This window comes from Geotrypetes seraphini, chromosome 19 (assembly GCF_902459505.1).
Source record: "Geotrypetes seraphini chromosome 19, aGeoSer1.1, whole genome shotgun sequence".
NCBI lineage: Eukaryota > Metazoa > Chordata > Amphibia > Gymnophiona > Dermophiidae > Geotrypetes > Geotrypetes seraphini.
Window position 1 is genome coordinate 11,848,480 of NC_047102.1, and position 106,034 is coordinate 11,954,513.

Here is a 106,034-nt window from a genome sequence, read left to right on the forward strand (position 1 = left end):
TCAGCAAACCAAATGAAAACAACCACCTCATCGAAACAACGGATCGTCTCATCTTTAAATTTTGCTGTTGAGTGAATATAGTCTATGAGAGCCTATATGGAAGGCGTGGAACCAAACAAGCTTAGTGGCGACTAGATGGTAGCACCAGTGACCCATATATGGCAAGAGTCTAGTGTGACCATATGGCTCCAGAAAAAAGGGGACGGATTGAGACATCCGGGTTTTACTTCCATTGAAAGCCATGGAAGTAAGGAGAACAGATTGAGACATCTTGGTTGCTTTCAATGGAAGTAAAACCCGGATGTCTCAATCCGTCCCCTTTTTTCTGGAGCCATAGGGTCACACTAGGCAAGACGGATCAGGATGGACTGGAGTTAGCTTTGACGGCAGCCCCAGCAGTGGGGGCTCTGAAAACAGCAAGGACGAATCATGCTTTATGAATTATCTTGTTGGGCAAATCGGATGGACCGTACAGGTCTTTATCAATGCTTACCTTCCCCTGGCTTCCCCCCCAGACTCACACACACACAAAAGTAAACCTTTGCACTAGGACAGGGAGGTGATTTTCACTATAATACTGCAAAGATTAGTCATAGGGAGGTTTAAAGTCAGGGCAGAGTTTGAAAGCTCCGGAGCTGCGCTGAATAATGTATGGAGGGACTGAGGGCTGTGGCCTTTTATGGCCACATAAAACAGAGGTAGGCTGCAGGGGACTGCAGAGACGTCTCATTTCATGGGATTTAAAGCAGCAAAAAGGAATTGAAACCTTTCCTTGTTAATATTTAATCCTTTCATTCTGTTACATTTACCCCCCTTGGCTCAGAGAGGGTCACTTAGCCCCTACTGAATAAATCTCCCACAGCTCCTGCAGAGCTGCCAATGTCCCAGTTCAAGGAGTCCCGGAGTCGTGACATCCTCCCCCGCCGGTCCCCACCCTATTCATTCTGGTACCCACTGTGCTAGGGCAAGACTCTACCACCTCAAGCGGATCACATCTAACCATTAATCAGATGTCATTTTGAATGTGTAATATATGATTTGCACTCTAGTTAAATAATTGCTGCATTTGACTGTTGATGACCTGGTTTTGCGAAAGAGAAATTTGTTTTAAAAAACTGGCACAATGCCTGAGCTGCGACTAGCACGCTGCACCGAGATAGAAGTTCAAAGCCAGGACTGGCGAAATGTCTCCCTCTTTCGAATTGGGTCGCTTGGCGGCTCTGCTGAGATAAAAGGTGAAGACATTACACGTCAGGGCTGTCAACGCCGATGGAGCTTTCGGCTCCCTTTCCAACGCATGCTGGGACCTACATTTCAGCTTTTTTAATGGGACATTAAAAGAATGGGTTCCCTCCTCCCTCACCAGAACGTTAGAGGATCAGAACTTAAAGGCCCTGATTCTATGTATGTAACAAATATTAAATAAAGTATTTTTTTTAAATTTTTTAAAAAAATGTAGGCGTTGCAAAACCAGGTCTACTTTTGGACATCCATGGAGAATCAGGGGCGGTAAATTGCACGGCGACATCAGGAAATACTTTTTCAGCGAAAGAGTGGTTGATCGCTGGAATACTCTTCCACTTCAGGTGATCGAAGCAAGCAGCGTGCCTGATTTTAAGAAGAAATGGGATCGTCACGTGGGATCTCTACAAAGAATTAAATAGGGGAGGGTCATTAGGGTGGGCAGACTAGATGGGCCGCGGCCCTTATCTGCCGTCTTTTTCTATTTTCTATGTTTCTAGTTGGGCACAAGTTAGGTGGACGCAACTTAGGCATCAAGTAGGCGTGCCGGAGGCGTCCACATATAGGTGAGCGGGGCTTCTATTTTGGGGGAGTATAGAGGACTCCAGTTTCATATTAAGGTCAAAAGATGTTTAATAATGCATTACTTAAACAAAGCACATGTATAGCATATTAAACCTTCTATTTTTGGAGGTAAAGAAGACTCCTCTGATAATAATAGAAAAAGATATTTAATAACTAGTCTTATAGCCCGTTACATTAACGGGTGCTAGAATATATGTGTGTGTGTCTGTCTTTATTTCTTTTTCTCTCTCCTTAGTCGCTTTCTGTATTTCTGTCTTTCTTTTTTCCCTTGGCTGTCCACCACCACCCCTTGCCTGCTCCCCATCCTTTTACCTCCCCTGTGTCCTCCACCACCCCATCACTGCTCACCTTATCCAGCAGCAGCCCTTCTCCCTTTGTTTTACCTCCCCCCTTTCCATCATCACCTCCTTCCTGCCGCCCCCCCCTGTCCATTACATGGGCTCAGTTCCATAGAGAGCAATGGAGAAACCATAGCATTCAAAAGCTGCTCCTAACAGTCTGGAACACAGTCCCACTACTTTTCAGACTCTGGAGCAGCAGGGGGGTCATCTGCTCCTGCCCCTCCCTTCCAGACAGGAAAAGGGGCAGGGATGCTATGAACTGGAACAAAAAAAAAAAAACCAGTTTCTAATCCAGCCACTCTTCTTCTATTGCTTCTGTCCCTGGCCAAATGGCTGTCTGGCCTACTCCCCTGGATCGGCGTTCTGCGCAGGAGTTGCGGCCATTTTGAAGATCGGTCTGCCCTGCTCCTGGCCTTAGTATATTTTTAAGTTGAAAGACGAGGCGGCGGCGCCTCTCAAGATCCCCGACTGCATCAGACTTCCGACGCAGGTGGGGATCCTGAGAGGAGCCGCCGCCTCATCTTTCAACTTAAAAATATACTAAGGCCAGGAGCAGGGCAGACCGAAGAACAGCACGGCCGACAGCCGCCGCGTCCGACATCCGCCTCGGGGGAGGAGAGAGAGTGTTTTGCGCGCATGCGCACTCCTATCTGCGGTGCCCTACAGCACACGGAAAACGGAACACGCAATGGGAGTGCGCATGCGCGGCTTAGGCTTTTATTATATTAGATGCATTACTTTATCTCCAAAGTTCTGAGAATTAGGGAGTCACCCACACCTCCCCATGAAGGCAGGAAATTAGCAGGAGGAACTAGCCTGAGACCATTCGAAAAACTTGAAAATTACAGGTCTGAACAAAAAATGGCCCATAAAACAGATAATGTAATAACATGACTCGCTAGTAGCCAATAGCTTTTCATTAATAAATCAATTTGCAAATAAAAATGAATATAATTGTAATTAAAGTCATAACAACACACACATGAGAGGGAGGGAAGAGACAGGGGCGTGGGGAGATGGCTTTGAAGGGTGCTCAATAGCAGTTAAACAGTTTTGTACAGATTATCTTTTTAAGAGACTGTAATTTTTCTATCGCTTTCCATTTCATTATCTGTTGAAAAGTGAAATTCTTTATCGTGCTTTTGTGAGATGATTCATTGCTAACAGTAAAAATGTTAATTAGGCAAAGGAGAAGGTGGAAGGAAGAAGAAGAGACGAGGATAAGGGGAGGCTAGAACAAACTGTGCGCAGTGATGTCCGAAGCAAAGAAGCATGTTGAAGTCACCATCACAGCATTAAATATAGGTTAAATGTCACAGAAAGCGGTCTCGGTGTGATTCTGACTGCCGAGGAAGACTGCAATTAAGAAAACTGACTCAAGTCAATTAAACCTCCAAGAGAAGGGCTCATAAACACTGTAACTCTGCTCAGAGGCTTGTAACTCTAAAGAGAGGGAGGTAACCCTCTCTTGAAACAAGAGTTATTATTTCAAATCATAGCATAGTATTTAGTAAAAACGAGTCCAACTCTTGAGGGTAACAAAGCTTGAAAAATATATTCAATACTTGGATGGAGTAATTCGCAAGATTTTTTTAAAAGTCCAAATTAATGGTGATTGCATCCAGGAAATGCTAGAGATTGTACTTAGCTTAAATGCAGAACATGCAACTTTCCAGGGTCCCAGGGTTGGTTGCAGGGAACTTTTCAGTTTTTGAACCGTTTACAGTGGAAGCACTTATACTCAGTGTGATTTTTGACAAAAACTATCTACTTTCGGTTGGCGGGGTCTCCTGAAGCAGTCGCCGAAACGGGGCCACGTCGGGACCCTGGAAAGTTGCATGTTCTGCATTTAAGCTAAGTACAATCTCTAGCATTTCCTGGATGCAATCACCATTAATTTGGACTTTTAAAAAAATCTTGCGAATTACTCCATCCAAGTATTGAATATATTTTTCAAGCTTTGTTACCCTCAAGAGTTGGACTCGTTTTTACTAAATACTATGCTATGATTTGAAATAATAACTCTTGTTTCAAGAGAGGGTTACCTCCCTCTCTTTAGAGTTACAAGCCTCTGAGCAGAGTTACAGTGTTTATGAGCCCTTCTCTTGGAGGTTTAATTGACTTGAGTCAGTTTTCTTAATTGCATTTCAGCTATTTTCTGACTCTTAATTGTTACATTTTCCCTGTGTATTGGAAACGAAGTTGCCGAGGAAGACTAGCAGAGGAGGGAGCAACAGGGAAGTCCTGCCCATCAACTCTTTTCGACTTTCTAATTGGGGGAGCCTGTGAGAAGGGTCGCAGGCATGGAGGTTTTTAGCGTCAATTGCCGCATTTTGTACACCCTGGAGACATCGTGGGCTCCTTTTACTAAGCTGCGATAAGAGTTTTTAGAGCCCGCATGGTAGCGTGCGCTAAACCCGCGCTACGTGACTAGAACTAATGCCAGCTCACTGCTGGCGTTGGCGTCTAGCTCACATGGCAATTAAGCTTTGTAAAAGGAGCCCAGCATGTTCCTGTAACATCTGTCGCTCCTGCTTACCTGGAGATCACATGGCATTTATACCTTTTTCATCAGTTGTGGGAAATATGCGTCTCCGATATCTCTTATCTTTCCATACTGCAAAGCAAAAATGTACATTTCTGATTCTATTCCACCAGTTTTGCATTGCATGCAGAGTTTTTCACCTTCCATTGTAGTCTCTGCCTGATTTCATTGTTGTTTATCCTGGATTTAGTCCGGGTCTGTACTACGAATGTATGGCTCAGGGGAGACACTCTGCTAGCATGTGGTTTCTACGCAGAAATCGATAGCAGCAGTCTGGCTGGCTTTTGTGTTTGGATCCACATCTCCCTTTAGGAGATACATTTGTAGTCTAAGTCCTCTATCGCATATGACAGATATCAGGTCACCGAGATGTAATTAGTCTAGCAAGGTTGCTCCATTTAAAGAAACAAAAAGTTCTGATGACTGAACAAAACTGCCATGATTCTGGGGATGTCACACAGATCGATATTATATATCACAATAAGGGCATTTAGCCTTCAGTCGACATGGCTCTTGTCTATTGCCAGCCTGGTCTGTGCCTCCATCTAGTGGCACTCAAAAAGAACGGCAATAACATTATTCAAATACATGTACAGTATCATTATTCAAGTCACTCTTTAAACTCCAAGTTTGTCATGTCTCTTAAATACTGGCTGTAGAGTTTAAACCTAATTTGTAAAATGAGCCCGATAGCTGGTCGCAGGAGGATGGATGGAGGGCCCTAGGTAATTTTCCTGATTCACTCTGCTCCATGGATGGCCATGCATCTGAATGCTGGAACAATACCATCTACAATAGAATCCACTGGGGGGGTGGGGGTTGTATAATCACTTGTACAAGGGGATCAAGGGTCATGGATCTGATATATTGTCTTTCATAAGAACAGCCTTATTGGGTCAGACTAGTGGTCCATGTTAATGTTGCTACTCTTTGAGTTTTGGCCAGGTACTAGTGACCTGGATTGGCCACTGTGAGAATGGGCTATGGGCTTGATGGACCATTGGTCTGACCCAGGAAGGCTATTCTTAGGTTCTTACATGAGCCAAGTATAAGACAATTACGCCATTGTGACATCAGAGTTATTCAAAATTCGGCAGTTCAACTGATCTTTAGGCTGAAAATATGGGAACACATAAGCCCCTACTATCAAAGACTCCAATGGCTGCCCCTAGAGGCGCGAATCCTGTTTAAGTTTGCTTGTCTATGTTATAAATCAATATTTGGTCTGGCTCCCACTTACCTGGTTTCCCACCTCAATCTGGCAAATTATCTTAGGCCCACACGAAGACTTCATCTGTTCACCTATCCGACAATAAAAGCCTGCCACTACAAAAGATTCATGGACAGAACTCTTGCCTTCCAGGCAGGCAAACGGAACGACTGGCTTAGTAACGTTTTCGCGCACTCTTCATCCTACTTCAGTTTTAGAAAACTATTAAAAACGAGTCTGTTCAATCGATTTGTTAACTAAGAATCTACTCACCACTTCTTATTCGATCCTGTAACCCTATGAACCTTTTAGCTTTCACATTCTTTATTATGCAAGATGGTATTGCTGACTTTGATTGTAACCTCTTCGCTGATTGTCCAGCGCCTCTTGCTGTAAACCGCCTCAAACTTATACGGCTTTGGCGGTATATAAGAATAAAATTATTATTATTATTATTATTATCATCACTGATGAGGTTGGCTCTGAGGCACTGTAAAATGAGGCATTATGATATCACAATCTCAGCTCTGGAATGTTGCTGCTCTTTGGGTTTTGGCCAGGTACTCTAGCCTGCTTGCTGGACCTGTGATCTGTCCCAGTAAGGCGATTCTTATGTTCTTATGTCCATCTAGCCCAGTAAGCCCGTTCTCACGGTGGCCAATCCAGGTCACTAGTACCTAGCAAAAACCCCAAAAGTATCAGCATTCCATGCTACCGATCCAGGGCAAACAGTGGCTTCTGTGGGTACAACCAAAGCAATGTACACATATGTAGGTAGTTTTTTCTGTCCCTAGCGGGTTCACAATCTAACTTTTGTGCATATTACTGTAATTACAGACACACCTAAGCATACAGCACTCCGCTCAATGATCATGTCACATACATTCAAAACCTACTTTTATGCATACCATACACAGGATAGGAAAGTTTTTGGAGAGAAAGCAGTCATCATATAGCGACACATGCATGCACATTCTCACATACCACACACTACTACTATTTATCATTTCTATAGCGCTGAAAGGCGTACGCAGTGCAGTACATTTAACATTCAATAGATGGTCCCTTCTCAGAAGAGCTTACAATCTAATTTGGACAGCCAAGACATCTCAGGGTTGGGGAGTTTCTGGCAGAAGGAATAATACAGTGGGTATACACAGGTTGGGAACCTTTTCCAAGACAAGGTTTCGACCCAGAGCACTGGTGCCATCTTGGTGGGGGCACTGGCATCTCTCCACCTCCATGCCACACCCCATACCTCTTTAAAATCTTTGCCAGCACGAGCAACTACTATAGCTTGCTGCTAGTGCCGGTCTGGCTTCCTGTGAAATCACTTCCAGGTCGTGGGGCCAGGAAGTGACATCAGAGGGAAATGGGTGGGAAGGGAGGGTGTGAATGTGGCATTGGGGGCACCGAAGAAGTGGGAGAGGTAGAGAGGAGGGTTGGCGAGGAGGGTATGGGGGGGGCACCACTGCCTTAGGCACCTCATACCCTTTTACGCCACTGACCCAGACAGCTGAGTTTTCCATTTGACCCTTTCTCTGGGCTTCAGCACATTTTGTGTCCAGCTTCTCTCAGGAATCAGGGAAGTTGGTGTTTAATGATCCAGAGTTGGATCTAAGATGCTGGCATCTACAGGCAGGACAAGAGAGGAAGCTCCTTCCCCAGATATCATGAAGCATGATTCTAAAGCAAGTGGGATCAGGCTTCTGTTTCAATTTGGTTCCTTCAAAATCTGGCACCCTAGGTGGTTTCATAGGTTGTATATGCATTCATCTAAGCCTGGCTTAACCCCTATTTTGCAGTCAGTGAGCCTTTTGCAAATGAAAGGGTTCGCTCTGCAGGGCAAAAGTATGGCACTAGAGGGAGCCAGAGATCTACTAGTTGAATTGGGGGGAGGGGGGGGTTGGGGGGTTGGAGGGAGAGGGAAGGAGGAGGAGTGGAAGCAAATACTAAGACTGTAATTTGTAGCACATGGTTTATTGCAGGTTAATTTGTAACTTGCTCCAGGATGAGATGTGAGGCAACCGTGAAGTGTGTTGTGTACAGCGATAAAAGTGCCTGTTCTATTATTTCTCAAACAGGAAGAGTAATATTTGCTTTCTCTCTTTGCATGCCAGGCTCTCTGCAAGCTCTCAAATCAGATATAGAATCAAACTATGATTTTTTTTTTTTTTTACCATCCTAAAATGGGAAAAGTTCCGTTTTCTCTTTAATGTTGGGGGTTTCACCTCCCAGCCACCCCCCCCCCCGCAACGGCAGCGCGAACACTAACCAATAAAGTGGGGGGTTGCCACCCCAAACCCCCCAGTCGGAGCTCTTTATAAATTATTTTTTCCCCCGCGCGCTTCTGTCTTGCGCCAAATTGTCGGCGCGCGATTATCCTGTCACCGTGCAAAACAAATAAAGTACAAGAAAAGCACATTGATCCTACAAACATAAATTAGCAACTATTTTAACCCTCTCTCCCAACTAAAAATCAAGAAAAACAAATACATAGGGCTCCTTTCACGAAGCCGCATTAGTGGTTTAACGCTCGTAATAGTGCACGCTAATTTGCCGGCCGCTCTAGCCGCTACCGCCTCCTCTTGAGCAGGCAGTAGATTTTCAGCTAGTGCAGGGGTTCACGTGCCCTAGCAATTTGCAAGCGATAAAGCCCATAAAATCAATCGATAACTTTCCCATTTTAAGATTGCAATGCAAATCCCCCCCCCCTCAAAAAAAAAAAAAAAAAAAAAAACCTGGATGAAATAAAATCAGTTATCAGTCCTTACAGAATTTTGTCAATGGTTCCCAAACATCCAGAAATTTCCTATACTGTCCCTGTTGATCAGAAAAATCTTTCACACCCTCTGGAAACTTCGGTCCATCAGAGCTCATCATTTCGAATTCTAGTACAATCCCTTATTCTGAGTCAACTCGATTATTGTAGCATCGCCTACTTGGCACTCCCCCAGAAGTACATGTGGCGATTGCAACTAGTTCAAAATACAGCGGTTAGACTACTTTGTGGACTGAAAAAGTTTGATCATGCGACACCTTCCTATCGACTTTTACACTGGCTACGGATGGAGGCACGTGTGAAATTCAAGTTTGGTTGTTTTTGCTTAGCCCCTAAATACATAACAGACCTTTTCTCTTTCTCAACCAACAGACACAAGCGAAGCTCACACCTGAACTTCGTTTCTCCACCGGTTAGAGATTGTAAATTTAAAAGTCATCATTGACATCTTCTCGCACATCAAGGGCATTATGGGGTAAAGACCTGGAACAATTGCTCGTGCCTACTACCTATGGAGAATTCAGGAAACGCCTGAAAACACACCTATTCCTGAAATACTTAGGAAACCAACCTATTCAGTCTTAGTCCTTAACAACCGAGCGCAAGAACCACCTGTCGCTAAATCTGTACTTTGTTTATTCACTCAATCTGTAACATTTCTAATCATTGTAAACCGCATAGAACTTCACGGACCTGCGGTATATAAATTGTTATTATTATTATTATTGTATGGCCATCATACGTTCCATTTTTAAAGTATGACACAGAGATTCCCACCAGAAAGTGTAATTTAACCGATCCCAGTTTTTCCAATTCCTCAAAATAAGTTGTATGGCAACCCCTGACATTATAATAACAGTTTATATACCGTAGGACCGTGAAGTTCTATGCGGTTTACAAAGATTAAAAGATGGTACAAATTGATTGAACTTAACAGGGTGGAAGCTAGAGATTAACAGTTCAAGGGATCAGTTATTGAGGAGAAAGAGTCGTACGGGTCAGCTGCCTAGATATTTCAGGAACAGATATGTTTTTAGGCGTTTCCTGAATTCCCCATAAGTAGTAGGCGTAAGTAATTAAGAACATAAGAACATAAGAAGTTGCCTCCACTGGGTCAGACCAGAGGTCCATCGCGCCCAGCGGCCCGCTCCCGCGGCGGCCCATCAGGTCCGTGACCTGTGAAGTGGTTTCTGTCTAATCCTATAACCTACCTCTACTTCTTTCTGTACCCCTCAATCCCCTTATCTTTTAGGAACTTATCTAGACCTTCCTTGAACCCCTGTAGCGTGCTCTGGCCTATTACAGCCTCCGGGAGCGTGTTCCATGTGTCCACCACCCTCTGAGTGAAAAAGAACCTCCTAACATTTGTTCTAAACCTGTCCTTTTTCAATTTCTCCGAGTGCCCCCTTGTGCTTGTGGCTCCCCATAGCCTGAAGAATTTGTCCCTGTCTACCTTCTCTATACCCTTCATGATTTTGAAGGTTTCTATCATATCTCCCCTAAGTCTCCGCTTTTCCAGAGAGAATAGCCCCAGCATTTCCAATCTGTCCGCATATGAGAAGTTTTCCATACCCTTTATCAACTTTGTCGCTCTTCTCTGGACTCCCTCAAGTACCGCCATGTCCTTTTTGAGGTATGGCGACCAGTACTGGACACAGTACTCCAGATGTGGGCGCACCATCGCCCGATATAGCGGCAAAATGACTTCCTTCGTCCTGGTCGTGATACCCTTTTTGATGATACCCAACATTCTGTTCGCTTTCTTTGAGGCTGTCGCACACTGTGCTGATGCTTTCAATGTTGTGTCTACCATCACCCCCAGGTCTCTTTCAAGTTTGCTCACCCCCAGTAACGATCCCCCCATTTTATAGTTGAACATCGGGTTCTTTTTCCCTACATGCATGACTTTGCATTTCTCAGTGTTAAAACTCATTTGCCATTTTTTTGCCCAGTCTTCCAATCTCGTTAAGTTCTAGATTAATTGTTCTAGATCTTTACCCTATATTGCTGCCTGATGTGAGAAAAGGTATTGATGGTGGCTTTTGAGTTTGCATCCTCTAACTGGAGGGGAAACGAAGTTCAAATGTGAGCTTCTCTTATGTCTGTTGGTTGAGAAGGAGAACATTTCAGTTATGTATTTAGGGGCTAGACCGTATAGTACTTTATAGCAGAAACAGGCAAACTTAAACTTTACGCGTGCCTCCATCGGCAGCCAAAGCAGCTGTCGGTAGTAAGGCGTCACATGATCAAACTTAGAAAGAGAAGTTTGCTATTGCAAGAAGATATTTGACTTTTAGCTCCCATTAAAGCACCAAATAAGATGGTATCATATGTTTTTTATTTAAATACTTATGAAAGGCTACAGGCAGAGTGAAGGCAGTATTAGGTTTGTGTTTATGGAATTTGCCCAAGTAGTTTAATAGTTAACAGGATTTTAAATTCATTGGACTGAAAAATGATGTGCGCAAGTGCCAAGAAACCTCTCCATTCCAGCCCAGATTTTCAAAGGAAGCTTTATTTACGTCTCCAGAGACAGAGAAACAAAGGCTTTTCTTGGAAATAATCATAAGATACAGGTCCAGGTTAGGGACCCAAGGGAAGAAATAGGAGATTAGTTAAAAGAGGAAGGATATTTAAGTTAATTTAGCCCTGTTGGAGATGTCATCAATTGTTTAGTATTATTTCTTAATTTTGTTATGCCTCTCTTTTCTGATAATTTTTTCCCCCTTTATATAGTGGGCTTTATGACTATTTTTGAGACATGATTTTTATGATTATATGTTTCTGTTAAAAATTTTGTATGCAATAGCTATTTTCTGTTTCCTGAGGCATGTAATCCGCTATAATAAAACCCTTAGAGCGCATGCGCGCTTCAAAATCCGTGGGTCCGTGGCGTCGTGCCTCCGCATGCGCAGTACAAAGATCATGTGGCAGTTCGCGCCCAGCGGTTTCTCCAGCGACGGTTGTGTTTTGCGTGCGGCGGTTTCCCCGGCTGAAAAAAAAAGGAGCCTGCAGCGGGCCCTGCCACCGCTGGGAACCTGCGGCGTTTGAGGTTTTCATGCGGTGGTTTCCCGAGCTGAAAAAAAAGAACCTGCGGCTGCCCCTGCCAAAGCTGCTTCTGAAAACAAGAATCACTTCTCAGATAAGCCTGCTTGGGGAAGGAAGCTATTTTCCTTTGCTTTGGGGGAACTAAATGTGCTGGGGGAGTTGTGAACGATCTTTCATTGGTTTAGAGAAAGGGGGGGGGGTGCTGGGAAAGGAGGGGCATTGAGCAATCTTGCTTTGTTTGGGGGGGAGGGGTGACCGCGGATCTTCGGCGTTCTGAAGGAGCAGGAAGTAAAAGGAAGGACAGCTGCGATCGGACATCTTGCCCGAGAGAGACAGGGGGGAGGTAAAAGGAAAGGAGAAGGCCTACTGCTGGACAGGGGGAGCAGGGAAGTGGTGCTGCTGGACGCCTAAGTCTACACATCTATTCTAGCACCCGTTAGTGTAACGGGCTAAAAAACTAGTATGTTATAATTCAATTAAAACTGAATAAATTTTTAAAAAAAAACAATCAGACACTGAAACATACACAAGTGCATACATTCTGTTTTCTAGTGGTCCTTCAGGCAGTGCCCTGGCCCCCGTTACGTCGTAAGGGGGTGGGGGAGGGGGTGGTCCGCCCCGGATGCCATGTTGATGGGGGTGCCGGCACCCCTCCTCCTCTCCGTCCCCCGCCTCTTCCCATTCCTCCCCCTCCACGCAAGCGCCCCCTTCCCTTCCCCCATAACTCTGGCTGAAGTTGTTCGCGGCAGCCAACAACGTGCTCTTTGCGACCCCATCGGTTCTCCCGCTGTCACTTCTGGGTGCCGCGCATAAGAAGTGACATCAGAGGGAGGGCCGATGGGGGTCGCGAGGAGCACATAGACCGCTGCTGCGGACAACTTCAGTTAGAGGTGCGGGGGAAGGGAAGCAGGTGGGATCAGGGAAGAAGCAGTGGGGGGGATGCGCGCGGCAGGAAGGATCGAGGAAAGGAGTGGGGGGCAAAGATGAGGGTGTGGGAGGGGCGCCTCTCACCCTCGCTACGCCACTGCCTGGCCCACCTTCACCCCAGGTTTTCGGCATTTGTTGTCAGCTCTTTTTCTCAGCTGACGGTCAGGGCCATAGCCAGACACCAATTATGGGTGGGCCTGGACCTAAGTCTCCCTCTTCCACCTGGGCCATCCAACTCCTGTCCCCAGCACTCCGGTGTCTCAAGCTGCCCAATCCTGCCCAGGTGAGCTGCCCCCCCCTACCCAGGCACTCCAGTGTCTCAGGTCCGCCACGGCATACTTTTTAAAGAACCAATCTTTGTTGGCAGCGACAGCGTGACTGATGCACGCTGATCACACTGGCCCCATAGCCTTCCTTCTAATGCAAATTTCTGTTTCCGCATAGGTGGAGTTTGTCAGAAGGAAGGCTGTGGGACTGGCGCGAGCAGTGTGTATCGGTCACGTTGCTCACTGCTGGTGAAGATCGGCTCTCTAAAAGGTACAACGCAGGAGAGATTTTAGCTGGTGGGGCTTGATGTGTTGCTGCTGGGTGGGCCTGGGCCCACCTGGTCACTGACAGCAGGCCCTTTACCTTGCCTCCACCCCTCGTTCTTCCATCCTTTTCAACAGCCAGACCACACACTAGTTCCACTGATTCAACCCATAGACCCTGTGCGGGCACCTGCTTTCCCCCCTCCCCAGCTCAGCCCCTCCTTCATGTGACTAGTGCAGCCCTCTCAATGGCTGGAGCCTGCATGTGCAATGGAAGGGAGAATGTAAAACGCTTAGACCAGGGGTAAGGAACTCCGGTCCTCGAGAGCCGTCCAGGATTTCCCCAATGAATATGCATTGAAAGCAGTGCATGTAAATAGATCTCATGCATAAACATTGGGGAAATCCTGAAAACCCGACTGGAATACAGCTCTCGAGGACCGGAGTTCCCTACCCCTGGCTTAGAGTTAGACTATGATAAGCGTTTAAGCAAAATTTTAATCAACTTGGAGTGGGGTAAATTCTGAAAACCATCCAGACACACAGTCACCCTTCTAGCTTTGAGCCAGGTAATTTTGAAAACAAACCCAGTCGGCAGTTCTAGTCTCCCTAAACTTTTGAGCCTACATCTGGCCTTCTTCTGTAATGCAACAGGAATCCGACGAGGGAGTGTTTTGTGACGTGGAAGCGGTTCTTCAGGAACTTGTCCGTTTGCAAGAAGTGCTCATACTCACTGGCATCAGGACTCGGGCTCAATTCTGTGATTGCCCCTGGGGTAAGTGGGGGCAGGGAGGATGCTTTGGGAAGAGAACTTTCCCAGGGGGGACCCTCTGTCTCGTGGGGCGCGGGGGGCACATAGTCTGTTCTGGGGATGCCTACCTGTACGGGCACATAGAGTATTCAGGGGATGCCCACCTGTGCGGGCACATAGAGTATTCAAGGGATGCCCACCTGTGCGGGCACATAGACTATTCAGGGGATGCCCACCTGTGCGGGCACATAGACTATTCAGGGGATGCCCACCTGTGCGGACCCCCCTCTCCATTCCTAGCCATAGCGAATATCTCTCCTGACCTGGAAGAAACTCCCGATCCTATTCATGGACCGCCCCCAATGCCAGGGCGGATCCGCCTTTTACCCACGCCGGGCTGCCAGATCGACCCCTAAGCAACCAGCACGACCCACCGCATCCCCTCCGGCGGGTGAGGGCACGAGCTCCGCAGCCCCTGACGAGGAGGAGTCAGCGGCACAAGGCCCTGGGGGGCTTCGAGGGAATCGCTGTCCCGATTGGGTGGGGGGGGGGGGGGAAGATTTAAAGCGCTTGCACGGGACAGCGGATACTGTAATGAATTGCTCTCGGGGAATGTTGCTCTGTGCCTTTAAGAGAGGCGTGACGTCGGGGCGGGGGGCGGAGCAGGAAGTGGAATGGTGACGGCGGCTAATGGCCGGTAGAAATGAGGTCCGGCTGCGCTTTCACTCTCCTCGCGTTATGGGGGGGGGGGGGGGAAATAAAGGATCCCCAAATTCCCAGCTTTTTTTGGGAGGGGGGAATAGAGGATCCTCCAGATTTCCAGCTTGGGGGGGGCAATAGAGGATCTCCTAGATTCCCAGCCTTTTTTTTTGTGGGGGAATACAGGATCTCCCAGATTCCCAGCCTTTTTTTTGGGGGGGGGAATAGAGGATCCTTCAGGTTCCCAGCTTTTTTTTTTTGGGGGGGGGGGAGAACAGAGGATCCCCCAGATTCCCAGCTTTTTTTATGAGGTGGAATAGAGGATCCCCCAGATTTCCAGCTTTTTTTTTTGGGGGGGGGGAGAATAGAGGATCCTCCAGATTTCCAGCTTTTTTTTGGGGGGGGAGAACAGAGGATCCCCCAGATTCCCAACTTTTTTGGGAGGGGGGAATAGAGGATCCTCCAGATTTCCAGTTTGGAAGGGGGCAATAGAGGATCATCCAGATTTCCAGCTTTTGGGGGAGGGAATAGAGGATCCCCCAGATTGCCAGCTTTTTTTGTGAGGGGGAATAGAGGATCCTCCAGATTTCCAGCTTTTTTTGGGGGGGAGGGGGGCGGAGAATAGAGGATCCTCCAGATTCCCAGCTTTTTTGGGGAGGGGGAATATAGGATCCTCCAGATTTCCAGCTTTTTGTTTTGAACGCACCCGCTTGGTATATTTACATGAACTGTTTCGCCTCCACAGACGGCACTGAATGGACCACGACTGTAGTAGCTCTTGTGTGGGTGTAGGTGTGTAGGTGTAGGTGTAGGTGTCTCTAAGGGTCAAACCCAGAAGGTGTAAAGATGATTTCTGGATCCACTTCATAGGTGCAATCGTCCCTTACCTCTACCCCTTCTGGGTTTGACCTTTAGAGATACCTTGGGCTCCTTTTACTAAGCTATAGCACGTGCTAGCCCCAAAATTACCGCCTGCTTAAAAGGAGGCGGTAGCGGCTAGCAAGCGCTATTTCACGCGTTAAAGTCCTAACGCACCATTGTAAAAGGAGCCCCTAGACTTTTGCCATTTGGTTACAGTGATTAGTTTTCGACTCATTCTAGAGTTGCAATTTTTCTTTTATCTGTTTCTGAGACTATGTACATAATTGTTGCACAATAGACACTGTAGTGGGGATTTTTTTTTTGTATTGTCATGTTTTTTTATGTAGATGTTATAGCGCTGTTAAATTGTTTTCTATATAAGTATGAATTATACATTTTCATTTTTGTATGACTTTTTTATATATCTATGATATATTTGTAATATAGCTGTTAAATATGTTTTGAATTCCTGTGTATTTTTTTTAAATATTTGCTTATTCATCAATACTTCAACTCTTGTAGCAGGAGGATTTTCTACTGCACTGTTGTCTTTGGATTTGTACTCAATGACCATTGTCACAATCTTGCTATTTTGATTTTGTACGGGTGCCCTTTCCCCCTTGTTGGTTTCTCTCTTTTTTTTTTTCGCTCTGCTGCATCTTGTTCATTTTGAGATGGGGGTGGTTTCAGGAAACATGGATTTGTAACCTGTTTCTGTTTGCTTCCATTTGCTAGACCTTTAAATCTGAAGCGTTCCCGAATCTTTCAGATGGCATTGATGGGGTCCAACTCCAGCCTGGATGGGCAGGAAGAGAAGAGCGCTCAGGAGCCCTTTTTAATCAGAGCTGCCAAGATTGCCCTGGTGGTTTCTCTCTATTGGTTCATCTCCATCACCATGATCTTTCTGAACCATTACCTGCTGGATAGCCCTTCCCTGAATCTTGATGCCCCGCTCTTTATAACCTTCTACCAGTGTGTAGTCACTGTGTTGCTGTGTAAAGGGCTCAGCTTCCTTGCCAGTATCTTCCCTGTAGGCTCCCTGGAATTCCCCTCTCTCCACTTTGACCTCAAAGTGCTGCGCAGCATCCTTCCTCTCTCGGTGGTCTTCATCGGCATGATCACCTTCAATAACTTGTGCCTCAAGTTCATTGGCGTGGCATTTTACACTGTGGGCCGCTGCCTCAGCACCGTTTTCAACGTTATCATCTCCTACCTGCTGCTGAAGCAGACCACCTCCTTGCATGCTCTCCTCTCCTGTGGGATCATTTTGGGTAAGTACAGTAATGAGGAAGGGGCTCAAGTAGAGAATGACACAGGGACAGAGTTTGTCCCCGTCCCTACCGATTACTGCGAGAAGCCATCTTGTGTCATTCTCTAGTGTCTATCTCAACCTCAGTCCTTCTACATTAGCATTCTTCAATGCAAGGCTTGAGGGTCAGTGGCTGGGCCCATTTATACTCTGATTCTTCCCTCTCTCCTTAAAGGAATGACGCGGATTTGGTTTCCCGCAGTTAACCACAGGAACGGGGACAACTGTCCCCATGTCATTCTCTATGGCAAATTTCATGTTCTTATGTAAGCCAAGTATAGAACAATTAAGCCATTGTGCCATCACTGAGTAGTTTGGCTCTTAGGCACTGGTGGAATGAGGCATTATGACATCACAATATCTGCTCTGGATATCCGAGACTGTCATTCTCTAGTGTCTATCTCAACCTCAGTCCTTCTACACCAGCATTCTTCAATGCAAGTCTTGAGGGTCAGTGGCTGGGCCTATTCATACTCTGATTCTTCCCTCTCTCCTTAAAAGAATGACACGGAGATGGTTTCCCCGCAGTTAACCATGGGGACGGGCGCAAATTCTGTCCCCATGTCATTCTCTAGCGAAATGTGACTTTTCATGTTTCTCTTGTCACGCCCCCTCTTTAGCTTCCTATCCCAATTGTCTTGTTTGTCTGTTTGATTAGTTTGTAAGCTCTCTTGAGCAGAGATTGTCTCTTCATGGTTATTGTACAATGCTATAGAAATGATAAGTAGTAGGGAGATCAAGGCCAGTTCTGGATTTCTGATCGCCCCATCCTGGCGCGTTATGAAACATGCAGTATTGATTTCATTGGACAGGATCAGGGACTACAAATCCCATGATGCTTTGGGATGTAAGTTGAAAAACAGGACTGGCCTAAAAGTATCCCGCCTGAATCTGGATAACTTGGCAACTCTGCTGATTAGAGACTGAAAAGTATATGCATGCTGGAAAGCTGATGTTGGCTTTTACTGACAGAGCACGGTTCAGCACTATTACAGTCGAAAAGTAGTTAATTCATCGTAATGAGGGATGTGCAATCAGTAAGCTGGACAGACAGTTATGAACGGTTGTGTAGAAATGTTTAATAGCAAGGTCTGAAATCTTTTTCTGCTTCTTGCTTTTGTCTCTGACCTGCAGGTGGATTCTGGCTGGGAATAGACCAAGAGGGTGAAGAAGGCACCCTTTCATGGATTGGCATTGTCTTTGGCGTATTGGCAAGTCTCTGTGTATCTCTCAATGCAATCTACACCAAGAAGGTTCTGCCGGTGGTGGATGGTAGTATCTGGCGATTGACATTCTACAATAATCTGAATGCCTGTATTCTCTTTCTGCCTATGATGTTGCTCCTCGGAGAGCTGAAAACAGTCTGTCACTTTGATAAACTGGGTTCACTGCACTTCTGGGGCTTTATGACCTTGGGGGGCATCTTTGGATTTGCCATTGGCTACGTGACTGGACTTCAGATCAAGTTCACCAGCCCTCTGACCCACAACATCTCTGGAACGGCTAAGGCATGTGCCCAGACTGTGCTGGCCGTTATCTACTATGAGGAGGTGAAGAGCCTCCTCTGGTGGGCCAGCAACATGATGGTACTGAGCGGCTCTTTCTCTTACACTTGGGTGAAGGGTCTTGAGATGAACAAAGTGCAGGTGGAACACAGCCCAAAAGCAAATGAGAAAAGTGACCCTGGAGTTTAAAACCTTCATTCTTGGGTAAACATTGTTGTTGAGAGGGAGCCAAGAGGTTGGTGCGATGGGAGGGGGGCCTCGTCTTCATTACATATCTGTAGTTGGGAACAAAACGTGAGACCAACAGAAATTTTATACAGATTATTTTATATCTAGATGTGAATGAGAAGGGCAACGCCAGCCGTTCATGTACCTCTGCCTCCCTGTGAGGGACTCTTGGGACGTGAAGAATAATTTATGCTAAAGATGGTGTAATAGGCAAAGTGGTAGAAAACTTATTTTTGGGTAGAGTTATTTGCTGGGAGTTCTTTCTGCTTCTCTTCTTGTTCCTGCGAGTGGTGAGGTGGCCTCTTGCACTTCCTTTCAACTGCTGAACCGAGTACTTTTTCTTATATGCTGTCCCTAAGAAAATTTACAGCTGCCTGTGCTGTATGCATGATATAGGACCGGGCAGCAGACCTCAAAACTTCTTTTTTAAAAAAAATAAAATCTTTATTAATTTTCAAATATTAACAGTGCATTGAAAACATTTTAAACATGAATCAGGAAAAGCACTTTAAATATACAAACATTCTGAAAACAATCATTTTCTCCCTTCGTCCTCCCATTCATCCATAAAAGTATAACCACGTATAGAATTTCAATAAACTAAATACAAGAAATAATGATGCCTTCCCACCCTGGATGTGTAAGGAAATTAACTGAAAAGAAAAGGTAAAGACCAACTAATGTGATTCAACAAATGATGTCAACCCTTCTAAATACATTACTATATCCCAAAAATTCAGCATTCATTCTTTCATATTTGTAACTGCAACATAAGTTCACCCACCAAAAAGTTTCAAGTTTATTAAAAAGCTTTTTAAACCGCTTACTCAAATTTCTAAGCGGTGTACAGTGTAAAATTACATAAAGACTTATTATAATATAAAAACAGGGGAAAACTGGATAAAATCCATGGAACATATTAACACAACTTTGAACAGACTACGGTAGGTAAGTGGGGAGGAACTACAATCAATAAAAAGAAAAGTGCAACAGTAGGTTAGGGAGAAATAACATTTGATTGATTATAATTCTTAAAATTATAAAATATTGTCCTTAACAGGACAGCTATTATCCAAATGCATCCTGGAACAGAAATGTTTTTAATTGTACTTTAAATTGTTTTAAGTCTACCATAACTCTTCCAACTGCGTGTAATCATCTGCATTGCTATTCCCGTCATTATTACGAAAAGCCGGCTTTTAGAACGATCCAAAGAAGGTTTAACATGTAGTAAAGTACAACAAATTAGAATGGAGGCAATGTATGCAAATCAAGTTTATGCATATTCATGGTGGATATCCCGAAAACCTGACTGGCAAGGGGGTACTCCAGGACCGAGTTGAGAAACGCTGCTCTAAACTATCTGATAGAAGCTACCCTGCTTTCCTGTTATCTGCTAGAGGAGGGCCGTGCTAGTGAATCCTATTTTGTTCTGAGGGGCTGCTCTAGTCTTGGCTTCACCCATATTGCACCTAGAATCTTGTATCCCAGAATTGTTTAGGGAAATCAGTATGACCATCTACTCTTGGGCAAAGCAAGCGAACAAGGAGTGGAATAAACTGTCCATTCTAGTAATGACGTTTACCTTTAGAAATCCAGCAGGAGTTCTGGAAGCGCTAATGGCCTCTCCTTGGCCTGAAGGGTATTGGCAAAGTTGGGAGTGGGATCTCATAGTGCAATAACAGGGGCTTTTGCAAGCCCAGATTAAGGTGCATTTCTATGGTACAGAATTGGTGTGTGATGGGGGTATGATAAATGGGATTCTTGGGATGGCTCGGTGGCTCGGGGGGTTTCATTTCCAGCTCAGGTCTTCTGTTTTCTCTTTGTTTGTTGGGAATGCTATGAAGACAGTGGCCAGAGCCCCTGGAGGGTGGGCGTCCCAGTCATTGTGCTCTGATGACACCTAGTGGCTGCCCTAGGCTCTGTCATGGCAGAGTTCACAAAGGAGAAAAGAACAAGTGGGACATGGGATATACCACGTCACCTTTGGGGTAGACTATCTTTATTTGTATTAATAAACTTAAAACCATAATACATATAAAACCACATGAAAAAGTCCATTCTATTCTATACATTGGACTTTTTAATGTGCTTTTATACGTATTATGGTTTTAAGTTTATTAACACAAATAAAGATTGTCTACCCCAAGGTTGACGTGGTCTATCCCACGCCTTTACATGGGGTTTCTGTTCCCTCTCTTTTGTGCTACGTTGAGCAGTTATAAAATAGAGGAAAATTTATCTGAATAGTTACAGACAGCTTTGGTTTGAATTGAGCTAGAAGCTCAAAATTACAGCATGGCACTGCCATGCTGGAGAGAAAAAGATGTCCTTGGGTTATGATACAGTATTGCTTCCTTGTGTCATGGACCTTGAAAAGACCCACCAAGGTCTTCAAGAACTGGTTTGGCCAGTGTCGCAGAGCTCTGCAAACCGTACACACAAGAGCTGATAACTAGATTCTTAGGAAAGACGAGCACCAGGGCAGGAAGGGGCAGCTTCCCAATGAGGCAGTTTCTGTAATTAAAGCTCTGAGTTGGATGAGAGTAAGCATCGATTTAGCATTTTCCTCCTTCATCCATTATGAAGTGTCCACTCTGCTATTTGTACCCATACAGTAAATGAGCTGGAGGAATATGCCACCTTTCCTCCTGTTAATGGACTCAGTCTGAGCTGCAGGAAATGCTGCTTGACCATAGAGAACACTTTTGAGTTTTTATGAAGATTTACTATCACACCTGTTGCACATCCTTCTTAAGCCAAGCTGCAAGCAAGCAGCCTCCCTGGTATTATCTAGCGGTCTCTGTGCTGATTGGCCTGGCTCAAGCCCTGCAGGCTAATTGTTGGTTATCAAACACTGGGTGGGCTACCTTTGGGGGGTGTCTGGCAGGAGGAACTGGGCATCCCTCCTGCCGGTGGACATCTTTCTTGCCGTTGATCATTCAGGGCTTTGGGGGGGGGGGGTCTGGCAGAAGAGATTGGGCATCTCTCCTGCCGGAGAACTTTCAGGGAGGGGCCTCCTGGCGGGTTCTGGCAGGAGGGACTGGGCATCCCTCCTGCTGCGATCATTGGGGAGGGGGAGATGGATTTCCTGGGCTGCTAAGCTAATCGCGGCAGCCGCAATCAGCTCAGCAGTCCGATCTGGAACTTATATCTCTTTTGACTTGGTCTAAGTCAAAATGTATACGCTCCATCCAGGCAACCTCATCAAACTTTCGATTATCGCTGCCAGACTAAGACAAGGTCGGCCCACATCCTGCTGACCTCCCAACCTAACCACTTCTCCAAAGCCACCCCTTTGAGCTCTGTGCGTACAGCGGGATTCAGAGGCCTAAAATGTCTCTGGATACATCCAAAAAACAGCTTCGATTATCGGCACTTGGACAATGTGTCTTTTAGGTCGTCAAGTACCAACTTAGGCTGGTTTTTGAACGTATTTTTCTTTCGATTATGTACCTCATAGTTTACATGGAAAAATGGATCTTGAGACTGAGTTTTGTGTGCCTTTATTATGGTTTTATTACATTACATTAGTGACTTCTATTCCGCCTGTACCTTGCGGTTCTAAGCGGATTACATTGGAAGATAACTGGACATTTCCATGAGGTTACATTACATTGGAAGGTAGTTGGTTTCAAGTTACATAGTGAGGTTTCGGGTTATATTTTGTGACATAGAGAATAAGATTCCAGTGTGATGGGATTCAAGTTAGGTTAACTGAATATGTTTTTTGAATAGTAGTGTTTTTATTTCTTTTCGGAATGCTTTAAAGTCTGTTGTTGCGGTCAATAGGTTGGATATGGAGGGGTCAAGGTTCACTGCTTTCGTCACTAGGAGGTTGTCGCACAGTTTTTTGCGTTGAGTACCTCTGTAATCTGTATTTTTACTTGACTATTATACTATTTGTCCTGCTCTGTATGTAACAGGGCCTCTGTTGCTCAGTGGAGATTTATAAAGTATGCATAAATCTAGAATTTGACACATTCTAATGGACCTCTGTTGTAAACTAAATGTGGGACGCTTGGTCTGGATTCATTCTTTCTACCCTCGATCTTGCTGCAGTTCAATGTCTGTGTATAGGCACCTGGTGACCCAAATGTGTTCTCTTCTTCGGTTACCCATCTCTGCATAACTTCCAACTGAATGGCCCATGCGTATTTTTTGGTCCGATTGTTTCAACCCATTTCAAAATTTGCACTCCTTCCTACAAATGTCGATTATGATGATAATCTTTGACTTGGGTAGAACCAAAGCTGACCAGACTCGATACATATTCATCATTCAAAAAAAATTTTAAAAAAGCGCTTGAAACATTTTTAAAATAGGCTTTCCATCAGAATATTTAGCAAAAATCTGTTAGCTAGAATAAAAATTTAGACTTTTTAAAATTTGTTTTTCCTAATCTATTCACTGTACTATCAGAACTTATTTGAACATTTATTTTTGTTTTCTCGTGCATTTAAAACACATTTATTTTTTCAAAAATATATAAACAGTTTTGCAAGCAAATATACGGTCAGATTTCTAGCACTTTCAGCCCCTGAGACTCCATATGGTTTATTAAGCAAAAGCAACGGATCTCTTAACAAGCGTTCTAGTGGTCAATTGTGCTCTGAAAGCAGTAGGACAGTCTGAAGTATTGATTGGGAGGGAATGCATGGATGGGAGAACATCGCAGGGGAGGAGACATAGGCATCCTGGGACTGTCTGCCAAGTCTCTTCCCTGAAGAAGCCCTTTCTGGAAACGTCAATCGCTCCTCCTAAACTTACTTGCTCCACTTCATCACTGACGCTGAAACCGTGGATTGAAGACAAAGTTTTATTTTATTTTTCTTTCCAGCTTATGATTTATCTTTAATCTTATCTATTGTTTTGCCTTTTGTCTTTGTTTTGTTCTATTTCTATCATTTAAATTTCTCCAGAATTCTACTGTTCAACGGCTCCCCCTTCTGCTTCTATTCCTTTCTCTCCTCTCTTCTACCTTCCAAAGTATTTAGATCAATGCTGTCTTGTTAAAATGTTTATTTTATTTTTATTTTTCCTCTAACTCTACTTTTCACTTCTCTATTACCCTCCAGGTACTTTAGTTAGATTGTGAGCCTTCGGGACAGTAAGGGAATTTTTCAAGTACCTTTCTTATTTCTAATCTTAATGTATATTTTCTGTAAACCGCTTAGAACCTAACGGATGGAGCGGTATATAAGAAATAAATTACATTACATTACATTGTTGTTAGAATTAATGCTGTCTATTTCTGCTTGTCCTGATTTGTTTTATCATTTTATGTATGTTAAAATGGTATAGAAATTTTTAAATTTAAAAAAAATTAAAATTAAAAATCCCAATAATTAGCTGCAGAAGATGAGTGGACTGATCCTGTCCTAATATAAGTAAGGTAAAATCAAGACTATATCGGCCTATGTCTTAAAACTTAAAGCATGCTAGCACCCATGTTTACTGGAGATAGTGTCATAGTAGAGAAGAGGTGGCAGATTGCCCCGGGCGCTGTCTTGGTGGGGATGCTGGCACCTCTCTGCCCTCCCATGCCACGCTTGCACCAACCCCTTTAGAATCTCTGTGAAATCATTTCCGGGTTTCAGAGCCAGGAAGTGACATCAGAGGGAAAACAAACATGTACAGCAGGCCAGAGAACCTGCTTGCGCTGGTGAAGATTTAAATAGGGGGAGGAAGGTTAGGCGTGAGAGTGGCGTGGGGGCCACCACCACGGGTGCCTCCTGCCCTCGCTATGCCACTGACTGGAGATATCTAAAACAGTTGTGAACAGCGTAAAGGACAGAGAACACTGGTATTTCACTGCTTTTAGAAAGAACTTGATGCTCGCTGGGAGAACAGACTCAATTCAAAGCAGTCACTTTTAATTTCGAGCAGTCTCTTTCTCTCGACACAGCTGTGTTTCGGCTGGTGAGCCTTCATCAGGAGAAGCAAAACTTGCTGGTCGAGATGATATCAACTGATGTCTAGAACACAGTTCAAAAAGAGAACTAATCACAGAAAATGAGCTGTAGCTAGTAAAACAATCACACGCCAAAATGCTCATTTTCTGCGATTAGTTCTCTTTTTGAACTGTGTTCTAGACATCAGTTGATATCAACCAGCGCACCAGCCGAATCATACTGGTGTAGAAGGACTGAGGTTGAGATAGACCCTAAAGAATGACAGTCTCTGGTATCCAGAGCTGATACTGTGATGTCATAATGATTTATTCCACCAATAAGAGCCAACCTCATCCGTGATGTCACTATGGCTTGACTGTCCTATACTTGGCTCACATAAGAATCTCTTGAATGGGCCCAACCACTGACCCTCAAGCCTTGCATTGAAGAATGCTGGTGTAGAAGGATTGAGGTTGAGATAGACACTAAAGAATGACAGTCTCTGATATCCAGAGTAGAGAATGACACGGTGGCGGTTTACCCGCGGCCACCGCATTTTAGCCGCGGGTCACCCGCCGAAAACGGGGAAGAAAACTAGCAGTCGCTGCGGCGACGGGGACAAGGCCATTCACCGCCTGTGGGGCGGTGAATGGTCTTGTCCCCGCAGTGAGGCATGAAGGATCGCGCGGTCCCCGCAGCTCACACCCGCCTGCCCAATCGATTCTAGTGTTTAGCCAGCTCTCTCCCTTCTCCTCACCTTAGTTTGTAGATTTTCTTTTTCGGCGACCCGCACGCTATCAGAGAGCCGCGCACCCGCTGCTGCTCAGTTTCGGATCTTCTGCTCTGACGCAACCGGAAACAGGAAGTTGCAGCAGAGCAGAAGATTGAACACTGAGCAGCCGCGCGTGCGCGGCTCTTTGGGAAAGCGTGCAGGTTGCCGAAAAAGAAAACCTATAAACTAAGGTGAGGAGAAGGGAGAGAGCTGGCTAAACACTAGGATCGATTGGGCAGGCAGGTAGTGGCTGCGGGGACCGTGCGATCGCTAGTGTTCCCGGCTCAAATTGGAAGGAGGGAGTGAAAGGGAAAAGGATTCTGGGCCAAGGGGATGAAGATGGAAAGAAAAACCCACAGCAGGAAAGAAAGGGAAGGACAGGCAGGTGAGCCAGATGCTAGAAGCAGAGGGGGGTGGGGGGAGGAAGAAAGAGGGAAAAAAGCTAGATGGGGTTGAAAAGAAGAGACACACTGGTATGGAAGAGGAAGATAGGGGAAATCTGGACACAGGAAGGTAATAGAAAGAGGGGAAATTATGTGCATGGGGCATAGGGACAGAGACATAAAGGGGACATGCCATGGGGATGGTATATGGACACGGGGGGGGGCAATGGCAGATACATAGGGGAGATATTAGAAATGGGGAAAATAGGAGCACAGAAGCGAGATGGTTTGTGGGGATGGGACAGGGACCGAGCTCGCAGGCTCCAGTGGCTTGCACAAATTACATTGTAACGTGCCATGAAAATAAGAGGGAGGAAGGTAGATAGATAGGCCACGCGAGAGGAGCTGAAGGGTGGTAGAAAGGAACAGATGGTAAAGGAGGGAGGGAAGGGTGGTGGTGGAAAGGAATAGGACAGACATTGAAGGAGGGTGGAGAGGAACAGACCCTGAAGGGAAATGTGGAAGACAGAATGGGAAGAAGACAGATGCCAGACTATGGGGGAGCGGAGGGAAGAAGATGGGTGCTAGACCAATTGGGGGGGGAGTGAAGGGAGAGGCACAGTAACAGCAAATGGAAGACACAGAGAGAAGACACACAGTGGATGGAAGGAATTGAATGAGAAGATGTGGAAAGCAGAAACCAGACAACAAAGGTAGAAAAAAAATTCTATTTATTTTTTGCTTTAGTTGTGTTGATAAAAATTTATAAACAAAGCCCTGCCAGCTGAACATCTCTTTCTCTAGTTCAGCAGCAGGAACTTTGATTTATAAGAAAGGAATAAGCTAAATATTACAGTACTAAGGCTTATATGGATGCAGCGGGGACGGTGACGGGGCGGTGAATGGGATGGCAGTGGCGGTGACGGGGCGGTGAAAGGGATGGCGGTGACGGTGACGGGGCAGTGAAGGGAACGGCGGTGACGGGGCGGTGCAGAGGATGGTGGGCCGGTGACGGGGCGGTGACGGGGACAGATTTTTTCCCCGTGTCATTCTCTAATCCAGAGCAGATAGTGATGTCATAATGTCTCATTCCACCAGTACCTAAGAGCCAACCTCATTAGTGATGTCACAATGGCTTCATTGTCCTATTCTTGACTCACATAAGAATCAGAGTATGAATGGGCCCTGCCACTGACCCTTAAGCCTTGCATTGAAGAATGCTGGTGTAGAAGGACTAAGGTTGAGATAGACACTAAAGAATGACATGGGATGGTTTCCCACGGGAACGGTGATGAATTTTGTCACTGTGTCATTCTCTAAAACGCAGGGTTGTAGTGTCTCATACAGTTCAAACCAGCAGTCAGAACCAGAGTGGCAGAGGAGGAGGATGTGGTGGATTGACAACAGGCAGCTGCTTTCCTCCTCCTGTGCCAGGCAGACAGCATGGCAGGAAGTATGTACTGCGCTGAGGGAGGTAACCATAGGAACTGCCACTGTGTGCTGGCTGCTAATTCTACATTGAGCATTTGTACAGATTTCTCCCAGAAATGAAGTCAACCCTGACGCCTAACTGTAGATGATGTTATCTTGTAGGTTTTCTTGTTGCCTAGAGAATGGATGGAAGCAAACCCATGGCTTCTGACCACGCTAATCAGCCAACCTTACCCCATACTCTTCCTTCTAACCAGTGAGTTTATATTCCATCAGTATGGCACAAAGCCAGTCCTGAAGTGTTCTGAGAGAATTTTCTGCAAGAGTTTTTATGGAAAATGGGTTCTCAAAACTACAGGTCTGGCTCACTTCCCATACAAATAGCAAACAAGATCCAGGCTATGCTTACCCTCTCTTTTACTAATGCTGGCAGCACGGACTGGTGTGGTAAATGCTCCGACGCCCATAGAAATTCTAGGAGTCATATTTGATAGTAAATTAACTTTTCATGAACATATAGGTAGTATCGTAAAATCATCATTCTATAGACTCCGTCAAATTCGCTCTCTTTCACAATATCTTTGTACCAAATCTCGAAATATCCTGATCCACTCTTTAGTAATCTCTAGAATCGATTACTGCAATGCCCTTTATAAAGGAATTGCACAGAATGAAATAAGACGACTTCAAATAATACAAAATACTTCAATTAAATTACTAACAAGGACAAAAAAATTTGATCACGTAACACCACTGCTCAAGAAAGCTCATTGGCTGCCAGTATCCCATAGAATAACATATAAACTAAGCCTACTCACTTTTAAAGCAATGTTTTTTAAAACACCTGCATTTATTTTTAATACACTAATTCCCTACTCTACAAATAGAACATTACGATCCAACGAACAGCATTTATTAACAATTCCATCTCTCAAAATCATTAATACTAGAAGACAATTTATCTTCTCTGTTACTGCTCCACAAATTTGGAATTCTCTGCCAATATATTTAAGGAAAGAACATGATATTGAGAAATTTAAGATTAACTTAAAAACATTTCTTTTTAAAGATGCATTTGATTAACAAGTTCTTCCCTTGAATTCAATAATGCTGCTTTCGACAATTCTTTGAACTCCCATCCTTATGTTTTTCCCTACCTACTTTTTTATTATAAATTGTATTTCACTTCCCCTTTTTCCCTTCATTCATGTTTGTTTTTATTTAATGGTTATATATTAATTAATGTTTTATTGTTAATTTTAAAAATGCAATTTTATCTTATAGTTGTAATTTAAATATTTTCTTTTATGTATGTACATCGCTTTGAAGCAAGATTAAGCGATTAATCAAAAATTTTAATAAACTTGAAAAACTTGAAACTTGAATGGGCATCGGAGCATTTGCCGCACGGCACTCAGCTTTCTAAAAGGGGGCCTTAGAAACATTGAGACTCTGCTTTTTCTGAAAATGTTGTTTGAACTCTGGTCTTTAGTATGATTTTTTTTATAGTTAGATCTGGGTTGTTTGGGGGTTTGGGTTTTTGGCTTAATAAAGAGAATACACAAATTGGGACGCATCACTTTCCTCCTGTCCTTCAGAGAGACGTGGGGACCAATTAAGGTGAAAAGACACTTTAAATCAGTCAGTATTTAATGATGTGATTTTTTTCCCCTTTCCTGCCTGGCATTGGGGACAGCTCTACTGCTACTACCCAACACAAACTTAATGGATTTAAATGCAATACTTTGCATGGTAAAAGTCTGATTTAGGTTTATTGCAACTTGCTATGTTGCCAGCCTTTGCAAATCAAGTTAATTTAGATTTAAACAATATTTTATTGAACTAAAATAAATTTACACATACAATCTGTAAAGTACTCAAATCGTTCAATGTTTTTGCAATAACATTCTGTTTTACACTTCCCCACCATCTTACTGTTCTGTGCTCCGCCGCACTGCTTCGTGCCTTCTGCTGTGTGCTACGTATGGGCCTGCTCAGATTCAGCTCTCCCTATCCCATGTGTCTCCTGATGTTGTTCACTGCTAGGTGTAAACTTGCCCAGCCTCTTCTCTCTCTACTGTTACCCTGCTTTGAGCCTTTTGTCTGCTGAGCTTTCCTATTGAGCACATGATAGCGGACAATAAGCATGACTTCTTAAGGCTCCACCCCCTTGTCCCACAAACCAAAGCACATGGCAACAATGTGAGAATCTCTGCCCTGCCCACACCATGGCAAGATTACTGCTAGGGCTGCACAGCTAAAAGGGATCAGGTTAACAGTAAGAAGCAGTGGAAGGTACTAGTGCTGCCCAATTCACGATTCTAATCGGTTCACCTTCGAATCGATTTAAAATAAAAATAATCAACCTCACGATTCGGTAACTGACCCTCCCCCCTCAAGCAGGAGCAGCAGCGCTGACTCTTGCTGGCCGCTGCCGCACCTGCTTTAGAGGGCGAGGGTCAGTCGGGAAGTGCTAGTGTCCGGCTTCCCCCCCTGGCCTCCTGCGCACCATTTGCTTAATAACAGCAGCCTGCAGAGAAGATCGCTGGTGCTAGCGATCTTTGCAAACTGCCATAGGTCTTCGGAGCTGGTTCCTCTGCCGCGGTCCTGCCCCCTCCTCTGACGTCAGAGGCAGAATCGCGGCAGAGGGAACAACTCCGAAGACCTATGACAGCTTGCAAAGATCGCTAGCACCAGTGATCTTCTCTGCAGGCTGCTATTAGGTAAATGGTGCGCGGGAGGCCAGGGGGAACATGCAGGCCTTACGTGGGGGGGGATGGGAGCGAACAGGCCTTCGGGGGGGCAAGCAGGCCTTCAAAAGGGGGGGGGGGACAGGCCTTCAGGGGGGGGACAGACTTTCAGGGGAGGGGAGCCCTAGTCTAGAAATACACAGAGGGAGGGAAGGGGATTCAAAGAGACTTTGGGGGGGGAGGAAGAAATAATGGATCTAAAAACAGGAGAGGGAGAGAGATGGTGGATAATGGGATTTAGGGAGGGAAGGAACAGAAAGGGAGAAAAATTGGACACAAGGGATGGTGTGGAGTGGGGGATAGAGATACTGACTAGGAGGGTAGTTGAGAAAAGGTGGATCTGTGGATGGAGACAAAAAAAAAGAAAAGATGCCAGACCTCTGGGGCAGGGGAGGGAAATGGATGGTTAGCACGGAGAAAGAAGAAAGAAGGAGACCCTGGCAAGCAAGTTATCAGAAGACAACCAAAGCCTGGGACCAACAAGATTTGATGTGTGTATACTGTATGTAATGTAATGTAATTTATTTCTTATATACCGCTACATCCGTTAGGTTCTAAGCGGTTTGAAGAAAATATACATTAAGATTATAAATGAGAAGTAAGAAGGTACTTAAAAAATTCCCTTACTGTCCCGAAGGCTCACAATCTAACTAAAGTACCTGGAAATTAATAAAGAAGAGAAAATAAAGATGGTTGAAAAAAGAAAAATTCTATGTACTTGTATTGCAAGACATTGTTTGTATATCAAGTTAAAATTTAATCAAATGTTTTGCTTGTCTTGCAAAACACTTGCAAACCAAGGTTTTACTGGATATGTATATATATATAAAAGCATTGGCTGGTTTAGAATGCAGACGGGGGGGGGGGGGTCTTTGCCTTTGCTCTGTTTTGACTACTGCAGCCTCTTCCTTACCTTTCGGTCTCTAAGAAGGGGGGGGGGGAGGCCGAGTTAACGCGTTTGCTTTTTCTTAGCTTTGCTCTGTTTTGACCGTCCTCGGTTCCCCCCCTCCCGGCAAGCTACCTGAGAGGGGAGGGGCTACTGCGGGGAACTTGAAGAGCGCCGCCTTAGAGTGGCAGAGCGCCGTCCAATAGCGCGAGGGCGAAGCTAGCCATGCCCCTCCGCTGCGAGGGCTCGCGTCCCTTGTACTGCAAGGTGACAGGCGTCGCCCTACGGAACGGGCGCGAGATAACAAGACGAGCCGCTAGGATCGGCGGGCGCGAGACCACAGGCAGGAGCCGTTGTTGGGCGCGAGACCAACAGGCAGGAGCCGTTGGAGGGCGCGAGACCAACAGGCAGGAGCCGTTGAGGCGCGGTCGGCGCGAGGATCCCTCCCATGGCGGCGAACTCGGTGCACTGGTTCCGGAAGGGGCTGAGGCTGCACGACAACCCGGCGCTGCAGGCGGCCCTGCGCGGGGCGCAGGAGGCGCGCTGCATCTACATTTTGGACCCCTGGTTCGCGGCCTCTTCCTCGGTGGGCATCATCCGCTGGAGGTGAGCTTGATGCCGTCTGTTCTTGTCATTGGCTCTCCCCCTCCTCCTTTCAAATGATTGGCCGGCAGCGGTCAGCCTGCAGCTGCCCTCCCTCTGACGTCACTTCCTGGTCTCGTGACCAGGATCTGACGTCAGAGGGAGGGCCACGGCCCCAGAGCAGTGCATGCACCTAGGTCTCATGCATATTCATTGGGGAAATCCTGAAAACCCGACCCGACTTTGAGGTCCCTGGGCTAGAGGGTGTTGCAGGTCCTGAAGCACTAATAATAGCTTTATTTTTATATACCGCCATACCACAAACAGTTCTACGTGGTTTACAAGGGAAGAGACTGCATAGAGCAGGGGTCTCAAAGTCCCTCCTTGAAGGCGGCAATCCAGTCGGGTTTTCAGGATTTCCCCAATGAATATGCATGAGATCTATGTGCACGCACTGCTTTCAATGCATATTCATTGGGGAAATCCTGAAAACCCGACTGGATTGCGGCCCTCAAGGAGGGACTTTGAGACCCCTGGCATAGAGGCAGCGCCATTACAGAGAACTTTCAAAATTACATTGGCACGTTAAGATTAGTCAGGTTGATCTGGAAGTGTTTTGAAAGTACATCCAAACCCCCCAACTATTAGTAAAAGGCTGGGTGGCCCCACAACCCGCAGCCACACGCAAACCTTGTCTCTTCACCGCGCCGCATGTGCAGATATGCACTTCAGACTCGGCCCTCAATCGCAACAGCTTTTCAAAACCCGGACAAAGTGCCAGGTTTTAGAAAAGCCGTCTGCATGCCTGGACACTCCTCTTAAAAAGTGGGCATATCCGGATGTCTGATAATCGTACATTAGATGGAAGCTAGGGGGGAGTGGACCCCCCACCAATATTAGCCCTATTGCTCCAATGCTTAGTCTGCGCCAGCCACGTATCTAAAAGGTGATGAGTTTGGAGACCCTCCCTATCCTTTTGCTCATTGATGAAAACTGAGGGGCCTCTGATATGTAAAAAAAAAAACAACCTGGCATGATTACCAGCTATCCTGCGATAAAATTACTTTATGCCTGCAGTACAGGAAGCATTTCAGCAAAGGTGTTAGCTCATATAGAATCCTTTACCCATAGATGTTAAGTATAGCTTAATGCAGTTATTGGGTATTCTACAGTCTTGCAGAGAGAAAAAGATTTTCTTGTGCATTATGCACTTAGGAAACTTTGTACAAGGTCCAGGGCAGGAAGAAGGCTCCATCCTTGAACGGAAACAAAATGCCTTCTGGCCCAGCCCACTAGCAGGCCGGCAGAGGCCTGCAACAAGTCCAGGAGGGGGGGTCAGGCGAGCGCTAATCCAACTATAAGCTGTGACCCCCATTCCAAAAATATAGTATATATTTCATATTGTTTATAGTACAGTGAAAATCTAAACACCAATTGTAAAGGAACTTTTGTCAAATTTTACACATTTATGGTATATAATAAATAGGCAAAAAGTCACTACTTATTATGTACAGTGACGGTTCACAGAGTAGTAACTTGTTTTGTTTATAATAGTTGACATGTACATTTTTATTGCACATTGGTGCATTTCTTTCTGTAGACTATGTCATTCATCCCATGCAGAGGAATCCAGTGATACGGGTAAGGGTAAACTAGAAGCACATCTCCTTATAAGAAGCACAGAGTGATATGGGGACTTGATGGACCTAAGGTCTGATCTGGAGATGGCAGTTCTTATGTTGATTTCTATCCCATTGTCCCCAAAGAGCTCAGAATGGTTTACAGGTTAACCCAGACATGAGCAACTCCGGTCCTTGAGGGCCGAAATCCAATTGGGATTTCACCAAGGAATATGCATCCTGATGACGCCTTAGGGTGAAACACAGAACTGTATCGAGCTAAAATGTTCTCAAAGATCAAGTTTGATTGCATGAAAGTGGAGGCAAATCCAGTAGACAACGGCATGCAGAAGATAATTGAGAACTGATACAGATAAGAAGATTAGGCACTGAATACAGTGTTTTATTGAAAGAAAAAGTTAAAATTCATGAAAAGTTCATCCTATGTGTTGGATAGATTGGGGGGATCGTCACTGTTTGGGAGAATAATTGTGTGTATGTTTATTATGAAAACAATGCAATAATATGTTTTAAAGGTGCTATGTTATAATAAATTATGAATTATTTATAAGCATAAGAAGCAATGTGAAACATAACTCTTAATTGGGTATTTTGTCAATGAATATGCACGAGATCTATTTGCATGCACTGCTTTCAATGCATATTCATTGGGGAAATCCTGAAAACCAGACTAGAATACTGCTCTCGAGGACCAGTTGCTCCTGTCTGGGTTAAAACATACATAGTTAACAGGTTACAAATTACATTACATTTGCCATAATTTCAGTACAAGTTTCCGATACCAGTTTTTTCCTAGCTACGCATTAAAGGTGTATTCTAATATGTATAATATACAGTTTACCGGTTACAATTTACCCTGGTTATTCTTACAGTGCTTATTAGCTACCATTTCTTTTGATTTTACATTTTTGTTTTCATTCTGCATTGTGTTATTGATATGACGTTTTTAATATATAATTGTTCTTTCTGGTATGTTCTCACATGTATACATTTATTTTTTTATTATCATTCTTTTATATATTCAAGGCTTATTTAAAAAAAAAAATATTTTAAATTAAATTTTATCTCCAATTATGTATTTATTTATTCATGCTTTTATGTGTTTTGACTCCTGAGGCAGGCTTTGCAGGCGAAACACAAATCGTGTTAATTATTGACATCAATAAATCCATCTGTTTGAATGCCATAGACTGTATGGTTCTTCATCTTTTTTGCTGTTTTGTTTGTTTTTGGCTTTGCAGAGGATTTGTCTTCTGACTTGTGCTAGGCCAGTGTGGGAACTTCACATCCTATTTAGATTGTTAATATCCATGTGTTCCATAGTTATGAAATAACTGCTGTTGACACTCATCCCAAATAAATTGTTTATTGGAAAATCATGTAACGTTATCTTATGATACTGTGATATTTGGAATGTCCATGAGAAAAAAAAGAGTCAGATATCATCGTGTAACAATAAACTTTTATTGATCATGACAGGAGTTGCCATCCAACATATTACTAATAACTGGAAAGACCACAGTAGACTTAATTTTAATTTCTGGTGGAATTCATTGTGTCACCTATATAGAATGGAAAGATCACTGGCGGTACAGAATGGAAAGTATAAAAGTTTTATAAAAAATATAGGAGCCATTAACATCTTTTTGTTATGATTAAATGCCATTTTTCTATTAATTATACACCACTTAGTTGAAAGAGGGAAGGGGTTCAATGGGAGGAGGGTTTAATTTATATTTATAAGATACACTGATAAGATGTTCAAGTGATCTAATTAATAGTGTTTTATGAATTTTGTACACTTGAAGAAAGTTTAAAAATGACACTGTTGACACTCATCCCACCAAGCTCCTCCTAAAAATTGACATTCATAATTGCCTTTGTCAAATAACATTATATACATAATAGAACAAAGCTAAACCCAGCACATTCTCAGCCCCTCATAACCCTCAGCTAACCAATTGCAACAGCAGATACAGCATATCCACTTAAGCATCTGAATAGAGGTGATACCTGTTAATAAGGTCAGCAACTCTTTTTGAGAACTAAAATCTCCATGACAGATTTGGCATTTTTGTTATTACAATTTTCATATTGCAAACATTAAGCAGAATGCCAATTGATATTAATTGGTTTCTTTTTTTTTTAATTCTTTATTCATTTTCGTATGTTACAAGTGTAGCAAATAAACTCATTTAAAACTTAAAGATACACACTTGATTAACTCTCATATAAGCATCAAATTTAACATTTCATTACAAATTAAAATTCTATAATTTTAAATATTATGAAAGAAATCTAACATTTATATCATTCTTATTGAATCTAATAATCCCTCCCCCTCCCTCCCTCCCTATTCAATAAATCATAAAATCATCCTTACTGTGAAATTATTGAAATACTCATGTATCATATAATAACAAGTAAAACCCACCCTTTCCCCCCTAATCAAATACCTTAACATGGGAAAAGTTAATCATTCATTACAAAAATCTGTTAACGGTCCCCAGACTTTCTGAAATTTACTAATATAACCTTTTTGCGTTGCTGTTGTGAGCTCCATTTTGTATATATGACACACAGAATTCCACCAAAAATTATAAATTTAACCTGTCATGTTTTCCAATTGTATGTTATTTGTTGTATTGCTATTCCAGTTAAAATAAACAGAAGTTTGTTGTTACTTGATGAAATTTGACTTCTTGCTCTCATAGTTGTTCCAAATAAAATAGTATCATATGTCAAGGCTACCGGATTTTCTAACATCCTATTAATTTGAGGCCAAATTGATTTCCAAAATGATAAAATAAATGGACAATAGAATAAAAGATGATCTAATGTCCCAGCTTCAAGATGACAGTGCCAACATCTATTAGACTTAGAACTATCTATTCTTTGCAAACGAACAGGGGTCCAAAAAGCTCTATGCAAAAGAAAAAACCACGTTTGTCTCATAGATGCTGACACTGGTTTCTTTTAAGCGGACTGTGAACTCGTGTTCCATACATGTTCCTAGAATAAATCTCAAATTGAATTACAATTTCAGAAGACATGTTTTTATAACTCCACAACCTGCGTCAGTATCTTAGAGAGATGTGGTCATCACTTTTAAATTTTCTACATGTTATCATTCTCAATTTTTTTTAAAAAAATCCTAAATTTGGTGTATTTTCAATGTCAATGATAGCATGTACCAAGTAAGAATAATGTACACCGTTGTCTCTCAAACTGCATGCTGTGGCATTGAGGAGTGCCCTGGAGTGCTACAAGAGATTCTCAAATTTTATTTTTAGAAATTACCTTCAGAAGTATGCACTAGAATAGATGCAAGAGTCTGTCAATGTTCTGAGGGTCGGCGTGTGTATGTATTCAACCGCCCAGATTGGTCCTCGAAAACTAATGGCAAGTAGTTTTAGTTTTTATGCAGTAATTATCCTAACTTGAGTAACAAAGCAATTAAGGCTCTGTTACTGTTTGGATCTTTGCAAACTTGGATTTTCAGCTCTAACAAATTAAATAAATAAGAGGACTGCAGATGGTGGGTGATGAAATGGGTGTTTGCTTGTCGACGATCAAGCTGCGTTTTGAGTTAATTTGCACTCAAAAGCAAGCTCATCCATCGCATTGATTAGCAATTATATCTATTTTAGTTTCACCAATGTTACGATTACCCAGACGTAGCTTAAAGAATGGGTTATTCTACTGTTTTGCGTTGATTTCTATTCTGTTTGATGTGTCTTGTTGGCCAATAGATTTTTTTTTTTTTTTTAAAAAGAACTCAAATTTTATTTTTTGTTAGTTTTGCAATTTTATAATTTCAATTCTAATGTGCTGTGAAAAACATTTGCTTCGTTTAGTGTGGCTGAGCTAAAAAAAAAAAAAGTTTGAGAGACACCGATGTACACTAATGAGAATATCTGAAATGTAGCAACTAAATTTTTTAAAATGGAAGCTTTTCCAGTGCACATCTAGGTTATCTTGTGGTTGCTGTGTAGGGGAAGACGACTTTGGTTATGTGATGGTGAGAGATCAGATATTTGTGACCGTCCCATCTACAACACTCGCTCTAGAGCTCCCATATCAGGACTTGGCATAGGTGTTTCTAGGGATGGAATTAGGCAGAGTTGCTATGTGCATATGTGTACATGCTTCTACGATTTAGATGTGAATTTGTGTACTGCGAGAGTTCATTTTACGAACCTATTTTATAAAAGCACATAGGCACCTATGTTGCCTTTATATAAATAAACGCCTTTTCAATATTTCACTTAGGCATTTGATTATGAAATGGCCTCCAATAATGTCCACTGCCACATAAGCATTTATATAGGTAGATAGATAGGGTAGGTTGGACCAAAAATATGACAACACTTAGTGGAATAACCTGTTTCCATATGTTCCTACAAACTCTGGATATTGGTTTTTAGGAACATGAGATTTGTAGATAATGACCCAAAGGCATCAGGAGGTGACCATGGTGGCAGAGATCCAAGAGGAATAGATTATGTAATGCTTGCTCTTTGGATTGTTGCAGAGTTTATAAAAATATAAGATACAGGTGTTGCATAAATGTGATTCAGGTGGGAATGCCTTCTATCCGTCTTCAATCTGTCCTGATTTTGCTTTTGTTTTCCGTCTGTCAGATTTCTTCTTCAGTCTCTGGAAGACTTGGATAACAGCTTAAGAAAACTGAATTCTAGACTGTTTGTGGTCAGAGGGCAACCGGCAGATGTTTTCCCAAGGCTCTTCAAGGTAAAACTGGAGCACAGCAGTTTAGTGTCATGTACGAGGCATTCTGATGGGTGTATACACTGCAGTTTAATTGCCGATACTGAAAACTGGTGACTCAAGATAGGTGACAATAGCGCCCGTTTACAGAATGCCGATACTTAGAGTACATGCATGATTGGCGCCAAAAAAAGCTAACGTTTTGTGTGTGCTAGGCGCTCTTTTGTAGTGTATGTGCTTAACGTGCGTTTGTCTAAGAGGTGTCAGGTCAAAAGTGCGCCGGGACAAAGGCGCGGGCTGAAGAAAATGACTTTTAAAGGGCTACAATGGGGGGTGTGGGGGGAACCCCCCCCCACACTTTACTTTATACAGATCGCGCCGCGTTGTGGGGGGTTTGGGGGGTTGTAACCCTCCACATTTTACTGAAAACTTCACTTTTTCCCTAAAAAACAGGGAAACAGTTAAGTTTGCAGTATAATGAGGGCAGTTACAACCCCCCAACGCTGTCACGATCTGTATTAAGTAAAGTGGAGGGGGTTCCCCAACAAAACCCCCCTTCGGAGCCCCTAAAAACACTCTCTTTCTTCGGCGCGTGCTTTCGTCTTGCGCTCAGTTGTCGGCGCGCGCCTTTGTCTTCGGCGGTTTTGTCTATGAACCGTCTAAGAAATATTCTGAAATCAGCTCTATGGGTTCATCGGTTTTGATGTTTTGAATACAACTTTGTCTAAGTGTGTTTAATTTTAGATGACTTGTTTAAGCCTTCACTTTTTATTTTTTTTTTATTTATCTTAGGTGTGGTGGTAGTTTTAATAACCAATTGCTTTTGTTCTTTTTGAAGTTTTTCCACATTGGATTCAGATCTTGCTTTTTAATACTTTCCTCCTGAAGCATTTGTGCCAGTACTTCTAATCTGACAGTCATGATTGTCGTTCGCTTGTCACCTGTACTGTATATGGCACTACTATATACTCCTTGAGTTTGCCCCAAATGAACCTAGAGCTGCTCACTGTGTGGGAGCACAACACTGGCAAGCTGCTTGACTGATTGGAAGCTGCATTTTTTGTATGCATTTTATCAATCTTAATATTTTATCAAATTTCAGAATATATTCCATCCGAGACCAAATATGTCAGTTGACGTTCATGCATTACCAAGGAAAATAAATCCAGCAAACAGAGTGCTGCTTTCAGAACCTCAAGTTACATATAATTGTCTCTTTCTTTTTTGAGTTCAATAATTTTTATTAAGTATTTTAAAGGATACAAGAATCATTTAAAGTACATAGAAACAAAATAAAGCTTTCTGTATACAAAATATATAAATCTATGTTTAACTGTATAGGAGCAAAGGCTCCAATTATTAAAAATGTATGTAAGGGATATATAAGATAAAGATGAGAGAGAGCAGTAAAGGAAAAAGGAAAGAAAAATGAAAGAAAAATGAAAGAGAGAAGAGAGGAGAAGAAAAGGATAACAGGAGTGTCTAAGAAGATGAGCGTACATAGGAATCTAAGAATGACCATGGAGATTTGTTGTATTTCAAGTTCATGCAGGTTCGGAATGTAACTCTCTTCTCATATGCATAGGATTCAAATCTATGATACATACTCAGAGAGTTCCACCAAAAGGTATAATCTAGTAGCGAAGGTGATTTCCAATTTTTTAGAATGTGCATGAGAGCAGTCACCAACATGGTATCAATGAGTTTAGGTGGACAATTTGATTGTGTGAAACATGGGTGTTGAGAGCGAAGGATTACAATGTCCATAGAGATTTCTTCTGAGCAGTTAGTAATAGATTGTATGGTGTTCCAGACGTAGGTCCAAAAAGAACGGACTAGAGTACAATGAAATAACATATGATCAAGAGTTCCTTCCTCTTTCAAACAGTTCCAGCAAACAGAGTCTTGCTTTAAGTTAAATTGTCTCTTTCTTATAGGAATGGGGAGTGACTCGACTGACCTTTGAGTACGATTCTGAGCCCTTTGGAAAAGAAAGGGATGCAGCAATTATGAAGATGGCAAAGGAATCAGGAGTTGAAGTAATTGTAGAAAACTCTCACACGCTCTATGATTTGGACAGGTGAGAAGTCAGTGTATAGCAGTGATCTTCATTGCAAGACCTATGAGCCAATGGCGGCCTTCTGGATGACCCACACTGCAGTCTAGGGTACCATTCCAACCTCCTCCCCCCTTGGGATCCAACACTACTTTCTCGGCAGCTGCTTTTTCACTCTTCAGGCCACTGGCAGCATGAGTGAAGTAAACACGCTGTCTTTGGCAACCCGGAAGCTTTCCCTCTGCTAATGCTTCCTTTCCCCCACATAAGCAGAAAGCTTCCGTGCCGCTGAAGGCAGTGTGTTTACTCCACTCATGCTGCCCACGGCCCGAAGAGTGAAAGACCAGCCGTGCAAGGCTTTCAGTGACTCCTGTGTATCATTGGCTTGGGACAAGTCTAGTGGCTACGGGGTGGGGGTAGGAGGAGGGTGCTCGCCCTTGGAGCATGCACCATGGCGTTCATGGCTCTTGCTGCCCGCCACAGCTCAGCCCTAGCAGCTACCACAAGTCCTCAACCGCTAACCAGACACACACAGCCCCAAGGCCACTACTGCCGGAGTCCCTGAAGGTGATACACCGAGTGCTTGTAGTAATGTTCCTCTGACTTTCTGGTGTCTAGGATTAACTCTCCATTCAACCCTTGACTTTAAACACAAAAAAAGTTTGGAAGTCTAAGCAAATTTAATCCTTTTTTTCCCCCCCATTTTTACAAGCATTTGGGGACATAAAACATTTTAATGTCAACTAGTTGCGACCTTGCAAAAAACTTTTAATGATCCTGCAATGAGAGTATCATAACTGGTATTATTTAATAGCGCAGGGAGTGTAGTAACAGTAATGACTTTGAAGAGAACTGCATCATAAAATAATCTCCAATTTTAGGGAGTCCTTATTTCAGGTTAATAGGGGGTAGGAACATGAAAAAGGAACTTTTTTTCCCTCAAGTACCTAATTTCATTTTAGTTTGATACATTGTAAACTGCTTAGATCAGTACAATGCAGGAGCGGTATCTCAAATCTTAACAAACAAACATACTTTTTCACATATCACACTCTGGAACTCTGCCACAAGATTTTAGGCATATAAAATGGTAATACTTTTTTATTGGACTATCCAGAGTCCATAGCATTGCATGAAATCTATTTCAGCCCAGTAATATAAACATGATCAATATGTTGTAATAACATGAGCTTTTGAGAAGCCAAATGTTCCCTTTCCAGATGTCTAGCACCAGTATGTTGCCAAAGCTTTGCATTACAGATTTTATAAGAGGTTGGTTAAACAGCATGTCATTAGCCCAAGTCAGGCTGATCCCCAGGTTCAGTACTTCACTGAATAACAACATCTGCACACATTTTGCGATACACATTCTTCAAACATCTGCTGCTTACCAGTATCAGTACTGAGAAGTCCTTTGATTTTTTTCTGTTGTTTTAATTTATTGGGATTTATTAACTGTTTTTACTTAAATAATCTCACAGGCTTCTATATAAAGTAGTATGTTTCCGAGATATAGAAAAATATTATTTTGTCCCTCAGATTTTTTTTTTTATTGACTCCTGTCCTCCCAAACACTCCTATGTTAAATGCACTTTAATTAGAACTAGCTAGGAAGCTGTGGAAAGTGGAGGAGTGGCCTTGTGGTTCAAACTGCTGCCTGTGACCCTGAGCAAGTCACTTAAACCCTCCATTGCCAAGCTACCGTTGCGAGCCCACTGGGATAGATAGGGAAAATACTTAGAGGACCTGATTAGATTGTAAATTGGTTATGAACTGTGCCAGTGGGCAGTATATGAAGTACAAAATGAACTAGAGCCAGGATGAGTTTGGTCTAGTGGCATCTCTGAATCATCTTGAGTGAAGTCACACAGCAGAACATGTGCAGTGTTGAGGCTCTGATTGCGTTAGTAATAAATCTCTTCTTTCAGCACATGCATGGGTGGCTGGAAGACAGATGCTGGAGAGGAAAGGAGGAGTCTTAGACTAGCACATAGCAATGGCTTAAAGAGCAAAAGAAAAAATGTTCAGGGTTGCATATTTTTTTTAAATAATGGGGAATGTGGGAGGAGGAGTATTCCGACAGGTGTAAGTAAGGCTGAGAGCTTGCCTGGTTACATCATTGTTACATAAACTGGTTTTGGAATAAGAATGCAGTAGTTCAACTCTTCATTTTGTTTATTTAATTATTTGGTTTTATATCCTGTCCTCCCCAAAGAGCTTAGAACCGTTTACAACGCATTCAGTTCTGGTCTTGAGAAAGATGTGGTGGCACTGGAGGGGTTTAAGGATGGGGATAGGATTCCTCATATGGGGAAAGACTGAAAGGGTTGTGGCTCTTGAGCTTGAAGGAGAGATGGCTGGGGGAGATGCGATTGGAGTCTACGGGCTCCTTTTACTAAGGTACGCTAGTGTTTTTAGCGCATGCAGGAAATTACCATGTGCTACGCTTCTAGAACCCACGCCAGCTCAATGCTGGCGTTAAGGTCTAGCGTGCGTTAAAACCCTAGTGCACCTTAGTAAAAGCCCCAAGTATGTTTGCAAAAGTGTTGTGTGATTGTTTTTAGATTTTAATAAAATGGTGTGCTAGCTGTGACAAGTCCATTTTAAAAGATAATATATAGAAATAAAACAAAAAAATAGTTTGATACCTTTATTTTAGTCCAATATAAAAAAAAATCTTTATTTTTTTTATATTACCTCGATTTTAATTTAAAAAAATTATAAAATTTTATTAATTGGTTAATGCAGGTGAAACACTTAAACCTTATAATCTAAAATAAATCCTCATTCATTTGCATCGTGTTATGTTCTTTAAAAAAGGTTTTCATTTTCCACGGTAGGCAACAATTTTGTATTTAAATGATGTATGTTAGGTTAACTCTCTGTTTCTGATTATGGTTAGAATAATTGAACTTAACGGCCAGAAGCCACCCCTGACCTACAAACGCTTCCAAGCCATCATCAGTCGCATGGAACTACCCAGGAAGCCCGTCTGCAGCATCACCCAGCAACAGATGGAAACATGCAGGGCAGATATTCATGAGAACCACGATGATACGTATGGTGTGCCATCTCTAGAGGAGTTGGGTACGTGAGCAGGATTTATTTATTCATTCGATTTTCTATACCATTTATTCTATACCATTTATGAATGAATTTATTCAGATGCTGAAGTATTTTTCCCTGTCTGTCCTGGTGGGCTCACAATCTATCTAATGTACTTGGGGCAAAGAGGAAATTAAGTGACTTGCCCAGGGTTGCAAAAACAGAGTGGGTTTGAATCCACATCTTCAGGGTGCTGAGGCTGTAGCTTTAACCACTGTGCCAAAACTCCCCCTAGGTATAGATTTGGTCATTTTACTATTCTACTGTTGACAAAATTGTAAGTTTTATGTTAAACTGTAGCTGCTGTATACCTCCTTAGATATAAAGACATTTTAATAAATTCTAACAAATAAAGTATGAAATCCTTTCAGTCAGGTTAACCACATGTTCCTTCATGAGGGCAATGAGGATTCACTGGAAAGGAAGGTAGTTTTCAAATTGTGTAGAAGAATAGGAGAGCAAGCAGGACAAGAATAAGCAACATATGAATGACCTCACATGTTGGTGATGTCATCCAGTGAAGCCTGAGTCAAGAGCCGTGTAATCCCACTGTTGCATAGGAAGTCGCTCTCTAAATAGACTTTTCCTGCCAGTTATCTGGCTCTGAGAGTTATACCATGTAAAATGGCCCAGATCCACATTCTGGCAATATTCTGCACAGGAGGTATAAGTTGATTTGATGTCACCTATATGCTAGGACTGATACCCTGCTGTCTTCGGAAACCTTTACAGGAAAGCAGATTGGCTTTCCCACTAGCCCTTCAATGATTGTTGGCTATATAAGGTTCTGGGTAGAATCTTTGATTTCAAGGCCAAAAGGTTGCCGATTCAAATTCTAAAATTCCTAGTGAAAGCTTTAAGCTGCAGAGTGCTAAAGCAATTGAGGAACACTCACATTCCTGTTTGCTAAATTACAAAGTACAGTAGAGTCTCTGTTAACCAAGACTCACACAACAGTCAAAAAACCCACCAGTCTAAAAATATAAATGTCTCGAAGCACCAGCAGTAGCGTCCTGAACTACAAATGCTCCCTCAAGCAGCTACGAACCTCCCTCCCTCCTGAAGCAGGAGCGCAGCAGTGGTCCTGAGCTGCAAAGCCCTCTTCCCTCTATCCCTGAAGTGGCAGAAGCAGTGGTGGTCCTGAACCTGAACCCCCTTGTTCTCTTACTCAAAATACAGTGGTCAGCAGGAGGCATAGGTTACTGGCAGCCAGTCCCGGCAGGGCCTTTTCTCTGATGTGTCGGAAATGTCGCATCAGAGGAAAGGCCATACTGGGGCTGACTGCCAATAGCCTGTGCTTCCTGCTGACCACTGCATTTTGAGAGAGAAAGAGAGAAATTGCCGCCTGCTTCTGCCACTTCAAGGCTTGAGGGAGGATGGTTTTGCAGCTTAAGACTGCTGTTGCTTTCGGAGGGGGGGGGGAATTGAGTGTGTTTCTAAGACACTCAATTAACTAGAAAAAAAGTAATCCGGTAGTTATCTGGTATCCACCAATCCCCGTGGGTGCCGAATAACTGAGATTCTACTGTAAGTCAGGAAGCACCCATTAGAAATATCATTGACTGTATTGGAATAACTTAGCTATTTGCTCTGGTTTGCGATTTAGGGTTTTCTACAGAAGAACTAGGTCCAGCTGTGTGGCATGGAGGGGAAACTGAGGCACTGGCACGACTTGATAAGCATCTGGAACGAAAGGTAAAGGAAGAATTTTTTCTGGAATTATGCTGACAGTTTGGCATTACTAGTATTCTTGTAACGTCTTTAGTAGCAGCTGATGTTACAGCGGCTCCATACAGAGATAGCTTTGCTGATGTACAATAGACTGTTAGAAATACAATAAAGTACGAATATCTAATTAAAATATACCCCTTTCCCCAGAAATATTCACATAAACTCAACTTTGCATGCAATGAATATAATGTTCTTTATTTATCAAGATTTGATTGTCTCGTTCATATACGACATACACAAAGTATTATTAAACAATCTTAAAAAAAAAAAAATCCACTCTTTTTATGCAAAAAGCACTGGCCCCTCAATTATGAAATACAATCCTCATGCAAATTTAAAAAACAGATCTACTTGATTCTTAACAATAAAGCTCCAAGTAACTAAGACCATACAGGCATGCTCTGCAGAAATGCACTTGTTATACCGATTACTACCCATGTTAGCGCCATATGATTTCCGAACAGTTGTTCAGGCCATGGTCTTGTTGACTCGATTACTGCAATGTTCCGTATCTTGGAATAACAAAAAGAAAGATGCAGAACATTGCAGGTCATACAAAACGCAGCAGCACGTTTGATTACAGGTTTGTCTAAATATGATCGTATCTCACCATATCTCCAAAAATTGCATTGGCTTCCAGTCGCCTTCAGCATCGATTTGCCATCAGTTTTTCTTTTTTTTTTTTTTTAAATCTTTATTCCTTTTTATTTCTTTCAACAAGTGTACAGTATTATTACAATTAATTTACATAACACCCTTGGCATTCTTAAATAATATTATTATACATGTTTTTATTCCCCCCCCACCTCCCACCCTTTTCCATATCAATAAAATATTCCTTCCAAATTTATATATAATTATACATCCCTTTTTGATAATACAATTAATCTGACATGAAATCTGTCCCTCCCCCCATCCTTCTTCCTCACATCCCAGAATTGCTTAAAGGTAATGTGTTCAGTTATACACCCAAAAGATCTTTGCGTTCTGAGAATTTAGCTTTACTGAAGACATCTGTGGACCCAAGACTCAAGACCAGCAAAATGACTTTCTGCTGTGCAGGAGTTAAGTTATGGACCGCCTTGGTAGGTCAGATATGAAATTGCAGTGAAAAAAGCAGGGTTTAGAAAACTTCTTAAGACACAGCTATTCGTAGATGCCTTTTTTAGTTATTTCTGGTAAAGTCATTGAATTAGCCATGCTTAAGTGCTTATTGTAAATATTGTGCATGCACATTATGTAAAACCGTTTAGTGTTAAATTGTTTATAAATTTTTAAAATAATAAATACGACGTTTTCTACTATCACTACTACTACTATATCTACTCTCGTTATCTGCAAGAAAATCAGTGCCGGGCTGTATAGTGAATATAAATGTGTTTGGTTTTTTTTTTTTTTTTTAAATTCTTTATTCCTTTTTAATCATTCAACAAGTGTACAAGAAAAATCATACATAGGCTCAAAAACAACACTTGATAAATCCATCAAGATAATAACAATTGTATATATATATATATATATATATATATATATATATATATATATATATATATATATTTCTTCTTGTAATTAAATTACGAGATGCAGTCACTAACTAGGAGATGGTCTTGGCCCCGTTATCACACAGGTCTATGTACTTTTAAATGCCAAGTATGCCACAAAAGAAAAACTTTACACTTTAGCCGTCTTCAAAGAGAGGGTATCTATCTTAGGATTTAAAAGCTGTCAAACATACCTACCACTATTTTTTTCAAGTGATATGTCAACAAAAGTTATTTAAAAAAACAAATCAAAAAAACAAAACAAACACCCATGAGGAACATCCCTATAATTCAATTGTGATGTTACTGAATTTATTTAAATATGGCTAAGAACCTGACTGGCATTTAAAACATTCATTTGCTCTATTTACATTCTCTCTCACACTAGGCATGGGTTGCCAATTACGAGAGACCAAGGATGAATGCCAACTCCTTACTGGCTAGTCCCACAGGGTTGAGTCCTTACCTGAGATTCGGCTGCTTATCTTGTCGATTGTTTTATTACCGGCTTCGTGACCTTTATAAGAAGGTAAGCTTTGTGTATTTGGTTTATCCAAATGCGAGGATGTGTACAAAAACTGTCGACGCTCAGTCTTGCGTATCCAGTCCGTTTTCCCTTCCTACTGCTGTATTGCAGATCTTACTTGCTTTCACACTGCTAAGGATTTGCTGTTATGCCCACTGAGATGTAATTTTATTCGTCACTCTGATATATTGTACTGCTTGAGAAAGTCTGATAATTAATATATGCATGGGGGGGTTAGGGGGAGAAGGAGAATGGGGTGCAAGACTTATTTTCTGGGCAACAACTGTTCACAAATAAAGATGAATCAACAAGCTGGCCTGGCTCAGCAGCAGTTGAAAGAGGGACCAGAATTTACTGATATTCCCAGGTCAAGACTCTGCTCTCTGGGCTGGCTGCGTCAGAAGATGCTGCAGAAGCAGCATTTGCAGACTTTAGGGATATGGAATCCTCCTCCCATTGTTTCAGCAGCAATACCTGGGGTAAAAAGATGCTCAATGAGGTAGAGAAATACCAATAAATTAAGAGACTGTATGTACCCATTTCACTATCGGTAAAGATTAACCAGTGTCTCATAGCTAGAGAGCAATTTTAAGTGTGTGTTTGTTTTTTTGGAGGGGAAATGTTATTTTTTAGCAATCCAGATAAATTCCTCTTGTTCTTGCTCTTGGTATGGGGATATCTGTTAAGACACTTCTAAAAATAGTTTTAAAACTTGTATTATTTGTTTTACTGTGCTATGACAGTCATTTTAGAAAGGCTGTTTGAATTTGAGAAGTGCATCAACCAGTACTTAAATACCGTGTTTCCCCGAAAATAAGACATTTGTCATTAAATTTGGGTCCAAAAACGTACTAGGGCTTATTTTAGGGGATCTCTTATTTTTTTATGTGCAACAATCATCTCTCCCTTCCTCTTCTCCACCCCAATTCTTCCTCTTTCCTTTCTCTCCACCCACCCTCCCCCATGTGCATCATCTTTCCTCCCCTCTCACTCATCCCCTTGTGCAGCATCTTTCTATCCCTCCCTCCCTCCCATCTCCCTGCCTTGGGTGAATATTATCATAAGAGTAAATATATCTTAAATGTATGCTATTATAGATAAGTAGATTCTGGGAAACAGTTGATATATTTTTGTTTACTAGGTGAAACGAAACAGTCTACCACCTCTCTCGCTGTATGGTCAGCTCCTGTGGCGGGAGTTTTTTTACACGGCTGCCACCAATAACCCAAAATTTGATCGGATGGAAGGGAACCCAATTTGTGTCCAGATTCCTTGGGATAAGAATCCCGAAGCCTTAGCCAAATGGGCAGAAGGCAAAACTGGCTTCCCCTGGATTGATGCCATCATGACTCAACTCAGGCAGGAGGGTTGGATCCACCATTTGGCCAGGCATGCTGTGGCTTGCTTCCTAACAAGGGGAGACCTCTGGAACAGCTGGGAATTTGGAGTAAAAGTAAGTACTCATCCAAATCTCGACTAGAAGCTTTTGCTTAACTGTAGAGAAAAAAACTGAGTCTTTAAGAAGTTTCACACAGGGTCAGACCATTGGTCAATCAAGCCCAGCATCCTGTCTCCAATAATGATCTGTTTGGTGCATAAATAAGCATGTAATTACAGCAAGTAGAATACCTGACTTTTTAAAAAGGGTTAGAATTGCTTTTAAGAACACATTTGTTGTAGTTCCTTCCTATTTCTCCTACTGTAAACCGCGTCGAGCTCTACGAACGTGGAGATGATGCGGTATACAAACCTAAGGATTAGATTAGATTTGTAGATTATTAGCCAGACAATATACATAATAGATGACAGACTAAAGGCTGAAGTGGCCCTTCCAGTTTGTCTAGTAAGGGCTCTTTAGGATGCTCTTACCTGGGATCTGCTGGGTACTTCCATGTGATCTAGACTGGTCATTACATTCTGAAAATCTAGCCTTCCTGAAGACGAATGTGAACCCAAGGCTTGACGAGACTGGTAAAATGACTTTCTGCTGTGCAGGAGTTAAAATATGGAACCTCCTTGTGGGCCAAATACAGACATTGTCATGAAAAGGGCACATTTAGGAAACTACTCAAGATGTCTTTTTCTAGTCAATAATTGCCCTCCCTGGCAAAGCTGATGAACTGTTCATGACCTTTAACATGGTTTTAGTTTGTAGATATGGTTTTTGAGGATTATTTGTATGTCTGTTATGATGATTGTTTTTAAATTATGTATGTAATTCTATAAACTGTTTGGTTTTAAACGGTTTAGAAATTTTTAAAATAAAGCAATGCATACATTTTGACAGTATTTTAACAGCTTAATTTTGTGTTGCCTGAAAATATTTCCTTGAATATTTTAACATCTCCACTGCCAATTAGCTTCTGTGCTTTGTTACATTGGTCCTGCATCCATGAGAGCATTAGTCTTTTGCTGTTGGATTTTAAATGTTTATTCTGCTTCTAGCTGCGAGGTGTGGGAATTGCTTCAAAAGGAGATTTCAATAGTCAAGTCTGATTTGTTAGTGCTGTGATGCATTTCTGATTACTGTCTGGAACATAACATTTTGAGAGATTTTTATATGCAAAGGACTATCTAAACTTTGATCTTGCTTAGACTTCAACTTTGTTGCACAATGTACAACCTCAGACTTAAAAAAAAAACAACACCTAAAAATGCTAAGGACATGATCATTTAGCATTTTATTTGCTTCAGAACCATAGGCTACCTGTGTTGAATCTGGTTTTTATTTATTTTAAAAAATTTCTAGTCTTTCCTAGGCGGTTTACACTATATCCACATACATAATAGCTAACACAGTACAAATGAGGGGCAAATCATTAAGAATTTAAATGCACAGTAATTCCTTGAACAGGACAAGTCAGACCCTATAAAAAAGCATCTTCTGTGTTGCATCTGTTAATAAAAATTATTTGAAAAAAAAAAAAAAAAAAAGCATTAAAGAGTTTTGAGGAGCTTTCTAAAAGTTCCTCTATCAGCACATTTTCTCAACTGCTCTACTAGCGAAGCAGAATTTTCATAAGAACATAAGAATTGCCACTGCTGGGTCAGACCAGTGGTCCATCGTGCCCAGCAGTCTGTTCCCACGGTGGCCGCTACATCAAAGACCAATGTCCTAACTGAGACCCGCCCTACCTGCATACGTTCCAGTTCAGCAGGAACTCAATCTAACTTTGTCTTGAATCCCTGGAGGGTGTTTTCCCCTATAACAGCCTCCGGAAGAGCGTTCCAGTTTTCCACCACTCTCTGGGTGAAGAAGAACTTCCTTACGTTTGTACATAACTTTTAACTTTAGAGAGCGTGCCCTCTCGTTCTCCCTACCTTAGAGAGGGTGAACAACCTGTCTTTATCTACTAATTCTATTTCCTTCATTATCTTGAACGTTTCAATCATGTCCCCTCTCAGTCTCCTCTTTTCAAGGGGGAAGAGGCCCAGTTTCTCTAATCTCTCACTGTACGGCAACTCCTCCAGCCCCTTAACCATTTTAGTCGCTCATCTCTGGACCCTTTCGAGTAGTACCGTATCCTTCTTCAAGTAGTGTGACCTTTGCTGGATGCAGTATTCCAGGTGAGGGGAGAGGGGGGGTTGAACAACAATCTTTTAGGCTGATAGGTAATCTTAAAATACTCTGGGTTTGTATTGATGACAAATCATTGAAGTCTTAAACTGTACTCGAAATGCAATAGGCAGCCAGTGCAATTTCTGAAGCCAAGGTATATTATGAGCGTATTCTGATGTTCCTGTAATCAATCTGGCTGCTGCATTTTGCACTATTTGCAGTGCCCTATTTGTAAGCTCTTTTCTCCCTCTCCACCTCATTCTTTGGCAGGTCTTTGATGAACTTTTACTGGACGCTGATTTCAGTGTGAATGCTGGAAGCTGGATGTGGCTTTCCTGTAGTGCCTTCTTCCAACAATTCTTCCACTGCTATTGTCCTGTGGGGTTTGGCCGTCGGACTGACCCCAGTGGTGATTATATTAGGTGAGGGGGAAATACACTATTGCCTGTGTACAGGCTGAGTTGTAAGGTGTAGAAGCTATTTAGTTCATCACATGTTTACACTGTAATTGTAACTATACAAAGGGTTTTAATGTTTGGCCAACAGTGCTGAAATATCTTGGCCAACCAGTGTTATCGGAATTGTAGTGCTGATACCAGTTCTATTGCTGGAATCCCTCAGATTGCAAAATTTCCCATTGCTGCACCCAGCACAGTTCTGGATAATATAAACCAGTGTTATAGTTTCTGGTTTCTAGGCCAAAATAGCTTTGAACCAGGTTACATAAACCCATCCAAATCAAATTTTGTCCTCTATGTACTCCTAAGAGGACATGCGATTTCAATACAAGGGAGGGGCCTTAAGCTCTTCTGGGAAAGGGAAGGCCTGCCATTCTAAAGAGGTGGGCCTGCTGGCCAGAAAGAGTAGACATCCCTCTGGCCAGCCTTGCTTATAAAAAGGTATGGGGAGAGGGAGGTCAAGGTTTCGGAGTCATGTGTTCATAAGGGGGTGCCGGGAGGGAGGGAGTGAGCATCCCTCCTGTCTGCTGACTTGCGGTGGGGTTCCCTGCTGCGGCTGCTCAGCCGATTGCAGCAGGGAGATTTCCTTGCTGCGATCAGCTTAGTGGACATGTCTATTTGAAATGTAGGCTAGTATTTCAATGACATACATTTTAGGCATTTATTGTGGATGCCTAGGGCCACTTAAAATCGCCTAAGACCTCTTCCGTGCGAGTCTATGCCCGGCCGTGAGCTAACTTAAGTGTCTCTAGGCACCTCCCTGCACCTATAATGTAGGTGGCCCTTCTTGGGGTTTTGTGGGGAAGGGGGGGGGGGGTTGTTTTTTTGGGGTTGTTGTTTTTTTTTTTTTTAGAATGTGTGTCCCAATTGGCTGGGTGGACAGCACTAGGATGCCTAGCACCGCCTACAATCGGGACACTGTTTATAGAATTTGGCCCAAAATGTTTGCCAGACAGCCACAGAGTCTGAACTATATAATGAAAGCAAAGAACTGTGTGGTCTTGTTGCTTTGCACAAGCGTTTCATCTCTTGGCTCATTTATGTCGGCCAAATAGAAAAAGTGTTAAAATTGAGAAATAATTATACGCTATGAAATGTCATCTTCAATTGTTTAAAATTGCATTTATAGCTTTTGTGGAGTTATTAGCACATTTAAAAGTCCTCCTTAGACCATTTCATAATATTGAATCTTATGTACATCAGACGGTACTTGCCAAAACTAAAGGCATACCCTTCAAGGTACATCTATGAACCCTGGAATGCCCCCGAGGCAGTACAAAAAACAGCTAAATGCATTGTTGGTGTGGACTACCCCAAACCCATCGTCAATCATGCAGAAGCAAGTCGGCTAAACATTGAACGTATGAAGCAGGTCTACCAACAGCTATCACGCTACAGGGGACTGTGTAAGTACAGACTTTGCCAGAGGCGGCCATGAGGCTGAGAAACCGTTTTGGCATTGAAAAAAGGAGGGCAAAGTCTCAGTTTGCTTAGTGATCGCACTTTTCACTTTTCTTATTTTAGGTATGCTGGCTTCCGTCCCTTCCTGTGCAGAAGATCTCAGTAATCCACTTGTAGATCCTGCCTCAGGCCAGGGCTGTAGTACTGGTACAGGTGAGAAGTGTTAGATAATGTAGAAGTCTTAAAACTAAAGCTACTACATGTTGTTTAATTTCTTCTATTTTAGGACATGAGCAGGCAAGGGAAGCCATGAAGCAGCTTTCTGCCACTCAGCTGTTTAGGGCAGGAAACCTTTTTTTTTTTCTTCTCTTCTTCTTCTTTTTAATGGGCACAGATGCTGTGTGTGTGTTACATATGCAAAATCTGTCCCAGTAAAAAAAAAAAAAAAAAAAAGCCCCCCCCCAGCTGATGACGGCCCTCCCCGACAAACTGGCAATCCTGTGCCAGTGAAAATCAGCAGGCAGGATGCCCACTCCCTCCGGCCATGCCGACCCCCCCTCCTGCCATCTGAGGCCCCCGTCTACACCCCTCCTCCCTTGCCAAAAAGGCAGGAAGGATGCCCACTTGCTCCTGCCAATGAATGCACCTCCGAACCTCCCCCCACCCCCAGTAACTTTGTCTGAATATAGTAGGAGGGAGTCAGCTCCGAGGTCTGCCGATCCAAAATGCTAGGCCTTCCCCTTGGTGCATCATCTGATGCATAGGGAGGTGCCTAAGGGCCCCCCCTCTTTTTTTAATGGGGCAGATATTGTGTATGTGTAACACACACCATCTGTGCCCATAAAAAAAAAAAAAAGTTTGGCATGTTATAAATATTTTTGTATTGGTGGGACAGATCAGTGACCAGTTGCTTTTTTCGAACCGCTAAAAACGATCACTTTTTTTGTGCATCAGGAAGCCATGTTAGAACATCAGTCGCTCTGCTAGTTTACATGGTATTTCAATATTAAATGAGCTTATTTGCATGGTCGGATTGTGCATAAAACCATGCAGTGAGCCATTTTCTACATCAGGTTGGCAAATGCGATCATTGCTAAACCAGTCAAAACTGGTTTAGCGGTGATCATTAGATGCTGACTTTAGTGCATTTGGCCCTACGAAAGTGTAGAGTTTGTGTGGATTTTACCTGGTGGATTTTAGCCTCATAAAAATACTTAGGAGAAAACTGAGTGCAGTAGGAATGCGACTAAAGGAAAAAATGATTTGTGTGGTTTGATTTTTGTCTTCTATATTCATTTTTCAATCTGGCATACTAGTTTCAAATGTGTTGCACTGCGGTCAGACCTCTCCCAAGCGAAAACATGAGGGCGCAGAGGATCTGCAGAGTGAAGACAAGTTTAAGAGAACCAAAGTCACCAATTTGCCTGTTCCAGAGATCTTCACCAAGGACTTCTAAAAGGTTTGTTGAAAGAAAACTCCTCCGAGAGGTGGCTTGAAGTTTGGATGAGAAATAGATGCAAACAAACTTGACAATTTCATAATTTAATGTATTTACACTTTACTCATTCATAAAAGAGAGCGCGTGCATGTGTGTGCTCCACCCAAACTAAGCCCTGAAGAATGCCTACTCGTGGTGCATGGCCTTTATCAAAAGGTTGGGCTCTAGGTTCAAAAACTAGAGACTACATTTAAAACAAACACTGCCACCAGCATTTCAATTGTCCACATGATTTTATGAAGCCGCTTTTTATATCATACCCAATGTGAACTGCTGTTAGATTTCATTTCTTATATTTAAAAACTTTAAGATTACGCGTCATTGAAATTGTAGATGGTGAGATATTTGCAGTTGTATTTGCACCCCCCTTAATTTTGGTTTGATTTTATTGGCAATGGTGATGATGCAAGTAGATTATTGTAATGCTATTTACTACTTCTAGAGTGCTGCCAGACATACATGTTTAATGTACAGCACTGCGTGAAGACGATCCCTGCTATTTGTACGAGTCTTCCCAAATATGTGTTGGCAGAGACTGTGGCTGCTCTTTAATTACATTTAGAAAGGTGTGGGATTACATTATTTCTTTGCTTTTTGTGCTACACTGGTTACCTATAGAGGTGGATATAGAATTTAGAATGCACTATCTAGTATTGGATGCCAAGCATTAATAAAGAAGGCTAAAAAGGAATATGAAGAGAAACTTGCCAAAAAAGGCAAAAAACAACAACACCCCCCCTCGTAGTAACAACTTTTTTCAGGTACATCAGAAGCAGAAAACCTGTGGGGGAATTCATGGACTCCTTGAATAATCAAGGAGCAAAAGGGGCGCTCTGGGAGGATAAGGCCAAAGTGGAGAGAGTGAATGAATTCTTTGCTTCGGTCTTTACTGAAGATGGTGTAAGAAATCTACCTGAATTGGATTTTAAATTCACCTACCTTCCCCATTGTTTTTATCCTTAAATGTCTCTTTTATATTAAAATGTATTTCTATACCTCATTTTACCCATTGTTTTCAAGTTTGTATCGTTATGTCATGTATTCTTCGGATACTTTAATGTATGTTAAATTACTATAAATTTATCTAATTTTGTAAATACTGATGTACATCGCCTAGAACTTTGAATAGGCGATTAATCAAATTTTATAATAAACTTGAAACTTGATTTCAAGGGTGGTGATGTGCAAGAACTTAAAGAAATCTCGGTGAACCTAGAAGATGTACTGAGCCAAGAGAACAAGTTAAAGAGTGATAAATCACCTGGACTGGATGGTATGCATCCCAGACTACTGGAAGAACTCAAACATGAAATTCCTGATCTGCTTTTGGTGATCTGTAACCTGTCATCCGTGGTGGAGGGTGGCCAATGTTACGCCAATTTTTAAGAAGGGTTCTAGGGATGATCCAGGAAAATTACAGACAGGTAATCCTGACTTCAGTCAGGACAAAATAATGGAAACTTGTTATAAAAAAATAATAATAATTTTATTTTTGTATACCGCCATACCTGAGAATTCTAGGCCAGGGGTAGGGAACTCCGGTCCTCGAGAGCCGTATTCCAGTTGGGTTTTCAGGATTTCCCCAATGAATATGCATGATATCTATTTGCATGCACTGCTTTCAATTCATATGGCTCTCGAGGACCGGAGTTCCCTACCCCTGTTCTAGGCGGTTTACAACAATCGAATGCAAATACATACAATGCAATATAAACAGTACAAATGCAAACATCAGATCATGTATATAAACATGGTTTAATGGGACAGAGTCAGCATGGGTTCAGCCAAGGGAGGTCTTTGAAAGTGTGAATAAAAAAACATGTGGATAAGGGTGAGCTGGTCGATGTAGTACAAAACCCCATCAATAACAGAATTAGAAATAAACGTCACCAAATACCCCATACAGCCCTCTCTCAAAATCCTTGGATAAGATACTGCACAATGCAGGTCCAAATCAACAAAACTACTCAAAAAGCATTTTTCACCATGCGCAACCTACGAAAAATAAGAAAATTCTTCGACAAAGAACATTACAGGATCATAGTCCAATCCCTTATCCTAGGACTAGTGGACTACTGTAATATCCTCTACCTACCATGCCCCACAATCCTGATAAATCAACTACAGACCATTCAAAATACAGCCCTCAGACTGATCTATTCACTAGGAAAACTTGACCATATCACCAATGCCTACATAGATTCACACTGGCTACCGATAGCTCGAATTCAATTCAAATTTTACTGTCTATTATTCAAAGCAATAAACAGAACTGCACCCACCTACCTAAACAACCGCTTAAATTGAAACCGCACATCCAGACTAAGAAGAACCCAGATCCCATTCTCCTACCCACCACTCAAGGGAACTCAGCGCAAGAAGATGTACGACGGCCTTCTAGCGACGCAGGCAGCGAAGCTGGACTCCTCCATCTCCAACCTGTTGACAACTACAAGTGACTTTAAATCATTTCGAAAAGAAATCAAAAAACTCTGCTATTCAAAAAATCTTTCCAATCTTCGTATCCCTCCCCCACCGCTTCCTCCCCCCCCCCTCCATGCAAATTTACAGCTGGCCTTCTACCCCTCTTCCAATATTACCTCAATGACACTATCATGTAACCAGCCACTAAACTGCAACTTCCCTACATGTAATCCTCAAATTTCCATCCTTCCATCAATTTCTCCTCATAGCCTCTACTATGTATCCAACTCCTAAATTGTAACTTCCTGGAAATGTCCAGCTATCTTCTAATGTAATCCGCTTAGAACTGCAAGGTACAGGCGGAATAGAAGTCACTAATGTAGTGTATGCGGATTTTTAGAAAGCTTTTGACAGAGTTCCTCTAGAGAAAATTATAGAGTCATGGGATAGGTAGCAAAGTTCAGTTGTGGGTTAGAAATTTGTTATCAGACAGAAAACACAGGATAGAGTTAAATGGCCATTTTCTCAGTGGAGGAGGGTAAATGGTGGCATGCCGCAGGGAGCTATACTGGGGCCAGTGCTATTTAACCCATAAATGATACGGAAATTTGAATGACAAGTGAGGTGGTTAAATTTGCAGATGACACAAAACTATTCAGTGTCAAAACACAAGAGGACACTGAAATTTTTCAGGAAGACCTTAGGAAAGTGGAAGAATGAGCATCCAAATGCCAGATGAAATTTAATGTGGACAAATGTATAGGATGCACATCGGGGAAAAATAATCCAAATCATAATTACCTTATTCTAGGGTCCACTTATGAGTCAGTACCCAAGAAAAAAAGATTTTTGTATCATTATAGACACTATGCTGAAATCTTCTGCCCAGTGTGTGGCTGCGGCAAAAAAAAGTATACAGGATGTTAGGAATTATTGGGAAAGGGATGGTAAATAAGACCAAGAACATTATAATGCCTCTATATCACTCAAAATGAGAACTGAACATGGTTCTGGTCGCCGTATCTAACAATATAGCAGAATTATTTAATCATTTATTTAGCTCGTCCTCCCAAAAAGGAGCCCAGAATGGGTTACAAGAGTATACTCATAGTAGAAGTAGGACAAATCTTAGTGAGAAGTGCAGGCTTGGCGGACATAGGGGGGGTTTAGATTACAGCATTTACAGTATAGGCATAGCATACAGACTTAACGGACATAGGTTTGTTTAAATTGCAGCATTTTCAGTATAGATATAGCAGAGGTAAAATAGCATTTTCTTTGCAGGTGGGATGCATCGTTGTCTGAGAATGTGGTAGTAATTCAAGTTATATTTGCGGTGGCATACGAGTTTTAGTGAGATTCCATTTGGTGCATTAGGCAGTGTCTTTGAGATCCATCTATCAGGGGTGCAGATGCGGGTCGTTAAGGAGCTGGGTTTGTAAAGAGGAAGGTTTAGAAAAAGGTTCAAAAAAACCAAGGAACACTCAAAATTAAATGGGAACACTTTTAAAACAATAGGAGGAAAAAAAATTCATTCAAAAGAATAGTTAAGCTCTGGAGCTCGTTGTCAAAGGATGTGGTTATAGGAGGTTAGCAAAGCTGGGTTTAAGAAAGGTTTGGACATGTTCCTGGAGGAAATGTCCATAGTCTGATATTGAAACAGACATGGGGAAGCCACCACTTGCGCTGGATCAGTAGCATGGAATGTTGCTACTATTTGGGTTTCACCAGGTACTGTGACCTGGATTGGCCACTGTTAAAAAACAGGAAACTTGGCTAGATGGACCATTGGTCTGAACCAGTATGGCTGTTCTTATGTTCAAGGTTCTTCAATGGATAAGGCCCACCTATCTGTTAAAGCACCTTCAACAATATATTTGCATCATATTTTTCTCATTTATTTTATTATTGGGGGGATTGTGTGAGTTTCTGAAATAGATGGGGGATGATTTTGTACTGCCTTTGGCTGAAAATGTAGGTTATAAGACTTTGTATTTAAATTAATATGTCAGGGCAGGAAAAAAGACCTAGCACTAAACTCAAAAGATGAATGGATAAGAATGTTAAAAACCAGCTAACAACCTTGCTATTATGTTCGATTCTTGAATTATCCCAAATTGACATATCAGATCTGTTATAGAGAGAAACGTCAGCCACAGCATCCAGATGTCGTAAGGCTAGCTGTGTCGCACTGAGCAAAGAATACATTCTCAATTGTTTGGGAATGTTCTTGGTGCCCCAAGGTAAATAATGGATATGGAGCACATATATACGACTCCAGTTCCAGCCATGGCAACAGGCTGGCATTTAGTTGGTGGATCAATTGTTCTTCAATGCAGACTTGATCATACCCTTCCCATCACTGTGTGCTCAATTTCCACAAATCAAGTCCTATCATTCTCAATGGCTCACTTTAACTGCTGCTGTCTCCTCCATCCCATTCCTTCCAGAGGATAAAGACTCTTCAAACTCTGTCCATCGCTGGAGTGCACTAGCTCTTCCTACTGGGAAAGCTGTTTTTGTCTTCTACCATATTCTACGAGACCACCATTATTCTTTCTCCCCTCAGTTCATGCATCAATGGGAGAATGTTGACTATCCCCTTATCCGATATCAACTGGGATTCTGGTTTGTGACCAATCGCCCCCCTGCTTTCATCTAGTACCACAATCCTTGCTTTATGTCATGTAACAAGCTGTGTGGACTTCTTTTCATATGTGGAAGGCCAATTTGAAATCCAATTTGAAATGTTGGCATTGTTTCGGAGATGATGGCACCCTAGATCACATGCTGTTCCACTGCCGGGCTGTTCATCCCTTCTGGTCTTGTATTTGGACAACTATCAAGGACATTATACCCTGCTCTACAGACCTTACCTTTGACATTGTCATACTTCAAATCTCAACATCCCTGCTTTGCCAACTCGATCTGCCCTTCAAAGTTGATTGATGCTATGATCGCAACTGCAATCATGCATATACTCAAGAACTGGAAATCGGCCTCTGTTAATTACACCTTCTGGTGGAACTCATTGTGTCTTTATCACAAATATGAGCAATATGCTTTTGAAAGATGTTGTATTTCCAGGCTCTCTCTGCGAACCTCCCCATGGGAATTTTTAGATCAGTTTATACAGTCTAAATAGCAGTCCACTCCTGCCAATCGCCTTTTCCTTACTTCTGCAACCTTTTCCCTTCTTCTAATCTGTTTATCTTGCCTAATCTTGCACTTTACTGGATGTCTTATCTGTTCGCTTTTTTCAATCTTATTGAATAGTGCATGGTTGATCCTTGTATTTGTTTTAATTTATGAATATTCACTGTATTTTGTTTTGTCGTTTTCACAAGAAAATTTCAATAAAAAAACTTTTGAACTGAAAAAAAAAACCAAAAAAAAAAAAAAACAGGCCCTGTGGAAATTACATCCCCTTCCATCCCCCCCTTTAAAAAACCCACACCACAGAGAAGCCATATCGCAATGCAAAACAGGTGTAATGTATTTATTCCTTACGCTGCAGATTTTCAAAGGTAAACGCCACATTGAATTTTGCTTTGAAAATGAGCTTGCAGGCCTGCTGGCACAAAATTATCCATAAAGAGGCATGCAGATTCAACAGCCAATGTCAGTAGCCCTTTTTATGCATGAGGCTTCAGGATGGACAGTGACTTCTTTTGATCTCTCTCTTCCAGGTAAGGATATGTATAAGGTTCAGAGGTACAAGTCCCTGGAGCTGTAGGAGAAGAATCAAAATCCCAGAGGGACTTAAAAGTTGATTCTGAGTCAGGACTCTTCCATGGGTTTGCATTTCTGCAAGCAAGTGGCATGCAAAATACTACACTTGAGAACTGATTGCAGCAAACCTCCAGTGCTGGGGTATTCTCATACGACTTCACAGCATTTCCTTCATGCAAAAGCTTTGCTATTATTATTATTAAGTGTTATTGCAGTATGCCTGGATCAGTATCTGAATTCTTGCTTCTTGGGTTGTTTTGGGTTTTTTTTAATTAAAAAACAAAACAAAACACTAGCCCCCACTACCTACTTTCCTAGATGGGTACCAATAAAACATTCACAATTGGAATACATGGCAGGCACAGTACACAAAACACTTGACACAGTAGCAACATGGATGAAAGAACACAAACTGAAACTAAATCCTGACAAAAACTTCTTCCTCCTCGAAAATATCAAAACCCCCAACTGTAACAAACACAATCTCATACCCCATCCAACCCACTTTAAAACTCCTGGAGTGCTGATAGAGGATGCACCATGCAGCCACAAATCAACAAAACAATAAAAAAAATAATAATTCACAGTCATGAGAAACCTAAGGCAAATTTGAAAATTCATCGACAAAAACAGTTCCAACTTGGTGGTACAATCCCTAGTTCTAGATCTAATGGACTACTGCAACATACTGTATCTCCCTTCCCCAACAACTATGATAAAATAAACTACAAACAGTACAAAACACAGCCCTAAGACTTATCTAATCGCTGAAGAAATACGACCACGACTCACACTGGCTCCCAATACAAGCGAGAGTACTCTTCAAATTCTACTGCCTACTATTTAAAGCCATAAATGGAGACAGCCCAGCCTACTGGAACAACTGACTAAATCATTCCACCTCAACCAGACACAGAAGAACCCATGCACTATTCACACACCCTCTGACCAAAAACAAATAAAAAAAAGCTGTACGACACCTCCTAGCCACTCGAGCAGCAAAGCTGGACCACCAACTCTCCAATCTACTGATCTCAACCACAGACTACAAAACCTTCAAAAAAGAAACAAAAACCCTACTATTCAAAAAAAACAAAAACATAAAACCAAACTAACACAACTAGATCTACCTCAAGCATCACCTGCAACACTCCCAATCCTTAGCAACTTAGAAAGTGTCCAGACCACTCCTTGTGTACTTCTAAATATCCTGACAATTCATATGTAATCCGCCTTGAACAGCAAGGTAATGGCGGAATAGAAATTACTAATGTAATGTAATACAAAAAAAAAAAACATAACATACAATGAAATAATAGGATAAACAATTTTGACATATGCCTCTAGCAAACTAGTCAGCTCCAAAGGACTATCAGTACAACAGGCAACCAATTACTAGTTGATACCTCAATAAATAAGTAAACCTTTGTTTCCCCAAAAAATCTCATTTGAGAGAGGGTATTCATTTTGTTTTGGTATTATTCCCAATGGTAATGATGGATGGGGGAGGGAATTTTTATCTTTTGTATAGATACTGATTGATTATAAGTGCTTGGTTGATTATCATTATTTGTATATAAATTGTATTGCACTTTTTGTTGGCATTAAAAACTAAATAAAGTTAAAAAAATACAATTCAGGAAATAATGTGTGCAAAAGTAATGGGCTTGACGTGAAAAATAGAAGTTTGGTATTCTTCGAGCCTAATCTAGTGGCATGAAGGAGCATCCAGCAAACATTTATCTAGGGAACATAGAGATGGGGGGAGGATGATAGAGACAGAAAGGCATCATTATTTAGCACTTTATAAATTGCTGTTAAAATTTTAACCTGAATATGCCACACTATGGTTAGCCAGTGTAAATTGATCAACACTGGCGTGCTGACAGTCTGGTAAGCAATTATTGCTGGAATAGTTAAACTTTAATTCATGCTGGTAGCAGCCTCTTCATCTGCTACATTCCAGTGCAATAGGGTTGGTATGCTGAACTGAATGCCAATCATAGCTTTTCAACTCCTCCTCCTCCCCGGTCTCTGCTGCCCCCTTCAGTTCTTCCTTTTGCAGGTGAGCATGAAGGTCATTTTTGATCTGCTCCCTTTATTATTTTGCACTTTTTTTTTTTTTTTGGGGGGGGGAGTTCAGTTTGAGGTTTTTACGCAATTCAAGGGACTGCTGTATCTGCTTGGAGAGGAGCAGACTTTAGTCTGCAGCTAACAAGTAAATCGTTCAGGGACCTGCGCAGCCAGCCTAATGAATATTTGTGAAGCTCAGAGTTCTGGGCCTTTAGCAATTGCTCACTTCCTTAACTTGGTCAGGAGCTTCAGCGTAGGCTGCTAGACATCAATTGTGTCCCCCCACCCCTCCTTTTAGCATTCATCGCAGCCTGGGTAGGGGTGGAGGCTTAGTCCGACTAAAGTCTAAACAGGCTCTCTTATTATCTCATTTAAATTAATACTTAAGAAAATAGCCCAGTTCCCAGGAAGGAAAATCTACAGACCACTCGCCCTACTGTCCTTTACCCCCCCTAATTCCAGAAACAACCCCCCTTATAATCATCTCGCCCCCCCCCTGCCATTTCAAATTGAGTAATCCCATTAAACCCAGAAAAAACCCCATACATCTCTACTTACACAACCATAAAGCTAGATTTATGGCATTGCATGCAGGATAAGAGAGAGTTTAAGGAGGTTGGGGAATGGAGCTTAGCCATCAAGTGTCCGTTCAGGTTCGCACCATCACGTGCTATATTCATGGGGGGGCGCTTGCTGTCCTATTTTTCCCAACTTCCAAAAAAAGGCATGATCTTGATTGAATCAGAACTTGTTTTTTTTTTGGGGGGGGACAGGATACTAGGTTCACAAGCCCCCCCCCTAAAAAAAAGTACTATTCTAAGACCTGAAACCTTACTTATATGTGAGTACTATGGTGGCAGTAATTCCTAAAACAGACGAAAAAAATCCCAGGCCAGCTACCACAGTAGCTTTGTCCCAGTACGGCAATTTTGATGTTCTTATGCGAGCCAAGTAAAGGACAATGAAGCCATTGTGACATCACTGATGAGCTTGGCTCTTAGGCATTGGTGGAATGAGGCATTATGATGTCACAATACCAGCTCTGGAATGTTGCTACTCTTTTTGCCAGGTTCTTGGGACCTGGATTGGCTACTGTGGAAACAGACACTAGGCTTGATGGACCATTAGGCAGACGCAGTATGTTCTAACTTAAAAAAAATAAAGTACATACAAAAGACAGTGGAAAAGTCTTTTGAACAGGCCATGGTATGAAGCTTCAAGGTAGTAAACTCATGAGTAGTATATAAGGAAATATTTCTTCACAGAAAGGGCGATTGATGGAATAGCCTATGCTGGAGTTGAAGACGGAAGCAGTAATGGAATTAGAAAGTTGGGTGCAAGCATAGAGGACCCTGAATCGTACAGGAGGGTAAACCAAGAGCTTAATTAGACTGGTATTACACAATGAACAGAAAATGGGAAAACATCAGGGGACTTTTGATTACCTGCTATTAAATCCCTTAAGCTGCTGTAGCAAAAAAAGTACAAATACGTAACGGGGCAAAGACCCTTTGGTATACTTTTCCTTGACTCTGCCAGCAAGTACATGGACAGAAGGTTCTGGGACATGTTGCACAAGCCAGATCCACTTCTGCATGTTCCTTCTCAATCATTTCCATAGTTCACTGTGCTCTGCCTAGTCTAGATTTACATTAGAGACCCGATGTTCAAAATGATTTAAAGAGCGAGGAGAGACTGTGGGCTGTTTAAATGAGCTGTTCGGAGCCAACAGTGCATTTTCAGCAGCACTTAAGATAATGCCCAGTTAGTACCCAAGCTGAAACTCTTTTGGAGCCATTCTGAGGGGGGGGGGGCACGGTTGGAACTTAGGCAGATAAGTGACAATTTTCAGCACATACCTGGTTAACATGAACACACAAACAGGATGCATAAAACACACCCAGTCTGCATATTGCGCTTAACTGGTTACGTTTTTATCGCCTTTATATACACCTAGAAATTCATGCCTGGATTCTACAAGAGCTGCCAAAAATCAGCTGCCCTAATATCACGTAACTTATGAGTAGTTTAATTGTCTTTAAATCAATGTGATCATGTCCATTAAAAGCAACTAGATGTTCATTAAAAAGAAAGATGGCGCCTCTACAAATGGCACTGGAACCACAATTATGTCTTCCGGTGCCTAAGGGTTAACGCCAGAACCACAATTATGTCTTCCGGTGCCTAAGGGTTAACGCCAGAAGTACTCCGTGACCGGGTAAGACCTGGACTGGCTTAGCCCAGGGCCCTGACCTGAGTCACCGCAAACCTCAGCCGAGTGGTAAGGCAAGGTATGGAGGGTAGAGGGAGATGCAGACGAAATAAAAATGTCAAGGCAAAAATATTCGGTGTGAATTATTCTTTACCACTTTATATTCTAGTGCAGTTCTTGAAAGCAGTAACCCCCTCCATACTTCTCCACTTGAAAACCAATGCAAAACACAAAGAAAACACTTCTTGGTGACCAAACAGCCTGTTGGCCCACCATGCTTATTCCGTTTTAAAGAATAAGAATCTGGCAGTTTCCAATAGCTCGCCTCTGGAGCAATTCTCAGGGTATAACTAGACTTTCCACCCCGAGCATGGGATTCTTCCACCCTTATCAGATCTGAGGTTTTCAGATCCCCTGCCCAACTAATCCCAATTAGTTGGTAATACAAAGCTCAAAAAAAATCAAGGCGACTTCCTCAGGCTGTGCGCTGCCAACTTCCAAACAACCAAAATAACTTTTCAATTTCAAATCCAGGGTCCTGCTGAAAGGTCACTTGGACACACAAAGTCAGAGGCGTGAAGAAAGTACAAGAAATTTATTACGGTATACCGGACTCTAGTGCAGTTAATAGCCTACCTACTAGAGTGTCAGAAACAGGAAATACACGGACTTTTATGCCCTTTTTGCAAACTAATATATGCAAAAACTACAATTTTCATTTGTTACTTCTATAACTTTCTATAATTATTATTGGTCCTAAGCTCACACTAGCAGGTCACTTATCTAACTCTTACAGGTCTAAATGTTAAATGTAATACATTTTAGGCAGATGAAGTCAATAGATTGTAAACTTTCTTCAGCTATGTAGGCCAGAGCAATATTTTAAACAACAGTTAACCATTTCATGACCCTACACTGCAACCTGCCTGGATCAGGTTGCCCACAGTTCCACTATGATTACTTAAATCAGAAGCAGTGACTTTTAACTCTCCTGTTCCCTTAATTTGTGAGGCAACACCACATTACACCGGAAACGGTACTCTTACTCCCACAGCCTTCACTGGGTGTCCATTTCTTCAAACATGCACAATTCGTCAGGCTCCAGTTCAATGTCTACCAACAGGTCTTCTGGCATTTCAATAGCATAGTCATCACCTTCAGAAGAATTAATAGAAGCCTCAGTCCAGAGGTTTCCTACCTGATTTCTTTGGAGGAGTAGAGGTTTCTGTCTTCTGAACCCTTGGCTGTACAGGTCTGCTTCTCTCAGAGATCTCAGGTATCCTGTGGGTTTGTGGCTGCCTCCATTGCCTAGAAGACACACCCTTTTCACCTGTTCTGGGTTGATTGCTTCTAGGTCCAGATGAGCTCCTAGAACTCTCTGCTACTGAGCCCTGGTAGCTTCTCTGTTGATTAGCCCTGCCTACAGCTGGGCTGACTGCAGGAGCTAATCCAGTCCTAAGCTTTGCCACCACCTGCCCAGTGCCTGCTGGGACTTGTGGTTTTCTTTCCCTCGGATACATGGGTCAATGCAGTGCTGCCCTTCTTGTGGGCTTTGTTGAATAGGGGTGTTTCTTTGCCCTGCTTGCTTCTGGGGGTAGGTTTAGTTTCAGGGCACTGCAGGTTTTCTTCTGTTATCACCGGGCTCTATATCTTTCTTAAGTAATAAACATAATGGCTACAATTTTTTTCTGAGCAGAATTTATTCAGCATAAAAAGTAAAATAATAAAGAGTAAAATACAAATAATACGCTCATAAAACAGAAACTGTAATAAAAAGCATAAAAGCCACTTTACAAAAGGCTGACTGAACCGTCATGGTTTGACTCACCCTCTAAAAGTTAGAAAATTCAGATCACATGACTAGAGTGCCACAATCTGAGTGGTTGGGCAAGGGCCACACACTGATGACTCCTGTGTAGATTTCAACAGTAGGGCTGCAAGCCCTGTTTATTAAACATATTTCCCCATAGATGCAATATGGGTGAACACCTTTAGTAAACAGTTCCCTGAGTGCACAAATGTGTTGGATAATCTTAGCAGAGGCAGAGTTTTGATGAGACCCATCGTGTACTGAAAAGAACAAAAAAAAAAATTTGAATGATTTATTTTGAATATTTGTATAAACATGTGACATCAAAGAGATCTTTGAGAAGTTGAAGCATTGCTGGCTGTGGAATCATTTGCACAATTAGGCAACCGCTTGATGTCCATTTCTTCTGCTTTACAAAACCGCGGAAGCAGTTTTTAGCGCAGGCCAGCACGCTGAATGCTCTGCGCTGCTCCCAACGCTCATAGGAACTGTCGAGTGTCAGGGGGCAGTGCAGAGCATTCAGCACGCCGGCCTGCGCTAAAAACTGCTTCTGCGGTTTTGTAAAAGGGGGGGTGGGTTAATTTTTTATTTTTTGCTATTACAAGCAGTAAGTTTGCATGTCTCTCATTATGGACTCCTTTTACAAAGCTGTGATAGAGGTTTCTACTGCGGGCCATTAAGCTAAATGCTCCCACACTCATATGAATGTGGAAGCGTTTACCTCGCCAGCTCGCAGCAGAAACCTCCACCACAGCTTTGTAAAAGCCAGCATATATGTTGATCTTCTGAAGGACATGTGTTTTCTGGTATGTATGACCTGCATTCTAGATCATAGAAACATAGAAGATGACGGCAGAAAAGGGCCATAGCCCAACAAGTCTGCCCACTCTATTGACCCACCCCCCCTTGATTTTACCTCTTTAGAGAACCCACGTGTGTATCCCATTTCTTTTTAAAATCCGGCACACTGCTGGCCTCAATCACTTGAAGTGGAAGTTCATTCCAATGATCAACCACCCTTTCGGTGAAGAAATACTTCCTGGTGTCGCCATGAAATTTCCCACCCTTGATTTTCAGCGGATGTCCTCTTGTGGCTGAGGGCCCTTTAAGAAAGAAGATATCATCTTCCACCTCGATATGGCCCGTGATATATTTAAACGTCTCTATCATGTCTCCTCTCTCTCTACGTTCCTCGAGCGAGTATAGCTGCAATTTATTCAGCCTTTCCTCATATGGGAGATCTTCCGAGGTCATCACACTCTCCCTCCATTGTGCCTCATTAACCACTTTTATGCCTTCTTATCAGAGGTCATTTCTCATGCTGTTGTTCATTGTTTACAATACATGTTTTTAAATTTTTTTTTTTTCTTTCCTTAATCTTTGTGAATGTGGATGTACCAGAATTGAAGTTGATAAAAACAAGAGGAAAGAAAAAAAAAAATGCATTTTGTATAGAAATGAACTAAAAACTGATTTATACAGTATGAACATACATATGTACCATAAATGTATTGTAAATATAATTGTGCGGTCTTTTATGTTCGATGTTGTTAAAATTACGAATTTCAAAGGGTTTCATCTTGCCCTATATTTTCAAATATGCAGTAAGCCTTTACAATAGAGCAGTGCTACGTCTTCTATTTTCATTGTGACAAAATGTCAAATGTATCGTTCTTGTGTGGCTGTGCTCTGTGTTATATTTATTTACAGGTGTATGATAGTTGGTATGGTGGTCTCTCTTCATAGGAAAAACTTCTTCATTACAAGGAGGAAAACCAGAATGTCTCCCCCAATCCCTAGTCCTAGGTCTAGTGGACTACTGCAACATCCTCTATCTACCATGCCCTGAAAACCTGATAAAACAACTACAGACTGTACAAAACACAGCCCTCAAACTGATCTACTCGCTAAGGAAATATGACCACATCACCAGTGCCTACCTAGACTCACACTGGCTACCTATACAAGCACAAATCCAATTCAAATTATACTGTATATTATTCAAAGCAATAAATGGCACCGCCCCTACTTACCTAAACAACTGCCTAAATCTAAACCTTACTACCAGACAAAGGAGAACTCAGACCCTATTTACCTTCCCCCCATTCAAAGATATTTGACAACCTACTAGCAACGCAAGCAGCGAAACTTGACCACACCATCTCCAACTTACTGACAACAATGAACGACTTTAAAACATTCCGAAAAGAAATCAAAATCCCGCTCTTCAAAAAAATTTATACAGCTCTCCTAACCCCTCCCCTTATCCCCCTCCTAACCCCTCCCCTTATCCCCCCTCCCTTTTAATTCCCTCCCCCCAAAAAGTCTCTTCCTATTCTGCTATTTCTTCATCTCCAAAGACTCAACCATGTAAACAACTCCTTAAAATTGCAAACCTCCTGGAAATGTCCAGTTATCATTTTTGTAATCCAAAACTCCTAAATTGTATTTTTCCTGGAAATGTCCAGTTAGTCTCTTTTGTAATCCGCCTAGAACTGCAAGGTACGGGCGGAATAGAAGTCATTAATGTAATGTAATGTCACATAATCCAGAGAAAATCACAAACATCTACTTATGGGAGGTTAAATTACTGAAAATATTTTATTTAGTTAGTTAAAAAAAATTTCTACACCGCCTAAACCTAGGTGGTTTCCAAAAAACATATACAAAATAAAGACAATGCATCCTACAACTAAAATCAAGCTGTCTTAACATCAGCACTTCTGTCAAACAGTCCTATTACATAAATGCTTCAACAAATAACTGTCTTCAATAACTTTTAAAGGACCTTCGACACAAAGACGTTCATGCTTGTCCATTTGCATCAGTTGATGTTGGTGATGAAGTGGAATCCTTCAACGTTGATGCTTGGTCTTGATTATATCCATTGATGCTTGATTTTGAGGGGGAGCAATGCCTCCCCACCATCTGGTGCAGCTCCTAAGTCCTTGGTGAGCTACCTACCTCTGATGTCAATGTACCTGAGCTAGACCTAAGCAACCTGAAGGCCCTGCCTTTATGTTTTTCATGGTGTTTAAGACACCTGGCCAGTTGAGTTGTCAAGATATCCAAAAAGACTATCCATGAGAGAAAGTGTGCGTAAATTTCTCATGCATCGTCCTTGTGCATATCCTGAAAACTCAACTGGCCAGGTGACCTAAATGCCATAAAAACTGACCAGGTGCTCTGTGAGGGCTAGGTTGAAAACCGCTGGCCTAGATCAGTGTTTCCCAAGTTGCTTCTAGAGTATGCCCCTTGCCAGTCAGGTTTTCAGGATATCCACAATGAATATGCATGAACCTGATTCACATACATTGCCTCATTATATGCAAATCTCTTACATACATATTCATTGTGGATATCCTAAAAACCTGACTAGCAAGGGGCGTTCTCTAGAACCAACTTGGGAAACGTTGCTCTAGATGTTGTAATTTAACATTTCACGTTGTAGCAATTTTGTAATTAGGCCTGAAGGGCGCTAACTATATTACTGTAGGAAAAAAAAGATACATGTTGCCCTCTTTTGAAAATAAATAAGCGAGGAGTTCCCTTGTAGTGATGCAGGGATGGGAAACTTCACACGTGCGTAGAAACTTCTCAAAGCTTGGAGCTCTTCGTTTCTCTTAACCCGCCCTGTCCTCTATCAGATGGTGTCCTGTAGTCATGAGGACTAATGCCCTACTATTCCCAGAGAACACCTGTTACAGGTAAGCGACTTCTTTTTCCCTTGATGCTCATGTTCTAGTTCTCGCAACCACCTAATCTGAACTATAAGCCTTAAAAACAAGAAAAGGCATAAAACCCTGTAGGATATCATGTTGCAAATGAGCCAATGCAGATAACAAAAGCCCTCGGAGTTACCTATATGGAAAGACATTTATGAAAACAGTTCATGCAAAAAGCAATGCTACATCAGCTCAATAGGTTTGAAGGACAAGAATGAACCTTTAGGTTTGAAGGACAAGAATGAACCATTAGGGATATCTTGAAAACCTGACTGGCGGGGGGTCCCCCAGGACAGGTTTGGGAACCACTGCAGGGTCTGGTGGGACTACACATGTGGACTATTATATCTGTATTTATTTGTGTTGTTTTTTTGTTGTTGTTTTTATCATTTGGATTGTTTTCATTGTGGGACATTGGGTCTTCCATTTTTTTGGCTTCTCCCAGTCCTGTAAGCTCCTGATTTTCTTTCGCCTCTCTTGCTATGCTCTAAACCTGAAGCTCTCTCCAATACAATTTACTCTGGTGTAGAGATCTAATATTACCCTGATGCTTTGTTCTTCTTTTCATTGAAGATTATGAAAAAAGCAACATCATGTAACCATTGCAGTTCACAAAAGTCAGTGTTAGGAAATATACATATCAGGGAAATTGCTATGTAGTCCATCTTATATATAATTGCGTATACTGAATGGAAGTAAATGTCAGTGGGATTCCAAATATTACGAGTAGACGCAGTCTTTTTGATGTTGTTCAAAACGCTTATATAGACAGAGAGAATTCCACCAAAAGGTAAAGTTCAATAAAGATGCAGATTTCTAATGTTGGATGCCAATGGATAATATCATGATATCAATCGATGTTGGCTCACATGAGCAAGGGCTAAAAGAACGCATTATAATAATATCAAACGATACGTCTGCAGTACAATTTGAAATGGAACGTATAAAAGCCCATATCTGCAACCAGAAAGGTTGGATCAGGGGCCATGAGAAGCGCATATGAGAGAGCGGACCCTGTGACTTCAAACAGTGCCGACAAAAGGTCTTCTGCATTGTATATGCTTTGTTGTTCTAATACATCGATTCAGTTGTAGTTTTTAATTTGTTCTGTTTCGAGCTTCGTAGCTGGATTAAAATTAAGTGTCATGCATAGTGTCAATGAGATCTTTATGCGCTAGAATTCCTGGTTTTCCAGGATGGAAACCAGAATTTAAACCTTTGCTTTCGTGTTAGGCCTTAAGGGGTAGAGATTTGGGGTCACTGCAGGTGCTTAACTTGCATAGTTCATAATTTATCGGTTTTCTTATACCACATTACATAGCAATAATATCAAAATTGGAAAACGACAAGAGCTACAACAAAACCAGGAAAGGTCTGTAGTGTACTGGTCAGACATTTGGTCCCAAATCTGCTCAAGTGTAATAAACATGAGTTGTCCCATGTCATATAAATCAATCATATTGTGTTCCTCTAATCCAGATATATCAATACCACCGTTATATAAAAAAAATATTTGATTTCTTGATCGCCATAGCTATCCACCATATTGTTTCCAATTGGAAAGACAATTCGAGGCTTAATTTTTACGAATGGTGGAATCACCTTTGTGTCATCAGAAAGTCTGAGGAAATAATAACATTCGAACAAAATAACATAGCCAGATTCACAAAAATTTGGGACCCTCTTGATGAATACCTAAGGACTCATGTAAATCCTAATTAACTATACTATATTTTGCATATTATTAGGTATATTTTGGTAACTTTAGCTTATTGTTTTGTTTTATTCTTATACTGTTGTATTTGTAAAATGTCAATTAACCCTCCCCCCCCCCCCCCCCTCCAGGAAAGGCCAGTTCATGGCAAGACATCTTCTGTTCCACTCCAGGCATAGCTTCTGGTTTTCACATGTGGGCTAATGTGCAGGATAAGCAGAGAAAAGGCTGCAGCCCCAAAGGGCAACCTTACCGGCAAGATGGCCATAAGCACACTGGTGGCACCAGTGGCCACCACTAAGCCATCCTGCAGCTGGCCTTTGCCTTTTCTGCTTAGCTTGCACGAATCATTCCCGCTATCTGGGGCTCTTGAGACTGATGAAGTCTGAGAAGATGGTGGGTTTATCATAAGGGGGGGGGGGGATTATTAACCTCAAAGGGCATCTTTGCCTTGTTGATTGATGTTCCAGGGGAAATCTCCCGACGTTTGCTCTCCTCCACCGTGCCTGCACCTGTCCGCCTCTCTCCGTCTCCCTTCCTGCGAAGCTTTTCCCCCCTCCCTCCTTCACCTCGCAACTCGCCACTCCTCCCCCGCCTGTGCCTGGATGGAGTGAGCTGCTGATCGACAGTATGGCGGAGAGAGAAAACGGAGCCGCTTCCCCGGCCGGCTCGTCCCCTTTCCTGGGTCTGCACATCGCCTCTCCTCCTAATTTCAGGTAACCCTCCCTCCCTTCCCCCGACTTCCCTTTGCTCCCATCGCTCGCTCCCTTTCCGCGGACCGAAGAAGCGAGGCTGATCGGCTCCCTCCTGCTACCTGAACGGGGGTCGATCTCCTTATTTCCCCGGCTGCTGCAGTCCCCCCCCCTCCCTTCACGCCCGGATCCAGCATCCTTCCTCGCCCCTGGGGCCACCTCCCTCTCGGCACGGTTAGGCATTGCTGCCCTTCTTGGCTCCTATCCTCCATGCCGTTTGCCATTGAGAGCCGTGGATGCAGGGTGTGGACAAGAGCAGCCTGCGGGGGAGAAAAGGAGGGAGGGGTCGCAGAACCGTATTCCGGGGGTCAGGGGAGCCCAAAAATCCGGCTGCTGCCACATAGGCATGGTGCATAACAGGTGATTATTTCCTTACTGAAGTGTGGTGAGGATGGATGGAGAGAGAGAAAAGAGATGATTTGGGATGGCGGTGGACTGTAGCTGACAATGAAAAGGACCTACTTTAAGAAAGAGAACAAAATGCAGAGAGCTTCCATTTTTTTATTTTTCTGTCTCCTGAAGCTCAGAGCCTTCCATGAATGTAATGCACAAGCTGGTACCCCAGAGGCAGGGCTTGTGTCACAGCCTCTAAGTGCTGCTGGGGCTGGGAGGGAGGAGGAACCTGCAGTTTCACCAGCTGTCGATTGGGAAGGGGTCTGAGGAGCTCCTAGCAAAAGGGACAAAGTGCAGGACCACATCTGAGGCAGGGACGTTGACGCCAGAGGCCTGGGCCTGCCCGAGAAATCCTTCCCACCTAGAAATCAACAGTGTGGAGGTGTCGCTTAGTGGTTAGGGCAGCAGCAGAACAGGAAGTGGGATTCAAAATCCCAATGATGCTTCCTGTGATCTTGGGAGTGGGGGGGGGGGGGCAGTGGGACGTGGGAGTGGGGGCAGTGTGGGAGTGGGGGGGGCAGTGGTCCACCCCAGGCCCTTTGTAAAGGAAACCCGTTCTCCTCTCCTCCCCCCCCCATGCCTTGCACGTGCGCCCTTCCCTTCCCTTGTACCTCTTTCATGTTCCCTGCGTGAGCAGCACTACGAACGTGTTGCCCGCGTTGGTGTTGCCTCTCTTTGACGTCACTTCCGGACCCCGCACCTAGGAAGTGGCATCAGAGGGATAACCGACCCGATGCAGGCGGCAGGTTCGTGCCGTTGCTCTCGCCTGGAGAATTAAAAAGGTACGGGGGAGGGGGCACACGTGCGGCAGGAGGGGGGTTGCGAAAGAGGGCAGGGTGCGCCACTCACCCTCGCTACACCACTGTTGGCAGGGCCGGATGAAGGCCTAGGCAAACTGAACATGTGCCTAGGGCCCAAGTGTTTAGGAAGGGGCCTCTCAAATATGTGAGATTCATGGTAAATGTGTGATGGGGGAGGAGGGAACTAGAGGGTCCGCTCCCTCCCATTTCCGGCTAGCAGTGCTGCGCACTTACTGCTTCCACCTCTGCCGTCAGAACTATGGCGGCCCTCTTTTGTGGGCGTTTTCAAATTGTATTTATATGATGGGGTGTCCTTGTTTGCCCAGGGTCCAGCAAAGGGTTAATCTTGCTCTGGCTCTTGGACAAGACCCTTCACCCTCTTGCTTTGTGTGCAAACTTACCCCTCCACCCCTTTTTTTATTTCCAAACCATAGTGCGGTTTTTAGCTCTGGCCGTGGCGGCAACAGCTCTGATGGGCTGCAGTAGAACCCTTTACTGAGGTCCTCAGATTGTAAGCTCCTGGGGACAGGGAAATACTTTCTGTATCTGAATGTACCAATCTAAGCTAGTGTGACATAAACGTAGAGTAATGAAAGTGTAGGATTTTTTTTTTTTAATTGAGAAGGGCAGAATGGCGTGCCCAGCTTGTGCCCAGGAGCACTCCTTTCCTCCACCACAGAGAGAGGACGCATTAACCTGTCACAAGATTGTCAACGTTTTGAAGCGTTTTCAAAGTGCTTCTATGCATGTGCACTTCCGCTAGAAACATCGGAAGGTTCTGTCAGAATAATTTTGAGAGGGATAACACGTAACGCAAGAATACCCTAAGTAAATGAAATCAATCAATGACATAACAGAACTCCATCAAATAATGAGGGTGTGGACTGGGTAAATTGGGCATGGTTGTTTATCCTTTCAAACAGTAACAAGAATAAAGGATATGCCACATTTAAAATAAACCAGTGAAAGTATTTTTTTTTCACTCCGTTTACAAGTATTTGAAAAGGGTTTAGATAAGTTCCTGGAGGAAAAGTCCAAACCCATGATTAGCCAGGTAAGAACATATGAATTGCCATACTGGAACAGACCAAAGATCCATCAAACCCAGTTTCCAACAATGTCCAAACTAGCTAGATCCCAAGTAATAAAACATATTTTGTGCTGCTTATCCTAAGAATAAGCAGTGGATTCCCCCGAGCCATCTCAATAATGGCCTATGGACTTGCCTTTTAGGAATTTATCCAAACCTTGTTTAAACCCTGCTAAGCTAACTGATTTCACTGCATTCTCTGGCACTGAATTCCAAAGTTTAATTATTGTGTGAAGAAATATTTTCTCTGCTAGGCTCAAGGAAAACCACTGTTGGTGTAATTATGAGCATTAAAAAATTGATCGATTCCTTGGGACCCTGGATTGGCACTGCCAGAGTCAAAATGGTTGGACTTCTGCTCTGACCTAGTATAGCACATTTTATGTTCTTATACAGTAGGTTAAATATGGCATTTGTAAATTACAAAGACTAGGGGACACTGGATGAAGTTACAGGGAAATACTTTTAAAACCAATAGGAGGAAATATTTTTTTTCACTCAGAGAATACGTTATGCTCTGGAATGCATTGCCAGAGGTTGTGGTAAGAGGGGATAGCGTAGCTGGTTTTAAGAAAGGTTTGGATAATTTCCTGGAGGAAAAGTCCATAGTCTATTATTGAGAAAGACATGGGGGAAGCCACTGCTTGCCCTGGATCGGTAGCATGGAATGTTGCTACTCTGAGGATTCCGGAATTTTGCTACTCCTTGGGTTTTGGCCAGGTACTAGGGACCTGGATTGGCCACCATGAGAATGGGCTACTTGACTTGATGGACCATTGGTCTGATCCATTTAGGCTGCTCTTATGTTCTTATGGCATGAGAACTGAGGAAAGAGTAATTTGGCTAGCGTCAGAAATGGGAGAGGGAGCCAGGCACTGAGAATTAGAGCTGAGACTCACTTCCAGGAAATATTCTAAGCTTTCTCTCTGCTTCTCAAGTATTAAAAGAAAGAACCGGCTGCAAACTAGCTCCCCCCATAATCTCCTAGAGTCTTCATTGATATGTCAATTCTGACCTTTGGATGTAATTATTTTACTGAGACTAGTAACAGGCTAGGTCAGGCTGGGTCTTTCCTCTGGGACCTCTGGGGATCAGAAGGTCCAGATTTGTGTGACAGACAGCACTGCATTGATATCATCTGAGTTTATTGGCCAGCTTCCATCATACAGCCGATTCTAGGCACAGGCCTAACTTTGCCAGATGCCAGCTGTCCTGCAGGTGCATCTCAAGTTTATTTGAAAGAGCCGACCCTTGTTCGGTGTACGTTTATCTCCTATCGCCTTCGTGTCCAGGCAGTCCCATAGAACATCACGCCAATCATTCATTCTTTTGGAAAAAAAAAAACTGGATCGGGTCTCATCTGAGTTATATGGTTTAGTTCTACGGAGGGTCAGTTGAATACATTACAACTAGAGAATGACACGGTGACAAAATTCATCACCGTTCCCGTCCCCGCGGATAACCGTGGGAAACCATCTTCATGTCATTCTTTAAGTAGAGAGGGAAGAATCAGTATAATTGGGCACAACCACTGACCCGCAAGCTTTGCTTTGAAGAATGCTGATGTAGAAGTACTGAGGATGAAATAGACACTAGAAAATGACATGGGATTATTTCCCACGGTTATCCGCGGGGACGGGAACGGTGATAAATTTTGTCACCGTGTCATTCTCTAATTACAACTGAATGTTAAGAAAACAGAGATCCTATGGCTGGGTCAACACCATTCCCTCTCTAATTTTGGAACTGGATTGGGATTAAAAACCCATTCGTAGTCTAGGTCATAATCTGGGAGCTTGGTAGGATTCTAAGATCCAGCTAAAGGATCATTTCGAAATTGGAGAGTGGTTAGGCAGCTTGGAGGGGGGGGGGGGGGTTCTATTTGCCAACATCTGATCTGATTATGGTGAAAGAGGTGATTATTCTATCCCAACTAGATTACAGTAATTCAGTTTACTTGGGGATAATGTAGATTGAGATTCGACTCTTACAAAGTACTGCAGTGCAGATAGCTTGGCAGGCTTTGTTCACCTGTATTATAACAATTGCATAGGCTCTCTGTTAAGAGAGAGACTACACTTAAGATGCCAACATTGCCCCCATGTCATGGAACTCTCTGCCATCACATCTTCGGGAGGAATCTTCTCTGGATCGATTTAAATCGAACCTAAAAACGTTTTGGAGACCGTATCTGGCGAAGGACACAAAAAGGCTTGAAAGCGGTCCAGAGGAGGGCAACGAAAATGATAGGAGGTTTGCGAAAAAAAAAAAGTATGAGGAGAGACTGGAAGCCCTGAATATGTCGACCCTAGAGGACAAGAGGGGCAAGGGAGATATGATTCAGACGTTCAAATACTTGAAGGGTATTAATGTAGAGCAAAATCTTTTCCAGAGAAAGGAAAATGGTAAAACCAGAGGACATAATCTGAGGTTGAGGGGTGGTAGATTCAGGGACAATGTTAGGAAATTCTACTTTACGGAGAGGGTGGTGGATGCCTGGAATGCGCTCCCGAGAGAGGTGGTAGAGGAAAATGGTGACGGAGTTCAAAAAAGCGTGGGTTGAACACGGAGGATCTAGAATCAGAAAATAATAATAAATATTGAAGAACCAAGGCCAGTACTGGGCAGACTTGCACGGTCTGGGTCTGTATATGGCCGTTTGGTGGAGGATGGGCTGGGGAGGGCTTCAATGGCTGGGAGGGTGTAGATGGGCAGGGGTCAGCTTTGATGGAGGCTTCAGAAGTTGGAACCCAAGCACAGGACCAGGCAGAGCTTTGGATTCTTGCCCAGAAATAGCTAAGAAGAAGAAAAAAAAAAACAACAAAATTTTAGATTGAATCAGGTTAGGCAGATTGGATGGACCATTCGGGTCTTTATCTGCCGTCATCTACTATGTTACTAAGATGCATTCGATTTATTATCTTCCAGCAACTTTTAACTGAACAGATGAAGTCATTCCCTTCCTATTGCATATACCATCCGTGTTTACTATCCTATTAATCATTGCATTTCACCCCCTTACCTACTCTATGACAATAAACGTCTATTTATGAGATTTGTAGGTGTTTCCTCTATATTTTAAGTATTTTACCTTTGAACGCCGCTTGGAAATTTAATATGCGGGAAATCAAATTTGAATAAACTTGAAACGTGATTGACACGTAGGGCTCCTTTTACGAAGGTGCGTTAGGGCCTTAACGCACGGAATAGCCCACGCTAAATTGCGGCGCGCACTAGCCGCTATCACCTCCTTTTAAGCAGGCAGTAGATTCTCAGCTAGCGCGCGCTAAAACCGGTGGCTCACCTTCATAAAAGGAGCCCTTAATATTAGGAGCCCTTGTGAATGTGCAAGAATGTTTTATTTCGCTAAGTATTTTTTTATTCCGCCTAATTATGCTTCAGGTTGAGCTCTGCAACTTCAGGATGAAGCTCTCTCTACGCACTGACGTTAAAAGGGAACTAGACTGTTGCACTTATAGGTGGGGACATAAGAACATAAGAACCGCCATCTCCGGATCAGACCTTCGGTCCATCAAGTCCGGCGATCGCACACACGGAGGCCCAGCCAGGTTTCCATGATTTCTTATGGGGAAATTCGCTTTGATATACGAGTGTTTTGGATTACAAGCATGTTTTCGGAATGAATTATGCTCGTAAACCAAGGTTTTGGGGCAATGAGTGAAACCTTGGTTTACGAGCATAACTCGTTCCGAAAACATGCTTGTAATCCAAACCACTCGTATATCAAAGCGAATTTCCCCATAAGAAATCATGGAAACTCCACAACCCCAAAACTTTAATATGAAATACTCTACGTACTTGCATTGCAAGGCATTGCTTGTATATCCAGTTAAAATGTAATCAAATGTTTTGCAAAACACTTGCATACCAAGTTACTTGCAATCCAAGGTTTTACTGTACCTCAGAACCTCAGAGATACCACTCCGGGCTCATTTCACTCATTGCCCCAAGCTTTATGTATTACCTCCTCATCGGTTCAGTATTCATATTATGAAATATACTCATTGTGAACTCTCCATCATACCAACCCTTCAGAAAATCTCTGAAAACCCACTTATTCGACAAGTTTATCCATCCTACCTATAATCCCAACACACACCTGTGCAACCTACCCTCTTTCTCTCCCTCCCCACTAAACCAATGCTGTAATCCCCCTGTTCCCTTCACACTGTATTTCTACTTTACTGTATACCGCCTTGAACTGAAAAGGTATGACGGGATATCAATAAAGCTATTATTATCTCTGAGGTTCGGAAGTACTGCCTATGTATATGGAATAGAGTACTTGAGACAAATACATTTGATGGTGCAGTGATTGGCCTCGAGATAAAAAGTGAAGAGCTTGGTGTCAAAGGAAAGGCATGGCATTGCTGAGGGAAGGAAGTGATGCGCCTTGGCATTAGGAGGGGCAGAGAGTGGTGTGCTAAATTTATTTATATACTGCCTTTCTGTGGTACAATCAAAGCTGTTTTCATATTGCTTTCAGGCACTTTTGCTGTCCCTTGTGAGTCACAAAGAGCTGCAGTAGGCATTAAACCCACTTTCTCAGGTTTGCAACCCACTGCACTGAGCATTATGCTACTCCTGGACGCCATGTCTGCTGCATTTGCCAAAGAGTCCTCTTTGCAGCTCCTGGGTGCTGTGCAGAGAGAGTAGAAGCACAGAAATCGTGCAAGAGGGGCTGGAACTGCATGCTAGAGCAGGACGCGGGTTCAAATTTGTCCCCGTCCCCGCAGGAACTCAATTTCCTCATCCTGTCCCCACGAGTTTTCTCTCTGTCCCTGTCCCATTCCTGTAAGCTCTGCCTTAACCGCATAAACCTCGAACGCTTATGATTTTAAAGCGTTTGAGGCTTGTTCAGATGAGGGCGGAGCTTGCAGAAAGGGGGCAGGGACAGGAAAAGAACTTGCCGGGACGGGAAAATGAGTTCCTGTGGGGACGAGGAAAATTTTGTCCCCGTGTCATTCTCTAGTGTACACATCAACCAGGGATATATCAACCAAATAAGTCTTTATTAAGATATTAAAATAACAGTATATAATTGTATATTTCTTTTATAATTTTTAATGTGTATTAATTAATTAATTTTTAGTTTTATTTTCTAATTTGGTTGTAATAGGGTATTATATATTAGAAATGTTAAATTTTTTTTTCTTTCCTATTTAAATGGAGTTCTTTTTATAAATTTGATTGAGTCATATTGTAAACCGCTTTGATCCTTTTTGGCTTTATATGCGGTATGTAAAGATTTAAATAAACATAAACATTATATGTGTTCATTGCATGTCGTGGACCCGACATGGTCCGTGTTTCGGCAGGGAAGCCTACTTCAGGGGTATGATTGACATCCAGCAGGTGGCGCTTTCGTAACACCAAAACCCAGCTTGAGTAATGAAACCAGTACAATGCCGGGAAGTCCCTTAAAAAGTTGAGTAATGGTGTATGCTCTGTCGGGTGACGGCCATGGTGGAGGTAGGCATTCAAAGGACAGGATGGGGGTGGGCATTGTCACGTGGATGGTAATTGTTTACAATCCTTTAAATAGTCGCCTATTTTTTTTTTGCCTAAGCATAGCAAGAAATTCTCAAGGGCAGAGGTTAGGCAGAACTGGAGTTGTGAGTTACGTTCGTACCTTATAAAATTTGACTGTATCTGTGCTATATCTCTATTATCCCTACCTTGCAGTGCGTGCAATTCTGTGTGAGACCTTTCAGGGAAATTTTACTCGTAGACTTATACAGTATATGAAAGTGCAACACTGTCTATGCACCTTGAACGGGCAGGTGTTCCCTTACAAAATTACCCTCTCACAGGGGAAAGGAGGTGAGAGCAGGGATAAGAAAGGCTGGAAGAATCGGAGCCTCTTTCTTAGCCGCAGAGTCTCTCAGCGCAATTGATTTCAGTAACTTGATTCCCCCTTTGTCCATGAGCCTGGCACAGGGGGAGGGGGGGATGAGGCAGGCTGGAGGTACTATTGATTTGGGACTTGGTAGAGGCAGCATTTGGCTGTTTTTAGAAAGGCAATAGGAAGCAGCAGGATGCAGTGCAGTGTCTCGGAACAGCTGATTACATTTCTTTTCAAGCTGCAGGGGATTATCTCCAGTCAGAACGATGAGCGCCAGAAAGAGCTCATTTTCTGAGGTGCTCTACACTGAACTGGCAATCTAAGTGTGATATCAACGCTTGCAACATCTGACAGCAAGAACCGACCCCCGTCTCCTGCTCCGTTATCCCTGCTGGCCAGGTGGCTTCCAAGTACCGCTCAGCCTCAGGATGGAGTTGGGGAAGGAAGATGAGAGTTGGATGGAGCAATGGTAGGCTAAAATCTGCTTTTTGAGAATACCTACAAGTATTTGATTGTAACTATGGTGGCTTTTGTGTATGCCCATTACGCCTGGTTCTGTATGCATGCTGTCCAGCTGAAGAGCTGTCAAGTTACCCAGTTCCAAGAGGAAGAGTTGGCCAGTCCTGGTTTTAAACTCATAGGTCCACATTTTACCCCTTCCCGGATTTGCATCCTCGAGTCTGTCTACCAATTGAATTCAGTGTTGTGAGTCCCATAATGATTACCTGAAATTCAGGAGTGAGCTAGAATTTCCCCCTTGGAAATGGGTAACTTGGCAATCCCACTGCTGCCAGACCACCAGTTACAGATCATTTTTTTTTTCTCCCCAGTCCAGCACTGGTGTGCTTCAGTTCCTACTCAAGGAACAGGTTCACCATTTGCAAAATCAGAACTTAGGGCCTTTGGAACGATCTCACTATCCCGCTGCGGAACCTGGGCTCCCTCCAAATGTTCCGAAAACAACTGAAAACCTGGCTTTTCTCTAATATATAACATCTCCTGCTTACTTCCCCCCTTTTTCATATGCTCTTGCAAACTCTCTCTCCCCTCTCTTCTTGTATTTTTAAGCTTTGTAAACCGTGTCGAGCTCCGCTTCCGTGGAGATGATGCGGTATATAAACTTAAGGCTTAGTTTAGTTTAGTTTAGTTTTTTTTAAAATTTAGGAGTGTGCCACAGTTAAAGTTTCAACAGCTGTCCCTCTGTAGTTACTCTACCTGCTGACGCTGTGGCTGAAATGCCTGGGTTGGTGAAAAAAAATTCTTTGATAAGGCATCATTTAGATTATTGGTACAAGCATCCATTTTGTCCATTCGAGATTATTGTAATATAATTTACATGGGATCCCCAAAAAAGCTTCAAAAAAGACTGAGACTTATACAAAATACGGCAGTCCGTTTAACTTTTGGGCTGAAAAAACATGATCATGTTACTTCATCCTCCAAACAGTTGCATTGGCTGCCTTTTGAGTACTGTTTAAGTTTGGTTGCACCAGTTTTAAAGTACTGTTTGGTATGGCTCACAATTATTTGTCTCTATGTTTTGAAAGATATAAACCCAAAAGAATAACTCGAGGGCAATACTTATTTGTGTTCCCGATTATTAAGCCTTGTCGTTACAAGAGATTCATTGATAAATTGCTTGGTTTTCAGGCAGGTAAAATGGATTCATGGTTAAGTTCTATTATTTCTCAGGCCTATTCATACATGTCTTTTAGGCAACTATTGAAAACGGATTTATTTGAAAAATTTGTAAATTGATGTTTCAGAATATTGGTGGGAAATTTGCACATTGATTTTATAGTTGAACTTTTTTATGGAATATCTATCTATTTTTGCGAATGCATTTTATTTAATTATTGTATAATCTTAGTCGTTCTTAGATTTTGAATTTTTATTCACTGTTTGTATACTTTTAGTACTGTATGTGAACCGCCTAGAACTATGTGGTAGGGCGGTATATAAAAATAAAGTGATTATTATTATTAAAATATAATTTTGTACCTTCTCTGCTTAAATAGGAGGAAATAGTAGGGCAGGATATACAAATTCTGTAGACGTGCGTTTTTCTTCAGGAGTGGAGTGGAAACAAATACAGAAAATGAGATACCTTGAGGAACAGAAGATGTCTGCAGTTTCATTAGACAGCAAAACCTTGGTTTACGAGCATAATTCGTTCTGAAAACATTCTTGTAATCCAAAACACTCGTATATCAAAGCGAATTTCCCCATAAGAAATCATGGAAATTCAGACGATTTGTTCCACAACCCCAAAACTTTAATACAAAATACTATAACGTACTTGTATTGCAAGACTTTGCTGGTTTAGAACAGTCACTACACTCTTGCAGCGTCAGAGCGAAAAGAACCATCGGCTCAGTTGTGATGATGGGATGTGTGTATACTGTAAGTACTTGTATTGCAAGACATTGCTTGTATATCAAGTTAAAATTTAATCAACCCTGGGCCCGGTCTTCCTAAGGGCACGGCACCCCTCCTGCTCTCCGTCCCTCTGCTCCTCTCCTTTCTGGGTGCACATACCCCTTCCCTTCCCCTGTAGCTTTTCTACCTCCCCGGCACGAGGTTGCTACCCACGTTGGCATCGGCGCTCTCTCTGACGTCACTTCCGGGACCCGCACCTAGAGGGCGAGCCGACACTGACATGGGCAAGCTGCTCACGCCGGAGAAGTTAAAAAGGTACGGGGAAAGGGAAGGGGGGCACGAGTGGAAGAGGGTGGGGGAAGGGCTCCGCTCACTACGCCACTGGTGCAGCAGGCTGGAAACCAGAGAATGTTGGCTCAAATTCTTTTGCCGCTCCTGTTGGCTCTGGGGAAGTTACTTAACCCTCCCTTGCCTGGGGCCCCAGGTCTAGACAAGTTCTGGCAGTCACGCTAGTCCAGATCCAGAAGCAACCTAGTGATTTCTCACTGAAGAAGGCAACAGAAGCCACAAGGGGTGGGTGGGAGCAGAATCTCTCGGCGTGTGGTTGTCAAGAGATGGTTCAACTCGAGGGTGAATCTGGACATGGACTCTACATTTAACATGGAGGAAACATATGTGCAAACTGTGCTTGAGAACTTACGCTCTTAGGGATTGGTTCTGTCGGGCGAAGAGCCTTTACTTTCTTATGCTGATAATTTGGGGGTTAATTCCAGTGGATAGGGATATTGCAAAGGTCAACATTAAGATCAGGGATTGTATTGGAAAACCTGAAAGACGGGCTCCGTCCTGCAAACTGAAATTAAATACAAACAAGACAAACGTTTTATGCTTTAGGTCGATCGCATTGGAATCTGGAGTTTCTCTTAAACAACCAAAGTATTAGGGTTTACATTAGACCCGTCCTTGATATACAACGATCAAATTGCAAATATACGGAAGAAAACCATGTATGTATTGAGACAGTTGAGATTAGTAAAATTATATTCTTTTGAACGTCACTTTGCATCGGTGGTACAAATGTTAATATTATCACAACTCAGCTATTGTAATTCTTTGTATTTGAACTTAAAAGTGTTAAAATTCAAAATACTGCAGTGAGGTTGATATATGGCCTGAGGAGTTAGGATAGTGTTTCTGTATTCTATAGGAAACTAGAGAGTTGCGCGGGGACAGAAATCCCCTCCGTCCCCGCCAAAATCCCACCCGTCCCCACCCGTCCCCGTGAGGAATCCCTCCGTCCCCGTGAGGAATCCCTCCGTCCCCACCCGTCCCCGTGAGGAATCCCTCCGTCCCCACCCGTCCCCGTGAGGAATCCCTCCGTCCCCACCCGTCCCCGTGAGGAATCCCTCCGTCCCCACCCGTCCCCGCGAGGAATCCCCTCTGTCCCCACCCGTCCCTATAAACTTCAGAAATAGTTATTTTATTTAATTATGCTACTGAATTAAAGGCTCTGGTAGAGACCCATTTACAAATAAGCAAAGAGACTTTATTAATTTGGAAATATTAATTGGGAAGAATACATACTTTGTAAATGGGTTTCTACCAGAACCTCTAATGTAAATATAAAATATAAATACTCAGCTGATGAGAACCCACAAACTGTCAGCTGAGGAAGGAAACTTCATTGGCTACCTATAGAGAAACATATAGGGCTCCTTTTATGAAGGCGCGCTAGCGTTTTTTAGCGCACGCACAAGATTAGCGCTCGCTATAGCAAGGGATCTAACCAACCAGAAGCTGTTTCTGGCTGGTTAAATCTCTTTGAATATTGACTTATGCGGTTTTAATACTCTTTGAACTTAGGGTTACGAGAAGTCCAGGATTTACCCGGACGTGTCCTCTTTTTAGAGGAACTGTCCAGGTGTACGGCTGGATTTTCAAAACCCGGCACTTTGTCCGGGTTTTGAAAACCATTGAGCTCGGGGCCGCGTCTGGAGGGCATCGGCGCATACGCGGAAGCGCCGTCATGATGTCACGCGCATGCATGGGATATCATCCGTGTCTGCGCCGATGCCCTCCAGATGAGGCCCTGATGAGACGAGGTTTGCACGGGGCTGGGGTCAGCAGGTGGAATGGGGCGGGGCTGTGAGCGGAAAGAGGCGAGGCTGTGGGCAGAATGGGATGGAGGCCGGGGAGGGGGGTGTGTGTGGAGTAAAAATATGGTAACCGATTGTATTTCTCCCCCTCTTCCTATTCGTGTCCAGGGGCTTTTCGGTCCTTTTTACCTAGTACGTATTTGTTGTCAGTCATGTAGTTTTTTATTATTTAATTAATAATAGATGTTTCATTATAGTAATGTAAGTTTTATTTGTTAAATTTTTGTTTCAATGTTAATTTTAAATTTTTGTTCAACGCTTTGTAGTTTCAAAAAAGCGTTCAATCAAAAACCTGAATAAACAATAAACAGTAACCTTATTTGAGCTGGATCCCTGTAGTTAATAAGTCCCATCCCTGGTTCCTGCGAGGGAATGAATGCTTCCTATTGCCAAGACTCTACCTGCAATGCTCTTGCATGCGCTAGTGTAGCATATTCCCTGCCAGACATAACTTTCTATAGCACCCTTGCAGGTATCAATGCAGTCTCTCCAACCTAAAGATCTCCCCTGCCATGCTGATGTCTGTGCAGCTTAGTGACATGTCCTGTTTTTTTTTTTTTTTTAGGCTTACTCATGATATCAGCCTAGAAGAATTTGATGATGAAGACCTTTCTGAAATAACAGAAATCGCAGATGAATGTGGTCTCAGCCTACACTGTAAGGAGAGCCTGGCCTGCAGGGTAAGGAGGCTGATGGCAAAGGGTGAGCACACAAGAAGGAGTGACTGACCTGCAGGGAACAAGGGGCCAATGGGCAAAGGGTGGGAGCACGGGAAGAAGAGCCTAGACTGCAGGGGAAGGAGGCTGATGGCAAAGGGTGAGCACACAAGAAGGAGTGACTGACCTGCAGGGAACAAGGGGCCAATGGGCAAAGGGTGGGAGCCCGGGAAGAAGAGCCTAGACTGCAGGGGAAGGGGACTGGCAGGGAGAGGGTGGGGCGCTGGAAAATGTAAGGGAGGAGAAGGCTCTCCCAAATCCCTGTTGATAAGTCTATGTTAAAAGATGACTAGGAGGGGAAAATAGTAATCAGTCTGATCATATTTACTGGTTTCCTGATCTTCCTGTACTAGTTTATTTTTGGTTTGTGTTCTGAAAACTACCTTGAAACCCTATTCAGCTTGTCTGGTCCATTAGAGTGCATTAATGTGTCCTGGTCTCTCTCTAGCATTCATGACTAGGTCCATTAGTGAGGTAATAAAGAGAAGATTTTCCCCGGGAGACCATGAGCTCATGTACAGCAGCTGTTCTCAGCTCCACCAATGTGGTGGGAAAAAGCAGTGCAAAGGAGGCGGCCGGTCCCCAGCTGGGGAGGGGGATGGGTGAGAGAGGGAAGGGGCAGGAGTGGGAGAAAAGGGTCCAGCGGGAAGACGGAGAAGGAGCAAAAGGGCAAAGTAGGGAGAAGCAACTGAGGCCAAACAGGGTCAGGAAGGCAGAAGCCCACCCTGATTTGGGGGGCGAGAGAGGAAAGAGCTGTGCGGTTGTAGAAATTTAAAGATAATTTACCCCTCGTCCCAATCAAGCCTCTGTTCTAATGAACATGTCAACAATATCCATTTTTAAGGCTCTTGCTCTTAGAACGCAACATTCATAAAGCACTTAGAGGTTTAGCGCTGTGTCAGTTGTCTAAGGGTTCGTTTAAGTTGGCAGCAGCATGCATATAGGTGCCACAGTATAAGCAGTGTGCTATATGGAACATGTTTATGGAATTTGGGGGGCTGGTACCAACAATATGTAGGAAGCATACATATAAATGCCAATATTTAGCCCTTTTAATGTATAGACTATGTCTTAGGCATAGGAACGGGGGAGCCCAAAGGAGCCAGGGCCTCCCCACCAAAATGGCGGTCAGAAGAATCAGTTATGGCTCTACTCCCCACCCCACCTCCTCCCGGCTGCTGTAATTTTAAATTTGCATGCTGCGTCGCTGTAGAATGAAGCCTTCCAGGACAGGCCTGCTCATTGGCGCTGCATGGCGGCTGCCCGAAGATTTAAAATTACAGCGCCTGGGGGAAGGTAGATGGGGGAGTCTTTGTGCCGCAGGATCCTACTGGGGATAGGGTGGAGCTTTTGGGCCCCTCCATAGAAAAAAGCGTTCCAGTGCCTATGTATATTGTATATTTGGCTTAGATGCTGGAAAAATGGGGTGCACGAGTCAAACCCAGAAACTGTTCATAAAGGTCCAATATTTACGACTTCTATGTGTAGAGAACCTTATATTTGTCACTTATGTATATTATGCAGTAGTGTAATAAGGTGGGGAAGGGAGGTAAAATGCCCCAAGTGCTGTCTTCTCGGGGGTGCTGGCACCGCTCCTCTCCATCCTCGTGTACCTCTTGAAATGTTCGCTGGGACGAGCAACATCTTCCACTTGCTACTCATGTCAACCTCGACTCCCTTCTGATGTCATTTCCTGCTCGTGGGACTGTGATGTGATGTCAGAAAGGAGCTGAGGCCGGTGCGAGCAGCAGGTGGGAGATACTGCTCGCACCGGGGAACATTTCAAGAGGTACATGAGGGGGTAGGAGGCTTTCATGTGGCAGGGAAGAGCGGGGGTGGGGTACATGGCATAGTGATGCCAGACGCCACCCCTCCCACCCACCCCCGGGCACCAACCTCCCTCATGATGCCACTGTTTGTATGTACCCCATTTTAGAAAGAACATAGAAGTTGGAATTGAGACGTCCAGATCAGGACATCTCAAGTTTCATTAGTATTTTAGAACAGAATCTGCTGACTTAAGAGGCGGTTCTTAAAGACAGGCGAAACGGACGTTTTTGCGCTGAGTGCAGGTGGCGTAAACATCCATTTAAAAAGAAATAAGCAAAGAAATAACAATTTCAGAGGATCAAAAACCAGCATATAAACGTGTTTTGCTCCCATTTTAGAAATGCAAGCATGTTTGAGGGGCCGCCGAAAAGTTCTCAGCCCAACCAACAAAGTTGGGGCAGTTTCCCTCGAGGGCTATACACTTAGAGGGAAATTCTTTAAAAGGCGCCTAAAGATAGATGCCAAGCAGGCACCTTTAGTATATGGGCTTCAATTATAAGCTTTAATAAGCTTATAATTGGAAAAAAATAAAAATTAATGGGTAATAGGCACCTATCTTATGGCGCTAATGGGACCATCTATTTGAATAAAGACTGTTTTATTGGCCGAAAGGATGTGATTGACATGAAATAGAGGTCTAACTTTAGGTGCCTATCTTTGTAGGCACCCAATTACAGAAACTGTTCCTTAGTCCAGTGATTTACCACTTTTTTCATTCCATCAGAAAAATATAGGACAAAAACAGTGGAAAATTGCTGGACTATGTGTATAGCCCATGACGGAGACTGCCCCAACTTTGTTGGCTGGACTGAGAACTTTTCGGCGGCCCCTCGTATTTTCCCAGTTTAGCATTTGGCAGAGGGGAGAGGACAGCAATGAATTATGGGGGCAACCTCTCCTAATCCACTCCCTTGCTCTTTTCCCCTTCCCCCCACTCTACATTCCTGTCCCCTGTTCTTTCCTCCTTCTGATTCTTCATTTATCTTCTCCTTCTCTCCCTCTGTGCTTCAATCCTCTTTTTACTTGACCTGAGATCCATCCTCAGTCTCTCTCCAATATTTCCTTTCCCTCCATATGCCCCAAATCTCCTTCTGTAACCTCCATTTCCTATCCCCCTCTTTCCCTAGAACCCCAGTACTGATCACTCCGCTGAAATGAACCCACAAAATTAACCAGGCAGTGAAGAAAAGGCAGGAGACAACTTCATTTCAACCAAAATATAGATCGGCATTGCTTAATATGCAGATCCATTCTCATTTATGCGGAATGTCACAGAATTTGAAAATCGGCTACAGAATTTAACTTGCTGTACAATCGTGAAAAATCTGGCATGGAAAATTGGGAGAGGGGGAGAGTCTCCAAATATAAACTTTTAATTAAAAGTTTATACAGTATTTGCTATTTGGAGATAGACAGGCCTCCTCCGCTCACCTTTTGATGTCACTTCCTGGTCACGGGATCAGGAAGTGACATCAGAGGGAGAGCAGAGGCGGGCAGCTTGATGCTGAAGATTTTGAAGAGGTATTGGGGGAGGGGGAAACAATGGGGGAAGAGTGCAGGGGGGTGCCCATCAATGCCAGGCACCACCGTCCTGGGCGCCTCCTTTCTTCCTTCACTATGCCGCTGATACCAGCCATTTAATAGTGAAGAATGGGGTAACTAGACGATAAATATAGAGGTTCTTGTCAGTTTCTAATTAATTTTTACCGTTATGATGACAAATACCATTATATATCTCATCACATATATCATTTATATATAAATTCTATTATATGTCATTCTAATTTTTACTTTGGGCGATAAAACTTGGGGTGGGCATATCGTAACTATACAGATGTCAATCCTTAGAACCTCTTATGATATATATATCATTTCAAGCTCCCGTCATGTATGTCACTTGTAATCATTGATGCCCACCACCTCCTACCAATTTTTACTTGGAATTTTTGATTTTTAATCTAAATAATTTATTAATTGATAATATTACCCGTAAGCATAATATTTTTAATCTGAGTAATTCTTTAGTTAAAAATAGTGTCTATAAATGTGTTTCCTAACAAAACCCTTCATGAACTGTATGATTCTCAAATTACTCATTATAACTGAAAGGCAACACTTATCTGAACCAGGTGGGCAATGCCACCATCAACGTTGAGGTCTTCAAACTACAGCCAGAGCACAGGTGGTCATAGCTAAACTTTGGCGCATCATTGTGCCCTTCTGTAACATTTTGTAATAGATTTGGGGGTGCAACTCTGCCGGGTTTTTTTGATGCCTCATTTTAGCGATCTGTACAGAATTTTCTCCCATTTTGTGATTGTGGGAAAAAGATCTGGTTGGACCGTGTCCTAAGGGCTATAAAGAAAGAATTGAAAACCTGTAGAAGAGAAATAACAAAACCAGCTCTTAGGTTCTCTTTTCCCTTCTCTGTTGGCAGAATAATGCTTCCCTCTCCTCTCTCACTGTGTTTCTTCTCCCCACTGCCGATATAATGCCTGTAAAGTGTCCCTCCCCTCCCTTCCCGTCTGGGTTGCTGATGTAATGCAGGGTGACTGCCTGCGACCTCCCCACTGGTCTCCTGACTGATGAGAGTCTCTTAATCTTCACAGAGTCATGTGGGCCTGGACACAGATGTCATGCAGGAGGGAGGGGGAGGGGCGGGGAGCCGCATCCAGGCAGAGATGCTTCAGCTGGACCTGATTGATTCTGTGGACGATCTCCCGGAGGAGGAAGAGCGGAAGCCCGAGCCGCGAAAAGCGACTGGACTAGGATTTATGGATACATACAGGCCCAAGCGACCCACCACCCTGAACCTCTTCCCCCAGGTGCCCCGGAGCCAGGTAAGGAGCACCGTTACACTGAACCTCCTCCCCGCCCCACTCCTGGCATTGTGAGCACATCCTTCCCCCCTGAGCCTCTCCCTCCAGTGCCCTGGACACAGACAAGGAAGCAGCCCTTACCCTGAACCTCTTCCCTCCCCAGTTCTCCAGACTACAAGGTAATGACCATTAAATATTTCTCAATTCTTTTGCTAGACATCCTGTGAAGAGATAAGGCAGCACCCACCACTCTGAGCTTTTGTTATTTTTGTTGTTGTTGCTCTGGACACAGGTGTGGGTGACTTGAGCACAATGAGCAGTAGGGGTCTGTCTCACAGCCGAGGCCTGGGTAGAGTTACCATATGGCTCCAGAAAAAGGAGGACGGAGTGAGGCATCCGGGTTTTACTTCTACTGCAAGCAACGGAATGCCTCAATCCGTCCTCCTTTTTCTGGAGCCCTATGGTAACCTTAGGCCTGGGGAACCCTGACATACTAAGGGTATGTTACGCAGACAGCATGGTTTGCAGTTATGTGAAAAAGGCCCTGCTTCCTGTACAGCAGTGCAAGAGAAGGCTTTAATGAGCAGCTTTAGTTTTTGTTTTGTTTTTTTTGTTCAAAAATTTTTTATTGGTTTTAATGGGGGAAGCCATTGCTTGCCCTGGATCAGTAGCATGGAATGTTGCTCCTCCTTGGGTTTTGGCCACCGTGAGAATGGGCTACTGGGCTTGATGGACCATTGGTCTGACCCAATAAGACTATTCCTATGTCCTAAAAAACCCAAATCCTAGGTTCTGGTGCTGTCCTTTGTGGCCAGCAAAGAGAATAGTTGCAGTTACAATTTACTGGGCAGACTATACGAGACATTTCCTTATCTATCTGCCACCATCTCCTATGTTATTGTGATCTGTATTATCTCTCATCTAGGTGGCAGGATGTAATATATATTGTATTAGCTGTAATGTAAGCCACTTTGCCTGTACCACAGAAAGATGGTTTATCAAATCCATGACCCAAGTATTTTGCTGCTGGGGACAGGATGAATGCAGTGAGGAGGGAAAGGAGAAGGAAGAATGGTGGGGGCAAAGAACTGGAAAAGAAAAGAGGAGAAATGAGGAGAGGAGAGAGCCCAATGGACAGAAAGAAAGTCAAAATGGAAGGAGAGCAAGTGGATGGAGGGAGAGAAGGGAAAGGCAAAGATGGGGATGTGGCAGAAATGGAGAGATAAAAGCACTAAGCCAGAGCGAGGGGAAAAGAGGCTGACACGGATGAGAAGGGGGTCTGAACCAGAGGAGAGAGGGAGTGAAGGTCTGTGGATTTGATCTGCCACTTTTCTGTGGTTTGACCTTCCTCTGCATCATTCGGTTGATTTCTCTGTTAAAAGGATCCTTTTATTCTCTTCTTTCCTCAGGATACACTAAACAATAACTCTCTGGGTAAGAAGTACAGCTGGCAAGACCGGGTGTCCCGATCCTCGTCCCCATTGAAGACAGGTGTGTGCTGGTGGCAGTCTGAGACCTGGAAAGGGTTATGATTGGCAGTGGCGTACCTGGCGGGGCGGGGTGGAGCATCTCCTCTTCTGGTCGGAGCAGGAAGTTGACATCAGAGAGGGCGGGGGCCAGCAGAGCCGTTTACAGGCGGACTGCAGACCCGCGACCGCTCCAGCACCCCCTTGCTCCCTGCACCCGGGTGGACCGCTCCGTCCTTGGTACGCCACTGATGACTGGAGTGCTGGACTGATAAGAATTTTCTGTATATTTAAAATGAACCAGAAAGGGCCCCTTCTCCCCAATTCAGAGCAATGCTGGCGAGTCCTGAGCAAAGAGGAAAAGGGGGGGTAGCCAAAATGTCTGTCTGTACATGCAGTATTAGCAATTTTACTCTGCCGGCATGAGCCTTGATCTGCATCGCCTTCTGGAGTGGTAGTCATAAGGCAGAGATGGGAGCAGTAATAGCCAGGATCTGATTGGTCAGGAAAGGTATGCTTGCAAGATCAGATTGGACGAGAAAGGTATGATGATCAGAATCTGATATGCTGGTAGGACATAATGTCCAGGATTTGATTGGCTGGTGGGGGAGGGAGGGAGCAGTTACATAGTGAGGATGAGAGGTGCCTGGGGTGGTGGCACCCCTCCCCCAACCCCCCCCCCTGCCATGCACGCCCCTTTTCCCCTCCCTGTACCTCTAGTTCTTCGCCATGAGCAACAAGAACATGCTCCTCGTGACCCCGTCGGATCTCCCTCGACATCACTTACTGTGCGCAGCACCCAGAAGTGATGTCAGCGGGAGAATGACGTGGTCATGAGGAGCGCGTTGAAGTTGTTGCTCGCGGCGGTGAACCACTGGAGGTGCGGGGGAAGGGAGGGGTTGTACCCGCAAGGCAAGGGGAGGAGTGGGAAGAGGTAGGGGTCAGAGAGGAGGTGGGGTGTCCGACATGGAACCCAGGGCGGACTTCCCCCCCTTACTATGTCACTGGGGGGGATATATGGGATCTGATTGTACTGCTCCCATTGCATGCAAATAGACCTCATACATATTCATTGTGGAAATCCTGAAAACCAGGTTGGGTTGTGGACCCTGAAGACTGGATTTGAGGACCCCTGCCCGAAACTAGCCCTCTTCTCATGCCCCTGTCCTGCACCCCTATCCCCACCTCCCACTCCCCAGCTACATAGTTCCACTTCCTTTTGGTCTAGAAATCAATAATAATAATAACAGTTTATATACCGCAGGACCGTGAAGTTCGATGATTAAAAATGCTACAAATTGAGTAGAACTAGCAAAGTTGAAAGCTAGATACTAACAGCTCTAGAGATCAGTTATTGTGGAATAAGATTGTACAAATCAGCTACCAAAGTACTTCAGGATTGGATTGGATTGGCCTCGAGTCCAATTAATGAGTAGGGAACGTGTGATGTTCAGGATCTGATTGGCTGAAAAGGCAGTTGGGAAGGTGTGATATATGGGATCTGACTGGCTGAGAAGGGAATGTGATAGCCTCGATATGATTGGTTGAGAGGGAGTGTATGATTTAAAAACTCTAGTTGAGAAGTACTGGAATATGCTTCCTTACCACATGCCTGTTTGTTTGCAGGAGAGCAGTCCCCCCATGACCACGTTTGCCTCAGTGATGAAGGTAACCACCAAACCAGCACAACCTCGACCAAAGACAGGGGCACATCCACGGACAGCCCCTGCCGTCGGAACACGGCCACTCAGAGCGCTGCAGCCGGTCTCTCCTCCCGACTTCCCGACAAGTCTGCTGGCTCCAGCAGACAACAGCACCAGACCAATGCTAGCACCTCGAAGGGGGCAGCAGCTCACCGGGACCGCATTCGATACCAAACTGATGTGAGACTGGAGGCCACGGAAGAAATTTATCTGACCCCAGTACAGAAGACCTCAAACCCTCTGGAGACTGACAGACCCTTTATGTCTCAATCTAGTGATAACCGGATGTCTATTAGCTCAGATGCTGACCCCTCCAGTTATTTGCCTGTGGCTGGAAGGCCCAAAGCCTCTATTAGTGAGGAGGACGAGGTTCTAGAGTATCTGTCTTCCCCAGACAGGAACCACTTGTCTAGGAGCTTCTGCAGTACTGGGCCTGGTTACCGATCTTCCCTTGGGCATCAAAGAGCCTCAGTTAGCTCTGACACCAGTGCCTTGTCCTATGACTCGGTGAAATATACACTGGTGGTGGATGACGATGTGCAGCTGGAGCTGGTGAGCCTGAAGCAGTGCTATTCTGGCTACAGCGATGAGAGCGATTCGGGCACTGTCTATGACAACTGTGTGTCCTCACCCTATGAGTCAGCCATAGGGGAAGAGTATGAGGAGGATGTGCTAAAACAGGACTCGGTCTGTCCATCTGAGGACTCCACCCCTGAGGCAGACATTCCATTCTCCAAGAAGTTCCTTAATGTCTTCATGAGCGGCAGGTCACGCTCATCCAGTGAGTTTCTGAGAGGGAGATAGGAGGTACACAGTAAGTGCATGAGTAGGGATACCAGATTTTCGTGAATGAAAATCCAGACCCATGGCTCTGCCCCGTTCTGCCTGAGTCACACCCAGTTTTGCCTCCAGCCCCACCTCCTCAATCTGATCACTTGTCAGGAGGGCATCTGCATGACATCACCGTGTTGCATTCATGCCTGCGCAGATGCCGTCCCGACGTCACTGCTACCTGGAAAGCTTTTCAAACCCCAAACAAAGTGCCGGGTTTTGAAAAGCCGTCTGAACCCCTGGACATGTCCTCAAAAAGAAGGACATGTCTGGGGAAATCTGGATGTCTGGTAACTCTAAGCATGAGAGAATGGAAGGAACAGGGGCTTATCCGGTGAGGGTATAAAAAAAGGATCGGGGAGACTGGGATTCAGTCAGCAAAGGTTCAGGAACATGATAGGATAGCATTTCACTGAGTGTGTGTGAGAGGCAGGGGTGGGACAGCTGCTTATCCAGTAAGTGTACAATAGAGGGACTGGAGAGATGGAGGTAAATAGGGCCTTATCCAACAATGGGAGACAGAGACAATAGGGGGACAGGAGTTGGAGAGGAACAAGTCAGTTGGAGAGGGACAAGATGGGACAGGGGTCATCTAATAAGTGTGCAAGAGAGCAACCAGAAAGATGGGGGTTCCAACTGAGATTGTGTGTGAGAGAGATGGGGACAGCATTCTCAGTCACTCGGTGTATTCATTTTTGTCTTGTTCAGGTGCCGAATCCTTTGGCTTATTTTCTTGCATGATCGATGGTGAAGAGCAGGAACAAACTCACAGAGCTGTGTTTAGGTGAGGAACTCCTTCCCCCTCCAAATCAGGTCACTGTCACCCTTCACTCATCCTTTCTACCCTAAATTTTGGCTTTATACTCTGTACACCACGTTTGTGTTTTGCCCTAACTCACCTTTTCTGCCTCCAGATTTGTGCCCCGTCATGACGATGAGCTATCATTGGAGGTAGATGACCCTCTGCTGGTGGAGGTGCAGGCAGAGGATTACTGGTACGAAGCCTACAATATGAGAACGGGGGACAGAGGCATTTTCCCAGCATACTATGCCATTGAAGTCACAAAGGATCCTGATCACACAGCAGGTAATGCGGGACCCAGAGCAGTGCGGTATCTCTTAGGTGAGGCTTTACCCAGAAAAGATAGAGAAGATGTGGGATGGAAAAGTGCAGCTGTCAGTGTACCGAGGCACTGATTTTTGTCTCAGCTGTCACTGCTCTGTGCTCGGCCAGGGTATGATGAGATCTGAATTTGAATGTCTCAGACACTAATTCCTTCAGCATTTCCTGCTATCTTCCACCTGCTTTAGTTCAGATTGTTATTACAGAATGAAGTCTTAAGACATCCACCCCATGTGGAACAGTTGATAATAAAAGATAGGGTATCTAGATGATAAGCATAAGATTTTTAATAATCAATTTCAAATTAATTTTCAACTGTTATAATAACAAATGAACTTCCATTATCAATTCCTGATATCCATTTTCACCATGCATTCTAAGAGGGGGGGGAACATCCACACGATTCTGCTTCAAAAAGAACAACGATGGATATTTTATTTGAATTATGTTCACCCAATGGGTTTAAATAGAGAATTTGATGTATGAAGAAACCTGGCTTTTGATGGCATTTCTTGGAATATTAATTAAATAAATTATCTGGACATACTTTTAGGTTTAGATGGTTGGTTAATGAACTGGATTCCATGATTATTTATAGATATAGCAGTAATAAATCTTCACGACTAGCTTCATAACAAGATGGATCCCATGAATAGTATAAGTGAAAGCTAGGAGTAAGTTTCCGCGGACAAAAGACAAATACAGTATGGTTGTTCCCCTTAGTGTTACGTATGGATAGTATGAGTTGATAAATTTTTTTGAGTTTGTCGAGAATTGGACAGATTTTGAGGTTGTTCACAGTTTGGATGTAGTGTGAATGATACGGGGAGTCAGGAAACATCAACATTGATGGTGTTAGGATCCACCAAGATCAAAGATAAGTGTTGCCTTTCATTTATAATTAGAAAGTTGGTTATCACATAATTTATAAGGGGTTTTATTTTTAGGCAACATATTTATGGGTAGTATTTTAACTAATAAATCACACAATTAAAAACACAAACTAAAAATATTAATTGGTAGGTGGTGGTGGGCATAAATGATCATAAAGACATACATGACAGGAACTTGAAATGATATATACATCATAAGAGGGTCTAAAGATTGATGTCTGTACAGTTATTATATACCCACCACAAGCTTTATTGCTCAAAGAGGAAATAAGAACGATATGAAATAGAATGTATGGTGAAAATGGATATCAGGAATTGATAAAGAAAGCTGGACTCATTTGGAGCACTGGTCTTTGACCTGGGGGCCGCCACATGAGCAGACTGCTGGGCACGATGGACAATTCTTATGTTCATTCGTTATTATAATGGTTGAAAATTAATTAGAAATCGATTATTAAAAATTTTATGCTTATCATCTAGATACCCCATCTTTTACTATCATTAGTTTGGATTGTTGGCAAGATTGTTTTTTCTCCTACTATTTGGGGCCATAAAGGTCATTACAAACACGAAAAAATACAAACACGTTACCCACCTTTTAAAAAAAGCCCACTGGCTCCCGGTCCAACATAGAATAACTTATAAGATTGCCCTGTTAATATTCAAAACTCTTAAAACTAAGGAACCGGCTTTCATAGATAAAACTCTTATTCCGTATGAATCTAACAGAACCTTAAGATCCCTAAGTCAACATCTGCTTTGGGTTCCATCTTTAAAAATGATAAATACCCGTCCATCAACAATATTTTCAGTAACTGCTCCTACAATTTTGAATGCCTTGCCAACTCATCTTCGGGCAGAACAAAATTTAGAGAAATTCAAAGGAGCTTTAAGAAGCTCCCTGCTGTCTGTCTGACCAAGATAGATTGTAAGCTCTTCCGAGCAGAGACCGTCCATAAATGTCAAAATGTACAGCCCGGCGTATGCCTTTCAGTGATATGTTGTAGTAAGGGGAGGAGCCATGTGTTAGCACTGTCCCATGGCTCCTCCCCTTACTACTACTTATCACTTATATGGCACTGAAAGGCTTACGCAGTGCTGTACATTTTGACATTTATAGAGCTTACAATCTAACTTGGACAGACAAACATGACATAGAGGGCTGGGGATGCAGAACCCAAGGTGAGAGGAGTTAGGAGTCAAAAGCACTCTCGAGGAGGTGGGCTGACATTTATAGATGGTCCCTGCTCAGAAGAGCTTACAATCTAACTTGGACAGACAGATATGACATATCTTTTATCCGGGCCTTGAACACTGCTATCGTTCACATTAATTCTGTTTTACAGCGACAGTGAAGGACAGTGACTGGATGGACGTGTTCCAGGTGAAGTTTCTGGGCTCTGTGCAGGTCCCCTACCACAAAGGCAACGATGTGCTGTGCACGGCTATGCAAAAGGTAATCCCCAACACCACCCGAGTATCCCCTCGCTCGGCAATGGTTCTCACAGTGACCACAACTACCACTTGCCTTCCCAGATCGCCATGGCACGGAGGCTGACCGTGCACTTCAACCCACCGTCCAGCTGCATCTTGGAAATCAACCCCAGGGGAGTAAAGATCGTAGTGAAAGCCGAAGACGTCAGGGACCAAGGCAAGGTATGGACGCAAAGAACTGCCTGTGCTAAATAATCAGAGCTCGTGTTCCCAGCCTTTGTATGCTCTTATGGAAGGGACAGAGGTTCAACCTCTGGATCACTACATCTGTTGGGTACCATTGCTACAGCAGGGAGACGGAAGGAGAAGGGACTGATATGTCTCCAAGACTATGCTAAATCTGAGAGGGGTGAAGGTTCTTCTTATTAATGCTTATTGCTTGTAGATGTGAATCGCTTGTCCACTCTTTCCAAAAATACTAGGACTAGGGAGCATGCGATAAACCTACTAAGTAGTAGATTTAAAACAAACCAGAGAAAATATTTCTTCACACACGTGTAATTAAACTCTAGAATTTGTTGCCAGAGAATGTGGTGGAATCAGTTTGCTTAGCGGGGTTTAAAAAAGGTTTGGATAATTTCCTAAAAGTGAAGTCCAAAGGCCATTATTGAGATGGCTTGGGGAAATCCGCTGCTTATTCCTAGGATAAGCAGCATAAAACCTGCTTTACTACTTGGGATCTGGGTTGGCCACTGTTGGAAACAGGATACTGGGTTTTATGGATCTTCGGCAATTCTTATGTTCTTATGTAATATCAAAAATTATCTGTTAGTTTGTTACATCTGAAAAGGGAAGTCAGGCACAAGGACTTAGGGTGATCTATCTGCAGTCACAGTGAGCCGAGAGTAGATCTGGGTTTAAACAGAGGTTTGGGGACATTAGGTGACAGTGTATCAAGGGCAGAGCTGCTCTTCTCCCTGCTGTTAGAGGCTGGAGGTCCCCCCCCCCACAAGTGACAAAATATGGTTTCACTCTATGGATGAATCCAGGAAATTCTACTATCTGCAGGACCATATAGTTTGTTCCTTCTGTAGTGGGAGAACTGGAGAATGAGATAACCCTTGTCCCAGGGCTTTAGTGAGCTATATGGAAGCAATGCAACCCTGGACATGTCCGGGGGTCGGTCCGGGTTTTGAAAAGCTTCCCGTCAAAATCGCGTCGGGAAGGAGCATCCGCGCACACGTGGATGCATTGTAGTGATGCCACGCCCACACATGCTTGCACATGATGTCATTGCATCATGTCCATGCATGCGCAGATGCCTTCTAGGGGGTGGGTCTGGGGGGGGGTCAGAATGGGGTGTGACATGGTTGGAACTGGGAAGGCCAAGGGGCATGGCCATGAGTCCGGATTTTCATTCAGAAAATCTGGTAACCCTAAGGTGAGGGCTCCAAATTGTGTCCTGTGTGTTGCCTTCCCTGCTTGGCTGCAATGTAGTGGGCGGGACAGGTGTTTTTTTTTTTTTGGGGGGGAGGGTCATACAGGATGTGTTTCTGGCTCGGGATGGTCTTGCTTTGTCCTCCCTTTATACACTATGGCCCCTTGTTTCAACCCTTCTAGGAGGGAGTCACCTCTTGTGTTTACTCTGTCGATGTCTAAGAAAAATGTAAAAAGGCTGCGGATCATTCATCTGACTGATTTTCGGATTGAAAAGATCAGATCACGTGTCACAGTATTACCATAGACCGCATTGGTTGACACCAGAGCCTAGAATAGTTTTCGGATTTGGTTGTGTATGTTTTAAGGCCTTGAATGGATTTTTACCCAGCTATCTTTTAGATTGCTTCGATTTTGCGACTAGAAAACATTTGCGTGTGGTCCGACTTTTGGGATTTTCCATCTGTAAAGCGACGTGTTTACAAACGATTTCTTAGTAAAACTGTGGCCTATTTGGCAGCTATGTGGTACAAACACGTTAGTACTTTTATCTCAACCTCTTACCCGGTCTTTACAAAATCGTTGAAAACACACTTGTTTGGTAAATATTTTGACTCGTTCATTATGATCATACTACACATAGTTAGTATCTCTTAGCTGTTAACCGCACTGAACCGCAAGGTAGCTGCAGTATGTAAGAATTTACGTAATGTAATGTTACTCTTTTCCAGCAGGAGAACCGGTGTAGTCACTACTTCCAGCTAAAGAATATCTCCTTCTGTGGATACCATCCAAAGAACAGCAAGTGAGTTCCCCCTCCGCCCGCCTTTTCTTTGCCTCCCTCACAGCACCTGTCACATCCCTAAGCATTCATTTGGGGAAATCGCCCCTGCTGGAAATTGTTAAAAGTGAGTATGCTGTCCCCAGAATGATTAAAAGATATAAGAAATGGTAAAACATTATTTTTTTTTAAAAAAGTACAATACCAGTAAAATACAGTTACACCTCCTTTCTCCATTTTGATCCCTCTGAGTGTCTCACACACCTTCCCTGTCTCTCTGGAGTTCATAGGTGTACGTGTGTGTTTAAGCGTGTATCTATGCATGACCCTCTTTCACGTTCTTCTCACAGTTTCTTTCTCACATAACTTTTAAATAGGTTTTTTTTTTTACATTCTCACATGTTTCATTTTATATAAAAACCACTCTAAGCAATTTGCAATATAAAAATACAGGTACAACTTAGCAGTATAAACAATTAAACAGCAGTAGGCCATAAACAAACAAACAACAAAAAAAAAACCAAAACCCTCAATCAAACAACAAAGTAAATAAAAGCTAACATATTAAAAAAAAAAAAAATCAACATAAGCTGCAAAATCAGATACACAACAGAGGAGCTAAGCCACCAAACCGATCAAGCTCTCGGAATGCCAACCATCAAACCATTTACTGTCATTTCCCCTTAACACAGGGGTGTCAAAGTCCCTCCTCGATGGCCACAATCCAGTCGGGTTTTCAGGATTTCCCCAATGAATATGCATGAGATCTATTAGCATACAATGCATGCTAATAGATCTCATGCATATTCATTGGGGAAATCCTGAAAACCCGACTGGATTGCGGCCCTCGAGGAGGGACTTTGACACCCCTGTCTTAACACCTGCCAAACAGTGCAAGGAGCCCTAAATAGTGGGAGTCATCCTTGGGGAGCAGGAATAACCATGTCTGCATTTTAGGAAGCTCCTGAAAACATACCTCTCCCCCAAACCTGACGACCAAGTTTTAAATGAACCCTCATTGACCCAGGACTGGACAACTTTCACTCATCATCTCATCCCATCACAAACCTCAATTTCTCGTTTATTGTTTTTTATGCGTTTGTAAATCTGTATTAGTCTAATTTGTTAAAAATGACTGATGGTTTTTACTACCCTGTACACTGCCTTGAACCGAAAGGCTAATACGGTATATAAATAAACATTTATGCTATGTTATGTTATGTCTGCAGCTCCTTCCTGAAGCTGAGATAATTCAACCCCGATCTGATCCACAACAAAGGAGAAAAAAACATTCTATAGCTCTAGCTAGGCTTTCTGAATGGCCTGCTGACAAGGCTACCTGGGCTTGAATGCAGCTATTCTAGTTTATTGAGGGCTGTTCTCTGCCATGACTCTGAAGATAAACTTCCATATCTGAATAGGGTAAGGTGCAGCATCCATCCTGGTAGAGGGCACACTGCCTCTTCACAGACTCTCTGTCTACATTTCAGGCTACTTGAAGTCTCCTAGTAAGCCTCAAAGGGAGATCCACCAAAAGGCCATTACAGGAGTCCAGGTTGGACACAGTTGTTCACTAGCAGGTATCAGCTTTGCATGAAAATGGGCCCTCTGCTAAATAATGTATCTTATATACTTGAATATAAGTTGATGGGAATATAAGTCAAGACCCCCATTTTTCCCTCCCAAAAGGAGGAAAAATGGTTGACTCGAATATAAGTCGGGCGGTTTAATATTCAAGTGCCCTGCCAGGATCTGCACCCAGCGCCCCTCTCTTGTAAGCCCCCTTCCCTCCATCTCCTGTCAGGCTCTGTACCCAGCCCCCCCCCCTGCCAGGCATTGCACACAGCCCTCCCTCCCTCCCAGGCTCGCCACCCTGTCCCCCCTCCCTGCCCTGTAAATTGTACCTCCTCTGCTGCTGGAATCCCTGGTAATCCAGAGGTTTAGTGGGCAGGAGCGAGCTTTCCACCTCCAGCCCCGCTGCTAACCTGGTCGGTCGCTGCTGCGAGTTCCGGCTTCAGCTGCTGAGCGGGAGAGTGCTTTGGCGCTGCTGGTCGGCGCTAAGCAGCTTCCTGAATGGCTCCTGTTAATTCTCAGGGAGACAGGGTGCAGAGCCTGGAGGCTCAGTGGAGGCCTGCGATAAGTCTGGGAGGGGAGGGGAGGGCAGGTGTGCACTGAATGCTGGCCTGAATATAAACCGGGACCCCCATTTTTGGGGCCAAAACGCCCGGTTTATATTCGATTATATTAGCTGTATTAGAGCGCATTAACTCCTAGAAAATGACCCCATCCCCTCCCCCAATGCAATTTAAAGAGGGTGATTTGTGCGCCCATTGGACCATAAAATTCAAGGTTATACAAGAATCCAGGAGCTCGCTCGAATCCCTTACATTAGAAAGGCAAAGGGCGAACTCACCCTTCACCTGCAACCTCAAATATGGTACACATATATGCCACAAGTTATCAACTCTCAGGAACTTGGTCACAGCATGTAAGACCAGCTTGCTTAGCAGCAGGCCAGGGCTATCATAGTTAAACATCGATCAGCCAAGGTGGCGATGGAAGAAACATTAATATTGACATAAACTGTTTGTCAGCATAGACCTTTGCAGTTAGCTCCCAAGACTCAAATAGGATGCAAGAAAGTTCTCATAAACATTAAAATCCTTAAGGGCCCCGTTTACTAAACCACATCAAAGCCCACATTTCTGAGGCTGCTTTTAAATCTTGACTCCTTATTCGTCCTGTTTGTCTTGGTTAGACGTCCAGCAGGGACTGTCTCTTATGTGTTTGTGTACAGCTCTGTGAACATCTAGTAACGCTATAGAATTAGTTGTCGTTTCTCTTGGGATACACTAGCAGTCCTTACTCTTTCTCGGGACACACTGATAGTCTACACTTAGAAACGTAGAAACATGATGGCAGATAAAGGCCAAATGACCCATATATTCTGCCCATTCGCAGTAATCATTATCTCTTCCTCTCCCTATTGGCCTAGGCTTTTAACATTTGCATCTCCTCTCCCTATTGGCTAAGGCTCTTTACACCTCCATTGTGATGGCATAGAACTTTATGGTTAAAGAAACACGATGGCAGATAAAGGCAAAATGGCCCATCTAGTCTGCCCATCCCATGTGCATATCTCACGCCTTCTTGAATTCAGACACCACCTCTTCTGGGAGACTATTCCATGCATCTACCACCCTTTCTTAAAATACACTGACAGCTTATTCTCTCTCTCTAGGTATTTTGGATTTATCACCAAACATCCAGCTGATCATCGATTCGCCTGTCACGTCTTTGTTTCTGAAGAATCAACCAAACCCCTTGCAGAATCCATAGGGTATGTCTAGAAAGATGCCCCTTTTTTTTTTTCTTCTTTTACTGAATGACGGGGTGTGGAATAACCTACTCTGTAGAGCAGTATGCCAAGAACCAGGAAAAGCAGGGTTCAAATCCCGCTACTGCTCTTTGGAATCTTGAGCAAGTCATTTAATTCTCCACTGCCTCGGGTGCCAACTTAAAATTGAAGTTCTCCATGGTCAGAAGTATATTTACTGTACCCAAATATGTTTCACCTTGAGCTCCTGTTGAAAAGGCATGAGCTAAATTTCCTTCCCTTTGCTGTGCTAAAGAGGGAAAAGCAGAATTTTCTGTTGTTCAAGCAATAATGAGGGAGAAATAGGCGTACATAAAACAAGACCCAAGTTCTCTATCAGCCTAGAGTGCTAAAGGTCAACCCCAGCCCCAAGATCACAGGGAGAAATAGCATGGAGGAGTGATTGGATTTAGTGCACTTAGACAGAGTCAGAGTTAAGGCACAGGTCAATGTAGTTGCACTCAGCAGCTAAACGTGGTGACCTCCTGCGGGTTTGTATGACCAATACCAAAAATGATCTACTTTAGTACAACCGTAAGGCTTGTTCTACTAAAGGGGTATAGTTTAGGGGCAGCAGAATGAGATAAGGCACTGGAGCTGTGGCCCAACACGCCATCAGCAATTCGAAGGGTTGGAGGCAAGGCCAAAGATTGATTTGTTTGGCCCCTCCAACTAAAAAGGTGTTCCACAGCCCTTAGGTAGGTCAGTGGAGCAAAACAGGTGCATCGTGTAGTTGTTATCTGACAATATCCACTACAGTTATCTCCATTAAGGGCTGAAATCTCTACTCTAATTTCACTTTCATCAGGAACTAGAGAGGAACCTCATGAAAGATGAAACTCTAGTTTTGTATGTTATTAAAAAAGTAAACGTGGGCCGTTCAAAGCTCTGTAGCCAAAATATATTTCTTCCCTACTTTGATAGTATTGAGTAGCAAGAAATCCTACAGGAACGAGAAGGGCAGCAGGAACTAGAGCAGAGATACAGTTAGGGATTTCATGGCATTAGGGGGTGGGGACTGGAATACAAGCCATGGGTTTGTTTATTTTTTTTCCTTATAAATTGCCTTAGTTACATACTTTAGGACAGCTTCTTGTCTGCAATATTTTTTAACTAAATGAAAACCTTCTTTTAGAGGTGGGGTGATGAGTTTTGGTCTTGACTTGGTTCTCCTTGGTCTCCCTGGCAGGAGAGCCTTCCAGCAGTTCTACAAAGAGTGTGTTGAGTATTCCTGCCCCACAGAAGACATCTACCTGGAGTAGAGAGGCACTGCAGTAGGTGCCCTGTGTATCTACATACACCCTGCTTCCCAAAAGTCTACGGGCAAGATATCACCTGGAGAAGGAACAGCCAAAGCCTCCGAAGACCTCTTGCACAACTGCCCACTCTCATCATCTCAGATCTTTTCATTTTAGGGGTAAGGGAACATTGGGAGATCCTTAATTAAAAACCCAAACAAGAAAGAAAAGGCAGAAGAGATCAACTTGTTGCTAAGAATAAATGGATATAATTTAAATTTACTATGATTCATGAAGATCGTGATAGTAGATCCTTTCCTCTATATGGACAGATGGATTTGTACAACTAGCAGATGCTCATTGAATATATCACCATCATGAATTATATGTAAATAAATGAAAGGGTTCTTGCACTGATATGCCAAAGCAGAATATGTGCTATAGACCTTCTCACAATAAGGCTTGTCAAGGCTTAATTTCTGAGGGAATGGCCCGGAATGCACTTCCGCCACTTCTTATATTTCAGAGCAAGGTGTTCTGCCCCCGCCCCATCTGTTCCAGGAAGCCTGCAGGGAAGAGAAGGGGGTGCAGATGAGCCTAGAACCGTCCCGCTGCTCTCAAATCAAGTTTCCGTTGCTCCTTCTCTTGTCTTGCCCACCCTCCAGACCCCTCCTACCCCTAGCTCCACAGTTCCATCTTTTTGTCTACAAATAAAACTCTAAGGCTTGTTTTACTAAATGGGTGATATCAATCTCACACTGATACCTATGTTTCAGAATGATCTCTGTACCACTGATCAGCCACATTATCTAGTTCCTGGAGGGATATTTTTTACAGACTTTCCTGGTTTTGAACCTGCTGTACATTCATGCTGCTATTTGATAGTCTTCATTCTATTCATCGACATCAGCGCTTTAGAATGAATTGGGCTGGAATGGTCTAGAATCTAGACCTGATCTAACTTGGCCTCAAGGAGATGGGTAGCTTGACAGCTCTGCCCTCATTATTTGTGCTCAGATGTAGTGTCGCTTGAGTCACGCAGAAGACAGAAGCTTTCCCAGGCAATTCCGCATCAGTTTCAGCTTTTACAGAAATTGTCATAGCTTCCCAGATATCAGTTGAAATCATCTCTCTCCGAGAACCAAAACTAGAACTGTAGCTAGGCAGCAAATAGTATTTATGTTCCCCACGTCCATATTTGGTCTTTCTTGTCTTCCTTTTCCTGAATCGTCCCCGGAATGGGACGATTCATCGCAGCCATTTCATTGTGAGACGTTTTGAATGGCCGTGATGAATTGTCCCATTAAGGGGAGGCTGGGATTCACGGTACCTGCAGAAGGCAAACAACACAGCGGACGCAGCTGCTCTGGCGGCTGCTTCTCCTCCTCAGAGCCGGGGCTCGAAGGACGCAACGTAGCAGCAGCGGCATCAGATGGCAGGCATGATGGCAGAGCAGCTCTGGTGGCAGCTTCTCCCAGGGCCCAGGCTCCACTGCAGAGATGCCAGATCGTGAACAGTGAGGCTAGGGGGGGAGGGTATAATTTAGGGGTGCATGGTGGGAGCATAACCCTCCAAATGCTGAAATCTTGGTGGTGTGTGGGGGGAGGGCATCACTAAACTAAAACTTGAATTTATAGACCAGGTCATCCTCATATAGTAACATAGTAAATGACGGCAGATAAAGGTCCATCCAGTCTGCCCAAACATACACCCTCTATAATTTAATGATTTAATTTAAATTGTTCTTTCATAAAGCT

The 106,034-nt window shown here is 43.2% G+C and overlaps 3 protein-coding genes across 9 annotated transcripts; all 3 read left to right on the forward strand.

Annotated features, from left to right (window-relative positions):
* Positions 1 to 13,727: 13,727 nt before the first annotated feature.
* SLC35C1 (solute carrier family 35 member C1) lies at positions 13,728 to 19,024 on the forward strand. Of its 4 annotated transcripts, none has more exons than XM_033928703.1 (3): positions 13,728 to 13,985; positions 16,257 to 16,792; positions 17,965 to 19,024. In XM_033928703.1, the coding sequence occupies exons 2-3, from the start codon at positions 16,291 to 16,293 to the stop codon at positions 18,522 to 18,524; spliced, it is 1,062 nt and encodes a 353-aa protein (XP_033784594.1). In that variant the 5' UTR covers positions 13,728 to 13,985; positions 16,257 to 16,290; the 3' UTR covers positions 18,525 to 19,024. The 4 variants fall into 4 exon arrangements, with proteins under 4 accessions (XP_033784594.1, XP_033784593.1, XP_033784595.1 ...); XM_033928702.1 differs by lacking the exon at positions 13,728 to 13,985 and adding an exon at positions 14,568 to 14,669; XM_033928704.1 differs by lacking the exon at positions 13,728 to 13,985 and adding an exon at positions 15,347 to 15,452.
* An 11,859-nt stretch (positions 19,025 to 30,883) lies between these two features.
* Positions 30,884 to 60,508, forward strand: CRY2 (cryptochrome circadian regulator 2). 2 transcript variants are annotated; one of them, XM_033928490.1, is made up of 12 exons: positions 30,884 to 31,285; positions 37,545 to 37,653; positions 39,567 to 39,709; positions 42,588 to 42,772; positions 44,397 to 44,485; positions 46,451 to 46,591; positions 47,730 to 48,041; positions 50,418 to 50,569; positions 51,809 to 52,011; positions 52,130 to 52,219; positions 53,323 to 53,465; positions 59,618 to 60,508. In XM_033928490.1, exons 1-11 carry the CDS (start codon positions 31,128 to 31,130, stop codon positions 53,460 to 53,462), a joined length of 1,722 nt encoding a protein of 573 aa, XP_033784381.1. In that variant the 5' UTR covers positions 30,884 to 31,127; the 3' UTR covers positions 53,463 to 53,465; positions 59,618 to 60,508. The 2 variants fall into 2 exon arrangements, with proteins under 2 accessions (XP_033784381.1, XP_033784382.1); XM_033928491.1 differs by lacking the exon at positions 59,618 to 60,508 and adding an exon at positions 54,678 to 55,020.
* An 11,291-nt stretch (positions 60,509 to 71,799) lies between these two features.
* On the forward strand, positions 71,800 to 105,010 carry MAPK8IP1 (mitogen-activated protein kinase 8 interacting protein 1). 3 transcript variants are annotated; one of them, XM_033928895.1, is made up of 12 exons: positions 71,800 to 71,910; positions 85,196 to 85,310; positions 89,786 to 90,016; positions 91,405 to 91,486; positions 93,088 to 93,945; positions 94,704 to 94,779; positions 94,910 to 95,082; positions 97,358 to 97,467; positions 97,548 to 97,667; positions 99,614 to 99,687; positions 102,905 to 103,003; positions 104,229 to 105,010. In XM_033928895.1, the coding sequence occupies exons 1-12, from the start codon at positions 71,825 to 71,827 to the stop codon at positions 104,299 to 104,301; spliced, it is 2,097 nt and encodes a 698-aa protein (XP_033784786.1). In that variant the 5' UTR covers positions 71,800 to 71,824; the 3' UTR covers positions 104,302 to 105,010. The 3 variants fall into 3 exon arrangements, with proteins under 3 accessions (XP_033784786.1, XP_033784787.1, XP_033784788.1); XM_033928896.1 differs by having other exon boundaries at positions 99,617 to 99,687; XM_033928897.1 differs by lacking the exon at positions 71,800 to 71,910 and adding an exon at positions 80,418 to 80,564.
* Positions 105,011 to 106,034: the final 1,024 nt, after the last annotated feature.

Excerpts from the sequence above, each read along its gene's own strand:
- MAPK8IP1 (XM_033928895.1), top strand. The coding sequence starts at position 71,825 with ATGGCGGAGAGAGAAAACGGAGCCGCTTCCCCGGCCGGCTCGTCCCCT. Across the intron at positions 99,688-102,904 it reads TACCATCCAAAGAACAGCAA|GTATTTTGGATTTATCACCA; the intron begins GTGAGTTCCCCC and ends CTCTCTCTCTAG. Across the intron at positions 103,004-104,228 it reads CCCCTTGCAGAATCCATAGG|GAGAGCCTTCCAGCAGTTCT; the intron begins GTATGTCTAGAA and ends TCTCCCTGGCAG.
- SLC35C1 (XM_033928702.1), top strand. Across the intron at positions 16,793-17,964 it reads CTCCTGTGGGATCATTTTGG|GTGGATTCTGGCTGGGAATA; the intron begins GTAAGTACAGTA and ends TCTGACCTGCAG.
- CRY2 (XM_033928490.1), top strand. The coding sequence starts at position 31,128 with ATGGCGGCGAACTCGGTGCACTGGTTCCGGAAGGGGCTGAGGCTGCAC. Across the intron at positions 46,592-47,729 it reads TTCGTGACCTTTATAAGAAG|GTGAAACGAAACAGTCTACC; the intron begins GTAAGCTTTGTG and ends TTTGTTTACTAG. Across the intron at positions 50,570-51,808 it reads CCCAGTGGTGATTATATTAG|ACGGTACTTGCCAAAACTAA; the intron begins GTGAGGGGGAAA and ends TATGTACATCAG.